A 110,874-nucleotide genomic window follows, 5' to 3' on the forward strand; every position below is an offset into this window, starting at 1 on the left:
AGATGGATGGGACTGCACCATAAGCCTCAAATCTCACTTTTTAGAACACCCAGTATCTGCCATCTTGCCAAAAAAAACAACCTGAAGATCCAGTGCCCACTAGAGGGAGCCGCTGCTAATTTAGTCAAATATTGCCTTTGCATGAAAGGTAAACACACTGGCTAGGAAGCAAATGTATGGCACAAGTATAGCCATTGCCGAAACAGAATTGGACGAAGCTGCCTGATTATGACCTTTGTGACACGAGTGTAATTTCCTGCCATGTTTATCTGGGGAAAGACCCCGAGTGAATATTGCCGTGTCATAAGTGAACCTTAGTCAGCTGGAAAATGCTTAGTAAAAAAACCAGAAACAAACCCAAAACTATAAAACAATTTGCTAGTAATAACAACAATCTTTTACAGGCAATGGGTGCGACATTTGCTGCAATGATTGGTGCTGGAATGCTGGTTAGATCAATAGATTATGAACAGAGCCCTGTCCCTAAACATCTGGCTTGGATGCTGCACGCAGGTAGGTGGCTTCTGATTTTCCTAGACAATTATTGTTGTTGCTGTTGTTGACCTCAAATGTAAGCTGCATTGAGAATTCCCCTGATCAGCTCACCTGATTTATTTATTGATTCACTGGTAGGATGCAGAGTTCTCACTTGCAGTCAGAAATATACTTGACAATCCAGCTGATCTGCTGTGGAGCTGTAGAATAGTGCGTTGGTTTAAATATATTTAGAGGGAGGCAATCAAGGTTGTTGTTGTTGTTGTTGTTGTTGTTGTTGTTGTTGTTGTTGTTGTTGTTGTTATTATTATTATTATTATTATTTATATACTGCCCTATACCCAGAAACAGTGGCATTAAAGACACATGCCATCTATTGTGAAGGTATTTAAACATGCAGGGACCAGGTTCCAAACACCATGCAGTCAGTTCCGCATCTTGGCTTCTGGTGTCATTTCTTTCTGCCCCCCCCCCCAAAAAAAACCCTTCAGCTCTTAAGGTTGGATCCCTCAAGAATAGCACCCCTAGAAGGGCAAGGGATAACATGTTAGAAGCTGGACAGTCTTCATGCATGCATGGAAGTGGGTTTTAAAAATATATATTTTAAGGATTTTTTGTATTACAAAACAGATATACCTTTTGCAGTCTATCTCTCGTCTCCACTTTTAATTCATAGAGTCTTATTCGCAATTCATTTACATTTAGGGAGAGACACTCGTGGACATCTTGCAGTCAGGGGGGGGGAGGGATCCAGAGCTTCTGTGCACAAAACGCTCCCATGCATTTTGGGGAAACACTTCCATTTAAACTTCCAAAATGCACACGAGTGTTTTGTGCAGCTCCGGATCCCATCTGATAAAATAAAACGCTTAAAATCTGCTCCCTTCTCCAAATCTCCTCTCGGGCTTGAACTTGCCAGGGACTTTAAAACAAACCACTGTGTCTCGGATACAGGAATTATGGCGGCTTACCTTTGCAGTGTTGTTGTAACGGTTGCTGAGATGATGTTAAGAAGTGCTTTGAGAACTTAAGAAAAACACTTCGTCACAGCTTTCTAAGTAACCTTACAAAAGTTAAAAGCCTGCCGAGAAGCTAGTAGCCTTTGTTTCCATCCTGACAAGGGAAAACAGGAAGCTGCTTGCTCCATGCCCAGTGCAGGAATGTAAGCTACTACCTTTCAGTAGGCTGGAAACTGAGATCTGAAAGATAGGAGCTGAGATCTGAAAGATAGGAGCTGAATGGTTTTGGTTTTTTTATGCCTTCTGCCATTAGGAATGGTGAAGGAGGAACAGAGCAGTCGATCCTCCCTCCTCTGCCCTGCTGCATTTCCATGCAAGTGGAGGAAGTTTGTTCCTCCATAGCTAGCACAGAACAAAACAAGCTGGCAGAGCAGTGATGAAGTGTGGAGTTCGTCTCCACTCACCTGCATGGAATTCCTGGTCATCCTTGGCTACCAGATGCGTTGTTATATACTAGTCTGTTAAATAATACATAAATTAAACCAAGGTTTTTTTTCTTTTCTTTTTTAGTCAGCTGTTGGGGTTATTTCATGCCTTTTTGAAAGCACAGAGGGTTTTAGGGTAGTATTGCATGTTAGCGAATTTAAATCTCCACAGCTTTCGCGTCAGGATTGTTCCGTGTAGTTTCATACTGTTCAGTTCTGCAGAATTTTCATGGCATCTAGCATAGACTTGGATTGTCTTTGACTCATAAGGGTATCGTGGAACTCCAGTCTGAGGAAACTTTAATATTTTCCCTTTAAAATATTGGCGCTTGAGGCCAACATTGCAGCAGGGTGAAAATGTGATTGCCTCATCACCAGTTACTAGTTAACTAGGTTTGCCATATTTCAAAAAGTTAAAACCAGGACACCCTGGAAGTTGTTGAGCTTGTTTTAGGAAGACCCCCAAATTGTTGAGCTGTTTTTAGGGAAAACTTGAAAGCTTTTTTTCGACCGCGATTTTTCGTAATGTCTGGGGAAATCCGGACATGTGACAACCCTAAGTTAACTTGCCACATATGTATTCCTATTTATCTAACTTGTATCCCAAACCTACAACACTTATTTGTTTCTAGGGCAGCTGACAGTGTAGTAAAGCACAAAAAAAGTTCAAACTAAAACAGCGACAGGCGATTTAAATAGATGGAAAGACTAACCTCCTTTAAGTTTGGTTTCTGTTCACAGTCCTTAAAAGCCTTGATGTGTCATGTATACAGTTGAGTAACAGAATTAATATTGGTGCCTCTTTCTTCCCTCAGGTGTCATGGGTGCCATTGTGGCTCCTCTCACTCTACTGGGTGGCCCCCTGCTCATTCGAGCTGCTTGGTACACAGCAGGAATCGTTGGCGGTCTCTCGACTGTGGCTATGTGCGCACCGAGTGAGAAGTTTCTGAACATGGGAGCGCCACTGGGAGTGGGCTTTGGCCTTGTGCTTGCTTCTTCCCTTGGTCAGTGGATGATGTTGGGTGTAGAGTGTGATTGAGCTGCCTAGAATCAAGCTTGCTTTATACATTCCATCTGTTCCTTAACAAATGTGTTCCGAAAATTTGTGTTATGTACATTTCCACTGGTTGGCCATCTCCATTTCTCGGCATATTAAAAATGTTCCGTTTGAAATTAGACCTACTCAGGTTTGTATGTTGCGAACTTGTAAAAAGCAAATATTGGGCATCTAAAGTAAGGAAAAGGGAGGCTGATTATAAGTAGCATGTCCTAGGGAAGGTCATTCAGTGATTTCACGGTCAATATAACTGTGCATCCCCCAAAATGCATGCTTTGTTCTTGACAGCCTTTGTGTATATCTTCCAGGATCAATGTTCTTTCCTCCTACGACTGCTTTTGGCGCCGGCCTCTATTCCGTCGCAGTTTACGGTGGCTTGGTACTTTTCAGCCTGTTCCTGCTCTATGACACTCAGAAAGTCGTACACCGTGCAGAAAGTCAACCACTGTATGGCGTAGGGCTACAAAAGTATGACCCCATCAACATGTAAGTGCTTCCTCTTGATAAACGTGGCGCAAATTCATGAATTAGAGAATCCTAGTCTTCTGGAATACAAGCAAACTGTGTGCATGCTATGTTTAGGTCTGCCTAGAAGTCTATAGACCTTTTAATAAAGGATGCCATGTCATTCTTTCTAGTGATTGCTGCTTAGAAGGTTAGGAAGATGAGCAGCTGCACCAGGAGGCCGGGTGCAATAGACAACCTCTGATTTTCATTAGCTATCGCCAGTAAAAACAACCCTTTGTGTTACAGGCTTAGAAACAGCTGTTACCTAAGGAGAGCAATTTCCAGGCCATTCTGCAATAAAGCTTTGCAAAAACAGTTGTACCTTGGAAGTTGAACAGAATCCATTCCGGAAGTCCGTTTGACTTCCAAAATGTATGGAAACCAAAGCGCAGCTTTGGACTGGCTGCAGGAAGGGGAGGCCCCGTCGGACGTTTGGGTTCCAAAATGTCTGAGTACCAAGGCATTTGGGATCCAAGGTACGACTGTACTGGTGGCAGCAAGTAGTGTACAATAGGAGTACAAATGACTGGGAAGGAAGCCATTTGTGGATAGTATTTACTAATATATTTTTTCTATACACTAGTAAGGTCCGTGAACTTAGTTTGCTGTGTTTTTGTCACAAAACCGCGAATGAACTTCAGTTTTAACACCAGCATGCTGTGCCAAATCATTTGCTTCATTCTTTTTCCCTTGCTAGAGGACAAGGAAAGTTTGTTGAACCTAATGGCTGCTTCTTTTGTCTTTCAGGTGTATGGGTATATACATGGATACTCTAAACATCTTCATCAGAGTCGCCACCATGCTTGCTACCGGCAGTGGCAACAGGAGAAAATAGACCGCAGCTTCCTTCCTCGGACCGAACTGATAGCTCTCCGAAAACTTTGGCTTGTCTGATTAGCACATAATATCTCCTAAAACTGCCGCTGGGTTGGAAGGCAGCTTTCATGTAGCAGTCAGATATTCCTAGCCCTTCCACGTGACCTTTTAAGGTGTTTTCGGAGTAATGTGATTTGGATCTTAACACTGATGTGGAAACTAGATTGCTGCATGTCATTAAATCATTTCTCCCTGATTTGGGGGGGTTTGGAAATGTGTAAGAAGTTTATTTTAAAACGTAGATTTGTAGCCGGTGTAAGTTTAATTTCCTCCTCTTAAAAGGCGAAGTTTTGGTCTTGCTCCGTATATAGGAGCAGACCCAAAGGGCACTGCATTTAAACCAAAATGAACGTCAAAGGGAGCTGTATTTGGAAGTTATTTGCAACAGATTGTGCCCCGCGGCATACTCTTTGGTGGTGACTGAATGTAGAATACTCCGGACTAATAACAGAAATGGCTAATAAAATAAACTCTCTAAAAGGATATTTGTTAGGATCCTCTTTGCATTTCCCTTGCAGACAATCGGGGAACTTACCAGCAGGCTATACTGTATTGTATTTGTACTACTGTCGCACAAATGCCATCAGCTAAGTGTCGCTTCTCTTTGAAGAGATTGCGGAAGCAACGCTGAAGTGCAGGTTAACTCAAGAGTTGCTTTTCGCTATCGCTAACAGCAAGGGTAAAGGAATCCATTTGAGCATTTCTGACCTGCTTTTTCTTTTGAAGTCAAACTGGGACACAATTTTAACTTGGAAATCCACATCCCTCTCTTCCAGGCTCAAAATGTTACCTTTCAACTGGCAGTTTTCTTTTGATATTTATCAAAATATAAATATCACAGAACACTGATTTCTAAAAGATGTCTAATTCAAGAGCCACACTTCTGCAAAGAATTTTTTTTAAAAAGCTGGGAAAGCACATGTTTGTGAATTCATTCATCAGACGGAAAAGAAGTCATTTTGGAAATTGCTAGACCTCTTTATTTCCATAGTACTCATCTATTATTTTTAAGTATTGTGGCACAGCAATTCAGTAACTTTCTTTTCTATCCGCTTTTGCCATTTGTGCTTGTACCAGCTTCTGAAACAAAGTCTTAGCCGAGAAATGTATTGGTCTTGTTTTCTGTGCTACTTTACTTAAAACTGTACTTTTAAAAACGCTTTTCATATACTTGAAGGCACTTGAGCAGTTTTCATTTCCCTGCCGAAGTTATGCTTTTTAGGGGAAACTTCACAAAAATGAGTGTTCACAGGTCATACTCTGTTTAGTAATCTGCCAGCTCCATAGAACTTTCCTTTCCCTCCAGCAGGCATCCATATTCGGGGCTTTTTTTTTGTTTCCTTGTGTTTTGCGCCTACAGCCTTAGAGGCTTCTGAATGTTGTTGGCGGGGAGCCTTGGAAAGTGGCTCAAACTGTCAGAAGGGGTTTTCCTTGAGAGGAGACATGTTTTTGGAGATGGATCTTTCTGCAGACCCATCAGAGTCTGGGGACCCTGGGTGCTTGTGCAAGGGATCCTGGTATATGCCCTGAATCCAGCAGCAGCAACTCCCTCACCTGCCCAGGTGTAGGGAACCTGAAAAGCTTGCTCCAGCGCTCCCAGAGGTTCTGAGTGGAATCTACACACGTATAAAAAATGATGTGAAAATGCTTTTTTATGTTAACATTTCGAAAAATAAATTGAAAGTGCCATAGCTCACTGTCGCAGTCTAGTGTCACATTTGTATCTCGCACCTTACAACACACTTAAAACGTTTTATCTGCAGCTGTATAGCTGAGTCCCTGGTACACTGTGAAAAGGGGGAAGGGGGCTGGCTCATGCCCACCCCCCACAGGATGCCACCACTTTGTATTTGAAGGGCTGGCCTATCTGGGACAGGCTTTTGGCTGCCCGCAGCCTGACGTCCGATTCACCCAAAAGTGGTGCCAGGTAGGCCAAAAAATGGGCCCTCACTGCCATGACCTGCAAGTCATGGTTTTCGCCAAAATTCCACCGTCATCCGATTCACTCGAAAACCGCACCAAATACCTGCAAATGCCCCCCCCCTGCAGCTTTGGGTGGTGGAAACACCACGTTTTATGGTAGGCCAAAGAAAGGCCTCGGCGCCCTGACCTGCGGGTCATGGTTTTTGCCAAAATACCGAAGTCTGGTTCACTTGAAAAAGGCGCCAAATACCTGCAAATGGCCACCTGCAGCGTTTGACGGTGCAAACATGTTTCCTGGTAGGCAGTGGCCAATTTGCAGGTGTTTGGTGCCGTTTTCAAATGAATTGGAGGATGTCGGAATTTTGGCGAAAACGGAATTTTGTCAGAGCGCCAACGGCTCATTTTTTGGCCTATGCGGAAACGCAGTATATGCAGCTCCAAACTGCAGTGGCCAATCTGTGCAGGTTTTTGCGCCATTTTTGCGTGAATCGGTGCAAATGCTGCATTTCCTAGTAGGCCCCCAAATGAGCCCTTGGTGCCCTGACACGGTTGTTGCCAAAATTCTGACGTCCGATTCACTCGAAAACGGCGCAAAACACCTGCAAATTGTCCCCTGCAGAGTTTGGTGCTGCATACGCCATGTTTCCACGTAGACCAAAAAATGAGCCATCGGATTAGTTTTCAGAAATCGGGCAAATGCCTCGTAAAACCAGCCACGGGGGTTAAATAGTGCCAAAAATGCCTTTTGAAAATGCTCCAAAAATTTCTTGGTGCTTTAATGTCTGGCGCATTTGAGTGTTCCACAGGGGAAAATGAAAGCTTTGATCCCCAGTGCCTTGAAACCATTGATGGGTTGTGAATCATAGGCATCTACATTGGCTGTGCTCCTTTGAGCAAAGAAAGGTGTGCTACTGTCACACCTTATTTTGAACTTCATTTTTTTAAAAAAGCATTCATTGTGCGTGGCCTTTTGGACTTTGACACTATCCTGATGAGACTGCACACCTTCCGCCCAGGAGGTGTTTTACGAAAGTATTTGCAAAGGTTCCGGTCCTTCTGTTAATCATAAACTTTGACATTATAGTGCTGTGCTAGAATTTTATTATTTACAGTTGATAATGCTCTGATCCTGGAATGCCACAGTGACATATAAATTAACCTATGTACTTGTGCCGGGGGGGGGGGAATTCATATGAAAACGGATGTATTGAAATATGGGTGATATTATTTCTGTTGGGAGTGACAGATTTGGGGAAGATGTTAAGACCATATGTATTGTTTTTGTTGGATTAATAAATTAAGATATGATGTTCATTTCCCTCCCCGTCACCTGTTGACAGAGGCTGTCCTGGTTTCTGATTTGATCCTGGAATGTCCTGCTTCTATAATGTACATAAAGAAGAATAATCAAGGGTGAAAAATTGGTGAAAAATATCACTCCCTCTGTCAAGGGACAGAGATTATGGGAATTGTAGTGCAAAACACCTGATTGGAGAAAGCAGTTGTCCTCACTGAGTCCTATAAAAGTCCAGGCTTGTGAAACAAATAGACCTTTTCCCCGCTCAAGGCCTCTCTCTCTTTCCACCTTCCCTGTGAGAGAAGCGGGGTTTGATTTATTAGTCCCAAAATCCAGGATCTAAGCAGTGAAGCTGCTTTATGATATATATTGGCAGATGTCCAGCTCTGAGCTGTTAATCCTGAATAAACCAGTACAAAGGCCGAGGCTCCTACGGCAATCATGTTTTATCATACCTGGCCGCCCCAATAAATAAATGTTGCATCGCTGTTGGTGAACAGCAACAACTGCCTGAGTCCTTTTGGGTGACAGTCTGCAGCCGGGTGGAACCATGAAGTTTTTGAACCTCCTCGGCTTCCTAGTCATCTTGATTCTCTGCCTCGGGACCTTTTCAGCTGAAAGCGCAGGTAAGCTATAGACTCCACAGCGAGGAACACTTGGCAGGGCTTTATTTTCACAAGGACTTATTTGCCGGGTTGCGCCAAAAGTCTCTCCGACCCAGTGCTCTGTTGCCATCAGGGCGGTAGTGCTGGGAGGTGGGCCGCACCCGCAAATAAGCCATGAATTTTAAAGGTACGGCTTATTTGTGGCTGCGTCTTATAGTCGGGCCAATGCGGCACTTGCTCATTTTTAGATGTCTGATTATTTGCACAGGCCTTTCTAACCCGAGATCCTTTGCCAAGCAGCTATTACTAATGTGTTAGATGTCATAATGGGTTTTTTGTCTGAATGATATTTTATACGAAAGTGCAGTTTATATATATTTGAAATACTGTGTACTTATAAAATATATTTTGAAATATATTTATATTAAATAAATATTTGTATATTTTTAAATAAATGAATAACCTATGCCCAATAGGCCACTAGCATGGGGGACAGGGTAGAACTTATTGCAAGATTCAAACGTCTGCTCCATTATATGTTCATGGTTGCCATAAAATGATTAGCCTGCTTGTATTTTTTGTTCCATATGCTTTCTTTTTTATATTATATTGATTCTGTGATTGATATCTGTAACTGTTAATATCAGGAGTTCCCAAAAACAGTGGTATATATAGACCACCAATGGTCCACGAGTTTCATTCAGGTGGTCTGTGTTTCATATTATATTCTGAATAGTACTTAAAAAAATAAAAATAAAATGTTATCTTGCAAGTTGCTTTGGACACAATCTTGTGGAGAAGCAGCACACCAGTGACTGCAAATAGCAAAGAGAAGTATATTGGAAAAGAGCTTATGGGGATTACTTTTGTATACATCTTAATAACTAGAGATATGTGTGAAGAGAATAACCAAAACATGGGGAATGGAGGAATTGCCCTCAGACTGCCAAAGATGAAGAACTAATATTTCACCAGTGAATATTCTGAAAATTGTGGGTCCTAGAGTGGGTTACGACCATTTAAAATACGCTGAAAACAGCTTAAGAAACTTAAACAATGATAATTAGTTGTGTTGATGTTGCATTTCTGATGGCAATCTGTGTAAAATCATGGAAAGCTACACACCCTCTATTTCTCCAGGTCACACTGCTGGGCTTCCTTCTGCAGTCTTCAGAATACGAGCCTAGAATTTAACCTCTGCAACATCTGTTGTTGTTGTTGTTGGTTTGTTGTTTGTTTGTTTTTTGCTATTTCATAAGTAGGAACAGCAACAACAAAATGCTGCCGTGTCTCCTCACCACCTAAGAGGTGTCCTCATTTCAGAGTGCCAGCCAGCCGGCCAACCATCGCCCAGTTTTCTTCTCAAGTGAAACTCATAATTCTGTGGCCTCATTTGGCTGGCTTCATGTGCAAGAGGCAACCCCTTAAAAATAAATATTTGCTGTACTTCTGTAAGACTGTTTGCTCACAGAGGGAGCGATGTTTGTCACCAATTTTTCATCCTTATCCTTCTTTATGTACATTACAGATTTTCATTCTTGGCTGGTGATTCGGCTCAATCCCTCTGCCTCTTGGCTCTTTGCATCTAGCATGCTTTGTGCCCCCCCTCTCTCTCTTAAAGTGGATTTGTTGCGCTAGGGTGCTAGAGCACACCGTTTTCCAGGAGGGATTCAAGCACATACTGTGCATTTAGATTTGCCCAATTTGAGTGCACTAAAATGCTTTAGCACCCTAGCGCAACAAATAAAATGATGAGACGTATTGTGGTTAGGAATGTGACGGGAAAATGCATGGTTAAGTGTGGGGTGAATGAATAACAGGAAGATGCATAAGCATCCATTAAGCAAATGCAGGACAAATGCTCATTGTCGGATAACCTCCCTGCAAGCAAATCTGAACAAATCCTCAATAAGGAATGGATATAATCTAACCTCTGTGTAAGCAAATCAGGATAAATGCTCACTAAATAAGCCATAGGTAGGTAGCCGTGTTGGTCTGGGTCGAAGTAAAATAAAAAAAATTCCTTCAGTAGCACCTTAAAGACCAACTAAGTTTTTATTTTGGTATGAGCTTTCGTGTGCATGCACACTTCGCATGCACACGAAAGCTCATACCAAAATAAAAACTTAGTTGGTCTTTAAGGTGCTACTGAAGGAATTTTTTTAAATAAGCCATAGCCCTTCCTATCCTGTTCATAACTGACATAACTCGATAGATAGATAGATTAGATTAGATAGATATGAGTAACTAACAAAACAGACATTTCAAATTCTCACAGCAAAACGTTTCAGCTTCTACCTTCATCCATTGCCCCTATAAAACTGCTTCTATTCTTAAGGTGGCAATTCTGCAGCTTTGAGGATGGAGTGCTCAGAAGACCTTCATTTACCGAAGCTAAGCAATGCTGGTTCTATCCTCCAAACTGAGGCCATGCAAGGCTTAATTTGTCTGGCATATCCATTCCGAAGTTCTCCCTTGTTGCTACATTGTTGAATTTCTGGGCATCTCTGAAGCAAGTAGCTCTATGGCCTGTAGGATTCATCAATTGCATTCCATCACCAAAGTTCTAGAACTGCTCCCTTGGAAACGGCATCATTTTTATTAGAGCAACTGTCAAGGCGGAAGCTGCAAAGTTTTGCTGTAAGAATTTATAATTTCTGTTCTGTTAGTCACTGTATATGATTTTAGTTATTAACTGCATCCTACCAGGATTCAGGGACCCAAGTGGCGCTGTGGGTTAAACCACAGAGTCTAGGGCTTGCTGATCAGAAGGTCGGCAGTTCGAATCCCTGCGACGGGGTGAGTTCCCGTTGCTCGGTCCCAGCTCCTGCCTCCTAGCAGTTTGAAAGCACATCAAAGTGCAAGTAGATAAATAGGGACCGCTCCGGTGGGAAGGTAAACGGCGTTTCCGTGTGCTGCTCTGATTCGCCAGAAGCAGCTTTGTCATGCTGGCCACATGACCCGGAAGCTGTCTGCGGACAAACGCTGGCTCCCTCGGCCTATAGAGCGAGATGAGCACCGCAACCCCAGAGTCGGACATGACTGGACCTGATGGTCAGGGGCCCCTTTACCAGGATTCAGAACAAACTTGTCTGAAACTTTTTTGATGCTTTCATGACTTATTATCTATCTATATCTCTATTTTCCCTCAATATTTACCGGCAACATTTTTTTAAAATCATTCCCTAGGTCCTAAAGGTAGAAGAATTTGCTGCCACAAAATGAAGACTGCACATCACAAGAGAAGTATGGTTTTGTTAATGATGAACAAAGATATGGGTGTCCGCCAGGCATTCCTTACTGCAAACCACACCAAATGCCTACCGACAGAAACTAGAATGAAACTAAGGGAACTTTTTCTTTAATGTGATAATAATTTTTTTATTAGTTTTCAATTATAATCCAATAATAGCCTCATTATAACAATATCAATTCATAATACAATTACCAATATCAATCATTTAACTAAATTATATTATTTAGATAAGGTGACCCTCAATGCGCTAGAATTGATGATTTGATTATTTTCTTTGCTTCTGCGTTCCAAAATCTTATTGATCTCAATTACATTCTGGTCATAATAATAATCCCTTGTTTAATTGTATATGAAACAAAGGGAACTTTTAAAAGTTATTAGCACCTAGAATGGAAGCAGGAGTTGCTCACAACCCACACGTTCATGGAGCCAAGCCTCGTGCCATTTGTTGCTTCCCAACTCATAAAATTTTCAATATGGATGGTGTAGGAAATACCATCCCAAAACTGTGGTGGGAGCTATAAATTACTGCAGTTGCATGACATCAGGTTTGTTCTGATGTAAAGGTAAAGGTTAAGTCAAGGACTCCTGGACGGTTAGGTCCAGTTGAGTTCACCTATGGGGTGCGGCGCTCATCTCGCTTCAGGCGAGGGAGCTGGTGTTTGTCCACAGACAGCTTTCCAAGTGACGGAAACCACATGTGAAAAGTTGAGCATGAGTCAGCAATGTGGTGTGGCTGCAAAAAAAAAAGGCTAATGCAACTTGAGAACCGCAGTTCTCAAGTCACAAAAAGCAATAGTTGTATCGTTTCTGAACTAGCCATATTCAGTGGGGATGCGGGTGACGCTGTGATCTAAACCACTGAGCCTCTTGAGCTTGCAGATTGGAAGGTCGGCGGTTCAAATCCCCATGACGGAGCGAGGTCCCGTTGCTCTGTCCCAGCCCAGCTCCTGCCAACCCAGCAGTTCAAAAGCATGCCAGTGCATGTAGATAAATAGGTAACACTGCAGCAGGAAGGTAAACAGCGTTTCCATGCACTCTGGTGTTCTGTTGCACCAGAAGTGACTTAGTCATGCTGGCCACATGACCCGGTAAGCTGTCTGTGGACAAATGCCAGCTACCTTGGCCTGAAAGTGCGATGAGCGCCGCAACCACATAGTCGCCTTTGACTGGACTTAGCCGTCCAGGGGTCCTTTACCTTTTACTATAGCCAGTCCTTTGGGTACTACTTTTTAGGGAGTGTGTGTGTGTATTCATACACACACACACACACACAGTGGTACCTCGCAAGACGAGTGCCTTGCACAATGAAAAACTTGCTAGACGAAAGCATTTTGCGATGTTTTCAGTGCTTCACAAGATGAAGTTTTCCTATGGCCGCGCTTCGCAAGACCTAGTTTTTCGGCGGTTTTTTTTTTTTTGCTGCTGCAAACCGCACTTCGCAAGACGAAATTACCACAAGACGAAGCGACTCACGGAACAAATTACTTTCGTCTTGCGAGGCACCGCTGTATACATACACACACATTCTCATTTACTTTATGAAAAGTCATTGTCCTCAACATTTCAGATCATGGGATTTAGACCAGGCATCCCCAAACTTCGAACCTCCAGATATTTTGGACTACAATTCCCATCTTCCCCGACCACTGGTCCTGTTAGCTAGGGATCATGGGAGTTGTAGGCCAAAACATCTGGAGGGCCGCAGTTTGGGGATGCCTGATTTAGACAAACAGGAATAGGGGAGAATAAGAAAGACTGAAAATAAGTTCCAGAAATGGGAGAAGAAAAGACTGAGGTTGCTCTTCAAGTTCCTGAAGGACTGTCATACAGAAGAGGGGAAATAATTATTCTCTGCTGCACAGGGCCAGAGCTAGATTTATAGCTTTTTAAAGTTAAGGGACGGTGGCTTAAGCTAGAGCATGAGGAGAAATGTCTTAACATGTATGCTAAATTCTTTCAGTTCAACATTCTCCCTCTCTTTATCTTACAGAGATAAATACCAGACATGCCAAGCGACATGACTGTGTGCCTTGCCAGAGATTTAGACAGCCAAACGTACCCCTTCCTGTTGGACCACTTCCTCTCAACTGACGTAAAAGTTTCAGAAGATTGGGGCAAACACATTTCATAAGCCCACATGGCTTTGAGTTCTCCCTTCCCACCTTCATTCCCCTCATTAAACTTTCTCCATCCATTCGCAGGGCATTCTTGAGTGACGCTGGCATTCGGATTTCTATCTGGGGGTTCCCAAAACTCAGTTTCAGCAGGTTATTTGCATTCCGCAACATTCCGCATGGTTGTACCTTTTTGCAACCCCATGGCTCCAGAGAATTGTTGGAGTGAAGGGATGGAATTTGGGGACTGTATGCTGGCAAGCAAACTTTCCCTGCTGTTTACATGGGGTAGTCATAGGGGAACATAGGGGTGTAGCAACATCGAATGAAGTTTGTGGGTTTTTTCACACTACACGTACTGGTGTGAATGAAATTTAGTGTGACATTCCAGTATATTGGCCCCAGGGCTGTCTTAAGCACATTCAGCGCCGTGGTGCAAATGTCCCTCTGGTGCCCCCTCCCTTTCCCAAAATTTAGCCTGGGGCGGAAGGCGCCATTGGGGCTGCTTGACTACAGCCCGCTGCCAGTGCTCTCACTGCTGCCCAGCGGCCCAAGGAGCAGGAGGCGGTTTCCATGCCACTTCCTGTGTCCCGGGAGTGGTGGTGTGACGGGCACCGGTGATGTAGAGGAGGCCCCTCGGGAGCCGCCACCGCCGCTCCGTCAGGTGACAGCGGCTTGGAGGGCAATGGCTGAGGGGATTCCTGCGGCCGGGGGAGAGGAGGCGGCAGCGGAGCCATAGGGCTTATTGCACCCCGCCAATGCTGTGGCGCCCCTGAGATGCCGGTGCCCTGGCGCAATGAGCCACTAGCCCCTATGGGAAGGACGCCTCTGATTGGCCCCTAAGCCATAATTCCTTATTGCAACAAGTACTGCAGTGTAAAAAAATAACACCAGAAAACAGGGCAGAAGCGTTAGCATTATAATTAGGGAAACTGATGCACAGTTCCTGTGTCTGAATGCATCCGGAGTATCTTGCCCTATCGGTGTCATGGCTCTGCTATCTTTGCATCATGCTCCCCAGACCCCAACCTCAGATAAATAAAAGACCACTAAGTCTGGTTGGGATCGAAACAGGCGACAGCTTTATGGAATACAGAATGTTTTATTTAAAAATAATGTTTCAGAATGGGCGTCTTATACACAAATAGTGTATCAGTGGGACTTTGGATTGGTTGGTGCAATGCTGATTGTCAGCGGCTATTGTGCATGTTATTGGTGGCTGCGTCATGTGCTGGTGCCGATTGGCTGTCACTGCAACAATTGGGCGGGCGATTTGCGGCTTCTGCCGGTAGGGGACCGACGATAGATGGATCTTGTGACACATTCCCACCTTTAAAAAGTGCAACAACTCAGCTCCCCCCCCAAAAGCTCAACAACTCTGGGACATTCTCCCCATTTTCTTAAATTGGAGTCCACAAAAATAGGGGATATCTTATACACGGGGCGGGGGGTGTTGGTGTGTGTGTGCTTTGCATGGAAAAATACGGTAAACAATAAATTATTATTATTATTATTACCCACATTAAGTCAATTCCTTTGCATTGGCCCAAATCATTTCCCCCAAACTGGAAGATCAAGGGCCCTTGAGACTCAATTCTTGCCATTATCATGGGCATAAACTCTTGCCACTTCATGCCCCAGTGGCCCAGCCAGTGAATCCGGGAGCCAGTTGGAAGCCCGACCACAGCCCCCAAACCAGTGGCAATGGCGTGCATCTGTGCCCACTGCACAATACTGTGCCCGCATATCCAGAGGTTCTTGTTTCTTTTGGAATTTGCTCAGTGAATATCCGTTGCTATTCACCTTTCTCACCTACCAACTTGTTTCCACTCCAAAAGCATCAGATTCCATTCTTCCTTTTTGCTCTGCCACCGCTAAGAGGGCTGGTCATCTCACTGAAATCAGTCTCACTAAATTAGTTTTCATATTTATATCCTATGCTTCCTTCAAAGAGCTCAGGGCTGCATACAAGGGGGTTACCCCATGTCATTTTCACTGGCAACTCTAGGAGGTAGCTTAAAGTGAATAATTGAGCCAAGCTCCTTTATAGACCAATTCTATACTCAGAATTAAGTCCCACTGAGTTCGATGAGACTTCCTCCTGAGTAAACTAGGAAAGCCTAAGTGCCATTCATGGGCAATGGGGATTTGAACTCACACCTCCCTATTTCTTCTCCATTACCCACCCCGTACCACTCTGGCTCTCTTTTACCTACACCCTTGTGCAAATTAATTGAAACAAACAATGCCGTTTATTGTACAAAACTCACATGTAGATGTACAAAACCCACATATATGTACATTAGTAACAGATATGACCTCCACAATTTTTAAGCAGCATTTGAACACGGTTTGGCATGGAGTCTGCTAGTTTCGAACAGTCACTGTTGATTTTTGGATCCCTGTACCACACTTGAATCAATACCTGAATGAGCTTCTCCATAGTTGTACAGTCTACAGCACGGAGGCGACTTTTGCATATAGCCCACAAATTCTCAATGGGATTTAGGTCTGGGGAATTCCCTGGCCAATCAAGTACCTGTATTTGCTGCTCTGCCATGAATTTCTTCACCACTTTTGATGTGTGACAGGGGGCTAGGTCCTGCTGCAATATCCCAGTACCGTCAGGATACCTCTTTTCCAGCTCTGGAATAACTCTCTTTCATAGAACCTCAATATATTGTGGCAAGCGCATCATTCCTTCTATTGGCTGCAGGCTTCTGACACCATAATGATCAACTGACTTTTCGTGTTTGTTTTGAGTGCGGGAGTAAGATAGAAAACATGCTTTGTTTCAATTAATTTGCACAAGGGTGTATATAACACAATGCAGGTCTACTCAAAAGTAAGTTTCAGGACTTACTTCCTACCATGGCATGTTTGTAGACCTTTTATTAAATTTCCTTCTGAGTAGAGCAGTTTCAGTACTGGGGAATTCTACACAGCAATGAATGGCCTTTAAGCACTTATCTATGTGATTCACTCACTTTCATTTCACGGTGTGGGTGGTGTGAACTTTCAATATGCTCCCATTATTGCTCAAGCAATTGTTGTTGTTGTTGTTTAGTTGTTTAGTCATGTCAGACTCTTCGTGACCCCATGGACCAGAGCACGCCAGGCACTCCTGTCTTCCACTGCCTCCCGCAGCTTGGTCAAACTCATGTTGGTAGCTTTGAGAACACTGTCCAACCATCTCGTCCTCTGTCGTCCCCTTCTCCTTGTGCCCTCAATCTTTCCCAACATCGGGGTCTTTTCCAGGGAGTCTTCTCTTCTCATGAGGTGGCCAAAGTATTGGAGCCTCAGCTTCAGGATCTGTCCTTCCAGTGAGCATTCCGGGCTGATTTCCTTTAGAATGGATAGGTTTGATCTTCTTGCAGTCCATGGGAATCTCATTAGTCTCCTCCGGCACCATAATTCAAAAGCATCAATTCTTTGGTAATCAGCCTTCTTTATGGTCCAGCTCCCTTCATGGATCACTGCCTTGTCATGGCAAAGGGACTTGAATAACTCAGAGAAGCTATGAGCTATGCCAGGGATCCCCAAACTTCAGCCCTCCAGATGTTTTGGACTACAATTCCCATCTTCCCAAACCACTAGTCCTGTTAGCTAGGGATCATGGGAGTTGTAGGCCAAAACATCTGGAGGGCCGCAGTTTGGGGATGCCTGAGCTATGCCATGCAGGGCCACCCAAGACAGAGAGGTCATAGCTGAGAGTTTAGACTAAATGTGATCCACCTGGAGAAGGAACTTGCAAACCACTCCTGTATTTTGCCAAGAAAACTTCATGGACAAAGACAACAGGCTGAAGCAATTACAGTAGTTCAAAAACTAACCAGCAGAGGGCGGCCGAATCCAGAGGTATGAGCAGCCCCATTGCCCTGACCCACTTTGCATCAAACATATTTGTTTGCAGATGGAATGATCTTGGTCAGACTGCAGTGGTTACCAATTAGCTTCCGGGTCCAATTCAAAGTGCTGGTTTTGACCTATATAGTCTTAAATGGCTCAGGGCCTCAATACCTCACGGACTGCCTCTTTCCATATGAATCTATGCAGACCCTGATCATCTTCTGAGGCCCTTCATCATGTGCATCTTCCTTGAGACATCCGGAGGCTGGCAACACGAGAACGGGCCTTCTCTGCAGTGGCTCCCCGTCTGTGGAATGCTCTCCCCACGGAGGTTCGCCTGGCGCCTTCATTATACACCTTTAGCCGTCAGGCAAAAACGTTCCTTTTTCATCAGGCCTTTAGAGGCCTTTAGATTATTTGATTGACATCCTATGCCCTTTTAAAATGTGGCTCCTTTTGGGGGGGGCGGGGTATTGGGCTGTTGTTGTTTTTATTTTGAGTACGTATTTTGTCCTTTGGTATTTTGTTTTTGTTTTGTGAACCACCCTGAGATCTCCGGGTATAGGGTGGTATAATAATAATAATAATAATAATAATAATAATAATAATAATAATAAGAAGAAGAAGAAGAAGAAGAAGAAGAAGAAGAAGAAGAAGAAGAAGAAGAAGAAGAAGAAAAGTACCCTACAAACCTATCATGTCCTTCAATGTTTCTCCAATGAAAATACGGATGTCCTTAATAATAATAATAATAATAATATGCATGTGTTCAACTAAAAAGAAAGTGGCTTTGCTCTGTATGGGTGCTTGGTGCCTCCCTCACAATATATATATATATCTTTATATAATGTATATTTGTAAATAAACAGCTATCATGAAAAGCACCCTACAAGCCTAACATGCCCGCCAACATTTTTTCTGATGAAAATAGGGACGTCCTATTTAACAACAGCCACAACCACAACAACAGTACTATTTATACCCTGCTCATATGACTGGGTATAAATAACTCCATACCCTCCAACGTTTCTCCAATGAAATAGGGAGATCCTAAGGAAAAGCAGAACATTATGGGATCAGATAAGAAACTGGGACGGGTTCTGTAAATCTGGGGCTGTCCCAGGGAAATAGGGACACCATCCTAGGCATGGGAGTTAACAACTTTTGGATTTAGTGGGGCTGTACTTTCCCTCTTGTTTTTCTCTTCAGTGGGAAATAAGGTCCTGTTATCAACTGTCTCTAGAACTTTCTACTGTTTGGGGAAGCGGAGGAGCCATTCATGAAACACAGACATACAGTGGTACCTCAGTTCTCGAACATCTCCGTTGACGAACGTTTCGGAACCCAAACGCAGAAAACCCGGAAGTAAAATAAATGCTTCCGTTTTCGAACACGCCTCAGAAGTCGAACGGCTTCCACTGTGTATTCTTCACTTTTCTCCATTGAACTTGCAGACACAGCCCTTTGTGCCTCGGTTGTCGAACGTTTCGGAACTCAAATGGTCTTCCAGAACGGATTACGTTTGAGAACCAAGGTACCACTGTATTTGTTCTGGCTGCAACTGTTGTTGTTTTTTCAATTGAACCACAGGCTTCAGCTGATACAAGGTTTATGTGTTTTCTTGCAGGTTTTAATGCACGAGCACATTTGCGAAAAGCCTTTAGCCACTTAATCTGGCCCGAAAATCGACTGCAGAAACCAGAATTCAGTGCGGCAGTTGGAATAAAACTAAACATGTCTTAATGAGTCATACTGTGAACCTCGTTTCCCGTCAGTGTCTTCAGTTGCGGGGGAAGGTTTAGTTCACAATTTCCCTTTGACTCACCTTCTGCCTGGCAAGGGATAAGAACATGGATTTGCCGCGTGATAATCCTCTGATAAGCACAATGCCATCTGTCCTCCTCACCGAAGTGTAAGTGGAGAAATCAGGTCACCCTGTGGCAGCATAAACAGGCAGATCCCATAACTGCACAGCCATTTTGATTTCAATGGTGTGGCAGGCTGACTCGGAGCCGTGTCTTTGTGTGATGTGTTCCACCCCATCGTACTCAGATGACCAATGAATGGAACACACACACGCACACACTAATTTTTATTAGATTTTCTGTTTTACAATTTTAAATACTCATTTAAACATCCTTACAATATCAATGACTTCCCTTCTTCTCTTTCCTTGGTTCGTTTTACATACCATAAATCCCTGCATATTTTACATAAACTACTAAACTATCCAGTATTCCATCCATCAAAACTTATTTACACTGTTGAATTTATCTTAACACTGCCATCGTTTTCAAGCGTACAGTTGTACCTTGGAAGTCAAATGGAATCTGTTCCGGAAGTCCGTTCAACTTCCAAAACATTCGAAAACCAAAGCACGGCTTCTGATTGGCTGCAGGAAGCTCCTGCAGCCAATCAGAAGCCACGGAAATCCCCTCGGACTATCTACATTCCAAAAATACATTCCAAAAATAGTTCGCAAACCGGAGCACTCATTTCTGGATTTGTGGCGCTCGGGAGCCAAAATGTTCAAGAACTAAGCTGTTCGGAAACCAAGGTGTGACTGTACACAATTTCCCCCATATATTCAATAAACATTTTTCAATCTTCTTTATATATATGTTTTTCTTTTTCTCTTATTCTATATGTTAAGTCTGCAAGCTGGGCATATTCCATCAGCTTAAATTGCCATTCTTCTTTAGCTGAGACCTCACTCATTTTCCATTTTGGGGCTAACAAAACACGGGCCGCAGTAGTAGCATACATAATTAACCTTTTCCGATACCTGGGAATTTTCGTCCGAATTATCCCCAACAAAAAGAACTCTGTTGTTGTTATTGTTTTTGAAAAGTACTTTAAAACATTTTTTTCAATTCATTATAAATTATTTCCTAATATTCTTTTACCCTTTTACAAGTCCACCACATATGATAGAACTTTCTGACAGTCAGAGCTGTTCGGCAGTGGAACAAACTCACACGAGAGGAGGTGGACTCTCCTTCCTTGGAGGTTTTTAAGCAGAGGTTGGATGGCCATCTGTTATGGATGCTTTAGCTGAGATTCCTGCATTGCAGGGGGTTGGACTAGATTCTTCTCAACCTGTGGGTGCCCAGGTGTTGTTGGACTACAATTCCCACAATCACTGACTGCTGGACCTTCCCACTAGGGATGATGGGAGTTGTAGTCCAACAATATCTGGGGACCCACAGGTTGAGAAGAATCTAGTCCAACCCCCTGGTTTTTTTGGGAAGGTACTTTTAAACATTCAAAAGAGTCAAGTAGTAACATTGCTGCTATTAAGTTGGGGGAAAGTCCAGGGTGAATCCTTGTTCCTGGCATGCCACATTTCATTTCATTTGATCTGTAGTGAAAGCATTTTCAGCTCTTTCCACAATCCTACAGGCAGATTACACTTGCTGCTTATGTTTGTGAATGAGTGCCTTGGAGCACGCATAGAGTGTCCTTCCCTAATTGCTGAGAGTCTGCAAGTTATTCTGTTTATCTATCTATCTGTTTATTTATTTCTCATCTATCCAGCCTCACAAGGCGTTTGAGATTAGAAGTTTTAAATTAACATTCTGTTGTGAAAGTTATTTTTAAAAAAAGTTAGAATCCATTAAAATGAATATTAAACAGTGGTCATAAAGCCCTTAATCGATCTACAGAATGGGCAAAAAGCCAAATAGGCAAAAAGGCATTGTAAAAACTGCAATATTCAATACCACTCCTGGTCAACTGCATACACAAATAGATTGGCTAACAGTACAATTAATGGCACAATTGCACCCCCTTGCCTGCACAATTTGTTTTTAAGAGAAACTTTTACTTTCCAGACCGCAGTATGTTTGTCCAGCTTCTGTGCCATGGCTGATGAAATTCATAAAACAGCAGCTGTAAATGTATTTTATGAGCAACAGGTAAATAGCACCAGAGGGGCAGAGCCAGTGCCATAGAGAAAATAAGATCTTGACTGAGTGAAGGAACTGCAATAAGATGCTTAAATTAGAGGTTTCCAACCTTTTTGAGTCCACGGCTCCCTTGGACAACTACATGCCTTCTGTGGCACCCCTGTGGGGCTCAGGAGCCAGTTATGTCACCCCTTCCCTGCAGAGCCGGCAGCCTTCTCACCCTTTTTTGAACACCCTAAGCCTCCTCTCCCTGGGAGTCCTCTGGGCAGCTGCTGCGTCCACCCCAAAGAGAGATGTGTCCTCACACTGCCCCATGGGGGCCTGAGACTTGTTTGTCCATTCCCAACAGCAAAGGGCTGGCAGGCTGGCTGGCTGGGCTCCCTCGCCCACTTGCTTGCTTACTCAGAGGCCGCCTCATCTTCTTGCAACCAACAACCCCCTGGCCAACCCCAGAGGCTCCATTCTCCTGCAGAGCTTGTAGCCAGGGCTGCTCCAACAAAGAGCCATGCAAGCCTTTGGGAGGCAGAGATGCAAGAGGGCATCAGAGGAGGGAGGGAAGGAAAGAGGGACAGAGGCCAGTATTGCCCGCGGCACCCCTGGCCATCATTCATGGCACCTCAGGGTGCCACGGCACACTGGTTGAAAACCACTGGTCTAAATAACAGTGCAATCCTATGCATGTCTACTCAGAAGTAAGCTTCGCTAAAGCTAATGGGATGTATTTTCCTCTGCATGTAGAAATGCGACCAAAGCGTAAAATATAGCCTGCCTAGATTTGATACTTATCCACCCATTCCAGAGCTCTGGATACATATAGTTTTTAACTTTTTATTGGATTAGTTTTTCACAATGTAAATTTACATTCCCTGAATTCACAGACTTCCACCCTCCCCTCCATGGAGTCCTCTCGTCAACATTTTTCACTGCATATCATGTTTTCCTCTAAAATTTTCATAGTATTCTATTTAAATCCATAGTTCTTTTCACATTACAAGTGTTATTTCAATCCTGCTAATGTTTTTAACTGTTCTTTAACAGTGTTCTTTTAAATATATTACAAACTTCCCCCAGTCTTTATTAAAGTTTTTGCCATCTTGGTTTCTGGTTTTTCCAGTCATTTTGGCCATCTCTGCATAGGCAACAGTTTTGCTGTTGTCTCCTCTTTTGTAGATATTTTATCTTCCTTCCATCTTTGGCCTAGAAACATCCAGGCTGCTGTCGTCACGTACATAAACAATCTTTTCTACTCCCTTGGTATCTCTGCACCTACAATTCCTAATAAAAAGGCTTCTGGGTTGTTTTTTTAATGAATGTTATTTTAAACATCTTTTTCAACTCATTATATATCATTTCCCAACATGCTTTTATCACCTTATAGGTCCATCACATAGGATAAAAGGTGCCCTCTTTTTCCTTGCATTTCCAACACTTATTTGAAGTATTCTTATACATCTTTGCTAATTTACTGGGAGTCAAATACCATCTATACATCATTTCCATATAGTTTTCTTTCTTTACAGCTCCTGCGTCTTTAAATCAAACACTTCCTTTTTTGCAGGTTCAGTCCAGTGCATCGCTTCCTGTTAGTCTGCAGAATGAGTGAGGAATAGCCTCTGATTGCCCTTAAAAATAGCTTCTCTGAATTGCCCTATTTGTTAATTTGATGACGAGCTCCTTCTCACATTATTTTGCATCTGGTGAATCTGGGTCTTGAATTTGAATCCTCTAAACCAGGCATCCCCAAACTTTGGCCCTCCAGATGTTTTGGACTACAATTCCCGTCTTCCCCGACCACTGGTCCTGTTAGCTAGGGATCATGGGAGTTGTAGGCCAAAACATCTGGAGGGCCGCAGTTTGGGGATGCCTGCTCTAAACTGTTCTCGCAAAGCAAATTCACATATTCAGATGCAGCTATCCCTGTCCTGATAGAGTCATGGCTGAACTAATCCTGAACTAATAAAAGTGTCCTAGGTCACTGAGGCCACTTGAACCTCAAGTGACAGCACTGGATCTTAGAGCACCCCCCAAACTATGAGCCTGCTCCTTCCAAATCAAGATGGAGCATCTTCTTCTTCCTCCCTCCTGCTCCTGAGCACATCAAATTATCAAATGGTAGAGTTGGAAGGGACCCTGAGGGTCAACTAGTCCAACCCCCTGCAATGAGGGAATATGCCTCTGCCCCAGACGAGGATTGAACCTGCAACCTTGGATTATCAGTACCATGTTCTAACCAACTGAACTATTCGTGCACAGGTTTAATTAGGCTTTAAAATCCTAATTAGGCACTGGCCCCTAAATCAATCCAGGGTCTGGATCCAGGCCAGATTAGGGCCTATATCATATTAGGGGTGTGGGATGCACAGACCTACCATGGCTGGTGACATCTAAGGCCACTGAGGAGTCCAAAAGAACGAACAGGATGGTATGCTCTTAGGCATCTTCTCTTAGGGCCAGCCTATTCCGAAACTGGGTTTAAAGCCCTATTTGAATGGATCAAGGGACTCAGCTATGCAGCTGCAAATTAAACGTTTTAAGTGTGTTTTAAGTGCAATATACAATGTGAAACTAGATGGCGATGGTGAGCTATGTCAAATCCAATGTATTTTTCAAAACCTTTTTTAAAAATTATTTTAAAAAAGCATTTTCAGAACATTTTAAATGTGTGTTGATTCCACCTCAGAAAATCAGTACCGTGTTTCTCCAAAAATAAGACACCGTCTTATATTTATTTTTCCTCAAAAAACAACAACACGGTGGCTTATTTTCAGGGGATGTCTTATTTTATTTTTTTATTAAGTATGGTACAGTTTAACCTACAAGGTTAAACTGCCTATCACTATGGTTTATTTTTGGGGTGTGGCTTATTTTTGGGGTGTGACTTATTTTCGGGGTGTGGCTTATTTTGGGGGGTATGGCTTATTTTGGGGGTATGGCTTATTTTCGGAGAGGTATAACCCAGGGTGTAATTTGGCTGTTAGGGAGCGGGTGGTGCTGTGGTCTAAACCACTGAGCCTCTTGCGATTGCTGATTGGAAGGTTGGCAGTTCGAAGCCCCATGACGGGGTGAGCTCCCGTTGCTCTGTCCCAGCTCCTGCCAACCTAGCAGTTTTTAAACATGCCAGTGCAATTAGACAAATAGGTACCGCTACAGCGGGAAGGTAAACGGCATTTCCGTGTGCTCTGGTTTCCGTCACGGTGTTCCGTTGTGCCAGAAGCCGTTTAGTCCTGCTGGCCACATGACCTGGAAAGCTGTCTGTGGAAAAACGCTGGCTCCCTCGGCCTGAAAGTGAGATGAGCGGCGCAACCCCATAACCACCTTTGACTGGACTTAACCGTCTCGAGGTCCTTTACCTTTTTACCTTGGCTGTTAGATTTCTAAGATCCCCAGGAAGGCACTGGCCATTTTGCTCAAACATTACTATATAAATTGTAAATAATAAAGCATCATTCAGCTTTAAGTGGCAGGGATACCTGGGAGCAAAAAGGAGAATGAGCTCTCTCTCTCTCTCTCTCTCTCTCTCTCTCTCTCTCTCTCTCTCTCTCTCTCTCTCTCGCTCTTGTCTTTTGTTTTATTTCTGCTTTTTAGTTTCCCGCTGGATCCCCGTCTGCCATTCTGTAAAGGGTAAGGAAACGGTTACCATGTGCAATGCGCAGCAATCCTCTCGCCTCTTGGGCTAGGGCATCAGAGGCTTACAAGTGCATGACTTGGGTCTCCATGCTCCAGCTGGAACAAAACGATGGTGCCTCCGGCCTCTGCAAGCAGATGATGGATGTCCATTTTATTAGGTCTATGGCTGACTGAATGCAACAAGATCAGCACAAGCCTAATTTACTCACCCTGCCAGCCGTAAAAAGGTATTACATAAGCAGCTGCCCAACGAGAGAGAAAAAGGAAATGGATCAATACATTGGAAACAGTGGTATGGGAGTTCCTGTACAAGTAGCTGTTTGGTGGACAGGCAAATTGCATCCTTTGGTAGACCCAAAAGTCACGCAGAGGCTTTGGGTTCGAGAAATCAGAATGGCTGTAGTTGTAATATAAGCCACAGAGCATGGGCTCAGAAATACTCTGGAATATACAATCCAGAGCTCGGAAAATGGCAAAGATACTTTCTAAAATGTATAAGATGTTGTTAGAAAGGTACACTAAAGATGAAGAGGTTAAAGCAGTAATTGTACATTGGCAAGGGATTTTGGATATAATACTCAACTCTCTTCATGGGAGAAATGATGGAGAGAGGATTTGAAATTTACAGCATGCTTAAAAGTGGGGCTCATCTTATACAGGCATAGGCAAACTCGACCCTCCAGATGTTTTGAGACTACAATTCCCATCATCCCTGACCACTGGTCCTGTGAGCTAGGGATGATGGGAGTTGTAGTCCCAAAACATCTGGAGGGCCAAGTTTGGGGGTGTCTGGTCTTATACATGGATAGTGCATAGGGTGGACGTTTGATTGGTTGCTGCCATAGCTGTCAGTGACTATTGGGCTTCTTATTGGTTCCTGCATCAATGGCTGGTGTTGATTGGCTGACGCTGCAGTAATTGGGCGGACGTTTGGCAGCTTCTGCTGGCGGTGGGACAGACGTGAGACTGATTTTTTGATGCGTGCAGGCGATTTTTGGCAACCCCCCCTAAAAAAAGCTAAACAACCCTGGGTAACCCCCCCCAAAAAAGTTCAACAACTCTGAGCCCATTTTCTTAAATTTGAGTCTCCCCCAAATAGGGGGCATCTTATACATGGGGGCGTCTAATACACGGAAAAGTACAGCAAATCCACCAGTAATATGTTATTTTTTGCATCAATGACGTGTCTCAGAATACATCCTAAAAAAAACACACAAAAAAAAACTCTCGTGATCCCTTCCAACTCTACAATCCTATGGTTGTCTGGCTCCAACCCTGTGTTGTATCTAGTTCCACCTTCAGAAAAATATTTGCTCCTCATTTCTAGAAAGTAGGGATGCGTATACTTGGGCTAAAACCACGGTTGTTTACAAGTGATTTTGCCCCTAGTGAAAGTAGTTTAAAATCCAGTCTTAATGATAGACCATTTTGCATCCCTGAGTGCCTCTTCCTTTCTAGGTTATGATCAGATAAAGAATGTCACAAAGTCTCAGCATGATGGATTTTGTTTCCACGGCAATCCACAATATTGACTATGGGTACTTTCTGTTTATCAGGCTCAGACTGGGCCAGATTGAGTTCTGTGGAAAATATTTATTTGGCAATTACTGCCAGTTGGATCATGAAAATGTATACTTTATTGGAGGGTTGTTGGTTTTTTTTTTTTTTTTTTTGGAGGGGCGGATTGTCGTTTTATTTGGAACTAATTGGAATAAGATGGTTTTTCCTCAGAGTGACATAACTGAGTAAAATCAACCGGCTTTAGCACTCATATTTACTCTCCCTTTTAAAAAAATAAAAAATAAAAAACCTCATTTTGCCAAACAGGAAGAAAGAAATTCTAAACCTGTGAAAGTGACAGAGATGGCTTGGAATTCCTTTAACAGATTCCAGTTTCTGCAGCCTTCCTCTCTACCTGTTTCTGCAATGTGGATACAGTGGTACCTCTACTTACGAATAACTCTACTTACGAATGTTTCTACTTACGAATGGAGCTCCATCCGCCATTTTGGATGCGGTTTAGATAGGTTTTTTTCTACTTACAAATTTTTAGATAGGGTTGCTTCGACTTACGAATTTTTTCTCCCAATGCATTCCTATGGGATTCGACTTACAATTTTTTTCTACTTACGAATGTGCGTTCGGAACACATTAAATTCGTAAGTAGAGGTACCACTGTATATTTTTCAAAGAAAGCATGCTTTTAGAGCATCCCTAATTTGCACACTTTATAATGGATGTTAAATATGGATGGACAAAGTACACCCGCTTTGGAATTTTCAGTCTGTGCTTTAGCTTACTGCAAGAAAAGAGATGAGGATCCATAATTCTTGTAAGCCTGAGGTCTGGAACCCCATTATAGCAAAGAGGATCTGGATGCATATAAAAATGCAGGCTTCCAGAGTCCATTTGCTTCATGCCAATTTTTCACCTACCTTCCAATTCCTGTTTCAAAAGTCTGTATTTTGGGACTGTCCTGAAGTAACTACAAGTAAATATAGCACACACACACACACACACACCAAATGAGAAAGCGGGGAGATCAGTGTCTCTTTAAGAAATTTCAAATGTATTATTAAATTGTAGTAAGCGGTGGATAATTTTTAGCACACAGGGCAATGAATGAGGATTGGCTTTTATTTTGGGGGTTGCTGAGTGAGCGGCTTGTGTTTTTAGCCTTGTATCACTTTCTGTCCATAATCCTCAGTCCTATTTAGATCCGTAGAGGCATTAACAAGGGAGGTGTTGCAGAACAGAGCTCACCTCCAGGTATGGAGGTGATATTTTGTTATGCTTCCTATGTGCTATAACACCTCTTGCTGCGGGTGCGACATTGAGAGAGCGACTTGGAACAATCTGCGGGTGAACAGCTTTGGGTGGTTTCAGGTTGGTAGCGAGATGCATCATTGCAAAGTGGACCAAATCCGTATGTCCTCTCCTACATTGATATGAAACGCAAAAGCAATTCACTTTTTTTGTTGAAGGTGTAAGCAATATTATTGCACCAAGGGGCCACGGGACTTTGGAGCAGACAGGTTTATTCTTCATAATGGCACAATGCTTTCTCCATTCAGCCCAACTCCTAGCAATTGTGCTATTTGGTGCAAACTCTAATGATTTAGTCGCCTGCCCAGTAGGGGAAATAGGAAGCCCCAAACATATATATATATATTTAGATGTCCTTTTTATGCTGAGATTCATAGAGAAACCATTGACCCTTTGCTGAAGAGTCTCGCCGATCTTCCAGACAAGTCTAAACTTAATTCTCTCCTCTTAGGCCAGGCACCCCCAATCTTCGGCCCTCCAAATGTTTTGGACTACAATTCCCATCATCCCTGACCACTGGTTCTGTTAGCTAGGATTCATGGGAGTTGTAGGCCAAAACATCTGGAGGGCCCACAGTTTGGGGATGCCTGTCGTAGGCAAAGATTACGAGACGACCTTGCTGGTAGCCAGATTCTGTGCCCAGATTTGTAGGCACAGATCATACTCTAGAATAAAATAGCTTACTAGGGAAAAGCTGGAGTCCCCTTTTGGGGCACCTTGGGATCAATTTTTATGGTAGCCCAAATCTCAGACGTACAGATGTATGCATATATTTCAATTTTAACTTATGAGCTATTGCTACAGTCTATTCTAATTTTATCTTTATGAATGCTGTCACTACTGTGTTATGCGAGCTGGTCTTGGACCTAATAAACTATTATTATTATTATTATTATTATTATTATTATTATTATTATTATTGCCCTGTTAAAAAAATTCAAGTCAATTTCTCATTGCTTTCTCCCCCTTAAATCCAAATTTGGAGAGCCCTGTTTAAGGCTGCAATCCTTTTGAACTCAGTCTGACACTTTCAGTCGCAGAATGGGGCCTATTAAATCATTTATGAAGCACTTTTTTCAAGCTAGAGGTACAAATTTGGGTGACAAGTGCTTTAGTTTAGCCCTTCATTTAATGAATTACATTATGTTAATAAGTGCTTCATGGAATCATAAAATTGCAGAGCTGGCAGGGGCCACAAGAATCATCTAATCCAACCCCCTGCAATGCAGGAATCTTCAAAATGATATTTTAAAAAACACCACAGTTTTCTTTCTATCAGATATAAAGTGAAATGAGAAACAAAAGCCCTGTTGTTTTTAAATGTTATCTATATTGGTTGTAAAATTGGTGGACTTATCAATCAAGTATTAGAAACCTAAATCAAAGCCAGTCTTGAAAATGTAGTGAAATAATTATCTAGATAGACGAGCACTTCTCTTCGTTACATTTTACATCCATCTTTCAGGCAATGATTTCCTGGCTATAAGAATATGCTGCGTGTTGCTGCTCACTCTGTAAGTCAAAGTCGATTTACTTTTGAGAATTTGTTCCGTCAGCCTTTCGAGGGAGGTAAAAATGGTCCTTCCTTCCGTTTCTGGAAAAAAGAAAAGCGAGGTTAGAAAAAAGAGGGAGAGGGATATTTAAAAACCCCGGGTTTACCTTGTCTTTTCCAGATCTGGAAAATGTTTTATTGGGCGGTATGAGTGCAGCCCACGACAATAACAGCCCCAGCAGAGAGTGATGTTGGTTCCTCCAAACTCTCTCGCAGAGAAATGAGTCCCAGAGCTCCTTGCAAAGTAATTGGTCTAATTAGGTGGAAGGAAGGAGCGCCTTTAAATTCCTCGGAAATTAAGACGCGTCATCCACTTAACATCTTAACATCTGCTCCTGCCTCTCCCCACTGTACGGGGCTGAAGGACAGCTTACTGCCGGGTCTTTGGGGCCATCTTTCCACCCACCTGCCCCCAAACTTGTAAGATACTGACCGTCGCTCTGGGGGAATGAAGCATCTATGGCAGCTGCCCCCATCATTATTCCTCAATTTGATGCATGTTTGCCTGGGTAAGTAAGAACAAACTCTTGGCTCCTTAAGAAAATGATAGGACAGCAACGTACGTCTAAGCTTTGTTAGTAATCCTTCATAATGTGGCCTTGCAACTGTTTCTTGATAACTGTGCAAATAAATACTGCTTGCTGGCTGTCCCCCCCCCCCTTAACAACCCCCCCTCCCCGCTGATTGTATTATTACCTATAGTTCCAAGTGGACTGTTATTGATTCTTGATCTGTGATTAGAATGATAACTAATTTCATTTCATTTTCACTTTTTTTTCTTTGAACTTTGCTGTTCTCTTGCAGCAAGTAAGTAATTATTTCATTATGGCTTCTTAATAAATTTCATTATGGCTTCCCTGAAAATCAACATGTTTTAGAATCTCCAATAGATTGCTTAGGGATTGCCTGGAGGTCAAAGAGGCTCATTTTGCAGTTAGTGAGCATTTCGTGAAGGCTCATTCAACAAGAAGAAAACTTCAGACTGTCTGGTCTGGTGGGATCTTGATTAATTCGTTTTCTGCGTGTTATATATATGGGTACATCTGTAATATGTTAACTGATTCATAGCCATTTGTATTATTAATAAGATAGTACAGGATCCCTTAAATATGCCCATAAACTTTCCAAAATGTAGATGTGATCTATTAGCATAATTGGATATATTGTGAACTCAGATTATTCCCTTCAGGGTTGATCTTTGCTTTGTACTTCATCTGTTTGTGATCTAAAGAATGCTTTTGTTTGGGGTTCTGTTTTCTTTTCAACCTGCAGCTCAGGCAAATTACGCTCCCTATTTCTTCGACAATGGAGCTAGCAGCACTAACGGGAACATGGCACTTCTCAGCCTTTCGGAAGACACAGCTGTCGGTCAGTCTTACGATATAGCCCACTCCTTCTTAAAAATAACAATATTAATTTGCTGGTTTCTTTTTCATTTGTTAAAAACTGAGAACAGAGACTCAGTCGTATTTGTGCAGGTTGTGTCCACCTAAAAACTCTTTTTGTCTTTAAACTCAATGCACTTATATATAAATGAAATGAGTTAAATGGGTCATTTGTGTAAGTAGCATTCATGTGCGTTCAAATGCATGTGTGTGTACCCTATTTTGGCTGTAATTTTGCACAACGAATGGGGACACTCAGCCAATTCAATGAGGCCTGGGTGAGCATTGCGATGCAAGTGTTTGTAAGCATGAATTTCCATTTCCATTGGCCCTGCACTCTTAAGCTTGTTTCTGGAACTTTCTTGCTGGAATGAGTTATCTATCTGGTATTTTCCACACAATTAACGCACAAGGGATTTGCTATAGGGCAGGGACATTACACTCAAATGGGTCAAACGCAAAACTCTACTTCCAACAGATGCCCGACTTTCTTTAACCAGAAATTTGCCAGTTAGGGGACCGGAGTTTAATATTTTTTAATCATTCTCTCATAAATCAGTCTAAACATGCCAGTCTTCCATATTTTGCCTACCCAAATTCCTTCACCAAAACCATGGCTGGCACCCATCACCAGCTTTCCCTTCCTAGGCTTGAACACTCCTTAGCAGTTGAATGCCACCATCTTAGCCTCTTTCCACCTGCCTGCCCTCCAAAATGTTCCTTTCTTGTGCACATCCCTGCACTTTCCAGACATCCAGGTAAATTCCTTTTCTTCCTGCACTGTGCCACAACCCATTCCGGCAAAGGGTAAGAAGCTGGGAAGAGTCATTTGGTCTGTCAGGACAACACAAGGATTATGCATCCCTCCTCCCACCAACGTGAGCGCAACACTCGCTCCCAGCAATAACGGTAGGTGGCCTATTCCGATTGGCTACGTGCAAAATCCTCTCGCTCACTACACGATTCTCGATTGGCCAGGATCATGTGGCGAGAGAGAGAGAAAACAACATGATGGAGGAGTGGATCACCCTGGCTGTGAAGTGCCACAGAAGAAATGAAAAAGCTACAATAGGGGTCTTGTAGACATTTTGCACCCCCAACTCCCCCTCCCACTTTACCCCATACTTTTTGTGGGCATTACTTGGGACCTACTATGTCTAGAGTGGCTGGGGAAACCCAGCCAGATGAGCGCCGCAACCCCATAACTGCCTTTGACTGGACTTAACCATCCAGGGGTCCTTTAGCTGTTTACCTTTTTTAGCTTTCACATTCCTACTGTACTTCCTGTTTTCCCTTCTCACCTGTCCAGAATTTTACCTTTTTCTTGGGCCTTTCCTCCAGAGTTTTATTCAAGGCTTTTTTTCCCCCAGCCGGAACTCACCAGAATTCAGTTCCTCTCAGGTGGTCGTCTTTGCCATTCTGAGAGAACCAGGGAGGTGATAATGGCGAGTTCCAGCACCACTTTTTCTAGAAAAATAGCACTGGTTTTATTGCTCCTCACTGTACCTCTGATATATTGACTAGGTAGGTAGATTAATGCCAAGATTCAGTTTCAGCTCACAAATCATAATGGACCGAGGAAAAGGCTTTTGTTTTCCCCCTGCCCCAAGGGATGAAGACTGCTGTGTTTGCTTCTGTTTCCATTTGCTGGCGCCTACAAAGATAAGACTAATTTTAAATTCACTTTTCTTTTCAGCAAGAGGAGGCAGAAATGCCAAAGATAGATTTTTTTTAATTGGTGTTAATTCTGCACTGGGAAGTGTTCCCTGGGTGTTAATGATATGGAGAGCTTGTGCTGAGAAAGGTGTAAAAATTATCAGTCAGACACCAAGCCTGATCTGGAGGAGAAGCCATAAAACCTTCCCGTTTTAACATCCTATTAACACCCTGGCATTCGCGCAACCAGTGAAACATCGCTTGATATCAGCTTGGGGGAGGGAGGCATGGAAGAGCAGGGGGTTCTTTTGGTGCATGTTTGCTTGCGGAACAAGAAAACAAAACAAAACAAAAACACGAGGAGTCCTTTAACACGCCAAAGGTAAAATATCGGAATTTTGCACCCCTGACAATTTTGCATTCAGGGCAACCACCCCAAGCTACAACACTGCCTCTCATTGTTTATGAAATACTGTGTTTTGATGCATATCCCTCCAAACTAGTTTCAGTCTCAAGTGAGAAAAAGAATGACCTAGGTTTTTTCTTAAAGTCAACAATGTACTTAATTTTTTTCCAAAAAATTTAAAATGTTACTACAGTGGAACTTCGGTTGTTGAACACTTCAGAAGTCGAATGTTTCGGCTTTTGAATGCCAACAACCCGGAAGTGAATGCTTCCATTTTCGAATGTGCCTCAGAAGTCGAATGGCTTCTAGGGAGCCTTTCTCCATTTTTACAATGGATTTTGCTGGCTGGCAATTGCGCCTCGATTGTCGAACGTTTCGGAAGTCGAACGGTCTTCTGGAACGGATTACGTTCGACAACCGAGGTTCCACTGTATAACAACATTGCAGTGGCTCTTCGCAATACCCTCCGGAAGCAAATTTTTCTACAAGGTTCCTAATCGCTCTCTTTCAGGTACACATGTGTACACATTGAACGGAACAGATCCGGAAGGGGATCCGGTAACCTATGGCATGACCTTTGAATCTGGGTCGAGAAAGTACTTTGCTATTGATGAAAACTACGGAAATGTTACACTGATTGAAGAGCTGGACCGTGAGGTACAGTGAAACAATGCGGAATCTATCTGTGGTGTCAGGATCAATTTAAGATGGTTGTTTGTGTCAGCTGTTTGTGGCTTAGTTCCCACTGAGCTGATAACCCCCTACCTGGGCTGTTCACTTAAAATTTCAAGGGGGAGGGCACTCACATAACCAAATGCTTCTTTATGCAATAAAAATACCAAAAACCATACAAAGGAAACTAGAGAAAGTTTAAGCTCGTCTCCCTGACATGCTCATTACTCTGTGCAAAGATTCTGTTTTCTTTTAGGGAGGAAAATTCAACCTGTGGTCCAAAATGGTGCAGTCCAGACTCAGGTTTATTGCCTCCAGTGAAAATTTGGGGCCATATCTATCAGTCGTAGGACAACTGGTTATACCTTCCATTGATTTGGGGGACAAAATGAGTAAAATCAGTGTGAAGCAAATGGCAGAAATATCGATTACAGTGGTACCTCGACATCCGAATGACTCGACTTCCGAAGGTTTCAACTTACGAAGTCGGCAACCCCGGAAGTGTTTTCGCCACGCGCGTTCTGCGCCTGCGCAGAAGTGGTGCAAAATCGCACTCCGCGCATGCGCAAAATGGACGCTTCGACAACCATAGGATTTGACTTACAAAGAGTGCCGCGGAACGGATCGCCTTCGTAAGTCTAGGTACCACTGTATTTTTTAGCTTCATTTAAAACATGGAATTTGAAAATTTGGGTGATTTGGCTTTATTGCAAAAACTTCCTAATATTTGTAAAGAATAGTTGTGGTATAATGTTTCACATAAATAAACATGCTAGAAGTAAAATGTTAGTAACCATAATTATGTCCACCAAATGGATGTTTCCAATAAGTCCACACATTGAAGACAAACTCAATATATTCAAAAGGTTACTCTAAAAACAGTTATAGTCAATGTGGGTATTTACTCAGAATTAATTCCTGAATTCAGTTGGGCTTACTCCACAATAAGTGTACACATGAACTTGCCCGCACTTACTTGGGAGTAAGCCCCATTGCTCAATAGATCATACGTTTAAGCAGACATCCCTAGGTTTCTGCTGTTAATGGTCTCCTAACTCTGTTCTTCAGACATTGTTATATGCTACTTATTTAGCCAGCTAAAAACGATACTAGGTAGAAAGCAAGCAAATATTTGATAAATGTTTTATTTTTACACTTCTAAAAGATCCCATCAACCCTGTGGTGAACAATTCTGTTATTTTCTATTTTAAGAGAGAAGATGAGGTTGAAGTTGTTGTCAGCATCTCAGATGGCTTAAGTACAGTAAGTATTTCAAGAGAAAGGGGTTTTTCCTCATCGTTGCCCATTCACGCTCTATACCAGGGGTCCCCAAACTAAGGCCCGAGGGCCAGATGCGGCCCGTGCGAGCCAATTGTGCAGCCCCCGACGACCCCCGCCACCACCACCCACTCTTATCGGTTGCCCATCTCTGGGTCAGTGCCGGGCCAGAAATAGCTTGAGAATGAGTTATTGACAGTGATTTTTTTCGCATTTCTTATGCTTCTATGGGCCACATATACAGTGTATAAATATATATTGTGACATACACATTTTAAAAATTTCTTAGTGATTTCTTCCTCAGTACTTCAACTGTCCCTTTGTCCTTTTTATTTTTCTCTTTCATGGATGCCATGCTCTTTGGAAGCTTGTTTAGACCAAGTTAATGGCCTTTTAGGCTTCCTCCACGTGAATATTTTTGAATAATAAGAATTATATGTCATGGCGGGAGGGCATGAGGATTTTAGAGGTGCTTAGGTGGGGCATGGCCAAAAAAAAAAGGTTGACTAGACCACTGGTCTAGTCCAACCCCCTGCAATGCAGGAATGTGCAATTGTCCCATACGGGGATCAAACCTGCCACCCTTGAGGAACCCTTGTTCTGATCCTAGTAGTTCTTAAAATGGTTGTCATGAGGGCTAAGATGCAACCAAGCACTGCATGCATATGATCACTCCTTGGTATAAATCCACTTTCCTGGCTAAAATTGCATCATGTTCAACTTTAGGTGGCTGAGAAAGTCAGGATCCTTGTAACAGATGCTAATGACGAGAGCCCAGAATTTACCAACACGCCATACATAGCCCAAGTCCTGGAGGTTGGTGAAACTTAACTTGGTCTTTTTAGCAAATGTGAATAGAGAGGAAATTGGGTTTGGCTGCTCCATGATGAGCATGGCTGTAAGTTTTGCACCGGCTGCTTTTGTGGTAAGATTCAAGCAGTGTTGACATATGCCAATTGCACTTCAAATGAAGGTTTCTGATGAGCTTTGCAATTTGATGATAATATGTCGTTATCCCTTGTCTTGAAAGAAAAGGTGCCGTTATTATTTCATTTCATTTTTAAAGTAAGGTAAAAAGTAATAACAACTACTACAAACTGCCTTGGGGACTGGGAGGCAGCATTCATAGTGATTTCCTGGGCACTAGCCAATCAGTTACAACTGCCCACAATCAGCTTCTCCAGGAAACTGCCCAAATCATTTTATAAGAGCTCGAAAAAGTATGTTTGTATTGATCATTTTGAGAGCGTATCTAAAACTATTCCCAGTGCTCTGTAGAGGTTTCATCTGCCAAATGTTATGTCAGTTTTTACCCTGCCTTTCTGAAGACTTTCCCCAAGCTTCAAATTGTACACTTCAGTGCTCAGTGGAGAGTAAAAACAGCTGACTTATGGACATATTCTTCATTGTTCTGGGTCTCTCCTTGTTGCTGCTGTGATTTTGGGATGGATGGGGAAGGAATGCACTTGATTCTCTTTCCCCTTCTTCCCAATGCAATATCTCATTGTTCTCACTCTCTCTCTTTCCTTTCCTAACATATTACCTTCCCATCATAGGAGCTTATTTATATTTTACCAATACCCCCTAATTTTTTATATCGTGCTCATCTCTGATTATGTTATCTGTTTGGATTCACAGAACACACCTTCAGGAAGCAGCATCTTGAAAATTGAAGCCATAGACAGAGACACCGGTTCAGGGGGGAGCATTACCTACTTTCTGCAGGTAAATATTGACTTAGGTGTCCAGGCACCCCAGAAATAAGACAAAGGCCTGAGAGAAAGAGTGGACTAGAAGCACTGGGAGCCATTTAAAATCCATATCATGGTGTCTGTTTGTTTGAGTAACTTCTGACTATGAAGTTAAGACCAAGAACATTAGAACTTCCATAATGATATAATGCAGGAATGAGGACATTTGCCATTCCAGATATTGTTGGACTGCAACTCCCATCAACCTCATCCAGTCACGGATGATGGGAGTTGCAGTCCAACAACTTCTAGAGCAGGCATCCCCAAACTGTGGCCCTCCAGATGTTTTTGCCTACAACTCCCATGATCCCTGGCTAACAGGATCAGTGGTCAGGGAAGATTGGATTGTAGTCCAAAACATCTGGAGGGCTGAAGTTTGGGGATGCCTGTTCTAGAGGGTCACTGGTTCCCCATCTATGAGCTCAGCCTGGTACAGCATGAGATAAATATATCCTGAAATGATACTTGCAGGGCCAGGCTGTGCCCCCTCCGCCCAGGTGAGCTACCAATAAAGGAGACCACAAAGTTGAATGGGATTGAATCAGGCTACAACTTTATTGACTACAGAAGAAGTGGTTTGGCATAGCCATTGGGTAAGCATTTATTTCCAGGCTGTCTACTGGAAATGACATCAGGGTCAACCCGGCAGCGAGGATTCCTATGAATTACATTCAGATAGGGGGGTCCCCGCAGGGAACACCACCTCTAGGACCGTTGAGGCCCAAGCCTCTTGTCTGGGCAAATGGACAAAAGCAACTCCATCACAGATCCCTTTAACAGGACCCTCTATTTCTGGAGGGGAAGGCGAGGGTACAACCCACCCCCCTCCAACCCAGGCTAAGGTTACCCAATGCCTAAACCACTAAAAGTTGTGGTGATTGCTACACAGTAGGCGAAACCTCCAGGTCACAGCCAATTCGCCTGGTAGGCAAATTCCTACCCGGCCCCATAAATGCGGCAACTACCACAGCCATAGCAAGGTCAATCCAATGAGTAAATGCAAAATTACTGGAGTTGGTTTGTTCCGATGAAGAAGAGCTGGACATTGGGGGCTGGTGCAGGCTGTTTTAAATCCCCCAAGAGTGGACCTGAGGGAAGCCTGATTCTTCCCTCCAGCCTGCCCCCAGAGAGCCCAGCCCTCTACACCAGCTTGCCATTGGCCAGTTTGGCAGGCTGACGCAAAGCAGGATTTGAAGCTTGCGGTCCAGCAAGGATCAGACCCTGACACGCAGCCCTGCATCGTTGGCGGGAGGAGAGGCACTGGCTGTTCCGCAAAGCTGCCGCACCCCTAAGTGGCCTTGTGTGACTCAGAGGTTAGATGGGTAGACGTCTCCAAATCTCGTGACAACTCGCTGCAGCTGTCTGCCTCAGTTTCCGATTCATAAAATGAAAGCATCACTGATTTACCTCGCAGGGTTACTTGAGACGATGAGTTAGGAAAGGTTGCTTTGTGTACTGAGCTTCAGGCAAAAGTATGGTTTTAATGATACTTTGCCACAAGTGCATCAGTTGCCAGCCAGCTATACACGTCTTAATTTATTTGACTGCAATTGTGTACCAGAGAATGACCCATCTAGGAGGGGGCAATATCTCAGTAGAAACAATTTTGGTTCTTCTAATGGCCCTTTCAAAGAAAAAAACTTCAGTGCAAAAAAAGACACTGTCTACCTGAACTAATAGAGCTAGTAATATAAAAATCTAACAGCTGAATAATTTTGATTCCCACCCAACTAGAGGTAAAAGAATCCATGTGAACCAATTCATTTTCGTCTTTCCTCAGACACTGGAGAGCTCACTAATCAAGTAGCTGCTTCTGAAAGCACAAATATTTAAGCAGGATTAAATCTAATCTACTTATGAGAGAAACCATAAGCTGAGCATTGTGTACAGCCAAGGGAGACAGAAAGGCAATCATTCTTCCTTACTGAAAAGAGATCTTAGCATTTTTCCTTCTCCTTTTTTGAGCAACCCCTGTCCTAGATGTTCCAGATGATTAAGGGGCAAATAATATGGTCTTCTCACAGATTTGCACCACCTCAGAAAGCACACAGTGCTAAGGTGGTGGGCCTCCCTTTTGAACTTTAAGCAAAGTTCTGAAGCCCCTTTTCTTTCACATGGTTTTAAACTTTGGTTGGTTTTTTCTTCCACCATGCTGTTTATGTTTTGGTTCCATTGAAAAGCTCTCGGCTCTATTGTATTTCACTTTATTTTTTTACCGCAAAAAACACTTTGAGCGCCGAAAAGTGGGGTATAATTGCTTTCACAAGTAACACAACAAAATCTCCTTACTGCTAAGCCGTCAGAAGGAGTGTTTCTAGTTGTCCTTTTACCTGTAATGAAACTCTATATTCTGGTAAAGCACATGTAACAGTATAAGAATTGTTATACTGCTAAAAATTGTGGGATGTGTCTAGAGAGGCAGGAAAGGACTGGGAGAAAAAATACACCCTGTGTTTTGATGATGCTGTTACTGTTAAGATGGCAGACTACAGGGCTGTATGCAGATAATTCAGGCATCCCCAAACTCAGCCCCCCAGCTGTTTTGGGACTACAATTCCCATCATCCCTGACCACTGGTCCTGTTAGCTAGGGATGATGGAAGTTGTAGTCTCAAAACAGCTGGAGGGCCAGGTGTCCCATCTGTGCATTCCCCCCCCCTGCTTATGTACCAGGACTTTACTCCCTCTCCTCCCACTCCCCAAATCTGCTCCAGATGGTTGGGAGAACCCATGGAACAGATTTAGGATGCACAGGGGAGGAGAGGGGGTGAACATTTTGCTGCGCAGGCAGAAATCTTTGTGGGGAGAGAAGATTCACATAGCGCTATCCTGCATGCAAATCAACTGTTCTTTATAATAACGTTTGAGTTCACGAGTAAGAATTACGGGAAGTCTGAGAAAATTGCTGAGCTTGCCACAGCATTCATAAATGTCGAGAGCTGGTCCTATACCAGGAGTCAGCAAACTTTTTCATTAGGGGGCCGGTCCACTGTCCCTCAGACCTTGTTGGGGGCTGGACTATATTTTGGGGAAAAAATATATGAACCAATTCCTATGCCCCACAAATAACCCAGAGATGCATTTTAAATAAAAGGACACATTCTACTCATGTAAAAACATGCTGATTCCCGGACCGTCCACGGTCATAAATGTCGAGAGCTGGTCCTATACCAGGAGTCAGCAAACTTTTTCATTAGGGGGCCGGTCCACTGTCCCTCAGACCTTGTTGGGGGCTGGACTATATTTTGGGGAAAAAATATATGAACCAATTCCTATGCCCCACAAATAACCCAGAGATGCATTTTAAATAAAAGGACACATTCTACTCATGTAAAAACATGCTGATTCCCGGACCGTCCACGGGCCGGATTTAGAAGGTGATTGGGCTGCACCCCTGTCCTATACTATGTGCCCTCTGCCTCTCAGATCCTTTTGTCACCAGCCCCTCCTCCATGTTTCCAGATTGGCACTTGTAGAGAGAACAAGGATTTCAAAATGAAGTATGTTATAGATTGCTTGCTTGCTCCATCAAGTATGCAAGTAGATAAATAGGTAATGCTGTGGCAGGAAGGTAAACAGCGTTTCCGTGGGCTCTGGTTTCCATCACAGTGTTCCGTTGCACCAGAAGTGGTTTAGTCCTGCTGGCCACATGACCTGGAAAACTGTCTGTGGGCAAACACCAGCTCCCTTGGCCTGAAAGCAAGATGAGCGCTGCAACCCCATAGTCGCCTTTGACTGGACTTAACCATCCAGGGGTCTTTTGCCTTTACCTTTAACCATCAACATAACTCTTTCCCTCTTGTACTTCCCCCTTCTTTGGACAGTGCAAATAAATGGGTACTCACAATGGGGTGAGCACAGGAACCTTGGCGGTTGCAGAGCATAATGTGAGTAGAGTCTCCTCACTCAGAAAAAGACCCCCGACAATTAGGGATGCGGGTGGCGCTGTGGTCTAAACCACAGAGCCTAGGGCTTGCCGATCAGAAGGTCAGCGGTTCGAATCCCTGAGACTGGGCGAGCTCCTGTTGTTCTGTTCCAGCTCCTGCCCATATAGCAGTTTGAAAGCACATCAAATCAAAGTGCAAGTAGATAAATAGGTACCACTCCAGCAGGAAGGTAAATGGCATTTCCATGGGCTGCTTAGTCATGCTGGCCACATGACCCGGAAGGTATCAGCGGACAAACGCCAGGCTCCCTCGGCCTATAGAGCAAGATGTGTGCCGCAGTTCCAAAGTCATCCGCGACTGGACCTAATGGTCAGGGGTACTGAAATATACTCGGAGTCGAGAGTGAATTTCATGCTCTTTATTCAGCTCATATTCATCAAGGAGAAGAAGAGAAGACGAATGGCTCTTTTCCCAAAACCATCTGCTTATATACATTATTTACACAATGGGCCTTGCGTGATTGGCTACTTCAGGGCTACACCTGTGGGCCAATTATATTGTGGATTGACTTCTGCCTGCAGCCTGATTGGCTGCTCCTACAGGCCAATCAGGTAGCAGATTCACTTCTGCCAGCCGCCTGATTGGCTGCTCCAGCAGGCCAATCAGGTTGCGGATTCACTTCCACCTGGAGTTGGATTGGGTAGCTCCCGCTGATTCTGAATCCTATTGTTCTAGGATTCAACTCAGTACATAACACCCCTCCCCTCTAAGTTCCAGTCCTGCCCGGGAAGTTGCATTCGTAGTCCCCAAGGTCTGCTGGCCGCCTCCGTGTGCGTTGTGGCCTGGGGTGTTCCTTGGTCAGGGGTTCTGGTTCTGGCTCGTGTTCCGAGGCTGCTGGCTGTGCCGGGGCTGTCTGGTCTGGCGCCACTGAACCACTAGGTTGTGACTCTGGTTCCGGTGTCCTTCCAGCCTCGGGGCGCCCCTCTGTGCCTACTGCTTCTGCTTCCCCTGCCCACCCCTCTCGCTCTACAGGCCTCACTGCCCTGCTGTCCCCTTGGGACCCCTCTGTCCCGCTCTCCTCCCGGGTTCCTCCTGGGAATCGTCGCCGTAGCTGGTCGCAGTGGCGGCGCCAACATTGCCCCCCTTCTGTTAGTACCTCGTACGACACGGGACCGGTCACCTTGGTGACTGTGGCGGGTACCCATGCTGGGCCTGCCCCAAAATTCTTTGCATACACTGGGTCCTGGGCCACAAATGTCCGGGGGTTCCTGCCTTTCCCCACCACTACCTCATCCTGAGCTCTGTCGGGGTGAAGTCGGTCCAGTCTAGTTGCAAGGCGCCGGCCCATGAGTAGTTCAGCTGGGCTCCGGCCCGTCGTTGTGCTTGGGGTGCTGTGCTGTGCTAGAAGAAATGCGGCAAGGCGGTATTCCCAGTCCCCTTGTGTTATGCGGCGGAGGCTGTCCTTGGTGGTCCGCACCATGCGCTCCGCTTGGCCATTGGTGGCAGGGTGGAATGGTGCTGAGCGGATGTGGCGGATGGCGTTCTGCGCTGTGAAGGTCTGGAACTCCTCTGACGTGAATGCGGTTCCATTGTCCGAGACGAGGGTGTCAGGGAGCCCGTGGGTTGCAAAAAGCTTACGTAGTACCCGAATGGCTGCCGCCGTAGAAGTGGACGGTACCAGTGCGACCTCCAGCCATTTGGTGTAGGAATCCACCACTATGAAGAATGTTTTTCCCTGGAAGGGGCCAGCGAAGTCCACGTGCAAGCGTGACCATGGATGTCGGGCGGACTCCCAGGGCTGGACTGGGGCCCTTGGGGGATCCGGGCGGGATTCTTGGCAGGTCTGGCAGTGTTGGACCCATGCCTCTATCTCTCTGTCAATCCCCGGCCACCACACATAACTCCTGGCAAGGGCCTTCATCCTCACTACCCCTGGGTGTGTCTCGTGTAGGGCTGTGAGGACCCTTTTGCGGAGGGGCTGGGGAACAACAACCCTGCTTCCCCATAACAGGCACCCCTTGTGGGCCGACAGTTCATGTTTGCGATTTGTGTAGCCAGCGAATTCTGGCCCGGGGCTGCTGCTGGGCCATCCTCGCCACACCCAGTCCAGGACCCGGGAGATGACCCTATCTTTTGTGGAATGGTGCGCAACTTCTTGTGCCTGAATGGGTCGGTCGGGAAGCAGCTCCAGGGTCATAACCTCTTGCGCAGGCGCTGGGTCGGGGCCTGTTTCTGGTAGTGGTAGCCTGCTGAGTGCGTCTGCGTGGCCCATCGCCTTCCCAGGGCGGTGGATTAGTGCATACTGGTAGCCGGCAAGGAAAATTGACCACCTGAGGACACGTGGAGACAACACTTGGGGGGTCTGCTTCTCGGGGGCAAACAGGCCAAGCAACGGCTTGTGGTCAGTCACTATGGTAAAGGGCCGCCCGTACAAGAAATCATGGAATTTTTTTACGCCCTTCACGATTGCCAGACCCTCCTTGTCAATCTGTGAGTAGTTTCGTTCGGCTGCAGCAAGCGTCTGGGAGAAGTATGCCACCGGCACCTCTCTTCCATCCGGGAGTTGGTGTCCCAGGACAGCGCCGATGCCATAGGGAGAGGCGTCGCATGCCAGCACCACTGGCAGCCTCTCGTCGAAGTGTGCCAAGACCGAGTTCGAGACGAGCAAGTCCTTGACTGCCTGGAATGCGGCCCTTTGTCGCTGGCCCCACACCCAAGGGGCCCTTTTATCTAGGAGTCTGTGTAGGGGCTCCGCTACCGCTGCCTTATGGGGAAGGAAGGCATGGTAAAAGTTCAATAGTCCCAAGAATGACTGAAGTTCGGGCTTGCTCTTGGGCGCTGGGGCCTCACAAATGGCCCGTACCTTGTCACCGGTTGGATGGACCCCTTCTGCGTCCACCTTAAATCCCAGAAAGTCCACCTGCGGCACTCCCAGTAAACACTTTTCCCGCTTCACCTTGAGGCCCGCCGTCTGGAAACGGTGCAGGACGGAGCGGAGGCGGTCCTCAAATTCCTCTGGTGTGGGCCCGGCGATCAGTACATCATCGAAGAAGGGGGTGACGCCAGGAATCCCTTTAAGGAGAGAGTCCATTAGATTCTGGAATATGCCTGGTGCCACGCTAACGCCAAATTGCAGCCGCTTTACTCTGAATGCCCCTCTGTGCGTCACAATCGTCTGAGCCTCTGCTGTGGCTTCGTCCACAGGCAACTGTTGATACGCTTGGGCCAAGTCCAGTTTGCCAAAGATTTTTGACCCAGCCAGGGTGGCGAGGACATGGCTGACCACTGGCACTGGGTATGCATGGGCCGTGAGAGCCTTGTTTATGGTGCATTTGTAGTCTGCACAGATGCGGACCGAACCGTTAGGCTTGACGGGTGTGACAATTGGAGTTTCCCAGGGGGCGTTGGGCACCGGCTCCAGCACTCCTTGCTCCACGAGCCGGTCCAATTCCTCGTCTATGCGGGGTTTCAGGGCGAACGGGACCCGGCGGGCCTTGTGCCTGATGGGTCGTACAGCGGGGTCTAGCTGTAGGGCAATGGGGGGTCCTGTATATCGTCCCAATGCCCCATCGAAAACCCCTGGAAACTCTTTGCATATGGCGTCCACGTCCACTTGTAAGCTAGTGCGGTTCACCCCGGTAACGGCTAGCCCCAGAGGTCCAAACCATGCCAGTCCCAGTAAGCTAACGTAGGGGCCCTTAACTACCAGCAAGTCCAATTGTTGCTTTCGCCCTCGATATTGCACCCTGAAGGTCCCCACCCCCATTGTAGGGACCTTACGTTTCTGGAAGTCCCGGAGGGTGAATGGGGCCGGCCTTAGTTTGGGACCCCCATTAGGGCACAGTACCCTTAATGTTCGGGACGAGATTATGGATAGAGTTGAACCCGTGTCCAGCTCCATGCGGCATGGGGCTCCCTCTATCTGTACCTCTATATAAATTTTCTCTGTGCTGGGATGGGGCAACTGGAATACCTGGTAGTCCGTGATCTCCGTCGAGTTGCCTTGGTGCATGGTGCCGTGTGACCTGGGGCTCCTGGGTCGGTCATCTGATGCTTGTCGACGGGTGAGTCGAGCCCGACACACCCGGGCGATGTGTCCCAACTTTCTGCACTGCCTGCACTCTGCGTTGCGGAAACGACAGGTCCTCCTCTCGTGGTTCTCCCCGCAGCTTGCACAGTTCCCTCCTTCTCGTCGAGGCTGCTGTGGTGTGTGTGCTGCTTGAGTGCGCCGCTGTACTCGGTGTACTTCCTCCCTGTCAAATTCGGATTCGTCAGTGAGGTCTTCGTGGTAGACCCTCGGTTGGGATGGCGGGGCCGGTCGTGCCTCTTGTGTTGACCTCTCGGTGGCTTCGGTTGCCAGGGCTTCCTCCAGAGCAATCTGGAACGTGAGGTCTTTTTTGGCGTAGAGGCGTCGTTGCAACATCTCGTCCCTCAGGCCACCGACGAGGCGGTCACGAAGCATGTTCTCCAACTCTGAGAAGTTGCATAACCGGGCGGCTTGGCGGAGGGAGGTCACAAACCCAGTTATGGTTTCCCCCGGGGCTTGCCGCTTTGCGTAGAAGGCATTTCGGCAAGCTACCACCGAGGGCTGTGGTGAAAAGTGCTCCTTCAGCCGTTCCATTATTGTTTTGTAAGAGACGGTAGCGACATCTCTAGGTGCAAGGAGAGCCCGGGCGATTTCAAACGTCTCCTCTCCACAGACGCTGAAGAATGTCGCCCTCTTCATGGCATCGTTGGTGACTTCTTTCGCTTGCAGGAGGAAGTTGAAACGGGCGGCGTACCCTTCCCAGTCTCCTGATGCTGGTTTGAATGGCAAGAAGCTGCTGTCGGTTGCCATTCTGGGTTCCTTGGGTCCTGGAGCTGAAGCCTGGATGCACGGTGCGATGCAGCGGTGCAGCAGGTGGCGGTGCTGCGGTGCAGTGCGTGGTGGCGGTCAGCTCAGCAGGATCCCACCTTCGTCGCCAGTGAAATATACTCGGAGTCGAGAGTGAATTTCATGCTCTTTATTCAGCTCATATTCATCAAGGAGAAGAAGAGAAGACGAATGGCTCTTTTCCCAAAACCATCTGCTTATATACATTATTTACACAATGGGCCTTGCGTGATTGGCTACTTCAGGGCTACACCTGTGGGCCAATTATATTGTGGATTGACTTCTGCCTGCAGCCTGATTGGCTGCTCCTACAGGCCAATCAGGTAGCAGATTCACTTCTGCCAGCCGCCTGATTGGCTGCTCCAGCAGGCCAATCAGGTTGCGGATTCACTTCCACCTGGAGTTGGATTGGGTAGCTCCCGCTGATTCTGAATCCTATTGTTCTAGGATTCAGCTCAGTACATAACAGGTACCTTTACCTTTATGCCCTACTTTAAAGAGAATGGTCCTCTATTTTGAGGGCTGTCAGGTCATAGAAAGGGAGAGCTTTGAGGAGCAATTGGCAGCTGTGGGCCAGCAGACTGAATGAGTGACCCGAGTCACCCGGTGTCTTCCCCAGTATGGTGAGAAGCATTGAGCTCCTATTTAAACTATATCAATTATTTCTGAATTTGTGCCTCTACATAAAATTTTGCACATGCCGATTGGTGTCCTCTTTGGGTAATGCAAATCTTCTTTCTTGGCAATGGGTAATTGGCCACACTACTGTCAGAGGGGATGAATTCTGTGCTTGCTCCAGTTCGCTTCAGTCAGTTGACCTACTGAAGATTAAAACTCATTTGTCTCAAGGAAATTCACATTGTGCAGAGCGCTCGTTCTTTTTGCGGGCAGCCGCTTGTTCTCTGTGTTGCCATAGTAGGTCTTGTTCTTTCAGAGCAAATAATATGAAGTTGGTTTCTGACAGCAGGAGGATATCAACCTATGCATTAAAGACACACGCAATCTTACATTTCTTTTCTTTTCTTCTAGAACATCCATACAAATAAGTTTACTATAGATCGCCACAGTGGTGTCCTTCGCATCAAAACCGGGATCACTCTTGACTATGAAAAATCAAGAACTTATTTTGTTACTGTGGTGGCAAAGGTATTTATATATTCTCCTGATCATACTTTTCCAGCTGTGGGGAAAACTGTACAAGGGCAAGGAAAAGCACGCAGGTGATAGAAATGGTGTGAGATCTAACAGGCCCAAAATAGCTTGTGACATCTAATCTTTTCTCAACGGTGGATCTACAGTACGTCTGCCAGTCTATCAAAGCAATCCTCGAGAAGTCTTTCTGTGATTTCTCCTGGGGTTTACAGTGAAGGACATGGCCTGAGTATCTTTCCGTATTGTGAGGGACAGGGGATATCGCGAAGTCCCTCCCCTCCTGAGTTCAAGCCCATCCCCGAGCACAGGGGAAAGCAGAGAGAGTTCCGATTCCAATGGGGAAGCAGGAAGTCGTGTCCGAGGCTCAGGCAAGGTAGAGGAGCCAGGGTCCCAGGTGGGACAGGAAGGGGCGAATAAGGGGGGGGGAGACCCATCCCCCAACTCCGGAATTACGCAGAAAGAGGAGGGGAAAGAGGATGGGTCTGCCAAAGCTTTTGTGTTGGAGAAAGACGCGCCAAAAGCCATTCGGAGGTTCTGGAACCGACTGACCACATCACTCCGTGTAAATAGCAATGACTTCAGCACTGTAAATACGCAGCACCAATAAAAGAATAAAATGCAGAGCTGCGTAGCGTCGTTACTCTGAAGTAGCCCACTCCGGCCACTGTGACAGCACCTCCGAATCCTTTTTTGGGCTACTTTGGAGTTGCCGGGATGAGCGTGTCAGAGGCGGAGAGATGGCGGCAGATCGCGGAGCAAGCCCAGCAAGAACTGCAGCAGCTGTCGCTGCAGGCGCAGGGGGAATTGAAGGCAGCTAAAGAAGAGACTAAGAAGGTCCAGGACGACCGGCTACAACTTGCGGAACAGGTGAGAGCGCTACAGGAAAGAGAGCAGGAATTAAGGGCGGTGGCGGTAGACCTCCAAAACAAGCTGGATGCAGAGAAAAACAAGGCGGGAGGGGCACCCCAAGTCCAAGTGCTGCCAGGAAGGAGAGCCGGGACCCTAGTAAGCAAGTTCAATGGAGACCCGAGGGAATATCAGGGCTTTGAGACTGAGATTGTGTATGCTCTTGAGCTGCACCACGATGAGTTCCCTGATGATGAGCACAGGGTAGCGTTTATTGTGGAGCACCTTAACGGGGCAGCCAGGGAGTGGCTAAGACCGTTAATCGCAACAAAGAATCCTTGCATGAAGAATGTCAAACTATTTCTAGAAGGTTTGAAAACGATGTATTCGTCCGATAGTCATATGGACCAGACTAAGGAGGAACTTCATAATTTACGCCAAGGAAATATGACAGTTCGCGCGTATTGGGCGAAATTCACCATGCTGGTGCACAGATTGGGGTGGGAACTGGAGTCACCCCCAATGCAAGCGGCGTTCTACTTGGGGTTGCATGAGGAGGTGAAGGATGAGCTCTCGAGAGGTCCAAAGCCCAGTAATATGGATCAGCTGAGCAAAGCGGCTCTGGCGGTGGGGGTGAGACAGGAATCCCGGTGGAGCGACAAGCAAGCAACGCGCGCAAAGCGGGCTTGGTTCCCACGGTCGCAGGAGAAGCCACTCCCCCAACAACCCTTTCAAGCCACGCCTGGGGCCAGCCAGGACCAGGAACCCATGCAGATTGATAGCGCGCGCGCGCGGGCTTTTCAAACCCCAGCGGCGCCAAGACGCAAGGAGGGAAGGGGTGGGAATTGCTTTCTCTGCAACTCCCCCCAGCATCTCGTCAGAGACTGCCCACATCGCAGGGAGTGGCAAGGAAAGGCGGGAACGGTTGTGCCCTCCCCCACTGACGCAGCACCACAGCAGGGAAACGAGAAAGCCTGGCTGCAGGAGACAAGGGGCAGCAGCCAGGCACAGTCAGCAGACAACAGCCCCAGCCCACCCACCCGCACAGAGAGGAGCAGAGCCAGCCCACCCCTCCCAGAGCAGGAGTGGTTCTAGAAGTGACGCTCACGCTCCCAAATGGCTATCCCCTGACGGTCCTCGCCCTAATTGACAGTGGTGCCTCAGCCAACTTCTTCTCGAGAAACTTTGCAGAAGAGCACCAGATCCAGCTTCTGCAGCTGGATTTTCCTCTGCACGTGGCGACCATTGACGGCAGAGAGCTGCTGGGAGGGGCCATCACTCATCAAACCCCCCCCATGAAAATGACGGTGGGAAGGCACTCAGAGACGCTGGCATTCAACGTCACCACCATCTCAGACCCCCCCATCGTTTTGGGCATGAGCTGGCTGGCGCGCCACGACCCCTCCATCAGTTGGCACCAGAGGTGCATCACTTTTGGATCGGACTTTTGCCTGGAACATTGCATGCAGCACCAACCAGGGGAGGGGCCTCCGATAGCCACGGTAGCCACCATGCACGTCAAAGGGGGTGAGGCGATACCCAAGCCGTACTGGGACCTGCAGGAGGTCTTCAGCGAAGCGGAGTCCGACCACCTACCCCCACACAGGCCTTTTGACTGCCAGATCAACCTGGTGCCAGGGGCAACTATACCCCCAGCCAAGCTGTACACCATGTCAGACCAGGAACTGGAGGATCTGCGCGCTTTCATCGACAAGAACCTCAAGCGGGGGTTCATCAGAGAAAGCAAGGCAGCAGGGGGCAGCCCAGTCTTCTGGGTGGACAAGAAAGACACGCAACAGCGCCGTCTTGTGGTGGATTTTAGACGGCTGAATTCAGTGACAGAGCCAGTGGCTTTCCCCATGCCCAGAGTGGATGATCTCCTGACAGCGGCACGCAGGGGCAAGATTTTCACCAAGCTAGACCTGAGGGGGCGTACAACTTGATCAGGATCCGGGAAGGCGATGAATGGAAAACCACGATGTTCACGCCTCTGGGCTCTTTTGAATATCTGGTGATGCCCTTCGGGTTGCAAGGGGGCTCAGCATGCTTCCAGGCCTTCATGCACCACGTCCTGGGGTCCCTCCTCTTCAGGAAATGCTTGGTCTTCCTGGATGACATCCTTATCTATTCCGATGACCCAGTGCAGCATGTGAAAGATGTCAGGGAGGTGTTGCAGCGCCTGAAGGAGAACCACCTGTATGTGAAGCTGGAGAAGTGCAAGTTTCACACCAAGGAGGTGGACTTCCTGGGCTACAAGCTGTCAGACAAGGGGCTGGCGATGGACAAGGACAAGGTGCAGGCCATCCTGGACTGGCACAGCCCCAGGACGCGCAAAGATGCCCAACGCCTACTAGGCTTCGCCAACTTCTACAGGAAGTTCATCAAGAACTTCTCTCGCGTTACGGCTCCCATCACTGACTGCCTGAGAGGCAAGCAGAAGTTCAGGTGGACACCAGAGGCGCAAGCAGCGTTCGAAAGCCTCAAGAGGGTGTTCGCCTCAGACCAGAACCTGTTCCACGTGGTTCAGGACGCGCCCCTACGCGTGGAGACAGATGCTTCTGATAAAGCTGTGGGCGCCATTTTGTTGCAACTGGACGCCAACAGAGAGTGGAGACCCTGTGCTTCTTCTCCAGGAAGTTGACCCAGCCAGAGCGAAACTACACGGTGTTTGATCGGGAACTTCTTGCGATCCACGCTGCGTTCCAGCACTGGAGACACTTCCTGGTGGGCGCCAAGCACCCCATCCAGGTGTGCACAGACCACAAGAACCTGGAGTTCTGGAGAACTGCCAGGGTGCTCAACCAGCGGCAGATACGGTGGGCAGAGTTCTTCTCGAACTTCAACTTCTCCATACACTACATCCCGGGAGAGCAGAATGTCAGGGCGGATGCCCTCTCCCGCAAGCCAGAGTACATGGAGGAGGAGGCGCCACCGGCACCCAGGCACATTTTTCCCCCGTCAGCATGGTCCTGCGGAGCAGCAGTGGTGAGCGAGGCGGAACTCACAGCACTGACGGCAGCAGATGAGTTTGCCAACCGCATCTTCAGAGAACTGAGAGGGGGGGGAGCAGGCAAAAGACTTTGCAGAACGCAGGGGGCTGCTTTTCTACAAGGGTGCACTGTACCTGCCCACCACCCAGCTTAGACGTACGGTCCTCAAGCAGATGCACGACAACCCAACGGCGGGTCATTTTGGGAGGGACAAAACCGCTCACCTAGTCATGAGACACTTCTGGTGGCCAGGGGTGCGGGAAGATGTTCGAGACTATGTACGGGGCTGTGACACCTGCCAGCGGGCAAAGGTGGTCAGAGCAGCGCCACCGGGATTGCTGGAGCCCTTAGCCACACCACACAGGCCGTGGGAAGTGGTGTCCATGGACTTCATCACAGATCTGCCTTCTTCCAGGGGCAAGACCGCAGTGTTGGTGGTGGTGGACCTCATGTCCAAAATGTGCCACTTTATACCGTGTGCCAGGGCGGTCTCTGCAGAAGAGACAGCCAAACTGTTTGTGGATCACGTATTCAGACTGCATGGATTACCTTTAAGGGTTATTTCGGATCGTGGCCGCCAATTTGTTTCCAGATTCTGGCGGCGGCTCATGAACCTCCTGCAGGTGGAGGTCAGCTTGTCGACGGCTAGACACCCGCAGACCAATGGACAGGCGGAGAGGGTCAACGCCATTCTGCAGCAGTACCTGAGATGCTACGTCAGCCAGCGGCAAACGGACTGGGTGGATCGCCTGCCACTGGCAGAATTTGCCTACAACAATGCGGTGCACGTCTCCACAGGGGTGTCGCCCTTTAAGGCCAATTACGGGCGCGACCTCAGATCTTTCCCAGAGAGGGAGGGGGAGGAGGAGGAGGAGGGCCCACAGGCTGAGGATTGGGCAGAGGAACTGGAGACGGTGCACCAGCAGCTCAGAGAACACTTGGAGAGAGCCAAGGAAGCGTACAAGAAGGGGGCAGATCGCCACAGGCGACCGGGGGAGGTCATTAGGGTGGGGGACAAAGTTTGGTTGTCCTCGGAGGGCCTTCCCATCAGAGGGAGGTGCAAAAAGCTGGCGCCCAGAAGGTTGGGCCCCTTCACGGTCACGCAACAGGTCAACCCGGTGGCATACAGGTTGGCACTGCCAGAGGACATGAGGGTGCACCCAGTGTTTCATAGATCGCTGCTGTCGCCGTACAGGGAAAGCAGCAGGCTCCGAGGCAGCGAACAAACCCCTGAGGGAGGGGGGGAGAGAGAAGGCAGGGAGCAACTCAATGAGGCCACGGCCATCCTGGACTCAAGGAGGGGGGTGGGGGGCCTGGAGTACCTCATGGCATGGGAGGATGCTCCACCGTCCCAGAATGAATGGGTCCCAGCCACTCAGATACAGGAGGAATTCCTGGTAGAAGAATTTCACGCCCTCTTTCCCCATAGACCCAAGCCCTGGCGCATGGAAAGGGAGGGGGAGGGGGAGGAAGCACGGGAGAGCAGTTCACCATGGCGCTGGGAAGCGGAGTTTGAGGAACCAGAGGATGAGGTATGGGTGTCACCGAGATCCACCCAGTCAGAGGAAGGAGCAGATTGGCAGAACATTTTTACCCCTACCAGCTCTGACGCCACGGACTTTTTGGGATTCCCGTCCTCCCAGGCGGAAGGGGGGGGGATCGCAGGACTGGGGGGAGGTGTTCACACCAACGGGCTCGGAAGGCACTGAGTTCTTAGGCTTCCAGTCGTCACCGACACCTGGGGGGGACCTGGGGAGGGGTGAAGGAGAGCTTGGGAGGGGGGTGGATGTGAGGGACAGGGGATATCGCGAAGTCCCTCCCCTCCTGAGTTCAAGCCCATCCCCGAGCACAGGGGAAAGCAGAGAGAGTTCCGATTCCAATGGGGAAGCAGGAAGTCGTGTCCGAGGCTCAGGCAAGGTAGAGGAGCCAGGGTCCCAGGTGGGACAGGAAGGGGCGAATAAGGGGGGGAGACCCATCCCCCCAACTCCGGAATTACGCAGAAAGAGGAGGGGAAAGAGGATGGGTCTGCCAAAGCTTTTGTGTTGGAGAAAGACGCGCCAAAAGCCATTCGGAGGTTCTGGAACCGACTGACCACATCACTCCGTGTAAATAGCAATGACTTCAGCACTGTAAATACGCAGCACCAATAAAAGAATAAAATGCAGAGCTGCGTAGCGTCGTTACTCTGAAGTAGCCCACTCCGGCCACTGTGACACGTATTCTTGCCGTGTGAAGTTCTGGAGAAATGGTTTATGGCAGCCAAACATATTCAGCTTTCCCATAACAGAGTGAGTGGTATCCTGCAAAGTCTGTGGGTGGAAGATATCTGTGCACATTTCGAAAGAGGTGGTGACGATTGGGCAGGGGTGGACAACTTCTGGTCTTGAGAATGTATGGACCTCCCTTATTACAGTGCCAGGCCAATGGTCCATTTAGCCCAGTCAGGTCCACTTTGTCATTCGAAGGGAGACTGCAATGGAAAAGTGCTGAATTAAAATACACCAAGAGTCTCAGTGTTATCACTTAGTTGGTCTCTAAGGTGCTACTGGAAGGAATTTTTTTTAATTTTTTGTTCCAAGCTTTAATTTTTTGTTCCAAGCTTTTAGACATCAATCTGTGGTGTGTGTAGGAGGAGGAAATGTGTGGGGAGAAGAGAGTGATAATTAATTAAAAACAGATTTGTGAAGATATGTGACTCCTTCGTACATTCCAGTGTACAGGCCAATTCCCCTGGCCCAAGAAAGGGTTGAATGGACACAGTGACTATATGAGCTAAAGGTTTTGGCACATAATCTGGTTGTTTGTGTAGATGATCTCTCCAGTTCAAAGCCCTGCTCAGCCATGATGATCACTGGGTGTTGAAAGGTTACATATGTCAAATTGTCTCCTTAATTGCCTATATTGTGCCTGCAGCTCCAGCAGGAGTCAATTCTCTCATAGTCCATAGAGGCTGTTTGCACTTTGATTATGCCATCACAAGGGAGTCTCTAAGGGACTCCAGTCTTCTGGTTTTTCCTTCAGAAATAACGTTGCCAAGATCAGTGGGGTGTTACCATCATGTCAAGGCCTGTATTTAAGGATTCTGGGTAAATTCAGCCCCTGGTACTCTATAGGAGAGCGGAATTTTCTGACTTAGCTGCCCTGTGACCAGTTGAAGATCAAATCTGCAAACCTTTCAAAGAAAAGCAAACAAAGGATATGTGATGGATTTACCCCGGCTGCTTATTTAAGGAACAAACAAGAGCAATTAAAAATAAAGCAAAATTTAGAAATTCGTAGAAGCATTTTGTATACTGTTAGGTTAATATTCCAAATGAGTCATTGAGATATTGCAAATGGGTTCTTGGCAGCAAGTGTTTTTTCTTTGCTTATTGTATATTCTGCAGAGAGGATAAATTCAGATGAATTGTTTGGGGGGGGGGAGATACTGGTTGGCAATTTGATACCAATGGTATTGTGCTGACAAAGCAAAAGACTTGCATCCACGAGGAGCACTACAATAAATCCTTGGTCTAGTGACAGTAACCGTTGTCACCTTGGGAGTGGTCCCTGGGAAAAAGCCTCTCTCCTTAGAATCCTGGGCATGTAAAATCTTGGACAGTTAAGGTCAGACCTCAGAAGTAGTTAACAGAAGAAAAGCTGAAAATGAGGGGAAAGCTTCCTATGGTTCAGGGAATGAGCCCCATCTATCTGTGCCAGATCAGATATTTCCTATTTCCATCAGTTCTGGTGTATGCATAATTTTCAACATGTCCAGTTAGTCTGTTCTACCAGGAGCAGAGCAATTGTCAGGCTTCGGGGACCCTTTTGCCATAGATAAGCAGGAAATGAAAAGAGTTGCTTACCATTTGAAGAGTCTTTAATGATCGCAGCAAAAGAGCAACACAGCCATTCTCGGAATGATGGTGTTTCCAATTAAGGTTTCCACTCACGTTCCCCTCGTCATTTCTGCGCCTTGCAACCTGATCTGACAACCACTGTGCCTTTTGTGCAGCCACCTTATGGTGGCTGCTCTACATGTCCTTGGACTGATAGGCTGGACAGTCTCCAGTGAGAGAGTGTCTGTTAGCTCTATCTCTTCCTGTTCTGCTTCACTTTGCTGTTCAACCCCCAGTCCATCCCAACTTTTGTCTTCAGAACTATGCCCCTCTGCAAACCACTGTACCGAATCTATACTGTCCTCCTGCTCCTGGATGGCTTCAGGATCCTGGTCAGGCACATGGGGAGGGAGAGGCTCCCACCACTCCTCATCAGAGCTGTACTTCTCAGCCTGGTCTCTCACAGCAATTGAACAGACCCACATGTGTGGAGTGCATGTTGTGTGTGTGTGTGTGTGTGTGTGTGTGTGTGTGTGTGAAATGCAAAGGGATCCTAAGATCTTGGAACTGTTTTGAATCCTAGGATGGTGGTGGCAAGCTCCGTGGCAACAACAAGGTGTTCTCAGCCACAACCACTGTCACAATCAATGTGGAAGATGTTCAAGACACACCTCCAATGTTTGTCGGCACTCCCTACTATGGATATGTCTATGAGGACACTCTGGCCGTGAGTACCACAAGAATCATTTATTGTGCACCCTGTGAAAATCATGTAGCTTCTGCAACAAATAACTGGAGTGCAGGGGTGGGTGCAAAGTGCTTCTGCACATGTGCAAGGTGATTGACAATTTCCTTTCTGACAGTGAGTGGTCCTTTGCTCCCCACAAAATGTCCAAGGTCCCCGGACCTTAAGGGGTCGCTTTTCAGGGGAGTTGTCAGAAACTGGGCAGAGGAGGAATGGTGGAGACCGCCTCCCCATCCTGACCCTTCAAGAGGAGAAGAAGACAGTTCAGGGGTTCAAGGAAGGTCACAGCTCAGAAGCAGATGAGGGGAAAAGCTGGGAAATAATGGGAGAGGAGGAAGAAGAAGCACCGGGGGGGGGGGACAGCTGACAGACACAGTGTCTTTAGAAAACATTGCAGAACCTCCCTCTCCCAGAACCCAGCAAGCATTGAAAGTAGGAGAGCAAAGAGCTCAAAAGCAGAGGGCACTTTTCAGCACCCATAGTGAGGACGCATGAGGAAGTGGGAGAGATGGAGGGGGAGGAAACTCTGACTCAGGGCAACAGCATTATACCAAGAGGCTGCATTCCAAGCCTCTCTCTGTGAATATTGAATAAAAAGCAAATGGTAAGGACTTTTCCTTGTCTTGTCCATTCCTGGCAACCTGCTGTGGGGGTTGGGTCCTCGGATGCCTGACAGGAGTGTGGGCAGCTCCTGCTTCAAGAGGAGGCTAAAATATACTTTTGCCCCACTTCATGCGCAGTGGATTGTATGTGCACCTTTGGATTGTGCGTGATGCTTGGAATTAATCAATTAAAATCGGGTCATACTGAAATTGCATTAAGTTTTCCAAGTGTTTTTGGAAATACAGTAGGCGGAAAGGCGATGAACAAAGAGAGAGTTGAAGCAGACTGGGGGGGGGGTGACACGTACCGTAAACGGCTTAGCAGAAGTATTGCTTACACAAGCCATGTTCTTACAGAATTAATTTATGATGCTCAGATATAACGAAGGGTTGTAGCATGATTATACGCACACATTGTCCCCAGCTATTTGACTTTGCCAAATGGTAAGGCCAAGCCTGCTTAATGTCCAAACTGAACTTATGTAGTACACCCACTTGCGTTTTCAACCTCGGCAGAAATCCAAGTTCAACCTGCAGGAGCTTATAAGGTTTGGTTAATCCTGGTTTAGCTTGTGCAAGTGGATATAAAATTCTCCAGAGCTGAAGCGAGCTCATAGTTTAGCTCTGTGGTGCTGCAACTTGCTGTTCAAACCATGTTTACGGAGGCGTCTGCCTCCACAATCTGCAGTTATTTCTGCTGTTATTTCTGTAGACACTGGTACCATATTTCAGTGCCCATATTGTTGTAGCCTGCCCAGTTAGAGGGCAGGAGAGAATGATTTGGGGGAATATTGGAGGTGTTTTTCATGCACTTCATAATCCTTGGCAATAAGAGGTGCTATAAAGCTGGGAAACATAATAATTTACTTTGTGCTGCTATTAACCAACGATCTGGAAATGCCCATAATTATTAAATGCACCAAGTTGTGGTTTTTTTTTATGGAGCCCACTGAGGAAATCCGGGATAATTAAGTATTAATCACCTCCACTGTGAGCCCCATAACCAAAAATATTATCATATTATAATGATGGAAAAACTCACCTCTTTCCCTGCTCAATATGTCAGGAACTCCACATAGTAAAATGCTTTTTCCAGGTTTACTATTATTTACAGATCCAGGTGTTGCCCATTAAACCTGCAAAGGGAGTGGATTTTCAGCTTGAACGTTCTTTTCTCTTTTTATAGCATATTGCTTTCTTAGCTATTGAAGACGATTTCTTCCTAAAGCACTTTTCAACGTTCTGCATTCCCCCCCCCAAGTTTTCCAAATAATTGCAGAAGGATGTGTCTCACTCATTAGAGCCCAAGGCAACTCTGAGGGGTGGTCAACCCCTCCCATCACTGAGCAAGGAGTTGCTGGTCCTTACTTCTTCCACCAGAGATAGTGAAGCTCCTTGATTTGTTTCCACCTGCTTGGTCTTGGTCTTGCCGTGTTCTCTGTTAAAATACGCCATTAAAAAAGATAGAAAAGTTATTCTCTGAGTCTGAGCAGAACTACAAATACAGAACAGGACCTTTAGTTCCTCTCTCTTGAATCATTTACCGTATCATGCTGGTGAGCTTGTGTTTTGGCAAGGCTGTTTGCAAGTAGTGTGCTCAGTTTTATATTGTGTTGCCTGTCTACATGGGAGAGAGCTGATGCATTAGGTTGGCTTGGAGTTCTATTTTACAGCAGTTTTACCTCCCTGTCCCCCCTGTTTTCTTTCCCTCTCTCCCTCTCTCTCTCCAGGGTTCTGAGGTAATAACAGTCGCTGCTATTGATGGGGACCGAGGGAAGCCCAATGACATTCATTACCATCTTATGAATGGTAAGTTTACCGGGTTGGTGTGAAATCCTAAAGGAATACCCAATGCCACCGAACTTACTGTTTAGTTATGGTGTCATATATGCAAGGAAGTCTATCAGATATAAAAGAACAAGTATACTTAACATTGCTTTGGTTTGCTGTAAAGCTTATTACTTACTTACTTACTTACTTACTTACTTACTTACTTACTTATTTAATTTATATACAGTGGTACCTCGGTTTATGAACACAATTGGTTCTGGAAGTCTGTTCATAAACTGAAGCGTTCATAAACTGAAGCGAACTTTCCCATTGAAAGTAATGGAAAGTGGATTAATCTGTTCCAGGGGTACTTAAACTGAAGCGTTCATAAACTGAAGCGAACTTTCCCATTGAAAGTAATGGAAAGTGGATTAATCCGTTCCAGATGGGTCCGCAGAGTACTTAAACTGAAGCATTCATAAACTGAAGCATGGGTGTAATTGGTTCCGGAAGTCTGTTCATAAACTGAAGCGTTCATAAATTGAAGCGAACTTTCCCATTGAAAGTAATGGAAAATGAATTAATCCTTTCCAGATGGGTCCGCGGCGTTCATAAACCGAAAATTCATAAACCGAGGTGTTCATAAACCGAGGTTCCACTGTACCGCCCTATACCCAGAGGTCTCAGGGCGGTTCACAGAACAAAATCAAAATATAAAACCACAAAATATATATTTGCTCTCACTGTGTCTAAGAAGGCACAGGCAGGTTCTAGGAGAGTCAAAAGCTTCTCCCAACATGGTGCCCTTCAGACTACAACTCCCTTCAGCACCATGATCAGGGATAATAGTAGTTGTACACATCGGGAATGGGCATATTGGCTTCCATGGGACTCAGCTATAAAACTGCAAATGAAACATTTAAAATGGGTTGTAAAGTGCAATATACAAATGCGACTCTAGGTGGCGATGGTGAGCTACGCCAAATCCAATGTATTTTTTTCAAAACTTTTTTTGGGGGGTGGGGTGGGGTAAGCATTTTCACAGTCTTTATATATATGTGTGTGTGTATAGATTCTACCCATGTCTGCCTGTGTGTTGGCAGGCCTGTTTCTCCTCTTTTAATGGACTGCATGCATTTGGTTATGAGGATTGTGATGATGAGTAAACCAATTTTAATCCACTGGGCAGGATTGCCGGTTGGCCGAGACTCTGATGCAGGGGTTATGCTTGAGAGCTGAGGGCCAGTTTATGACAGATCATGGGGAGTACAATTGGATGAGATGAGACCTGGGTCTAGCAGTTCTTAGTGGAGACAGAAAGCAGTACATGGCCAGGCAAGGGAAAACCATGATGTCACAGTGGAGCTCTGATAGACATGGGTGATAGGAGCAAACGACAAAGGTTTTCCTCTTTTAGTTTTCATTTTTCAATTTACATTTTATATCGTCTTAACGAATTTTTTTGTTATACAGTCCCAAATGACAAAGGTTTTCAGTTCAGATTAACTAGCCTGCTTCCTTAACTCTGGCCCCTCCACACACAGACTATGTTTCTACTTTTACCCTTGACATCCAAGCTAGACATGATAGATTAAATCCATATGACTGTCTTGATTTTCGTTTTTAACTTAAAACTCTGTTAATTCAATCAGGGCAGTTTTGTTGGAAGGAGTTAGTCTATTATTTGAAGCTGCTATTAGTGGGGGGGGGGGTTGGGGGCGGGGAGAGCCAAGTAGAGCATGGCTTTATCTGCAGAACATTTACCCTCAAACTAAGGATTATTTCACACGTAATGTTTATCTTCATATTGGGAAAAGGACACATTTTCTAATGTCAAGTACCTGGTGTGTGAAGGATGATGCTGAGAGTGCCTTTTTTACCTGGAATCCTCCTAACTGGACCGTGGGGAGCTAGCACAACCTGGCTAGCTCAGACTACAAGTGATGGCAGCAGACTCTGTTTAAGTGCCTGCCGACCCCAATCACGTATAAAAGCGGAAGTTGTGGAGAGAAAGGGGGCATGCAATCGAGAAGAGCAGAACCTTACTTCCCCACTTCTGCAGTTTATCTCCTCACGGATTGTCAACCAGGTATTGTTTTCCCCTCCCTGAAAGTCTTGCTTTCAGTTTTGGGGTCCAAACTGTGGGCCAAACTGGAATGGGAGAGTGCAGCTCCCTTCATCTGCATCCCATTTTGAGCTCTTCAACCTCCCCCCCCCCAAAAAAATATATGTGATTGGGGCACACCCAGTTTCAAGGAATAGGTTTTCTGCCGTTTGACTTTCAGTAGCTTCATAAGAATGACGTACAGACACGCCTCAATCCGTTCCGACATTCATTTGTGGTTTTTATCTGGTCTTTTCCATTCCTCTGCAATCGGTTTATTTTGCACGTCTTAGGTTGCCCTTCATTTCCTGCCGATGTGAAAATATAGAACAAGTCTACATTGTGAAAGATCCCTAAAACGAGATATCTAGAATTAAAGTGAAGAATATAGTGAAGCTAAACTAACTAATATATAACCATAATTAAATACTCAAAGAAACATACATAACTCAAAGAAACCTTAACGAGTTGCCGGCTAAAAATCTCATTTCACTGTAAATGATCTATCAGTTTCCTCAGAAGGAAAAAAAGAAACTTATTGCATTTGTAAAGACTCAGGGTCACTTCTCAACAATTCAAAATAAGGGGAGGATTTATGAATTTTAATGAAAACTGAAAGCTCCCAGGCAGTAAGGGGTAAAATAAATAAATAAAAAGCCCAGGTTTGCTTGAATCCAAAGGTTTAAAACCTATAGGAAGATTCGAAGCCAAGCTATCATAGCTTGTAGAAAAGATTCAGCAAAGGGCTATGTAAGCTCTCATAGTCTTGTTCTTACAAAGCTATTGCAAGGACTGCTGGAAGGTGTTCCTAATCCCTGGCTTTTATACTGTGTGGTACTCAATTCTTAAAGGGCTAGATCACAACAATTATTTCTGGGCGTGTCTGGAAACACTTTCAGGAAAAGAAGCATAGCTGCCAAGTTTTCCCTTTTCTCGTGAGGAAGACTATTCAGCATAAGGGAAAATCCCTTTAAAAAAGGGATAACTTGGCAGCTATGAAAAGAAGTTACACAAAATTACATCATAAAAGATCTGAAATACTCGTAAAACAAGAAAACTTAATTGGGAAAAGTAATATATGCACATAACAATCTTTACAATATATGCATTTAAATTGCTGTGGTTGTTTTTGCATAGCACAAAACGGACACGTATATCATGGCAAGTAAACTACCAATTACTTTCCTTACATGTTGTAACAACAAACACAGGTTTTCTGCATACTTGTCCTTCCTCAAGCTTTTTGTGCCATCTCAGTCCCATGTGATGTTTCGTACCTGTTACTCAGTGGAATTGTAGAAAGGTCTATCATTCTTATTAAAGAATAAATAATGCTAAACCATTGAAAAGAACTTTATATTTTATATGCTGGCAAATCCTCCAGAAAACACACGATGAACCATGCTCTGAATTATCTATTTCCACATAGCAATTAGGCAGTGAATAGCATGATATATGAGCACTTGAAACTGCTATTGACTTCATTTCCATTGTAGTCAAGCTTTCCTTTTCTGGCCTATGAATCTTGATAATGGCCCTCCACATAAGTCAATCCGTGTTCAGTGTGAAGTCTAATGCCTTCTAATGAAGTCACAGTTATTGCAGATATTAGCAAAATGAGACATTATTGGATGGTTTTCAAAATGAGCATCAGTGTCAAATTAGAGAAGGAAACAGAGAAGAGTATCGGTGCTGTTTTCTTTAACTGGATTTCCTACACTCCTAGTTTCAAACTAGGCTTGGCTGAGCCCCAGAACGTGTTTCATCCTCCGTATGAAAATTCTCCTGAACACATGCTGCACTCCTGAACAGGGTCACATGCATGCAGCTCTGGTCAGAAAACTGGGGATAGAACTGATATTTTTTTTGTCGGATTTGAAGGGTAGGGGAACAGGGAACAGGGGCACTCAACCTCCCTATGGCAGTGTCCCCAGATGTTGCACTGCTTGAGAGTAGACCCGAGTCAGTGAGATTTAAGGCCTGGAGTGAGATTTCTGAGGGACAGGAGCTCATGATCTACTGTGGATTCCCTAGTTTATCTGTGCTAGGACACGGGTGGCCTCTTGGGCTTGCCGATCAGAAGGTTGGCGCTTCGAATCCGCATGACAGGGTGAGGTCCTGTTGCTCTGTCCCAGCTCCTGCCACCCTAGCAGTTTGAAAGCACACCAGTGCAAGTAGATAAATAGGTACTGCTGCAGCGGGAAGATAAACAGTGTTTCCGTGTGCTCTGGTTTTCGTTGCACCAGAAGCGGTTTAGTCATGCTGGCCGCATGACCCGGAAAGTTGTCTGTGGACAAGCTCCAACTCCCTCGGCCTGAAAGTGAGATGAATGCTGCAACCCCATAGTAGCTTTTGACTGAACTTAACCGTCCAGGGGTCTTTTACCTTTACCTTTTTATCTTTCATCTCCCATGGTGTATGCAGCAGCGCATATACATATTTGCTTGAGTCTAATGTGCCACCGAATCTAATGTGCACCTCGGTTTTCAGAACCTGGAAACCAAAAAAAGAATTTGCCGGCAAATGAAAAGGGGAGGCAGTTCATTACTAGCAAAAATATCCCCCAAAACTAATTAGTCTCCATTCAGTTTTAGTGCTGGTTCTAGATTGGGTGAATCATGAGCAGCACAGGTCTAGAAGACTAACTAGATCTAAAAATCTAGATTTTAACACTTACAGCTGCCTCAAGTAGTCATCGGGGGGGACCCAAGCCTCTTGCATGACTCATATCTTTTCATGTTTTTTAGATTGCTTGGAGGTGGAATGTTTAACACCTAAGATACAAGGATTTGGGTTTACCGCTTCTGTTGCCATTGTTGTTGTTGAGCACCGAATGCCCGAGATACGAGGATCTGAGCTTGTGGCTGTGGCTGTTGTGTGTTTTTCAGAAACATGTGCAGGAAAAGGAATCTGTGAAAGTTAAACTTCTCACCTACTTGAGCTTTGTGAAAGGTGTTCGCACTGTTGGAGGATATAATTATGCCCCAGCAAATTAAAAGAGAAGTGTTCTTTTTCAGCTTTTCCTTATGTTTTGCACACCTGAGCAATACGGCATTCAAAGATGGCTACTGAGCATTTAAAGGGGACAATCTCTCACAGAGAGAGAGCGCACCTTCTTTCAGATCCTGTATGGAGCACATGTGCTTATTCCTCACTGGTTCCACTCCCTTGTGACATGATCCATTTCCACGTTGGTGAAGCCAACCACACATAGAGGGATTGGCGCAGGAATGCATGCAAGTAACTTGTACTAAAAAGGGAGGGTAACGTGGAACTGCCTATGGGAGTCTTGCACAGGCCTCTCATTCCCAGCAATGGCCCGTCATGTCCAAAGGGGGTTCATGAAGGACACAGAAAAGTACCAGGTTCTGCTAAGCCCTATGCTAACCCCTCTGTGCCTGAATGGCTCCACCAGCAAAAGGATGGAGAATTCTGCAAGTCATTCTTCTTTCTTCCTCTTTGGTGATCACTCGTAGTTGAGTAAGATTGTCTTCCATGAACACTGTCTTCAATTCTGGGTCAACACATCCTTCCACAGTGGGGACATAGGTTTCCAGGTGGGAGTTGATCATGGTGAGGGTTTGCCAAAAGTGCCTTCCTCTTAGCACATTTCTCCCTTTCGTCCTGAGTTTGAGTTTCTTCAAAGGCCATGACACCTTTGGTAAAGGCTGTTCTCCAACTGGATCCCTCGCAGGCGAGAGTTTCCCAATTGTCGATGCTTATATTACATTTTTTTAGATTTGTCTTGAGAGAGTCTTTAAACCTCTTTTGTTGACCACCAGCATTACGCTTCCCATTTTTAAGTTCAAAATAGAATAGATACTTTGGAAGACGGTAATCAGGCATCCGAACAACATGACTAGTCCAAAAAAGTTGATATTTGAAGAATCATTGCTTCAACACTGGTGATCTTTGCTTCTTCCAATACACTGGCATTAGTTTGGCTTTCTTCCCAAGTGATGTGTGACATTTTTGTAACTACTTGCTATTTTGCATTTCTGCACTGTCACTTCAAACAGCGGAGCCATTTGACTCACGGAGCACCCTTTTTAGTAAACAAACTTGTTGGTGGTTGGTAATTCCCCCAGTAAGCAATACAAGATTGGTATTTTAAAAGTAATGGTGTCCATTACAATAGCCTCTGTGGTATACAATCAACTCCAGATAAGATGCACTATTTCCATGAACACGCATGTAATCAGTAAGATACAGGTTCACATGTACCTGTGTATTTGCACAAGTAGGGTGTAATCTACACACATATTTAAAAAAAACGCTGTGAAAATGCTTTTAAAAGGTTTTGAAAAATACATTCGATTTGGCATAGCTCACTGTCGCAATCTAGTGCCACATTTGTATATTGCACTTTACAACACATTTAAAACGTTTCATTTGCAGCTGTGTAGATGAGTCCTGGGTCTCTTAAACAGCAGGTCACATGTTCAGCATGGTCGGGAAGCTATTTTCAATCAATATAACTTCCCAGTACTCTGGGTATGGCCAGTAGTTGCTCTGATTGTAACTGGATTGAAGCGGATTCATTTTGAGGGGGCTGGAAAACTTGATAGGTATATTTCTGTTTTGTAACAGGAAGTGAAGGCTCGTTTGAAATAAATAACGCGACTGGAGCCATTTCTGTTATTAAAAGCCCAATTCAGCTGAAGAAAGAAGTATATGAACTGAAAATTCAGGTATTTGTCTTACTCTCCTGCTATAAATGTTTCCCCTTACCACTTCTGATGGATCTGCAGTGTGAAGAATTTCAACTACTGCAAATGTAGTGCCCTCTTTACATATGAGAATTGATGCATATTGCTGCTTTCTGCTATGATACCATTTAAAAAACAAACAAACAAACAAACAATTTTCTCTGCCAATGCCAACTCTACCCAAAGGGTCTGGTGTGTTAAAGAGAAAAGATCTGGATTCTATAACTAGATAACCAGACAGTTTAATAGGATTGATAGGAATGCATTATTCATGTTATGCAAATTTGTTCACCTATGTAGTGTGCATTATGGCTAAACCATAGTTTAAGCTGTCAGATTTGCACCAGAGACTCTGAGCCAAGGGACTAAGCCAAGAGTCAAAGCGGGATCCACAGAAACATACTGGAACCAGGAAGTCCTTGTTGGCCAGGAAGCCTTTTGGAGTTCTTTCTGTCCAGGAGGGCCAAATGGTCAGAGTAGGTCTGAACTCGAGAAATATTTCATTGTCAGGAATATGCTCTAATATATAAGGCAATTGCACACAGAGCTGACAGTTCCTCATTCTAGCTGTGTATCACTGTGCAAGGCTGGGGCTGTGGGAAGTCAAATCTGGACCTTCCACCTCTGGTCAGCCCTGAGGCCAATGGTGAAGAGCTGGAGTCGCTGAAGTCTCAAATGCAACCAACGAAAGATACTGATATGATCAAACTCTAGAATTGCATGCCGGATGAAGTATCGTAAGCAGGAGGAAGAGCCCATGGAAATCCATTTCTTGTTCACTATAGGCTTCCGAAATCAGCCCGGAGGGTGAGGCGACCGCTCACGCCTTTGCCACGGCAACCATACGAGTTGTGGACCTCAACAACCACCCGCCGACGTTCTACGGAGAAAACGGGCCACAGAACCGATTTGAGCTCACAATGTACGAGCATCCACCGGAGGGCGAGATTCTGAGAGGCCTCAAAATTACCGTCAATGATTCAGATCAGGCCAGTGTGGTGTTTTTGTTTGGTTTATCTGTCCTTTCTTGCCTCTGTCTTATACCTCCATTCTGGGCCAGCCCAAAACATTTTGGCACTTGAGACGAACCACAAAATGCTTCCTTCCTGCCAGGGAAAATCAGGGGTGGGGGATAAAGATCTACACCAGGATCTGCTGCCCCTGTTGATCCTACCACCTGAGGCTGTTGCCTCATCTTGCCTCATGGGTGGGCAGGCCTTGATTCCATATATCTTTTGCTTTAAGTATCACAGCACTGAAAAGTAGATGCTGGTGACAGCCAGCAATCCATTGTCTTCTTGTCCTGCTTGATTTCCAGGGGCATCTGACATTTGTGCCCTTGAAACAAAATGCTGTTAATGGATGAATATTTTGTTTGATTCAGCAAGCCTTGTCTTCTTAGTTTGACTGGGTTGTGCCCTTTCTTTATTGCATTATTGCTGATTTACTTCATCAGCCGATGGACATAATACTTCCTCACTTAGTTTTTATTTTTCATTTAAAATAATAATAATCCTGATCCCGATCTTTCTGGAGCATTGTTAAAGCTACTCTACTAGAGCCTTATTTTGAAAAATAAGCACTCTACCCCATATGCAGTCAGCGCTGTATTCTTTACCCAGAGGAATGAGATTCCTTTAGGTTCGGTACAGTTTATTTTATGTGGAAACTATGGCAAAGGTTGCTAAGGAAACCTCTGTAATAGCTTCCACCTGAGCTAACCGGAGAGGAAAAGTTGAGGCCTGAAAGTTTAATACACATGAAAGGACTGCAATTATTGAAAAGAAAATCTAGCCCATCAATGTGTAGTATATACTCAGTGTTGGTGCTAACATGGCTGCATTCTGTTCTATATAAAAGTCAGCAGGTTCCCTGCCAGCCTGCTGCAAAGGGATAAGTAACTACCGTACTTCTGAGGCAGCCAGCCTCGTAATTGCTGCTTCTGCAGCTGCAGAAGGCAGCAAAATTTAAATTAACTGCTTACTAATATTATGGAGCAAGCAGAGACCAGCCAAAAGTTGTCATGGCTGGTATATTTTGCATAGATCTTTTGTTTGCTACATTCTACTCCCCTTCCTATCACAAGGAAACCGTGCAATTTGAGCTTCAAGATTGCTTTTTAATTTATATTTATATTTCTAGTCCCTACCCAAAATTGAACTCTGGTTCCGCCTGCACCTGTTTGTTCCTCACTAGAGCCGCCTTCGGGTATTCAAAAGGAAAGTTTAGCAGCGCTCACTGGCCCCAACCAGTGTCCATTGTCTACTACACCTGAGGGCAGCAGGCTAGCCGATAGGATGCAAGGCAGACCATGTAGTAGTAGTAAGGTAAAGGTAAAGGTAAAGGGACCCCTGACCATTAGGTCCAGTCATGGGGTTGCAGTGCTCATCTCGCGTTATTGGCCGAGGGAGCCGGCGTACAGCTTCCAGGTCATGTGGCCAGCATGACAAAGCCGCTTCTGGTGAATCATAGCAGCCCACGGAAATTCCGTTTACCTTCCCGCTGTAGCGGTTCCTATTTATCTTCTTGCACTTTCGTGCTTTCGAACTGCTAGGTTGGCAGGAGCTGAGACCGGGCAACGGGAGCTCACCCCATCACGGTAATAGTAGTAGTAGTAGTAGTAGTAGTAGTAGTTTATTATTTATACCCCGCCCATCTGACTGAGTTTCCCCAGCCACTCTGGGCAGCTCTCAACAGAATTAAAAGCACAATAAAACATCAAACATTAAAAACCTTCCCTAAACAGGGCTGCCTTCAGATGTCTTCTAAAAGTCTGTGATGCTGACTCCCAAATTTTGGGACTGTTGAAACATATGCAACAATTTGCGACTCGGGTTGGGCCTACTAGACCCAAATGTTTGTAAGCAATGTGGACCACAGACCCTGAAGCTTAAACTTCATTACTTTCATAGTATATCCACTGCTGCAGTTACCATCGCATGGCCTACCTTCCTTGCGGGGCTCCATTTGGAAAACGGCGCTGTTACAGCTTGACCCTGCGGAAGGCTGCGTATGGCCCAATCACATCATCCCCTCCTCCTGTTGTCTTGTTCCTTGGGGACACGCAACGTTGTAAGGACAACGTTTTCAAAATGGAGCCCCGCATGGCAGGATGGCCATGCATACATGGAGCAGAAGGAGAAGAGTGGGCATGCAGCAGAGGAAGAAGAGGAGGCTGACAAGCACAAGAGGCAGATTTGTCGCCTCTCTCAGCCTGCCACCCTGAAGCAAGAGCTTCATCTTGCCTCATGGGCGGGCTGGCCCTGACCATACCCAATCATATTCTTCTCCTCTCAGAAAGGTGTTGTGACTTATTTCCAGAGCAGCAACCATATTAATCTGGAATAATAATAAAAAGACCTGTGCCACCAACCTAAGGCCCACTCCCAGTACTTTCTTAGCAGAAGGAGGGATAATATTCAACCATGCCCCTGGTCAAAGAATATGGAGTTGTACCTTGTACCTAAAATGACCCATATTTAGGTAATCGGGTTATTCTGAATGTTCAGCATCTCAGAGTCTACCTTCCACATTATTCTCACACTTAGCCCACCTAAACTAGGTGCTCTTCCATTGCGACTGGAGGAATAGGCAAGCTCCCAAATCTATTTTTATCAAAACCACATACGTCTTGTGAGCCAAAGCTTGGGGAGATTACTCCAGAAAGCCTCTTAGTTCTCTCTCAGCCAATAGCTGTTGAATCGAAGATACTAAGCAGTCGTTCTTGCCCTCTCCTCTCATTCTCCCCTCCACGTGTGGAAAGGGAAATGCCAACTCTGTCCCCCAATTTCTGTATACTGGACAGGGTGGAAGAATGGGCCCTATTCCATGATAACAGATTGTGTCCTCCCTAAAAGAGGGCACGTGTTGCGGTGAGACCAGGAGACTGACCGCCTGTGTTGTGGGTGGGGGAGACTGGACAGCCACAACACCCGATTGGTAGGTCCCTTGATGTTGGGTTCATTCTGGCCAATGGGGTGCAGTCCAAACGGATCAAGGGACCCATATATACCCATGCATGTGACCCAGAGCTTCGTCTTTTGGCCCGTGCATTTGGAACACCCGCCCACCTCTCCCTACTTTTAGGACATTTTGCGATTGACCTTGCTATGCCGTTGTGTGTCGTCTGTCATTGGGACAGGGGCACAACAGGAATTTCCCCCACTTGGCTGATTGACTGGTGCCATTTGGGTTTCGCCTGCAGCGTAGCAAATCATCACAACTTGTAAGGTTGCGGATAGGCACTGGTTCAGGTGATAGGGATGGGAGAACGGTCTCGCCAAAATTCTGCCAAAAACCAAACTAAAATTTGAGTCAAATGTTTCTATATTTAGGGTGGAGGTCTCTGGGTCTGAATGTGAATGGAGGAGCTCCGCATGTTCACTTATGCAAGCATATTTTCTATTTACTGTGCAGAGATGGCTAGCTGGCAGGCCCATTTAGGTCAAGGGTAGCACCACCAATAATAATCCCACTACTTCCACATTTATTGCGGGAAGACTAGGATTTTTTTACACTTATCACACACAAACATGTGTCTCTTCTGCAAGGAAATCAACAGTACTGTGTTACAGGCTATGATACATGAACTTGTCATTTATTCTTTAATGCCGGCTCTATCTTCACAGGGGGCGAATGCGAAATTCAACCTCCGGCTTGTCGGGCCAGGCGGCATTTTCCGCGTTGTCCCTCAGACTGTGCTGAATGAAGCGCAGGTCACAATCATCGTAGAAAACTCTGCTGCCATAGACTACGAAAAGTTCCAGGTGTTGACCTTCAAGGTACCGTAACTTCTGCCTTCATGCTAACTTCATTCCCGCATTGCCATTCCGATTGTTCATCATGAGTTAGAGCACAATCTTCTGAAGTGGGGAGTCTCTTGCCCTGGCCGACTCTCCCTCGGTGTTTTAGAACCCTGTTCTAAAATGTGCGGGAAGCCTCTGTGGGTTTACAGCAGGCTTCCTCCTTCAGAAAATTGCCCTCCAACTCCTGGAGGGGGATTAGAATGGTGACCGGGGGCGTGGGGGGAAATGCTGGACCCAAATTCTACACAAAGGGTTAATGCTGCAGCATAGAATCTTGAGATTTCATATATACAGTGCTTTTTTTCCGGGCGGACATAGGGGTACGCATACCCCTAAACATTTTGTGAATCTTTGTACTTTTGTCCATTTACTGTATTTATTTCCCCCGATTTGAACTATAAAATGGTGCTTTTCTTGAGTCAAAATGAGAGTACCCCTAAACATTTTTTAAGAAAAAAACAGACACAAGATAACATTACCAAGGCAACTATCTATAAACAAACAATAAATGTCCCCAAAATGGCAAAAAATAGTTTTTCATGTGGTTAAAATTATAGAAGCCCTTCCGAAGTGTGTCCCTTGGCTCACTTGCAAGAGCCACCTCAACCTACCCCAATTGCAAGTATCTTCCTGTCTTATTTACAACTTGTTTCACCTCTCTGTTTGCGGCATACAGTGTTCTGGCTTGTGTGGGTAAATCTCGGAGTGGGGGAAAAGGTGATGTGTGGATATTTCTGCCTCATGGGAGAGGGCTGGATTTGATGACCATCTGCTCCTTTTGAGCCATCCAAGGCCCTTGCCTGTTTATTTCATGGGGTGTTGGGTGAAAGAGGTGCGCATGGAACGCGACCTACTGTATAATTATTCCTGTTACAACTAGAAAATTCTCAGAAGGTTGTAATGCACTGCCCAAGTATGCATGGTAAGGAAATTACAAAGCGTGGCCTCATGAATACTAATAGAATTCAGCATGATTCACTGCTGTAAACACCAAAGGAAGTAATTAAAAGAGAAAAGTGTGTGTTTCTTTTTACTTGAGAAATTGTACACTTTGTCTCTGAAAAAAAATATTATTATTATTATTATTTGCAAGTGATTGAAGATAAACAGCAAAGGGCTTTTATAAAACATTTTAAAGCCCTTTTATAAATTCCAAATGCGTTGGCAACAAAGAAAGTCAGAGATTCATTCACCACGGGTGCCAGTAGAGAGTTCTCCACTGATATGATGAAGATGATGATGATGATGATATACTGCCATTCATCCGAGGAACACAATGCAATTTAGAATATAAAAACACAAAAATGCACAACATACTAACAAACAAAAGCAATAATACCCCAACCCCGCCACACACCGTTTCCCATAAATTGTTTAATTGGTCAAAGGCCCGGGAGAAGAGGAACTTTATTGAAGACCAGATTTCCACATGAAATTGTACATTCCAAATGTTTTTATCGCGTTGATGTTGCCTTCAATGGTCAGTTATCTGACATATCTAAGATAGCAGAGCGATGGAATATACAAAGTTAATTTTACATAACCTTTGCTTTATGTCAGTCCCCGATATTTTATTATTCTTAGCGGAGGGGATGATTAACAGTCTTTAATAGGCATGCCATCATCTATTTGCAGAAGCTTTCGATTAAAGCTGAAAGCAATATTTCATAGACGGATTTGGTTTGGGTCCTTGGGAGTTTGAATTTGGGGGGGGGGGCGGAATAGTCCCCTCTGTCTGCTGCCCCCGCATGTTCTCCCAGGGGGGGGGGTGTAGCTTGATGCCCACTTTGATTCATTACCATCTTGCTATTACTCCAGATGACCTCCTTGGCTCTTGACTCCACTAATCTTTATACCAGGGGTCAGCAAACTAAGGCCCAGTGGCCGGATGCGGCCCACCCGGCTTGTTAATCCGGCCCGCGAACCTTGCGGACCCTGGCGCCCCCTTGGTCAGTCCCCGTGCTAAACCGGCACGGCAGCCTGACTTCCGCGGTGCTGGCACGGCTTCGGATTGGCCACAGGAAGCTCCTGCAGGCAATCCGAAGCTGGAGACGCCTCTGGGCGACGCCTCTTCCTTCCCGCTGAGGCAGCCGCGTATGGCCAAGAGCCAAGTAGGAGGAAGTGGCGGCAGTGGGGAGGTTGCCCTGTTTAGGGAAGTTTATTATGTTTGATGTTTTATTATGTTTTTAATATTCTGTTGGGAGCTGCCCAGAGTGGCTGGGGAGGCCCAGCCATGTGGGCTGGGTATAAGTAATAATAATAATAATAATAATAATAATAATAATAATAATAATTCATTTCTCATAAGTGTATCCCACTCTTTCCCACACAAACACACAGTTTAATGTCTTCATGCCTTAACCAAATAACCTGTTCTGGTGTATTAATGTTCAAGAGTGATTTGCTTTCATTTTATTCTGGGTTGCTAGTTGCCATGTAGTTTTCTTGAGCATCGCCACCAAGGTCTCAACAAAGAAGGAACGCAAGAGCTCTCCTCATGTTCTTTTGTTCTGCTTCCTTCTTTGTTTGGTGGTGATGCTGATGTTCCATCGACATTTGCTGGATCTCTTTGATTCAGGATGTGCTGAAAACTCTAGTTCTTCCCGTGGTTAATGAAATTATATATAGCACACAAACATGACTACCCTGTTTCCCTAAGCCATAGCAGGATTTTTAAGCATTCAAGGAATATAAGCCATACCCCGAAAATAAGACATAGTGATAGGCGCAGCAGCAATGCCGGCCGCAGCAGGAGGAGGAAAAAATAGGACATCCCCTGAAAATAAGCAATAGTGTGTGGTTTTTTAAAGCAAAAATAAATATAAGACAGTGTCTTATTTTCGGAGAAACACTGTATGCCGTAAGGGATTTTTACTCAGATTTTTGCAGTCATTTGAAAATTAACTTTTTATTAACGTAACAATGACAGAAGTCCGACTTTTGTGAATTCTTTTCTCTCTCTTTATTTCAGTCCTATGTGGAATATTTTCTACTGATGGGATTCTCTATCATCATCATTAGCTATAGCGCATATTAGTCAGTTCCATATAAAATAGCTGGGCTCTGTAGAAGCACAACTGTTGGATTTTGCATGACTTACTAGCTCGTAATTTCTCAATTACCTCCTTAGCTTCTTGCAATAGAAGTTAACACACCTGAGAAGTTCAGTTCAACAGCAGATATTGTGATCCGTCTCTTGGATACGAATGATAATGTCCCAAAGTTTTCATCTGATTACTACATCGCGAGGATCCCAGAGAATTCTCCTGGCGGCTCCAATGTTGTGGCTGTAACGGTAAAATTTATTCATCCCTCCAGAGCCATGCTCTGCTGCACTTACAATTCTGTGTAGTTCCATGAGTCTCTCGATATCTGCAATTATTGCACCTGGGAGAAGGTGGGGATTTATATATTCAGAAACTGACAAAAAAATTAGAATCATAGAATCACAGAGTTGTAGAGCTGAATCTCTCACGAGTCTAAGCACAGAAGCAAGCTAGGATTGCTTCTTAGAATTTGAATTTGAATTCACCACAGGCTGTAATTCTGCACAGAGCAATGCAGGTTGGAATTTGCTCTGCTGAGCAAGGGTGTGTTTCTTAAATTAAATTATAGAGTGCCAGTATTCACACGAATAAAATAATAATGCCACCACTTTAAAACTGTGCTGAAACTACTTGATAGATGGTTTGTCTGTCCATGTGACATCAAGCTAAGTCTATCCTCGGATTTTTTTCAGTGTTCTACAACTTCAGAATTAAAGCGGGGGGGTTAAACTGGGCCCTTCCAGATGTTGCTGGACGCTAGCACCCATCAGCCCCTAGTCAGGGGTGATGGGAATTGTAGTCCAGCCACATCTGGAGTGCCAAAGTTTTCCCGGCCCTGATTTAAAGCACAGAGGCTTCTGGGATGTAGAATATACAGGGACCCAGGAGCATATTCACAGTATAAACTGATATAACACCGGTCCTGAAAGACTACATTGGCTCCCAGCATGTTTCCCAGCACAATTCAAAGTGTTGGTGCTGACCTTTAAAGCCCTAAATGGCCTTGGCCGGGTATACCCGAAAGAGCGTCTCCACCGCCATCCTTCAGCCCAGACACTGAGGTCCAGTTCCGAGGGCCTTCTGGTGGATCCTTCATTGTGAGAAGTGAAGCTACAGGGAACCAGGCAGAGGGCCTTCTCGGTAGTGGCACACCGCTCTGTGAAACACCCTCCCATCCGATGTGAAGGAAATAAATAACTATCTGACTTTTAGAAGACATCTGAAGGCAGCCCTGTTTAGGGACGTTTTTAATGTTTGATCCTTTATCACTTTTAATAATAATAATCATCATCATCATCCGTTGGGAGCCGCCCAGAGTGGCTAGGGAAAGCTAGCCAGATGGGTAGGGTATACATAATAAATGATGATGATGATATCTTCTGGATTAACCTAATTCCCACTGGTGTTATTCCCACCAAATTAAGCAGGACTAACTTGGTTAGGATTGCACTGCAAACTGCAATTCCTATGATTCTGTAGAGGAAGATGTGAAAGCTAAGCTGATATGAAACCACCAAATAAGTCATTGGAGAGAACCAAACCTTTCTGCATAGCATGCTTTCTTCATCTCACATGTTGTTTAGCTTAAACTAGAACAGCTAAGTGGAAAATAAAAGATGGCTAGATGATTTATTTTTCTCCCGTATTTTCTAGGGGCCCAATCTGCACAATGCCTTGATATTTTCTTAGCAGAATAATATGCTCAGAAAGAGGATCGTTTCATCATTTTTCAAGTCCCAAACTTTAATGGTGACATGTATCTCAAGTGAGGGGAGCCACCCAGTGGCGCCACTTGGTAATGTTGCTAGTACAGAGGTGGAATTTTTCACCTTTTCTTTGTGTGTCCTTTGTAGGCCTGATCCTGAAGTTTACTACCCTGTTTCTCATATTTTAAGACATACCCATAAAATAAGCCATAGCAGGATTTTTAAGCATTCAAGGAATATAAGCCATACCCCGAAAATAAGACATAGTGATAGGCGCAGCAGCAATGCTGGCCGCAGCAGCAGGAGGAGGAAAAAAATAAGACATCCCTTGAAAATAAGCCATAGTGTGTTTTTTTGAGGAAAAAATAAATATAAGACATGTCTTATAATATGAGAAACACGGGTATCACTCTCTTACATGCATCTCTTAGCGACATCCTTTCCCAACACCTTAAAAATGGATGCAGATTAATTGACATGACTCTTCCCTGCTGTTAAATTCGGCTCCTACCTGCTCCCCCAGAAACTTTCAGTTGCACATTTTCATCTCCAAACACGCTGGTGGCGAAAGGGTCAGGTGGGGAGAGGGAAGCAGTTTGTGGTCGCCATTTGGAGTGCTGACCTTTAAAGCCGTAAACGGCCTCAGCTCAGTATACCTGAAGGAGCATCTCGACCCCCATCGTTCAGCCCAGACACTGAGGACCAGCTCAGAGGGCCTTCTGGCGGTTCCCTCACTGCAAAAAGTGAGGTTACAGGGAACCAGGCAGAGGGCCTCCTCGGTAGTGGCGCCTGCCCTGTGGAACGCCCTCCCATCAGATGTCAAGGAGATAAACAACTATTTGACTTTTAGAAGACACCTGAAGGCAGCCCTGTTTAGGGAAGTTTTTAAGGTTTGATGTTTTATCATGTTTTTAATATTCTGTTAGAAGCTGCCCAGAGTGGCTGGGGAATCCTGGCCAGATGGGCAGGGAATAAATTATTATTATTATTATTATTATTATTATTATTATTATTATTATTATTAGCAGTGAACTGAAAAGTGGTGAAGCACCCTCTTCTGCCCTCCAAATCCCACTCCCAAAGTTGTGTCCCCCTAGGAAAAGTAGCCATCTGGTTTTTGCTATTTTCCATCCTCAACGGGACCAATTATACATGTCATGAAAGTCTGTTTTGTTTCTGTTTTAATCCATCAATACCCCTTTCCATTTTCTTCTTAAGGCAACAGACCCTGATTCAGGCCTTTGGGGTGAAATGAAATACTCCATTTATGGAACAGGTGCAGATCTGTAAGTTTAAACATATATTTTGTTTAAGGGTGTGTGTTTTTTTAAAAAAAATAGTTTGCATAATTTTTATTGTTACTAGATAACAAACGAGATCAAACATGATGAAATTCCTTCCTTAAAGGGATGTATATATCTTTTTCCTGGCTGTTTCACACCGACAGTGTTCTATTTCAAGCAAAGCAACATGCAGAGGACTAAACCTCCAGGTTCTTCCACATGAACCTAACAATAACGCATAAAGGAAGAACAGATTGTGGGAAGGGTGTTGCTGTTTTTCATTTTAACGTTTGCCGTTTTAGTGTGTGCTTTTTGTTTGTTTTGATGTATGGAACTGCGTGAAACTGATGGAGTGAACCACCTTGAGCGACTGTGGGTTGTAGAAGTTTTGCATAAATAAAACGTAAAAGCATAAAAGATTGGGATTGTGGGAGCAAACGATTTTAAGGGGGATACCAAAGAAAACTGCATGCAATTCAAGAGATGTGCCACTTAGGGTGCAGCAAATAATTTCGAGGGGGTTATCAATGAAAACTGCATGTTATTCAAGAGATGTGCCACTTATAATCTCCCCTCTGGAACACTGTAAGGCCCCCTGGGGCCTAATAAATCTCCCCATCTGGCCCTCTCCTCATGGACTCTCCTCATGCCAAAATTCTGCCCCCCCTCCATCCCCGCCCCTTTCTTTTCCTGCTTCACGTCATATTTTGCTGCCTTCACCTGGCTGGAAATCTCCTCAAACTCTGATTTTAAAAAGACCTGGAGGGTTACGTCCAGTCAAAGGCAACTATGGGGTGAGGTGCTCATCTCACTCTCAAGCCGAGGGAGCCGGCGTTTGTCCACAGACAGCTTTCTGCGTCATGTGGCCAGCATGACTAAACCGCTTCTGGCACAACAGGACACTGTGACGGAACCCAGAATGCATGGAAACACCATTTACCTTCCTGCCGCAGTGGTACCTATTTATCTACTTGCAGTAGTGTGCTTTCAAACTGCTAGGTTGGCAGGAGGTGGCACAGAGCAATGGGAGCTCATCCCATTGTGCAGATTTGGCCTGCCAACCTTCTGATCGGCAAGCCCAAGAGGCTCAGTGGTTTAGACTACAGCGCCACCTGCATCCCTTTGAACGCTGATAATCTCCACTTAACTGGGGCTTCAGGTAAGTGGTATTTGCTGCCCAGCACAGCCATACCCTGGTCCTGGGAGCCATTGTTCTTCCTGCACATCCATGATGCTTAGCACCTCACCCTTGGACTTCAAAAAGGTTTGGATGGACCCTGATAAAGAGTCAGAAAACCGTGTGCTTTTTCCTCCAGTTCTGAGCTTAGCTGCCAAGTTTTCCGTGGGAAACCCCCAGATTTTAATCCGTTTTCCGCTGTTCTCCCGAATGGAGAAAAATCCCAGAAATCCCCCGGATTTCCTACCTGCCAAGGAGCCTCCATTTTGGGTGCCGCTCTGTCCATGTGTGGGCACCGGAAATCAACCAAGATGGCTGCCGGGCATGCGTAGAAGTGACTTCCGGTGCCGCTCTGCCCTATTTCTGGTGCCCACACATGGGCAGAGCAGCCCCGGAAGTTGCTTCTCTCTCTCTCTCTCTCTCTCTCTCTATATATATATATATATATGACAGCAACAACATCTAAGCAGCTCCTTTAGATATTTCTTCCCTCTTTTAGAATGATGGTTAGCAATTCGTGGGATGGGTTGTCTCTTTGGTTACATCTGAAAAACTCAAGGCACTTCTGCAGGAGCATAATTCTAATAGTATTTCTCTGTCTTCACGAACAACCTTTTGAATATCTTGCCCTTTGCATTTGCAGAAGGTTGGGCACAAATAGCGGGTCCCCAGTCATAACTCTAATAGCCAGCAAATGGTCTCAAAAGGAATTAGCAAAAATAATTAGATTTTTAATTGCATCCAATATTTACACCGACTCACTGGGCATGAAAAAACAACAATAAACAATGTTGATTTTTAATTTCTGCTTGGGACATTTTGCATTAGGAGGTTGTTATTACTGTTGTTATTGGGCTGAATCCAAGAGTTGGGCGGGGCAATTTTTCAGCAATTTTGAAGGGGCTCTGTGAAGTTTATTCCAGTTACTGATATTCCTGGCTGCCATAGCTATGGTCCTGTGTGCTACCGGACCCCCTTGTTGTCTTTATTTTACTATCAAGCCAATCAGAGTAATGGCAGGACACATTGCCCTCATTCTGATTTGGCTTTATTATGAAGCTAATATGGAGTAATGGCAGGAAGGGGTGTTGGTAGCAAAAAAGAAAAGGTGAGAGCAGGGGCTTGTGAATTATCATTATCATTATACCCCACCCAACCATAGCTGCCAAGTCCGGATCGTAAAGATCCGGGATCGGCAGCGCGCGCATAACCGGAAGTTGCGTGACGCAACTTCCGGTGGCGCTTCGCCCTTCTATGGGCACCAGAAAATGGCGGCGCCAGCTCCGGAAGTCGCTTCCGCGCATGACCGGAAACACGTAAAAGCGACTTCCAACGCCGGCGCCGCCATTTTCTGATGCCCATAGAAGGGCAAACCGCAACCGGAAGTCGCGTCACGCAACTTCCGGTCATGCGCGGAAGCGACTTCCGACGCCGCCGACGCCATTTTCTGGTGCCCATAGAAGGGCAAAGTGGCACCAGAAAAATGGCCGCCGGGAAGAAGCAAATTAAAGGGACAATGCCGGGATTTTCCGCCAAACGGGAGACCGCCGGAAACGGTAAGAAAAAAAGGGGTTTTCCCGGCGGATACGGGATACTTGGCAGCTATGCACCCAACCCCAGCCACTCTGGGCAACTTCCATTACCCCCAAATCATTTTTGAGTATAATAGGTTTACTCGAGAATTTTATGACTTAGCCTTGCTATTGGAAAAGTCAAAATGGTGAGGGAACCCCAGAACATTTAGTACTATCTTGTGTTTTAAAAAAGGCTTCCCCAAATCATTCAATCTGCAAATTCATAGAATCAGATTTTACATTAGCATCTTTCAAATAAATTCAGTCTGTCGTTTGAAATGATTGGTATATAATGTGTGACAAATAGTTTTGCCTGCCTGCTGCCTTCAGGGTGTGTCTGTGTGTGATGAAGTTGCAGTCTTACACTCATTTAAGCTAAGATTTTCAGACTTGCCTTCTCTGAGTTAGTCTAAATGTACCTCAGAGTTTGAGGAGCAGAGCTTAACTCCCTTTAGAAGCAGGAGGAAATAAATTCTTCTCCCCTTTCTTGTTTTATAAGGGATCTAATGCAGTGTTCGGCCAAACTAACCAACAGCAAAACGTTACACTTCCATTGCCTGCGTGCTGAAGGTCTCTGCGTTGTTTTATTCAGCACATGACTCAATACATTGTTCTTACAAACTGCACAACTGCGCCATCCTCCCTTGTTTCACTGCAGAGGGACTGAGTGGAAATCCATCGCACTGTGCTGTTCACAAAAAAATATATAAAAATAGTATTAAATCTAAATATATCCATGTTACACTGGAATTGATCCCCCCCCCCCCCGTTTTGACTTTTGCAGATTTGGATTTAATATTATTATTTGCAGGCAGATATATATATATAAATACACATAGACACACACAGAGAGAGAGAAAGAGATGGCATGCCTTATTGCCTTAAGCCACTCCCCCCTCCATGCCTGTTGTTGAACTGAAGCTCTCATCAGCTTCTGCAAGCATGGCCAATGCTCAGGGATTTATTTATTTATTTGTTGTGGAGAGATGGGCAGCAAGTAACACACACACACACACACACACTCCTCCAAGCAGTTTTCAACTCTTCTAAAGGTAAAGGTAAAGGGACCCCTGACCATTAGGTCCAGTCGCGGACGACTCTGGGGTTGCGGCGCTCATCTCGCTTTACTGGCATTGAAGTAAGGTGAAGGATGGAAGCATATACAGGTCAACAGATAACGTGAACTTTTAAATATGTAAAAATATATTTATGAAGAATAGTGCAAGAATAACAGGACCCCTCTGACAGACCCAGGGAATACTCCATAAGCCCCAGATTGCTTTCTCATTTCCTTAAAATCATTTTTGATTTAAATTAAATGGGAAATAGCTCAGATTGGAGGGGTCCAAAGGTGTTAACGTTTTCCCTCAATATAAGCCATCGCTTCCTACTTCAGAGCCGTTGTGCTAATAACTTCTGCCATCTTACACAAATAACTCCATCCTTAATTAATCTTCATAAGTCAAAACGGGCCTCTCCTGGGATCTTTTCCATGCCCATAAGCAGTACAAACTGGGAAGTTTCTGTAGAAAGATGATTTTGGGAAGGCTGGCCACAGAGCAAGCAAGGCTTTCAGTTTTATGACACTCCTCCCTGCGGAACTCTGTACAGAAGTATACCAGACTCCATCCTTATTCACCACGACTTTTGAAAATGCTGAATAGCTGAGATGAGCTTGATTTTTAATGGGTATTGTGTAGCCATTGGTATGAAATGTTCTTTTTAAGAGATGCATCACGTTAAACACTTGTTTTACTGTATGTTGTTCAGAGTATTTTATAGAGAATTGGCTAATGGGATTTGTAACAAATAAATCCCCATTTTCCAAGCGCAATTGGGACTGCAGCCACCCACAGCAGCTAGGGGGAGAAATCACTCTGAAAAGGGTGCATCTGAACATAAGGGCGATTTCTTTTCTTCTGTCTGTGCAGCTGACTAGGAAATAGATGAAATATTGGCCACTGTTGTTTTTTTCTTCCAGATTCCTCATCCATCCATCCACTGGGATCATTTACACCCAGCCATGGGCCACGTTAGATGCAGAAGTTACGTCCAAGTACAACTTCTATGTGAAGGCAGAAGATACAGAGGGGAAGTATAGCTTGGCTGAAGTCTTCATTACTGTGCTTGATGTCAACGATCACTCCCCAGAGTTCAACGAGAACATCCAGGAAAAAACCATGATTATTGGCACTCCAGTGAAAGTGGAGGTTGGTCGATGTGCATGTTTGTTTTTTTGTTTTTTTGTTTGTGTGTTTGGTTGCAGTGATTAGTATTGAAGTGATCGCAATGCATTCGTTATGTTGCAATGATTCCTATTATGGACTCGAAGGCTAAATAAGGAGCTTACATTTCTGTAAGTAAATCTGTGCCGATATGGGTATAAGCCACTTTTCAATATTCCATTACAGTTTAGACTTAGAGGATGCGGGTGGCACTGTGGTCTAAACCACAGAGCCTTTTGGGCTTGCCGAAGGTCAGCAGTTTGAATCTCCACGATGGAGTGAGCTCCCATTGCTCTGCCCCAGCTCCTGCCAACCTAACAGTTCATAAGCATGCCAGTGCAGGTAGATAAATAGGTACCGCTGTGGCGGGAAGGTAAACGGTGTTTCTGTGCAGAGACACCGGCTCACTCAGCCTGAAAGCGAGATGAGCACCGCAACCCCATAGTCGCCTTTGACTGGACTTAACCATCCAGGGGTCCTTTACCTTTACCTACCTTAACAGCTTAGAGAGACCCGTGGAAAATCAAGGCTGGTTGATTCTTCTTAATGGCTCGGATCAGGCAACAAATGAGTGGGGTGTGTGTTAAATCCTGCTCAGTTTGGGTACACACTGCTATTCCCTGCTGGGAACAGACAGAGGGTCAGCACAGGATTTAACCATACCCATATGCATATTCCCCATCTTACCTTAATGGCACATGTCAATTTATCATTAATAGCTATATCCCACACCTCTTTATACCAAGCAGAATATAAAATGGAAGAATGGTACAAGATAGATTTTTAAACTACTCCGGAATCCAACCAAACCCCACCTCACAAAGTTCTGGTATAGAAGCCATGCTCAAAGTACGGCACTTCAGAATCCAAAAGAACCGGTCCTCTTTAAAATAGATTGCCATTCAATAAACACTTCTCTTTCACTTTTTCTCCCCATCTCCAACAGGCAATAGACCAGGATGCGGAAGAACCCAATAACATAGTTGACTATTCTATTATGCAAGCAGATCCTGCCAATGTGTTTGATATAGACCAAAGCACCGGAGAAATAAAACTGAAATCCTACATAAGATCCTTGGACATAATTCACAACATCACCAACAACAAAGACTGCATATGGTCGGTGGTAGTTCAAGCCAAAGATCGGGGCTCTCCTTCATTTAGCACCACCGCTGTCCTGAAGATTGATATCACAGAAGAGGTAAGAGGATAAGATACTGGAGAGAAATGGCAAATGGGGAGACCCAAGATTTGTGGTTGAGAAACAGTGGTTTGTAATGGGCACCACTGCAAAAGCGTCATAATTTGAGTCATTAGATGGAAGGAAGGGGGTACTGTCAGCTGTGAAATGAGAATTTCTGGCATTTCTGGGTCAAGGAAGCGTAGAGTTTACCTATGGATCAAGTGGATCCTAAGTTATTTCAGATACTGGCAATGGGTCCACCCCTGACCTCTCTGTTGCATTGTTCAGCCTCATCGCTACCAAATAGAAGCTACAATTGCTTTCCCTATACTGAAAATGGAGAAGGAGAAATTCATGAAGGCCCACAACAATTGTCTTAAAGGTCCACGTCTATTCTTTCCTTCTTCTTTTAACTTTGTATCTTAACTCACCCTTGATTTTACCAACCGTTCTCCAAATGGTTCATTAGAAGAACACTGTAACTCCTTCTTTATTATTACATTTAACTTCCCAAACAATATTTTCAGAATGTTTGCGATGGCGAGTCCAATGCTGGGGTGAGTGTATTGGGGTGTGCGACAGACTTGTCAATCTGCTTCACATATACAGAGGATTCGTTAAACGGTCATTTCCCTTCTACCCTGCGGACCACATAGATGTGGTAGGGGCAACCTAGACATGTGGCAATCTAATGCCAATTAATATCAGCAAACAGAAAGCCACCCATCTGCTCTAGGATATTTATTTCCCTTGAATAAGCATTGCAAATTGGTGGCGAAGAGATTTGAAATGCCGCCCCCTCAGCCATACCTAGCTTTATTATCCCGAAACCTTATAATTTACAAGTGTCCACCTGAAACTCTTCACTATGCTGTCTGTAATTTCCTCTGCAATAGCTCAGTTCCTTGCTTTCATATCTTGGTCTCTTTATAGTAGAGCCTGTGCCTGTTTGTCTTATTTGTGTCTTCATTGCAACAATGCTTAGCGCCTAAGTAGGAGTTGTCCACATTTCCGCTTCTCCCACGCCTAGAAAGCATGGGGCCATGCAGTCTAGCCTCTTCCTCACTGCTTTCCCCCAGGAAACCCACACTTGTGCACTAAATTGGTGCAAATGTCCATCTGGAGGAAACCAGATTGATGTTTGCTCTGATTTGATAGCGAGCAGAAGTGTGGATGAACCCTAAGCTTGCATGGTACATGACTCCACCTCTGAGACTCCACCCACCCTCTTTAAGGTTTTGTGACCTTTTTTCAGGAGGAAAAGGGTTAGCATATACTGTACTACACTAGAAAAATCATTTCCAACTGGAGATGGCAGGATCAAAGCTAGTGGCATGCAAATAAGGCATTCTCTGTATAACGTGCCCCAGGATGTACTTGAATGCATCTGTTCATTGTGTCTGACCCGGCACCCTTCACCCCACAGAACAGTGCTCTGTTTTCCTTTCTGAAGGAAAAGCTTCTTTGACAACACAACTAGAGGTGTCCAACAGTGTTAATCACAATGAGTAATTAAACAGGCCTATTTTTGATTAACATTTACCATCACAATTAGCAGAACGCTGCTCTCTTCGAGATGGATGCCCTGCGGCTAGGTTTGGTGGTTTCATGCATCAAAAAAACCTTTTGCTCTTCAAACAATGCAGCGATAAAAATAAAATAAAATCCCAAGGCTATTTAATTTAATGGATCCTATTTTTACCACACACAAAAAGTGATATTGATTATAAGCCAACGCTTTCTTTCATACCTACTGGGAGGAAAGTGCATATGCTGTTTGCTTTCCCCTATCCTTGTTTACAGGTATTTGTTTAATGACAGTGCGTAATCCTAGATTTCTGTGGCCTGGAATGGAAAGGCTGGTCCTTGCAGTGACAGAGCACACCAATGGTTTTGTGAAAGTTTGTCTATAGTCCATAAGATATTTGGCTAATAGAAACACAAGCTTAGAAGGGGTGACTATCTAACCATCTGCCCTGAACATAAATGGATAAGAAGAAGGTTCATTCAGAGGCGGGCTACATGTTACACTTGTCCACACAAGCTGGACTCTGCCTGCTTCTGGTAAAAGTCCCTCTTCCCAGTTGCCACATGCCTTGTATCTGATGGTGGGGTACCTGGGGGAGGCCATCCAAAGATGATCTTTGTGCACAAGCAGGTGAATGTTAGAGCAGACAGCTATGCGAGCTGTTTCCAGATCCCAAGCTTTAACAGGGAGCACCAACACTTTATATTGTTCTCAGAAACGAACCAGGAGCCAGTGCAGCTCTTTAAGCAATGGCAAAATATGTTCACAATGGCTGATCCCAATTAGCAGCCTAGCAGCTCCACAATTTTCTGGGTGCTCCAGCCCCGATACATATCATTTCAGTAGCATCCTAGTGCCATGTGGAAATTGAAAACGGCATGCAGCAGGAAGCTTTCATATGAGAAATCAGGTATCACTGAATACACACCTGAGTGTTTTATTAACAGCCTCATCTCCTTTACATTTGACATAAGCAGACTTAGGATGTTTAGGGAAGTTTTTAATGTTTGATACTGTACTGTTTTTAATATTCAGTTGGAAGCCGCCCAGAGTGGCTGGGGAAACCCAGCCAGATGGGCGGGGTATGAATAATAAATTATGTTGTTGTTGTTGTGACGACGCACAGGGACAGTGAGGAAATGGGACTCAGTTTAAGTGTGCCTCGTGCGATGAATATGTTTTTCTCTTGCACGCTTACTGCTGAGTCAAGTGTGTAACAGATAAACTTATTCAGGCAGCTAAAGAGAACATGCATTGATTGTGGCCTGCTCCAGAAATCTTAGGAAGACGAGATTCTGTACTGTTCAAATCAGCAGAAGAATCTTCCCATTGACCTGGGCTGCAGTGTAGTCAGTCTCCAAGGCCATTGCTTAAAGTCATTGCTTAAAGTCAGTGCAGTGCAGTGTAGTCAGTCTCCAAGGCTGGAATCCTGCACACCATTACCTCTGGGTTGTAACAGTGCTATTGCCATCAAGGCAGCAAGCAAGAAAGGAGGCAGAAAGCACTTGGTGCCATGCTGGAAAGGAATGGTGTCTCAGGATTTGGCAATCTGGTGCAGGAGATTGCAGTCTCCTACAATGGACAGTCAGGAGGAAAAGTTGGTCAAGTCCAAGCTAGACAATGGGAGCTTGGATATCTGCCTTTGTCAGTTCAAGAGAGCAGTATTTTCTGCCTGCTTCTGCAGCTCAGGTTCCAATCCCTGATCTCAGATGAAGAACACCTGCTTCATGTTTAGATTTAGGTACCATACAACTAAGCCAGTCTTAATAATAGAATAATACATATTATTCTAATTGTCCCTGCTAAATTTTTTTTGCAGTTTTTGTTGTCACCTGGTTATCCTGATCTGCTAAAAGAAAGGACACAATAGCAATTGTTGAGCGACCTGGTAGGGATAGTAGGTAAAGGTAAAGAGACCCCCTGACCGTTAGGTCCAGTCGCGGATGACTCTGGGGTTGCGGCGCTCATCTCGCTTTACTGGCCAAGGAGCTGGCGTACAGCTTCCGGGTAATAACTTCACTCCTCAAATCTTTATAAAGAGTTCAAGCTAGAAGCACATGAACTACTGATTCAATACTGCCATCTCCACATGGACATAACTGTTTTTCCAGCAGATTTTTTTGAAATTGACCCTCAAGCACAGCTGTCGGCAGTAAATTTAATTTTGCATAAGTAAAAGCACATCTGTATATTTTGGAATTGTTCAGTTCTGCAAATAGGTTGCCAAAGAGTCAAAATGACTAGGTGGGAAATAATCGTACAATGGACAAAATTTCCTTATGGTGACCAAATTGTTCTGTTGCTCGATATCATATAGGCGCTGTCTAATTAAACTATCTGCTTCAATTACTTGCAATTACTTCGTATTTTGGCAGTACGAGGATTTCCACTTGCACAACAGAACTCCCTCCTCTTTCTTCTGCCTGTGTTCACCCCCCACGCCCTCCCCAAATACGTTGCAGGGGGGTGGGAGGAATCCCAGAACAGATTTAGGGAGGGAGGAGAAAGTTGTGTCCCACAAGCAGACATCCTTGCACTGACAGAATGAGGTCCTTTGCACTACATTGGATGCAACCTTTATGACGGTGGTCCACAGGTTGATTGGTTTTCTTATTTTTGACATTTTCAGATCAAATCAAGGGTAAGATCCTATATTTTAGGCCTCAAGAAACGTCCATGGACATTATTTGGGATTTGCATGAGTGGCGTCCTTTCTTCCATTTCTCTTACCATGGTGATCTCCACCATCATGTACTGGAAAAGTGTGAAAAGATCCAGACTCCATCCTCAGGGCAAAATCAGGAAAATTAAACGGCGGCCACCACAGCGCTCTATGTGCTAAAATGCTATGTGAACTTTTCCATTCATTTGTCCTCAATATGCCATATCGAGAGGCTGCATTACCTCTTAATCAAGCTTTGGATTCTTTAAAAGGGAAACAAGCAGCCTGTCTCTTCATCTCACATTCATTACCTCATAGCATTGGAGTGGTTTGTTTTGTTTTCGTAATGTCTGTAAAAGAGTACTAGAACATGCTCAGTTTCTGCTGTTTAAGAACCAAATTGACAGCCTCAAAATGTTTTCAGTTGAAGATGCGACACGTTGAGAAAATCTTATTACTACTATTTTCTCGGAAAGCGTTGCTTTGATTTAGGGGGATTCTGAAATGAAATCTGAAGCATAATGAACGCCTTCCATTTATGGATATATTACGAAATTATCTCAATTTGATACCGGTTTTAACTGCGACGGCTTCCCCCAAAGAATCTGAGACATTTTAGTTTATGGGTGTTCATTATAATTATAATAATTTAATATTTATACCCTGCCCATCTGGCTGGATTCCCCCCGCCACTCTGGGTGGCTCCCAACAGAATATTAAAAGCACAACAAAACATCAAACATTAAAAACTTCCCTAAACAGGGCTGCCTTCAGAGATCTTCTAAGGGGGTGCCACTACCGAGAAGGCCCTCTGCCTGGTTAGGGACCCCTGGTGTCTGTTCTAACAGAACTACAATTTCCAGGGTTCCTCAGAGAATAGGAATGACTGTTGTCACCAGTTTGTTGCATGGGTAAGTCCTTGGCTGCACAACCCAGTGGTTTTGTTTCCACTTGCAACCGACGGACGATAGAGTATTGCATAGGAATGATGCAAAACTCCCCACATCCTGAGTGAAGGGCTCCACTATTTAATGGCTGCAGTTGGCCTTCTTAGTGTTAAATCTGAATTTCGGATGCCAAATTGGAGATGGCCTGGTGGTGTGGATCACATATTTTGGACAAATGAAAGCGCAGTCTCTCTCTCTCTCTCTCTCTCTGTGCCCCAGAGTTAAGTCACCATGTTATCTTTGTACTCTTTTACAGACTCTTCACAAAGGGCCTATGGCTGCCTTTTTGATGCAAACAAAAGATAACCCCATGAAAGCCTTAGGAGTGCTAGCTGGTGTCATGGGGGTGATGGTGGCGATCACCATCTTAATCTCCACCGCCATGTTCTGGCGCAATAAGAGATCCAACAAAATCATGCCCGTGAGGCGGATCATTAAAAAGAGGCAGAACCAACCAAGCAGGACGATCAGGGTGGAGTGGCTGAAATTCAAGAGGCCCAGCAACGCTGCGGAGAAGTTTGCCGTCGAAGAGGATGCCAAGAGCCTGCAAAATGAGAACAGCAACAACAACTTGCAGGTGCCCGTTCCTCCTCCGCCACCTGCTGCTCCAGCCCTCCCTCCAGCCCCAGCACTCAAGACTTATGTCTCTGAATGGAGGGTCCCCACAGTATCCGGGTCGCTGAGTCCGAAGATTATGAAAAAGCAGGCGAAGAAAGGCGCTGCGGTCTGCACATCTCACAATGCCCTGGTGTCGGAGCTCAAGCAGAGGTTTGAGATGAGAAATGCGGCAAGCCCTCACATTTAGTGTCTCCTCCCCACAGCTTGCAGGTGGAGTGTGTCTTCTGTGTGCCATTCCAGGTACATGGTGTGATTTTTCTTACTTTGCATTTTGTACCAATTCTGTTAAACTCCCCGCAAGCTGAAAACGCTCGTTATCTCTTCTCGGTGTTTCGCATCCATTCGCCCGGATCGCATGCCGGTACATATCCTATCTCCCGGTGCAATTGTTTCACCTATAACTTTATGCATAGCTGCCAAGTTTTCGCTTTTCTCACGAGGAAGCCTATTCAGCATAAGGGGAAATCCCTTTAAAAAAGGGATAACTTGGCAGCTATGTTTATGGTAAATAAGTGGTGCACATTTGTTACAACCTTTTTATACAGGTTCCGGCTGCAAAGTCTGCTCGTGTGTTTGTGTGCTGCGATTTTCAGGATGCCAATTTGTTCTGTATCTGGCCAGTGCTTTCCAGTGATCTGTTTTAAAGTTCAGCTTGAAATATTGAACGTTTTAAAATATCTCATGCCAGAGTCCTCGAGGAATAGCCAAGGAAGCCTAACAAGCTGCCCCATCTCCTAGCATGCCACTCGCTGGAATTCAGTAGCTCCGGGGTCCAGCTCAGATGTTGGTTGACCTTATAAATTGCTCTGCCCCAGCCATAACTCGGGATTTAGTCGGGCCGGAATTTGACAGCATTCCCAATCATATAGGCATCGAGCATACAGATTAACATGCCCCAATGTGAAGTGTGAATGATGCAATTTGCCCTAACCTGTCCAAGAAAATCTCTTGAATGAGAAAGGAAGGAGGTGAGGGATCATGGCAGGAGGTGACAGCCAACAGCATCCAGTATCACTTTCCCAGCAAGGATTGTGGTATTTCTAGTTGCAATCCAGTTTTTTCACCTTCGGGAAGGTGAGGGAGAGTTGTGTTTACCCTGATTCTGCTCACAGGTGTGCAGTCAGAGGTATTCATGTCATCCCTAATCACAGGTAACATGAACAGTATTGGGGCACATGCATTGAATGACAAGTAAGGATAGGTTGACAAAATTTATCAGAGCCACTTCTGTCCATAAAGTAAGCAGGTGAGTTATACTGAAAACAGGAATGTTTTCATCACACTCAGTATTATTGAGAGTCGTCTCGTCTCTATGTGATATGCCTCATCGCAACAGACCAGTGACGTTAAACTTTTTATGGAGGAGTGGAAAAACCTAGAGTTCTTTCTCTATAAAAGGCAAAATTGCTCCCTACACTGCGGCAAAACAGTGCTTTACTGCTTTATGAGCATCCTTACCACTGAATGTTTAAAATGCCGGTGTTTATGGGAATGTGAAGTTAAGGTGCTGCAGAGGGACAATCTGAACATTCCCCTGGTGTTAAATTACTACAAACGAGGCAGTTAAACGAGGAACATGGTGTCAGAAGTGTTTGCCTTGGAGTGGAGCTGGGCAAAGAAAAGGTGTGAACAGGAGAAAGACAGAAGTCGCTTGCAGCCCGGCATCATTTTGAGATGCAGCACAATTTAGGTAAACTTCTGAGCTGGGGCCTTTTAAGGAATGTAGCAACATCCCTTAAAACCGCATCATGTGGAATGGTAGTGCCATATCATTATAAACATGGTGTAAGGCTTTCATGCGGCATCCTGCCAACCGAGGAATATAGGAGGGAGTTGTGTGTGGTTTCTTCCTGAAACCTCCTCCATTTCACCCACTGTGACTGGTCCACAGGTGAGCTGTGACACCGTCAGACCTGTCCAGATATCCCGACTTTCCCCTGGCTCTAATAGCCACAAGGTTGAGGGAAGCCTAACTCTACCTGCATCATATCTAGACTGGTTTGCTGGTGGCCCTAACTTGATTCCTTACTACCAGTAGTTCTAAGCAAGAGTTGCCATCAAAGCAATTCATGGTGACTTCATGGGTTCATTTTGGGAAGGAACATCAGGGTGTTTGAAGGAGGCGAAGGCTGGTTCAATCAGACATGGGGTTACCAATGTGGTCCCATCCCCCCCCCATATTATTGGGCTCCAAATCCCATCAGTCCTAGCCAACATGACCCTTCTTTGTGTGCCACCTCCATGGGAGATTTAGAGGATGACAATTCAAGAACAGGCCTTTTTGCTTGTGGACTGCTGACCCCAAGGAAGTAGGCCTGGAACCTTCTCCACCGAGCTTTACGGACTGGCCAAAACCCTTTCTCCATTCCTCCATTTTGGGCCCTTCATCTGAAGGGTCACATTGTGTCGGGGAGGGGGGGGCGACACTTGTATCCCTGCCTTTTCGTTTAGCTATGTTTTTAGCCTGTGTTGCTGTGGTTTTCGGTTTTTATTGTTTTCATTTGCTTTGCAATAAAACCAACTGACAAATATAATAAATAATAATAATAATAGTCAGTGGTGTTTGGACTTTGGCCCTGCAAAATCCAGAGGGCGCAACATTGGCTACCCCCGAACCAGATTAACAAAATGTCCCTCTGTTCAATTTGGTAAATTTCACTCCCAGGGGAATACCCCACATGAGATCTCCATGAATAGTCACAGGAGAAGATAATGTCTTGAAGGCACATGAAAGAGTCCTATTGTTGAAGTTTATCAGGTCTGGCCATGTAATGGATTTGAAAGAAGTCCTCCCAGTAACTATATGTGAGCTGCTTGGAGCTCTTCAGATGAAGAGTTGAGTATATGCGTCATAAATAGCTTTAGAAAGAGGCACATTTCTTATATTACACCCAGAGGGGCACATCCAAATCATGGGATGATATGTAAATTGTACAACATCTTTCTTTTTGTTTCTGAACCTACTTAAACAAATTCTCTTTAAGGTACCAAAACCTTCCAAGAATTGTCTGCATTGCTATTTTCTTAACACAGTGTTTTATTGCACAATGAAACAAGGGTAAAAAAACCTCTAGGGCTGCCATCCGTTTGTAATCTGTATGGATTGTTCATATTTTTGAAATATATCTGTCCGTAATATATGTAAAAAACCTGTTGCAGATAAACGTTTTATGGAATCGACATTTTGTGCACAAAGAAACTTGAATCAGTACTCCATTTGATTTTTAAATGATGTGTTTGAGGGAGAAAAAATTATGGAACCACAAAAAGCATATTTTGCATTTTGCCAGGGTTTTTTTTTTTTTTGAGGGGGGGGGGATATTTGTGTTAGTCTGTAGCAAAATTAACAAACAGCCCTGTGGAACCTTAAAGACCGGCACATTTTATTATGCTAAAGATGCCACCATAAAATGTGTTTAAGGTACCGCAAGAATGTTGGAATTAGAACGAGACGGGAGGAAAGGTGTAGCAGGATTAAATTTCTCCTGCGGATCCTTCCCTCTCCCCAGCATGAGTGTGCTACAACTTCACAATGCAGTCAAAGGGCTCGACTGCACTGATAGAATGGGCAACAAAGCATAATTCTTCTTTTCCCCCTCCTGTAAAGGAGTCCAGAGCAGCTATTGCCCACTGACATGTAAAATGGCTGGATTGCCCCATCCTTTGGCAGCTGAAAAGGTGGCAACCCTCAGCATCATGTTCAAGAAAAGACTTATAATATTAGACTTAATAGATTCCAACATAATTAAGAGATACCTGTTTTTCTTTTACATCGTGCAACTCCCCACCCCCAAACCAAATGCAGTTATTATGCGCTAAGTAAACTGCGTTCCAAATGTTTTTGTTAATAAAAACTTGTAAAATGCATTTGTTGCCTTATTTTTATGTTCTGATCATTGTCACCCCTGTCAATTCTTCATATTCAGCATTGCTTGGGTCAAGGCAATCCAGGGACTCGGCTACATTAGTAAAGAAAAAGCATTTAAAATGCATTATAACACACCAGATGGCGCTGTGGAGTTCCATCTTTTGGCAACACGATTTCCCATTATGAGGTTTAATATGCATTTTCCTGAAACTTTTTTTGATGTGCCTAGATCCGGCCCAGATTCTGCTAGAAGCCTTCAGCCCAAAAAATTCTCGGCTGCTGCAAATCAATGGGTGAGATCCTTTTCTCACAACCCTGTCACTGGCCAAGATGTCTTGACCTTCAATGCCTTTAGGGTCCCAAGGTCAAAATTAGGGATGGGTGAATCCATCGATTCTGGCTTCTCTCAGATTCTCATTTTTGCAACCTTAAGTTCAGTTATCCACATTTCCATATCCGTTTGCGTTTTTTAAAAAAAGTCCTCATGAAAACCTCAGTGTGGATTTATCCTAGTACACTAAGTTGGTATGTAATTTTACCTAATATCTGAGTAAGGATATAAGGATATAAGAAGATCCTGCTGGATCAGGCCAATTTCCCATCTACTCCAGCAAAGGACCCCTGGACAGTTAAGTCCAGTCAAAGGCGATTATGGGGTTGCGGCGCTCATCTCGCTTTATTGGCCAAGAGAGCCGGCATACAGCTTCCGGGTCATGTGGCCAGCATGACTAGGCTGCTTCTGGCAAACCAGAGCAGTGCACGGAAATGCCGTTTACCTTCCCGCTGTACCTATTTATCTACTTGCACTTTGACGTGCTTTCGAACTGCTAGGTTGGCAGGAGCTGGGACCGAGCAACGGGAGCTCACCCCATTGCGGGGATTCGAACTGCCGACCTTCTGATCAGCAAGCCCAAGAGGCTCAGTGGTTTAGACCACAGCGCCACGCCACCTGTGCCCCCAGTATCTACTCCAATCAGATGTCCCTGTGATAGCCAATCAGATGTCCCTGTGAAGCCCACAAGCAGGATTTCACTGCCATGGCACAAAAACAATACGCACATTCCACAGGTGTACGCATGCAACCACAGCAAAAGTTTTTAAACAATTCCATTGTTAAGATTCACCCTTTTGAAGCAATTGGCAGAGAAAGGGGATCACGGTGAGATGGACTGTAGGGTTTCAAAGGCAAGGAGTAGAAGCAGAAGTTATGGGTAAGGACAAGTAGTTTTTCATGGCACTTAAACCGCATCCTTTGACCATTGGAAATGTTCTGGTTCTCAGCCAGGGGCGGATTTAGGTTTGATGAGGCCCTAAGCTACTGAAGGTAATGGTGCCCTTTATATGTCCAGCTGTCCTTTGTCAACAACAAGTAGTTGCTGTTTTTTTTGTGTTGAATAAATGCTATATGGTAATTTATGGACCTAATAGGTATCTAGAGCCATTTGCACACGTTGCCCATACAATCAGTCCATGCAGAATGTAGGCACCCTATATATAGAAATGAGCAAACCAGTGATATTTTAGGGAGCAGACAGGGCCCATTACTTACGTCATAGGAGCCTACACAACACTAAACACTGTTGCTGTATGTAGATTTTATTTTATTTGTTTTTTTATCTTATATTTTGGAAATGTACATCCAGTTTTTCCCCTCTTTGATTTCTTTTTGGGGTTCCCCAAGAGAGTGGGGCCCTAAGCTATAGCTTGTTTAGCTTATATGTAAATCTGGTACTGTTCTGAGCCATGATCAATTCAACTTCCATTGCGCTACAAGTTTTTTAAAAGTCAAAACTTTATCCACAGGCCTGAGATCTATGCATTCTTATTTTGACCACTCCATTTCCCCATTTGTACCATCTTCTCATGAGCTAATGGCATAGAATTGTCAGGCGAGATTACATTTTTCAAAAGGTGCTTCAACACTTCACTTTGCAGAGGATGCTTGAGATGCCAAATTAAAACCTGCTCATTTCCTTCCTTTCCCATCCCACTTTTAAAAAATCTATTTAATGAGGTCACTGAACTCCCCGAATTGTTCTCTCTTCCTAATAGCTTGTCACCAATATGATCACTTGAATCATTTGAAGCGTTGACATTTGAAGCCTTGCATTTTTGCTAGGGTGTGTGTGTCCTTTCGATATGCCCCCTCCCCATCAACCTCCACATGTATATGTGCAAAATGAATCAAGGTGTCACAACAGAGAAGAAACGCATTTGGAAAAACCATTTCTTTTATTTCAAGACGTGTGTTTTCGGCTAACAGCAACTTCTTTCTACCGCACATACTTTCAATATCCAAAAGATAACACAGTCATATCTAAGGATTGGGATAATAATGTGTTGAAATGGTCGTTGTTAGAGGAGCAAGGAAATTCTGAAAATTAGCTGCTCTAAAACAGGCATGTCCGATTCCCAAGAGACTGCAATCTACTCCCACTATAAAAAAATAAAAAACTGACAATGGGTTAACCAAAGTTGTTGAGCTTTTTTGGGAGCGATCAGAAACACACAATCGTCCAGGATCGATCAGGGATACCTCGCGATCGACCAGTTGGACATGCTTGCCCTAGAAGCTCTGGAATATAAAATTTTGCTGAGCTTATATGAACATGGCCTAGGGAACAGTGGGGACCTGTGGCCAAATCTCAGCTTGGTTCTGAGCATCATTAAATGTCACTGGACCACTCAATTTAACCTACCTCATAGAGTTGCTGTGGGGGATTAAACTAAATATGCTGAACTCTTTTGAAGAAGAGTAAACTTCAAAAATAATAATTCTTTTTTAAAAAATAGCACTGTTTCTACATCATCTTTTAAGAGCCCAGTTAAAAAAATATTGACAAAAGTTTCAGACTCTGGGGCAAAAATTGCCACATACATACATAAAGACAGACAGGTAGATAACAGAGTTTTTCTGCATGCAGATATGCTACTGGGTCTGTATACCTTTTTCAGGAGGGGGGATTTCACACATTTAAAAGAAAATGGCTTCAATAAACATAATTATCATTTACTGATTGGGGGGGAGGGGCAACTTTCTATTTTGTATTTTAATTGCTTCTAATGTAAAGTGCCTTGGGTGTCCTTTGCAAAAAGGAGACGAGTAAGTTTTCCAAAAAATGGACTGTCTTACTATCAATTATTTTACATTTGGGGAATAAAGTATTGTTGGATTGTTTCTAATGGCAAAATTAGATGTGGCATGGAAGATCTGAGAAGTCCATTCCCCCCCCCTTTTTTAATGCAATGCGTGTGTGAAATTGATTGGTGAGGAGATGTAGGGATTGAGGAGTAACCCAGTTAAGTATTCGTATAAAGCTGAATCTATCAAAACTGCACATTCGGGAGCAATAAGTGAACCCAAATAAGCGAACATGGAGTTCTCCAGCCAGTGTCTACAAAAATGCATCTGTTAGGGGGAAGTGGGCACAAGAATGAAGATACTGGTGAAAATAATGTGCAAAAAGGTGTTATTTTCGGGGGAATCACTTGCAAAGCTTGACATTAGTCAACGCTGCATATTAAAAGCATTGTTTTTTGTTTTTAAAGGAGAAATTAAAATTAAAAATGACAATGAATTTTCATGGGATTTTTTTTTTAACCTGCATTGCTGCAAAATGCGGAGGACTGAGTATCAGTTGGAAAAATGAGAAGCTGAGAGAACCAAAATTGACAAATTCACCCACCCCTAGGGAGAGATGTGCTTCATCCTTTCCCCACATATCATTTGCCTCTTTAAAGATTCCCCCCACAGCCTTGCCTTCCCCCCACTACCGGGGGGCAGAGAGAGAGACCTGAAACTGACATCTTTTCTCCATGGACATTGGATTTTGATCTGTGCGGACAACTAAGAATCCTTGTTGTGATCAGTGTGTACCTTGTGTGGCTGGTTGCATACACATCTTTCTTTCTAAACAGCAAAAATCTCACCCCCAGACACCCAGATTTTTATACTTTTAAGTATCACTTCATTTTAGCAGCAAATAGGGTTTCTGAACGATAAGCTCTGTTGTCTAATTTCGCCATTAACTAAGACGCCACTAACTTTTTGTGCTGCTGATAAAAAAATTACTTCTGTAAGCTCACTAGAAGGCAACAATAAAGTTAAATCTAAAGTTATGGCTGACTTTAACCAGTAAGAGAGATCTACAAGAACCTGGGAAGAGCCGGCTGGATCTAACCAAAGCTGCAAACATACCAGACATTGAAAGCGGATCCCTGCCCCAAACAACCACGATAACTGTATTGTGCTAGGAACTGTACCTCAGTTAAGAGTAAATGCTTTTTAGGGATGTGCTTTAAATGTTCTTTAATGATCTTTTCATGCTGGTAGAGATGCATGTTTACTTCTGGAACCAATAGTTGTTACATACAACTGAAGTCAGATTTGGACTGATGTGATTTAAAAACAAACAAACAAACAAACAAACAAACACACATGATATTTTAAGAAAACCATTTTGCTTCCATTTCTTTAACAGCTTCGGTCTTTCTGAGTTATTTCTGTGCAGAAGAGTTCTTAATCTGAATTCGAAATCTCCACCACCTTGCTTGTTTTAAATGCACTTGGACAAACTCTCCTGGTCTGACCAGTGCTGTTGCTAAGGTCCTGTTTCTGAATTTGCTTTATTTGTTTGTTTGTTTGTTTGTTTGTTTAATATATATTTTTTTAAAAAAAAACCATCAGCAGCAGCTACAATGGGAAGGAAAGGTGTGGGGATGTCCTAAAACAATTCAGTAATCTAAATTACAGGTTACAGGTAGGTAGCCGTGTTGGTCTGAGTCGAAGCAAAATAAAAAAATTCCTTCAGTAGCACCTTAAAGACCAACTAAGTTTATATTTTGGTATGAGCTTTCGTGTGCATGCACACTTCTTCAGATACACTAGAAACAGAAGTGTCAGACCCTATATATATATACAGAGGGTGGAAGGTTTCCAGGGTCTGTTGTCCATGTGTCCAGATAATAAAAATATCGTCAATGTATCGTAGGTACAAGAGAGGTTTGAGTGGGTAGGAGTCTAGGAAACGTTGTTCTAAATCTGCCATGAAGATGTTGGCATACTGTGGGGCCATGCGGGTGCCCATGGCTGTGCCGCTGATCTGGAGGAACAGGTCATCACCAAATTTGAAGTGGTTGTGGGTAAGGACAAAGTGGCAGAGTTTGGTAGCAAAGTCCGCTGTGGTTTTATCTGAAATGGTGTTCCTTATGGCTTGTAAACCATCATTGTGTGGGATGTTGGTGTATAGAGATTCCACATCCATAGTGGCTAGTATAGTATTGTTAGGAAGATTGTTCAAAGATTGTATTTTCCTCAGAAAATCTGTGGTGTCACGTACGTAGCTGGGAGCACTGATAGCATATGGTTTCAGAACAGAGTCCATATAGCCGGAAACACCCACTGTAATGGTGCCAATACCTGAGATGATGGGGCGTCCTGTATATATATAATGGTGCCAATACCTGAGATGATGGGGCGTCCTATATATATATATATATATATATATATATATATATATATATATATATATGCACCCTCTGTATATATATAGGGTCTGACACTTCTGTTTCTAGTGTATCTGAAGAAGTGTGCATGCACACGAAAGCTCATACCAAAATATAAACTTAGTTGGTCTTTAAGGTGCTACTGAAGGAATTTTTTTATTTTGCTAAATTACAGGTGTGTCTCTAGAAAAACCCTCTGGTTGTATATTGATCAATCATACCCTATGCTCGTTCAACAAGCGATACAATTCCATCCATCCCCTGCACTGTTAACCATAAATTACAGCTAGAAGGCTGACAGAGGCATAGCGTTCCTGCTAAAATGATGACCCTTCCAACAACTTCAACCGCTGTAGGTTTTGGGTGGCCTCAGAAGTTCTGTTGTGTACGTTTGCCACCTGTTGAGACTGATGTAGCATGAAAACCTAGTGTCCACATGTGCGAGATATTTCCATCGGCCTTTCTATATTTACCTTTCTCTTATCTAATATGGGATTGTGCTCGGAGATCGGCTAATAGAGATCAGCGCTATTTCTGTGCTCGGGTTTCTGCTTGTTGGCCTTCTCCTTCTCCTCGCAAGCCTTCAGCTTTTTCTTGTCGTCACTGGAGTCTCGGTGGCACAGCCCCTCTTCACTGCCCGTTGGCAAGCTGTCGAATGTGTTCTCTTTATTGACCGCCCGGAGATTTTGCCCTTTCCTGCTCTGGCGGCAGAAGTCGGCACATTTCTCCATGCAATTAAACCTGGTCTCGGTGGTACACGCGTACATCCCGGCGGGGACGGCCAGCACCATGGCACATACAATGATTATGATGTGGATGAGCTTCTCCCGCTGCTCCAGCTCGCTGATGTCACTGCCTGTAACAAACACAATGCACTGCCCCTTTTGAGGCATCTGGTTCCTCAAAGTAACACACACTTCATACTTGGTGGCAGGGAGGAGGTCATTGACAGAGTAGCTATTGATGCCGGGGCCAAGGTATACCATCTCTTTCTTAGGGTCATCGTACTTCCCAAAATGGAGGGTATACCAGGCTTCTCCTGGATTCTCTGTCAAGCTGTACCACTCCAAAGTGATCCCATAGACCGTCTGCTTGGCAATCCTCACATCGATGTAGGAATTCTCACCTGAGACAGAGGAAGAGAAGGAGGAGGAGGACGCCGCCCTTGGAGCTTGAACTTTCAGCATCATTGTGGCTGAGGAGTTGCCAAGGAAGTTAGCAGCTGTGCACGTGTAATTGCCTTCATCCACAACGTGGGCAGAAGGAATAATCAATTCTGACTTAATTCTGTCTTCACTAATATGGGTGGTGGATGCTAGGGAGGGGAAAGGAGAACAAGGACACACATGTTAGTAGTACCGGCACTCTAGATCCCCTGATATTTTAATAGCATGATCCAAGTCTCAGAACAACATAGAGATGTGCAAAAATTCATTAATAATTGCAATGGTTTCATCTCAATGATTTCAGCTATTATTATTATTATTATTATTATTATTTTATTTATTTATATCCCACCCATCTGGATGGGTTTCCCCATCCACTCTGGGCAACTCCCAACAGAACATGGAAAAGACAATAAAACATCAAACATTAAAAACTTCCCTAAACAGGGCTGTCTTCAGATGTCGTCGGAAAGTTGTTTATTTCCTTGACATCTGATGGGAGGGCATTCCACAGGATGGGCGCCACCACCAAAAAGGCTGGTGAGGGAACCGCCAGAAGGCCTTCAGAGCTGGACGTCAGTGTCCGGGCAGAACGATGGGGGTGGAGACGCTCCTTCAGGTATACTGGACCGAGGCCATTAAGGGCTTGACATTCCTTAAATGGTTTGCCAAATTAGGAGAGCAGGTGTGATATACTTAAAGTACTGAATCTGGACTGGGGAGACCTGGGCTCAGATCCATGCTCATTCATGAAGTTCCCTCAGCGATATTGGATTAGGACTTAGAGCAGAGCTTTCAGGGACACACTTTTTAGACACGCATAGTTTCGCAACGCACTCATTCAGTTTTACTAGCAAACCGGTGGTTAAACTAACCCCTTTCCAGCCCCAAGAGGAGTATGGGGAGCATTTGTGTGACACACCTACACACTGCAGCCAACACATGAATGTGTTGCGACACACAGTTTGGAAAGCTCTGCCGTAGAATTACTGAACTTAACTAATGTGGGTCCATTAATTTCACTTGGTAGAATTTAGCAGCATACAACCCGTTGTTTTGCTGTAAATGCAGTTAATGGATTAAATCCCAAACTGCGCAAGTAGACTTCTGCTCATGGAATTTCCCTTCCACTCCTTCCCCCACGTAGCCCTTCAATACTCTGCTCTGCAGAATATTTTCAGGGTATGTGGAGGGCTCCTAAGAGGAAGGCGAGGCAGAGGAAGTCCCATTGCATGAGCCGATCCTATTCTGCTCAGGTAACAGGAGTGTGGATGCAACCCCATGGGTGGAAGTAGTTATTCTTCCCTTATCCTTTCCCCCCATGAAATGGATCCTTCAGATTCTCTGTTCCAAGCTACCTCACCTGTGTCCCACAGTTGGGCTTGCATGGTACTACTTCCAACAACACTCAATAAATAAAAACCCCAGACTAAAAGACTTCTGTTGTGAGGATCAAGTGGGAAACTTTATCCTCACACCTTTTGAAGGATAAAACAGGGAAGTCCCACACATGCTACCTGGAGCACTTTGGAGGAAAAGGTAGTATGCAAATATGACCAAACTAATCTCCCAGATCATTTGCTTTTTGGGGAAGTCTTCCCCAGAAATTTCACTGCCCTTCTTGTCACTTCTCTCACAATGACCTCAGATGTACTTGCCTGAAAAGAACCTCCAAACTCATCTTTGAAAGATATCATACCAGACAAAATATTAACGACAATTCTAAATTTCCCAAGTTGAAAGGCAGCTGTGTCGGCCCATAAGAAAAGCGGCAAATTCCATATTAGGGCGGTGCCATGAAAAACGTTGGAAGAGTGTGCAAGCTTTCGATGAAGAGTTCTGGGAAACCCAGAAGCTTGCACCTTATTTTGGTTAGCCTTAAAACAATTTTGCCTGATTGTGGGCTCTGGAATTTCGATCCTGTTATTCTGAGGACCTCCTGAGCAAGATGGGCTCCTCACTACAATCACCACTAGACCAGATCATATCCGTTAGCAAGAGATGAAACGATGGTGGAGAAGGTACCATAAAAGGGCACAGGATGAAGAAGGCCTCGGATACCCCTACACTTATTTAGTGCACATTATCACCTAGTGATCAAGGAAACAACAGTGTCTGTACATTTCATACACCATGGAGACCCAAGAGCACTTGCTATGAAGAACATGGATTTATCCAGTGACTGTTGAAATCTCAGATGTGACATGGTAGGCCTTGACCGAAGGTAGCTACGCAGTGGCAAACCCTAACTTCAAAAATTATGAACTGTCTAGTGTCATTCAGGATTTTTAAGTCAACAGAGCAGCAGTCATCCATACTGGTTGGCAACTGAGCCCAAAATGCCAGAACAATATGGAGTTCTTTTACCATCCGCTTAAGACTTTCCTTTTCTCTCCATAAGGTCTATGAATCAAATCAAGGTCACTGTTTCTAGCGACAACCATTCAGGTGACTGCAAAAGAAGCAATTAAGACCTATAGGAATGAAATACTCAGATACTAGCTGAATCAATTTCATTTCAACTGTCTAAAATAATTTACTTCAAGGCTGAGTCCAGACTAGGAAAATTCCAGCCCTGTAGGAATCAGTTTAGGAAAGCTACATGCAATTTAGTCAATATAGTAAGGCTGCAAAATTCAAATGTGGCTGTAGCAATCCTCACGCCCCCCCCCCCCGGTTTACGGCTTGGAGGGGGTCAGGATGTGGCAAAGGATTCATTCCACTTGGTTCCACTCAGCTCTACAAGGCTTTGCTGTTAGGGGACCCCTGCTGATAGGGAGGTCCCTACTGTTTCTGCTGGTAACACATGCTACCAATTGGTTGGTTATATGCCCGTCTGTGGTAGCCGGCATAAACTCCCCAAATGGGGTCACTTTGTGGGAAGGGAGGAGGCCAGCCAAGCATCTGCTGTATCCTAAGCCAGTGCAGCTACCGGCAATGGGGCAACCCAGGACTCTCTTCTGTGACAGCCTGGAATTGGGACAGCAATAATCACCCATTTTAATGCCCTGCTCTGCCAACTTCAGCCACGGTTGGCACGAGCAGCAGAGATTCAGTTGCAGCTCCGTTCAGTCCTACTGCCTCCATCTGGAACTTTGGGTTGCAGCCTTCGGTTGTATGCAGGAGTACGTCTCCTTGAAGTCAACGGAGCTTGCTTCCAAGTATAAGAGTATAGAATTGCTCGGTTGATATTGTTAACTCTTGCCTTCATTTTATACACCGTTCAGATATGCATAAGCAGTAAATGGACGTGTAAAAAGCTCCAGGATCAAATATGCTTTAAAGAGTCACAATCCAGCAAAAATTTGCTGACAACAATTTCTTATCAAATGGGACATGGGTGGTGCTGTGGATTAAACCACAGAGCCTAGGGCTTGCTGATCAGAAGGTCGGCGGTTCGAATCCCCGCGACGGGGTGAGCACCCATTGCTCGGTCCCTGCTCCTGCCAACCTAGCAGTTCGAAAGCACGTCAAAGTGCAAGTAGATAAATAGGTACCGCTCTGGCGGGAAGGTAAACAGCATTTCCATGCACTGCTCTGGTTTGCCAGAAGCGGCTTAGTCATGCTGGCCACATGACCCAGAAGCTGTACTCCAGCTCCCTCGGCCAATAAAGTGAGATGAGCACCGCAACCCCAGACAGAGTCATCCGCAACTGGACCTAATGGTCAGGGGTCCCTTTAACTTTACCTTTATTTCTTATCAAAAAACAATGGAAAGGGGCTTCATAGTGACTAATGAAACCCTCTGTGGTGTGAGGGTGGTGATGCGTGACAAGGCCTTCTCTGAAGTGTCCTCAAAACTGTGGAATTTCCACCTCTTTACATCAACTTTACATCTTCCACCTCTCCTTTTGTAACTGAAGTATTTTGTTATTGTTGTTGTCCTCCCTGTAAATTGTATCACTAGTTGTATCTCATGCATTGCTGCTGTTGTTTTATGGTTTGTGGGTTATATTTATTATTTTGTGATTGTTTATTAGCTTATGTAAGTCATCCCAGGACATTAGAGGAAAGCACAGGTAAGAAATCAAAGGGAAGGGGAGAGAGAAAGAGAAAGAGGGAATGAAGGAAAAGAAAATAATTTAGCTTCCATTGATTTTAGCTGAATGAAGATGTGGCTAATTTGTGCCGGATTATCCTCAAAGCCCACAATTCAATTTCTTTCAATTGGATGCTATACCATGGCCAATGTATAAAGTAATTAATAAGCAAAGTATTACTAATGAAGCAAGTCATACTAGATATAGAGCAGTCATTGTTAAAATAAAGCTTACAAAATGGCACTGCAGTGATGGGCCAACCCTGAGGATGTGAGGAGAGGTCTGGGAGAAGGGAAATATCAGTAGACTTGGCAATCTCATTAAGATGTTTTAAAGAAAATGTGAGAGAGCACATGGCATATGATGGATATATTCAGCTATTATCAGCAATTCATTGACACTGAAGCAGTCCAATTAAAATCATTTGATGTACTCTAAGGAACATAGGGTGCTATTTTATATCCGGTCTGACTATTCAACCATCTACCCCATTACAGTCTAGTAGTGGCTCTCTCAGATCTACCCCATTATATACTAGTAGTGGCTCTCTCAGATCTCAGGCAGGGATCACTTGGTACCTGATCCTTTTAGCTTAGAGTTTCCAAGGATTAAACTCCACATTCAAAGAAGGTGGTCAGCTACTGAGTTATGCTCCTTCCCTAAGTCAGCATGGTAGGGGTTTCATACCCAAAGGATGGTATTTTTAAGCAAGTCATAATAAATGTGAGCATCCAGGAAGCTTAGCATATCCATCCAGGCACAGTATGTTTGTTTTTGTTTTAATTCCACCCCCCCCACCCCCCAAAATATTATGGAACCAGAGAAACAAGTAAACAACAATGAAAATTCAATAACATAGCCAACTGAAGGCAGGGCATACAAAACCTAAATCAAATGATAATACAGTGGTACCTCGCAAGACGAATGCCTCATGCAATGAAAAACTCGCTAGACGAAAGCGTCTTGCAATGTTTTTGGTGACTCGCAAGATGAAGTTTTCTATGGCCGTGCTTCGCAAGATGAAGTTTTTCGGCATTTTTTTGTTTTGTTTTGTTTTGTTGGGGTTTTTTTGCCGCGTCAACCCGCACTTCGCAAGAGGAAATTATCGCTAGACGAAGCGACTCTGGAATGAATTAATTTCGTCTTGTGAGGCACCACTGTACTCAATCTGAAATCATGACAATCATATTTCTCTTGAAGACGCAGAGAGAGATTTCTGTACCTCTAACCCGAAACTATGCTTGTTTCATCAGTCTCCTGCTCATATAGAGGGGAGTCAGTGTGGTGCACTTGGTTGTATCAAACAGGACTGAGAAGGCCCAGGTTCAAAGCCACACTCAACCATGAACCTCACTGGGTGATCTTGTGCCGCTGCTATCCCTTTGCCAGTCAATTTCACAGAAATAATGTAAGAACAAAAAGGAGGGAGGGGACAATGTATGCTATCCTGAGCTTCTCGGAGGAAAGGTGGAATATGGATGTAATAGGCAGAGAAGGGACTGGTGATGAAGGTATCTAACACTTCAGCCCTCCTAAATCAACATGATTTTTTAACAATAACAGGATCTGACTGGCTTTACTCATATAATATCACACAATGGTTGTTCACATTTCACCCACCTTTTCAATTCAGTAAGTGGCAGCCCATTCACAAAAAAAGTGAATAAGGCACTTTAGTCTCATTGAATCCAATGGGCTAACCAGCTTAACTGGTATGCAGTCAGCCCCTGACTAGAAGTTCAGAGACAAATCAATATAACTTTCCTTGGAGTAATGCTTACCATTAAATCCTCGTAGGTGTTTTAACATATAGGTCCACCAGATTGCTGGGGAAGGGCTAGCCTGCACCAGACAGGTCAAGGTCACATTCAGCCCAACATATACAGTGGGATTCTGCTCAGAGGGTGATACCAATGGCTTCATGCAGTTATTCAGCTCCACTTCATGGAAGTACTTCCCTGCTCTGAATTTGGGGCTTGAGCAAGTTAAGTAAGAATTCATCAGAATGATGGGAGGGCTAATAGATTTGATGAACTGGACAAACCCTCGCAGGCGACAGTCACATATCCATGGGTTGTCGTGCAAAGCCAAGACCGCGTTGGAAATAGCATCTCCCTTCTTCTCCAGCTGCTGGGTTTTTTGGTACACAGGCCAGTTATAGAAAACATCCTTGGAGATGACAGTAAGCTGATTGGAAGAGATGTCTAAATAGGTCAGGCTAGGCAGATAGCGGAGGGCATGTTCTGGAAGGACATCGAGTCTGTTGTGCTTTAGATCCAGTATTTTCAAAGCTGGTGTGTCTTGGAACGCTGTCCATGGTACTGAAGTCAGTTTGTTCCCCTGCAATCTCAGCTCAGTCAAATCCTTCAGGTACTCGAGGCTTTTCAGATGCATGACCGTGATGTTATTGAAATTAAGCCAAAGATATTCCAAGGCACTGGCATTAGAGAATGACCCACGAGGCAATTCTGTTAGGTGAGAATTTTCTATTCTAATTTTTTTGATATCTTCAGGGATGCCCCCAGGGATCTTTCTCAATGGTGTTGACATGCAAAGCAAACTCCTAGAAAGCAAATCAGCAAAGTTAACATATTGCTTAGTTGGTTTTAAATCCATTACATGGAAGGACAGCAAAGTGAAGGTTTCTGTTTTTATGACACTGTTAAGAATGCACTTGCTTCGTTTTCATCCTTCTCGTTTTAACACCCAAACAAAAGTACATTAACATCGCTATTAGCATCATATCCGAATACTTACTATTTCAGAAAACTAAACATGCCCTAAATATGAACGTGAAATTAAACAGAATAAAAAACAAAAACAAAATACTAGCAATATTGGGCACAATTCAGCCACCACTTGTTGTTCCCAAGTTTGTCTATAGTCCTACCAATGTTTCTTACCGTCCAAAGTTATCGTCGGAACAGGTACATCCTGTGACACAAGATGAAATTGTCAGGTTTGTCCCATAAGATAAAAGCAGCAGAAGAAGAAGACATGCATGACAGATGAGATCCATATTCTTCCTGAAGTAAACACTGTGCAGGTTTTGCAACAGACAGAACAACAGCCTCCAAGTAGCAAATCCTATTAGGAGTAATCTTCTTTGACTCAGGGATAGCTACTTCTGAGGACCTGGAGGGATCCTATGGATTTTTGCACATGTTTTTTCCAAACATCACTGTACTAAGAAGTAACTGCTCTGTTAGGTAGCTATGAATCTTTCCCTAAGTAATATTTACATTTAATTCAATGGATGAAGTGAGAATATAGAATACGCCAAAGGAAATTGCAGTGGACATTCATCCAGGAAGCTCATGGTTAACTGATAGGTTAACTCTAAACTGTTTAGAGACCAGCTTTCAACATGACACAAGTTCCCAATATAATATTTTCTGAAAATACAGAAAATGTATGCATAGAATAGTATAGAGAAACAATGTATAGTGAATCTATGTAAAATAAATTTAGATAATGCAAGATAAGAGGAATTTATCTGAAAGGGAAGCGGTATCAATAGTAGGGAGTCAATTTTTAATTTTACCATTTTTCTTTTGTTTCGTTTTTCTTTTGTTTTGTTTTTGTATGCTTTATTCTGTAAATTATGATTTGATGATTTTACGCTTGTAATGTTTGTTAAAGTTTTTTTGCTTAGGTTTGTTTAGTAAAAAAAACCTATATATTAATTTAAAGGATTTGTTACTACTTTATGTTTATATTTGTTTTCCTTACCTGTTTTTTCTTTCTTCTTTTTTCTATCATGTAATTTTTTTAAAGAAATGAAATAAAGTTCTTTAAAAAAACAAGTTTCCAATATAAGAATAAACAGGTCTTTTTTCCAGCTGAAACTCAATGAAACTCAGTTCTAGCACCTCTCAGGTGGGCACCATTGCTAGAAAAATAGCACTGAAGATGTAATTAATTACCCTCCCTCTCCCCCCCTCAAAAAATTAGAATGTCATAAAAGAAAATAAAAATGGAATCTCAATCTAATTCCCAAATGCCTGGTGGAGGGAGAATCTTCACATGCCTGTGATAAGAGACCAGGGAAGAACATATACAGGCTTTTTGGGGGGAGAGGTATAAGGCTAAGGTGAGGTTTAAACAAGGGACTTTCTAGCTCATAGCCACACTGCTGCACTGGCTCTGCTAAACCATCTCTGGGAATGCAACACACCCCAGGTGTAAACAACACAGAAGAAAACAATCTAAATGATCCAAAATAACCTAAAAGACTCAAAAGAAAATAACACACCCCAGGTGTAAATGCCACGATAGAAAATAAACCTCTAAAGTCACTAGATCTTCTACACAAGAAATTGGTGAACTTCAAATGGAGTGGGAGACTTCAGTGACATCGGGGGTAGTCTCACAGTTTTCATCTAAAGGGGCCTGTGAGATTGATAAAAGGTGGAGCAAAGAACAGTTCACCTATGACATTATGCCCACATGTCATTATGGAGGGCCGATACTGGCTTAGTAATGTGTGCATGAATCCACCGTCAGTAAAAAGGAAAAGGACCCCTGGATGGTTAAGTCCAGTCAAAGGCAACTATGGGGTTGCGGCGCTCATCTTGCTTTCAGGCCAAGGGAGCTGTTTTTTGTCCACAGGCATCTTTCCAGGTCATGTGGCCAGCATGACTAAACTGCTTCTGGTGCAACAGGACGGAAACCAGAGTGCATGGAAATGCCGTTTACCTTCCCACCGCAGCGGTACCTATTTGTCTACTTGCACTGGTGTGCTTTCGAAAACTATGTTGGCAGGAGCTGGGACAGAGCAACGGGAACTCACCCCGTTGCAGGGATCCAAACCGCCGACCTTCTGATCAGCAAGCCCAAGAGGCTGAGTGGTTTAGACCACAGTGCCACCCCGTCTGTACAAACAAGCATCTCCACCATTGAAATTTCAAGTGAAACATACACGACAGCCATGTTGGTGGTTCACACAAACAGTAACTCCTGTGCAAGACAGCTATGGCTGCAATGTTGCTGCAATGTTCTTACAAGCCAACTGCATGGGGCCCACTATTATGAATGAAATATCTCTTAAAATTTGGTGCCTAAGTCGTTGGGCAAAGACCAAGGTACTCCCACCAGCCTATTCATATATGTAATAGTTTGCTGGTGTTAACAGGGGAGAGGGGGACCCATCAGCTTTTTGCTCTGCAATGAAAGCCCCAAACCAAATGCTTAGATGCTACTCTTTACTATGTTCGATGGAGACCACCAAAAGTGATATTGCACTTAAAAAACATTGTCACAGGGCTGAAGCATTTTGAAATGAGAAATCTGTATTCCTTTGGCAACATCTAGTGCTAGTTTCGTAGTTTTCGGAAAGCCCTCACAAATTATAACCCAAATGTAGCATAAGGATGGCTTAAGTAACAGAGCATAAATAAGAACAGTAACAGAAATAAAACAAAAAAAACCCTAGATATGCCATAAGCTAGGAGCAAAGGCGGGAAACCCTGCTGATGGAACAACAATCCTTAGGAAGCTAGGTCAAAAACAGATATTAGCCTTCACCTGCCTGAAAATGTGTCAACAACACAGAGACAGCACCTTTTGGGGTGGGAAATGATCTATTCTTTTGGTGACATCTAGTGGCAATAGTTGGTATTAGTGTTCTCAGAGAACACTATGTTGATGGAAAAGTGATTAGTCTCATCCCTATGAAGCCTAGCTGAAAACAGAGATTAGCCTGAACCTGCTTAACCTTAGAAGACTAGGATAGAAAAGTATTTATAGCTACCTAGGTGACAGATTTGGTCTATAAACATCTTTGTCCTACTTGGTTTGGAGAGAGAGAGAGAGAGAGAGAGAGAGAGAGAGAGAGAGAGAGAGAGAGAGTAAACACTGGTCCTGATTCTGTAGAGCCCTTTAAGTCACAGGAGCCTTTGAATCCCCAGTAGGAAACTGACATAGTCGACACAGCAGACATATTCTGGAAAGGTTCTGCAGTATACAGTGGAACCTCGGTTTATGAACACCTCGGTTTATGAATTTTCGGTTTATGAACGCCGTGGACCCATCTGGAACGGATTAATTCATTTTCCATTACTTTCAATGGGAAAGTTTGCTTCAGTTTATGAACGCTTCAGTTTATGAACAGACTTCCGGAACCAATTACACCCATGCTTCAGTTTATGAACACTTCAGTTTAAGTACTCTGCGGACCCGTCTGGAACGGATTAATCCACTTTCCATTACTTTCAATGGGAAAGTTTGCTTCAGTTTATGAACACTTACTCCGCGGACCATCTGGAACGGATTAATTCACTTTCCATTACTTTCAATGGGAAAGTTCGCTTCAGTTTATGAACGCTTCAGTTTATGAACAGACTTCCGGAACCAATTGTGTTCATAAAACGAGGTACCACTGTAAACAGAGCCCCTAAGATACCTGCTTTGCATATTTGGTTCTATGTGTCATTAGCTAATTATAACAAAGCCCATCAGGCTGTGTGCTCAGCGTTGCTCCCAAATAAGCTATTTAATTACTGGCTGTTTTTGCAGCATGAGCCTATCCTCCCGTTATGCCGGCTGGACAAGCCAGGGTCACTACTAAGTTCCCAAGCATGCCATAATCTGACATTATGATGCTGCTGTCATGCTGTGCCCCGTGTCCCTACTAAAACATTGCAATGTCAACAAAGGTCGAAATGGGTGATGATGGAAAGGGTGCAAGCAGGGAGGGGCGAGAATGGGCTAAGTAAGCTCAGTTGGAATCCTATTTGCTCAGACTGGATCAGTGCTATGTATAATCCCCCATTGTCATCCTAACCATGACAGTATTTCCTTTGAGTGGAAAGTCCCTGTGTTGACTAAGCTGTTGCAGGGAGCCTGTTTTTTCTCTCCCTTTAGATCTGCAGAACTTCTCGCTGCAAAATGTTGGTTTTGACACTCTGGCTGTCCTATGGAAAAGTGACACTTGTATTTATTTATTAACTATTTGGAGAGTTTCTATACAGTGGTACCTCGGTTTGCGACCGCAATCCGTTCCGCGGAGGCGGCCGCTCACCGAAGCGGTTGCTCACCGAAGGCACGCTTCTGCGCGTGCGAGAAGAGCCGATAGAGCACTTCTGCGCGCACACACACACTGCGCAGATCGCTTCTACGCATGCGCAAGCTGCGCAGATTGCGTCTGCGCATCTGACGCCGCGGAACCTGTATGTAAACACTTCCGGGTCCGCGGCGGTCACTCGCCGAAGCGGTCGCAAACAGAGCTAGACGTAAACCGAGGTTTGACTGTATCACTTTTCACTTCTGGGACATATCATCAAAGTGGTTTACATATAAAACATAAAAGTAAAGGTAAAGGACCCCTGGACGGTTAAGTCCAGTCAAAGGCGACTATGGGGTGTGGCGCTCATCTCGCTTTCAGGCCAAGGGAGACGGTGTATGTCCACAGACAGCTTTCCGGTCATGTGGCCAGCATGACCATATAAAACATAATAGCACATCATCAAGAGAATCCAGCTATTTGAAGCCATATCAGAACAGGGGGAGGGATTTAAAAGAAAAAGAAAAAATCAATACCAGAACAGCAAAAATGGTCTGGGGCAGGTTTATTTCAGAAATCGATTCAACACAGAATATGGGGCCGGTTCATTACAGGTGTTTTGCCCCATTGTTCTCAAGAGCAGCACTCGATTTCCCCCATAGATATGAATGGCAGCCATGCTCCACTGCCCTCAATGACACCACCGAAATAAAGATTGTATCTGTCTGCTGTTCCTGGTGGCCTCAGCGTCTAGAGACATTGCATTGCGTCGAAACTGCTGATTTGGCAAGAGCAAATGGTAGGCTTGAGCCCTCCTTCCAAGGGACAATTTTTAGGTTTGATTTTTGCAGCCCAGTTCCACAAGTCACCTTCCTTACCACTCAGCAATGGGGACAGAGCTAAGAGGGGCCAACAAAGGAAGGCTACTGTTGTTCCCTTGGGGGAGTGGGCTAAGTGAGGTAAGCTCTGCATTTGTGATGTCATTGCCTGTTGCTTGGTGTAATGATGCATGCAAGTGATGTCATGACTGGTGAGGGTCTTCAAAATTGCCAGTGGCTGTTGTGGCTGCTGCAGCTTTTTCCTCCCGGTGACAGTAAGGTTGCCTTGATAGGTGTGGTGTTTGCATGACTGCTAACCAAGATCACTGAGGTGTCTGTGGGGACGGATGACTTCAGGGAACAACCACAGAGGTGTCAGGAAACATACTGCCCCAAGGTATGTGTAATACTACTGCTGCATCAGACATTTGTATCACATGAGACAGACCAACCGAAAGATAAGATATAGAATACAGTGGTACCTCTACTTACAAATAACTCTACTTACGAATAACTCTACTTACGAACGGAGCTCCGTCCGCCATCTTGGATGCGGTTTAGATAGGATTTTTTCTACTTACGAATTTTTAGATAGGGTTGCTTCTACTTACGATTTTTTTCTCCCAATGCATTCCTATGGGATTCAACTTACAAATTTTTTCGACTTACAAATGTGTGTTCGGAACGGATTAAATTTGTAAGTAGAGGTACCACTGTATAGGCCAACATATAGATCTCGCATCTGTCCCCAAGCCTTGGAATCACTAAAATGTACAATCTACTGTTAGATCGGGAAACAAAAGATGATCTTGTTAAAGCTTCTATGACACACTGGGCAAAAGATATAGGACATAATATAGATTTGAATCTCTGGGGAAAACTTTGAAAGAGCAATTTGAAGTTCACTGCATGTTATTCCTTGAAGGAGAACTACCCAAAAATGATTTATAGATGGTACTTAACTCCGAGTAGACTCGTTAAAATGTGTAAGTCCAAATCAGATAAGCGTTGGCAATGTAATGAGGTTGAGGGTACGTTTTATCATATGTGGTGGACTTGTAAAAGGGTAAAAGAGTATTGGGAAATGATATATAATGAATTGAAAAATAAGTTTTAAAGTACCTTTCAAAAAAAACAACCAAAGTCCTTTTTGTTGGTGATAATTCAGAGGGAAACTCCCAGATGTCAAAAAAAGATTATTTATGTATGCGGCTCGTGTTTCATTAGCACAAAAATGGAAAACGAGCGAACCAAATAGCCAACCAAAGAAGAATGGCAACTTAAACTGAGGGAATACACGCAGCCTGCAGATTAAACATATAGAATAAGAGAACAAGAAGAATGCCCATTTAAAGAAGACTGGAAAATGTTTACTGAATACATGGGTGAAAACTATGTTCATTTCAAAATGCTGGTAGCATTAAGATAAATTCAACAGTGTAAATAAGTTTGGCTGTAATGATGGATTTCTGAATGGTTTAGTTCATGTAAAATATGCAGGGATGTACGGTATGCAAAATGAGCCATGGAAAGACAAGGAGAGAAATCATTGATTTAAGGTTGTTTGAATGAACATTTTGAAATTTAAATTAGAAAATTTAATAAAAATTATATATATTATATAAAGGAATCACTAAACACAATAAGCAGACATATTCTAGAACGCACTGTTACAAGAATACTGCTATGCAACTTATAGAAAGTACGAGAAACTGGGTATTGAACCAGAAGTAGACA

The 110,874-nt window shown here is 44.5% G+C and overlaps 3 protein-coding genes and 1 long non-coding RNA gene across 7 annotated transcripts in view; 3 read left to right on the top strand and 1 right to left on the bottom strand.

The window, feature by feature from the left end:
- Positions 1-6,070, top strand: part of GHITM (growth hormone inducible transmembrane protein) — a 17,300-nt gene extending 11,230 nt beyond the window's left edge. For all 4 annotated transcript variants that reach the window (XM_035137962.3, XM_035137963.3, XM_035137961.3 and 1 more), the window contains exons 6-9: positions 405-513; positions 2,755-2,943; positions 3,305-3,482; positions 4,251-6,070. In XM_035137962.3, coding sequence (XP_034993853.1) covers positions 405-513; positions 2,755-2,943; positions 3,305-3,482; positions 4,251-4,338 — 564 coding nt within the window. In that variant the 3' untranslated portion in view covers positions 4,339-6,070. The remainder of the gene's footprint in view (positions 1-404; positions 514-2,754; positions 2,944-3,304; positions 3,483-4,250) is intronic.
- A 2,022-nt stretch (positions 6,071-8,092) lies between these two features.
- Positions 8,093-13,657, top strand: LOC148685603 (uncharacterized). Its single transcript, XR_015950156.1, has 3 exons — positions 8,093-8,225; positions 11,394-11,450; positions 13,454-13,657. It is a non-coding gene; the product is annotated as an uncharacterized LOC148685603 (long non-coding RNA).
- A 16,130-nt stretch (positions 13,658-29,787) lies between these two features.
- CDHR1 (cadherin related family member 1) lies at positions 29,788-90,597 on the top strand. Its single transcript, XM_060274204.2, has 17 exons — positions 29,788-29,848; positions 30,612-30,707; positions 33,298-33,443; positions 34,671-34,721; positions 35,463-35,552; positions 36,375-36,461; positions 46,276-46,392; positions 54,636-54,779; positions 57,130-57,208; positions 63,864-63,964; positions 64,768-64,971; positions 68,611-68,763; positions 71,918-72,082; positions 74,759-74,826; positions 79,556-79,784; positions 80,746-81,000; positions 86,376-90,597. Exons 1-17 carry the CDS (start codon positions 29,788-29,790, stop codon positions 86,922-86,924), a joined length of 2,595 nt encoding a protein of 864 aa, XP_060130187.2. The 3' UTR covers positions 86,925-90,597.
- A 6,025-nt stretch (positions 90,598-96,622) lies between these two features.
- On the bottom strand, positions 96,623-104,335 carry LRIT2 (leucine rich repeat, Ig-like and transmembrane domains 2). Its single transcript, XM_035137438.3, has 3 exons — positions 104,220-104,335; positions 103,098-103,879; positions 96,623-97,425 (listed from the first exon to the last, which is right to left on the bottom strand). Exons 1-3 carry the CDS (start codon positions 104,333-104,335, stop codon positions 96,623-96,625), a joined length of 1,701 nt encoding a protein of 566 aa, XP_034993329.3.
- Between the last annotated feature and the right edge of the window lie 6,539 nt (positions 104,336-110,874).

This window comes from Zootoca vivipara, chromosome 5 (genome assembly GCF_965207765.1).
Source record: "Zootoca vivipara chromosome 5, rZooViv2.hap1.1, whole genome shotgun sequence".
Lineage (NCBI taxonomy): Eukaryota > Metazoa > Chordata > Lepidosauria > Squamata > Lacertidae > Zootoca > Zootoca vivipara.

What these genes read in the sequence shown, in the direction of transcription:
- CDHR1 (XM_060274204.2), top strand. Translation starts at nt 29,788, where the DNA reads ATGAAGCATCTATGGCAGCTGCCCCCATCATTATTCCTCAATTTGATG. An exon ending in GCATTACCTACTTTCTGCAG is followed by an intron (nt 36,462 to 46,275) that starts GTAAATATTGAC and finishes CTTTTCTTCTAG; the next exon opens with AACATCCATACAAATAAGTT. An exon ending in TCCAGGTGTTGACCTTCAAG is followed by an intron (nt 68,764 to 71,917) that starts GTACCGTAACTT and finishes TTACCTCCTTAG; the next exon opens with CTTCTTGCAATAGAAGTTAA.
- LRIT2 (XM_035137438.3), bottom strand. Translation starts at nt 104,335, where the DNA reads ATGGATCTCATCTGTCATGCATGTCTTCTTCTTCTGCTGCTTTTATCT. An exon ending in TCCGACGATAACTTTGGACG is followed by an intron (nt 103,880 to 104,219) that starts GTAAGAAACATT and finishes TTTGCTTTCTAG; the next exon opens with GAGTTTGCTTTGCATGTCAA. An exon ending in ACACCTACGAGGATTTAATG is followed by an intron (nt 97,426 to 103,097) that starts GTAAGCATTACT and finishes TCCCCTCCCTAG; the next exon opens with CATCCACCACCCATATTAGT.